Here is a 144,179-nt window from a genome sequence, read left to right on the forward strand (position 1 = left end):
GTCAGGCTCACCCATGCTTTGGGCCTGACACACTTAATCTCATGTCATTGTGTATCATGATTCGGAGATGGAGTTGCTTCAGGTTTATTGATTTTTGTTTTAACATTTGTGTTGAATTCTTTCTCCAGGCTTATGTATCCTGTTGGGTTTGTTGAAACTGTAGAAGGGAAACAAAAGCTTTTTTTGGTTTCTGGAGGCCTGAGTTGCTGATGATAAGGGTTGAGGGTGGGCTGAGGAACAGAGTGACACTCCCTCTGCTCCCAGCTGAAATTGATGAACAATGAAATCAATTAAGTGTATCGGTATTTGACCAATAGAAGTTAGCGAGCCCAAACTGGCTAGTTATGCCCAAAGAAAGTACTGAATTCACCTGCAGAATTAGGTGCTTTACCAAGAAGCAGCAGCTTAGAGCAATCAGAAAAATCAGTCCTATGATGAGATATAAAGTAAATATAATATCTTTTATTTCTGAAACTTTTCTACGTTAAGTTGTGTAGAGCTAAAATTAAGTTTCAAGCACCAGGAGTTAACAGTGTGGGTGGTTCTGTATGATCATTATTCAGGAATGTGCCTAGACTCTGCTAGAGTGGCTGAAGCTGGCAGGAAAAGACCCAGAGCCAGGATTTGTCACCTTAGGGTGTCCTCCATAATGGTTCCATGTGGGAGCCCATGATTGGGTTAACAAATTGTAACAGACCCCAGCCGCCTGTCAAATTTAAGAAGAAAACGTATGCTTAGTAACTGCTTTGCAAGCAAGTGCCTGTGCATCCTCACTCCTGTCTCCTTGCCTTAAAAAGCAGAGATAATGCTTTGCTTGCGTAGATGATGTTTTAGATAGCACTCTGCTCATCGCAAAGCAATGACCCAGGCCCACAGCTATAAAGGCTGGGCTTGTGTGCAGTTAGATACTCTATTATCCCCCAAGCAAGGACCTAGCTGGTCTGGTGGTCTGCTTTGTAATTCACATGTCTAAAGAATGTATCTTATTCCCCTCACCCCATGACTTACCTAAAGATACACTAAGCCTTTGTACTCATGGTGGATTCTACAATCTCTGTCTCATCCTTCTTTCCCCAAGTTCCTGCTTACTATCACACAACTGTTAATGACGTTTTCCTTTGATTATACACAATAAATATGGGATCATTTGAGAGGCTCGTGGAGTTGGGTCCCTACGCCCTCTCTCTTTCGTGACTTTTTCCACAGAGTCTTGAGTATTCATTCCCTGTACGTAAGACTTCTGCCAGCCAGAACCCACAGTTCCAGGTGAGAAGGATGCAGGCTTTATCTCTCCTACCCGAGGGAGAGAGAGTAGAAAATTGAGATCTGCTCTTCCGTGGTCCCTTCCTGCCCCAGGTCTGCTCCAGTTCACCTGCAGCCTTCTGGCCTCTGCTCACACTGCCTCTGTCCCAGGACTGACAGCAGCCTTTTCTTCCCTGGTAAACATTTCCTGTGCCTTTTAGAAGTTGGTCTCTTCTCTGCAATACAACCCTGGCAGATGTGATGGTGGTAAACGTGCTGGAGGGCAGTCACTTGGGGACTGCCAGGAGCCATGCTGATTCTCCTGAGTCTCTCATTCGGGGTTACAGAACTGTCGAGCAGCAGAGGAAGCCCTTTAACGTGAGGCCAGCTCAGCATTGCATCACTTTCATTTTATTTTTGAATTTTCAGTGGAGAAATTATTTGTAGCAAACTGTTCCAGATTTTTGGCTGCCTGCTTTCCTCACCACCATTTCCTTGTTGGCTCTGGTGCTTGTTGTAAGAACCAGGTTTCTTCTCTGGTTATTTCTAGCAGCTGGGCTTGCCGAATCCTTGATCTGCATTTGAAGCAGAATGCTTCTTCGTGATGTCAAGCTGATTTTCCTATTTCTGAATATTTCGTGTACACTCAGCAACTCTTTCAAGTGAAATGCTCTTGTCCAATTCTGTTAACCCATATTTGCCGATCTCCTGCTTTCATGCTGAGGGCAGTTTCTTCTTCCTGTAATAAAAGTTAGCAATTTGCATTTACTATTTGAAGGTTCTGGCCCTAGGTGCTTTTGTCCTTAACAGTTTTAATACAATTCACCCATTAAAATGTGCAGCGGTTTTTACTCAAAGCCCAGAATTGTGCATCGCAGTCAATCTTAGAATATTTTCATCCCCCAACAGGAAGCCCTGTATGCACAAGCAGTCATTCCCATCTTCCTCATCCTCCCCCAGCCCCAGGCAGCCATTGTTCTCTCTCTATGGATTTGCCTGTGCTGGACATTTCATGTAAAACAAGTTATTTCATGTAAATGGAACTGTCTATTGTGACTGACTTCTTTCACACTGAGTAACTTTTTCAATGTATTTCCAGGTTGTGGCCTGGGTCAGTACTCTATGCTTTGCTATTGCTGAATTATATTCTACTGTATATCTGGGCCCTACTGTTTACCCATTCATCAGGTGATAGTCGTTTGTGTTGTGTCTGCTTTTTGTTTGTGAAGAGTAATGGCGCCGTGAATACTCCTGTAGGAATTTTTATGTGGACATTTGTTTTCAGTTCTCTTACTTGTGTGACCAGAGAGCAGAAATGCTGGGTCATTCATAAACCAAATGTTCAACTCTCTGAGGACCTGCCAGGCTGTTTTCTAAAGTGGCCACCCTGTGTTACATCCTCAAAAGCAAGGGCTGCGCGCTCCGCTTCCTCTGTGTCTTCATTAGTGCTTGTTACACATTTTTTTTATTATAACCTATTGTAGTAAGTGTGAAGCGGTTTCTCCTAGTGGTTTTGACTTGATTTCTTTTACAGCTAATGATATTGAACATCGTTTGATTGTGCTTATTGGCCATTTGTATATTTTCTTTGAAAAATACATTTTCAGATACTTTATACACATTTTAATTGAGTTCTCTTTTTCTTGTTGAGTTGTAGGAGTTTTTTCTTTTATTTGAAGATACAAATACTTAATCAGATAAATAATTTGAAAAAATTTTCTCCTCTCTGATGTTTTTTCACCTTCTGGATGGTGTCCTTTGAAGCAAATTTTTAACATTTGATGAACTCCAATTTATCACTGTTTTCTTTGTTCCTTGAGCTTTTGGGGTAATATTTAAAATCTGAGGTATTTTATTTAAACTTTTATATAAAAAATAACTTAATTCTTAAGACTGTTCTAGGAGATGGGTGCTGTGGCTGTCCCCAGTCTATGGATAGGAGACTGAGGTGCAGAAAATTTCACTGAAATATCAGTGTCACAGCTACCCAGTGCTGTGGGATTTCAGACCCTCATGTTTGTCCCCAGCATTTGTGATCTTCACCACCATGCTCCACTACTGCCTGGAATCATTAATGAAAAAGTTTTCCTTTTTTGATTTCTTGATTGTTTGTTTTCTCATTGGGGAACTCACCTCTTCATTTTCCTTGCAGAGATCTGTGTAGGTTTATTTTAGATCTCATGTACTTATTTATTACACAGGCTCCAGCGATGATTGTGCCTAGTTGATCTAATCAATTCATACTCAAGTCTTTCCTGCTCATGACACTAAAAAGAGAGTCATGATTTACATAATGCTCAAAGAAGAATGTACTTGAGTGATTTTATTTTTCTAACCAATCAAACAAATCAAATAAAAACCCGGTGTTGGAACAGATTATAAGCCCTGCAGAATAGGGTCACTGTCTTCCTTGTGTTTCATTTGATTTGTCACAGTGTCTGGATAGTGCCTTGCTGTCCAGCAGTTTTGTGAGTATACGGTGCTCGTGAATCATTGTAAGGAAAGAATTTTGACAACAGACTGTGTTGTTCATTTCACAAGGGAAAAGATCATATAGAAATACTGCTCAGATTTATTTTAAAATTAAGCTTGGTGTTTTGAGAAGGGTTCAAGAAACCATACAAAAATCTTTTTCACTAATTTTAAATCTATCTTAGACACATTATGCATACATAGCAGAGTAACTTATCAACTAGTTTTGACAAGAGGAGTGTATTATTGATTATCTATTTTAGTTGAAATATTCTACCTGGGATAAAGTAATCAGTGCCCATAAATGAACAAATATGTTTGTATTTCTATGCAACATGGGGGCAGACTTCATATGTTTTTATATAATATATATGACTGTGTGTTTTAATCTGTCTGTCAGTGTTTTTATAGTTTTTCATCAATGTTGTAACTTTAGAATTCTTCTATGGAAATCACCCCCAATTCTAGTGCAGTTTGTACTGTGTATCCTGTCTTATGCATGGGATTCCACTGTCCCCTCACTGAGGAATTTCCTCTCCTATTGAGTTAGTAGCAGAGTTAAAGGAACTGTGATTTCTAGGCCTTTGCTCTCCATGTGTTTGCAGTTGGCTGTCAATCAAGATTTTCTCTTTCTTGAGTTTTCCTTGTTCAATTAGAATTTTGGAAATAACAATTAATATGTTGCAACACTCTCCCTAGAAACTTGATGTGTTTGTGCTTTCCAGTTTCCAATTTACAAAAAATGTAAATGCACTCTTGTTTTTAAATAGTCCTTTTTCACTAGATATTTGTTTACTTCTTTATAGTCAAAATATTTTTTTCCCAATGAATGAATAGGTTTGCATGTTTTAAAAGATACCTTACTTTTTAAATTTCTTATTCTAACAGGTATATTCGTTGTACAGAATTTAGAAAATAAGGATAAACACAATTATAACTTAAAAATGGCCTCTAATCTCACCTGGAGATACAGTTGTAAGGTTTGAAATTGAGAATTACAAGTCCTCTCAAACTGTTCTTCTATTTCAAGTACGGTTTGGTTACTGAGATCCTCGAATTCCCATATGAATTGTAGCAGCAGATAGTCAGTTTCTGCAGAGGAACCCACTGGGATTGTGATCGAGTCCACGTTGAATATATGGATCGCTCTGGGGAGCACTGCCATCCCAAGAATGCTGTCATTTGATTCAGGAATGTGCGTGGTGTGTCTGTCCAGGTATTTAGGTATTCTTTAATTTTTTTCAGCATTGCATAGAGTTTACATTGGATTATTTTACTATATATTTTGCCTTTATACTGAGGACAAGTGTGCAAGGTACCGGGATCAGAAGTGTATTGGAGCTCCGCAGCTTGCTGCCACCATGGACGCTGTGCTCTTGCTTCGCCCACTGTACAATGTTGCACAAAATAGGACCTAAGTAACTCTCTCTTGAAAGAATGATTATATGATTGCTGGATGATGCTTGAGAGTCCTTGTGATGATGTCTTTTTCCCAGGATTTCCCCTCTTCTTTACTATGCCCTTTCCCTTCCTTTCCTCCAGCCTGTGTTTCAGCCTGCCTGTGGCATTGATTTTCCTTGTCTGTGGACTCTTCCTTTCACTAGTTCGTGATAATGTTACATGTGAGATGTGGAAACTTGCTAGATGTCAAGAAAGAGGAAATCCATTGCATTCTAGTTTTTTTAGAGTGTGCTATTGTATTATCGATTGAAATGAAATCAGGCTGACCCATTGAGCCATCCCCTGAGCTCTTTTTGCCTTCCTACAGGTGATACTGCTCTCGTTGCTGCATGTGCCCTTCCCCCAGACTTGGTTTTGGGGTTGAGTAAGTCACCGTCACTGGAGCCCTCTCTTTAAATGATGAAGAGAACATTTGCTCTTTCTCCCTGTTTGGGGACTTGGATGAGATGAGGCAACAGATAAAGAATGGAGCCCCACCTCATTCTGACCCCCGCTCTTTCCGTTCCTTTCTCCAGGGGAAGAGTACAATTCAAAAATATAAAGATTGTGAACTAATGAGATAGACAAGACAACCGATCATTTATTAAATACCCTTTCATGCCAGAAACAAATGTATTATACACACAAAAAGCACATAAAATACGGTAGTACTGTGGTTACAAACGTGGGTCCGAGTTCGAGTCCTGGTCTGGAGTGACAAGTCCTGTGAGATGGAGAATTGGTAGGTCGGCTTAGCCTCTCTTGGACTTGTTTTCTGTCCTGCAGAGATGGGGCTCGCTAGGCGTCCCTCCCCCGTAGAGGTGCTGAGGGGTGTAAAAGACACGTGTAGGCAGACCGAGCACAGCTGCTCTTTCCTCGTAAGTGCAGGATAGCATCGCTTTTGCGGTGATGGCTTTATGACTGCACCGTGTAGACTCTCAGTGCTCCAAAGGGATGCCTTGCAGATTGGAGATGGGATTCTCACTTCTGTATATACCCAAGGATTGTGTTATTGGGCCTTGCTAATTTGACTCTATTCTTTAGAAAGTACATAATGTAGATATATTTTTCAAACATGCATGATTTTTTCTTTTATTATTTATAGTTCTACCCTCTCATCTCTTGGTGTGACTTTTCATGGAATCCAGGAAACAGTCCTAAGCAACCTGCCTCTTCACACTTCTCCGTGGTGGTTTCCTTCCCTGACTAGAAGAGGGTTTTGCATAGGTAATTTTGATTGCTCCCCTTCTCTTGGAGACTCTCTGTTTTTCTGCCCATCTCTCACCTGTCCATCTGTCCATTTCTCTACCCACTCATTCTTCTGACTTGTTTCAATAAGCATTTCAGGCAGCTTACAGAAGAACAGGTACCAAATAAACAGGTGAGAAAATGGGGCCAAGTTCATACAGTGAGGCTAGGAGTTGAGCCTGTGTGAGAGTTGCCAGCGTGAGACACACGCCTCTGCCTTGTGACTTATAAGATAGACAACATCAATGTGCCTGAAGCTCCCAGCAGACACAGGGAAACAGGGTTTGTGGGAGATGCTCATTGGCTGTGAAATAAATAAGTGGCTTAGTAGAAGCCCAGCCTTTCCAAGTACTAAGGCTTAGGAGAATATTTTAGTGTCTTCCAAAATCAGATTATTGCATCTTTTCTTTTTCAGAGTTTTATGTATAGTTGGTTTACATTCTATACCTGGAAATTTCTCCAAAACTTCTGCCCACGTGAGTCCCATGACTCGGGAATGGGGTGGTTCTGCTCATTGACGGGTGTTGGCCAGAAACGGAAAATGACAGCCTCAAAGGAGCCTGGGATTTATCAGTTATGTTTTGTCAGTGCTGTAGATTTCAGAAAATGCTTTCACCTTTTCTTTCCATCTGAGGCAGCAGCGCGCTCTCTTACCAGCATCAGGAGCTCAGGGCCACGGGATGGTGGGGGCTGACTGCACTGCCGTCAAGACAGCTGAGCTAGTCACTGCAGGTGTGGTTCTTTTACATACTGCAGTTCATGCTCTTTACTAGAATGTTTCAACAGGGAGTTAATTAACTGAGTTAATTAACATTTTATAAATATGATGCTTTGTTGAAAAGACAGTCATAGGCAGAATATAAGTTGTGATCACTTTAAAAATGGTTTCATTACTGAAATTTCAGTAGGAAAGATCCAGTTTATCTTATTTCCGCCTCTCTTTAAAAGTAACAAGGAAACAAGACAGAAAAAGCAGAGGATGATTTCTGTTCTTCCTCTCGGCTTGCAGGTGCCCTCACCTCCAGTGGCATCCATCCAGACACCAGCACTGACACTGGCCGTGCTCAGAACTGCCTCAGCCCTGAAGACACATCTGACAAATGGAAGGGGGCCGCGCCCTGTTACAGCAGGTGCTCTCACTTTGTGGGTCCTTATGTAACTGCGCGGTGTTATTCAGGATCGCCCTTTCTACACTTTGTGACGCTGCTGCGGTGTCTCCTAGTTATTTGTTTCTGTAAGTACTCGTGTAATTTTCCAATGTGTGGTACTAGACATCTAAAAATGCATTTTTCAGATGAAAAATAGTGTGTATTTAATATAAATGTATAAAAAAGGGTCAAATGGATCTATCCTGGTGCCAGTACTCAGAGATAATAATTAACACATTAACATCTATTTTCTGTTCTTTTCATCAGTGTGTATTACCTCTGTCATAAAAACCAGCGAGCAATGTGTGCCTGTATACTGTGTGGAGACCTCCATTTTCCATTCGGCTTATTACACATTTTTCTACAATATTCTATCTCCCCTGGCATGATTTTTAATGACTAGTATAGCATTCTGTCTTGTGGAGTCCTCGTCCATTTTACTTTGGACTTAAATAAACTTTTAAATTCCAAGTATACTTAACTGAAATTCTGAAAAGAGATCTGTTGTGGTACCGAAAGTCCCCTACATCCCTTCCCCTTTTTTCCTGAGAGTAAAAACTGCTGACAATGTGGAGTATATATTTCATGACCTTTATGCCTATGTCATATAAATAAACACATACATACACGTATATGAGAAATCTATGTCTATGTGTGTGTATATATGCTTTATTGAAAAATAAGGCCATACTATATGTTTTCTGCAGCTCGGTTTATTCACTCAGGTATATATCACAGACGTCCTCTCTCTCCAGACTCACCCGGTCCTTTCAGATAGAGTAGAGGGTTTTCCTGATATGCAGGTTTGGTCTCTTGTGTAAGGACACCTTTCGTGGGAGCGTACTGTGGACAAGGCCTTGGACCACGCCGAAACACCGGAACTTTAGTGCCCACAGCTCACCGTGATTTACCGCATCATTGTCTTGATGGTGGACACTTAAGTTTTCTCCATTTTCCACTGTCAGAAAGGGTGTTTGACTGGCATACTTCTTATACAAACATTCCTGTGATCTTGTATGAGTATTATTTTCGTTAAGTTTTCTGGAAATTTAGTCCTTGGATGTGACAACTACATAAATCACAGGCTCCTTTCAAGTGAATCAAGAAATTCCTTCTCCTGTGGGGCATGAAAAGATGTAGAATAACTTATGTAACCAATTCTCTATCGCTGGATATGATTTCACTTCAGCTTTTCTTCTCACCATTGTAAACAGTGCTGTGTAAATGCTCTGATAAGTACATCTTTTTGAACTGAATTTTTCTAAATGAAACGATTCCAAAATGTGGAGTTCAGCCTGTGTGTACACACGTTTTTCAGAGTTTACATATCCATTGACATGTCATCCTCCAAAAGATCGCTCACAGTTTGTTCTCTCAAAGATGGACACTAGCTAGAATATCTTTTAAAAATATGTGCCAATATGATGAGCAAAAGTACTTTTTCATTGTTTTAATTTGCACTTGATGACCAGTGAGGTATTGAGCATTTTTCACTCATTAGCCATCTGAATTTTAAAAAGTGAATGATCTCTTTTGTCCTTTGCACACATTTAAGTGAGGCAGCTTCTTGTTGCTTTGTGACAGCTCTATGTAGATTATGAACATTAACCCCTTGTCTTCATCAACATGTATCAGAGAGCTTTTCCTTGTCATATTTTGCCTTTCATTTTGTTCAGTAGGTTCATTTTTGTTGTGGCCCAAAATAATCTTAAGATTGTAAATGTCTTCTTTTTGGGTTTTATTCCTGATATTATTCTTAGAAGTACTTTCTTATAATGGTATAAATTTCTTCTGTAGGTTTTTTTAATCTCTAAGATGGAGATGATGATGGTACTTGTTATAGTGAAGAGAAGTTGAATTAATATGAGCAAAGAATTATATTCGCTGTTATTAGTACTTTCTAATATTCACATCACATTCTGTAATTTTTCTTGCGGTCATTATGACTGGAATAGAATTTGTTTTTTCCAGGGGATTCTCTGATTGTCCCAAGACAATTATTGAATTCCTACTTTGCTTTTTAACTTGAAATCCCACCTGTAAAGAATACTTATGTACACTAGAGTCTCTTTTTGAGCTCATGGTTTATTTTTATCAATCTTACTTTCTTACACTAGCACTATATCTTACATATTGTAAACATTTAGTTAATATCTGACAGTGCGATTTTTTGATTCTCTTTTCGATCCCAAATTTTCTTGGTTAGTATTATGACTTTATTATTCCTGAAGAATTCTAATATAATTTTTCAAGTTAAAAAAAAAAAGAAGTGCTGTCGTGGGATTTTTTAGTACTTTTGAATTATCTTTAGGAGAACGTACATTTTTACAAAACTGCTTTCCTCCATACAAAATGTTGATGTCTCTACTTTCACACCTCTTACTTTACCCCACAGTACAGTCCTGTACTTCCACCATGTACAACATGGGCATTATTTTTGAGTTTATTCCAGATTATTGTTGATGTTTTTGTTAATTATTTGTCAGAATTTTTTGCTATTGCATATTTTAACTGTTAAAACTGACACCTAGGAAGGCAGATTCGGTTTGTAAATACTCACTTTGCTACTTCTCATTTAAAATTGTAAGTATTAAGTACTTGTTACAGAATCCTTTCTTTTATGTTTTTAAAAATTTGTTTCCAAGATTCTCAAAATGGTCATAGCAAAGTAGTATAGGTGGGGACAGAGATGGAGAGAGGTAGTGTGGCTCATGTACAAACTGTGAGCACTTTCATGGCTGTGTTTACGCTGGAAAAGCCGCTGAAGAGTCCAGGATAAAACAGGGGTGGCTTTGTATGCAGTTGAAAGCCAGCTTTCTTGCCTGGTGAAGCCTGGTGGGCGTGACAGGTAGATGATCAAAGTCGAATGGAGGTTATTGGCTGCACAGAGCGCTGTGTCTGAGAACTGGAGAATATCGCCATGGGAAATGCTTGGTGCCAGGAACAAAGCAGAGGAGCTGGGGACCCTGTGTGTTAAGGAATTTCCAGCCCTCGGAGTGGGAAGATCAGACTCTGCATTCAGATCTGAGTTTGAATTCATCCTCTTTAGTTTACTTGTCCTCTGACTTTTGTCAAGCTATATACCCTCTTTCACTTCCTGTTTTCTTATCTCTCAAAATAGGAGAATTAGAGCCTGCTGCCAGATTGTTTGATCAGGTTAAATAATTAGTGTCTATAAGATGCCACGTACAGTCACAAGCTCAGTGAGAAATGGGCTGTCACCTGTTCTTCTGCAACTCAGTGCTTGACAAGACATGTGGGAAAGCCAGTCCCTAATTTGTGTGTGATGCAAGTAGGAACAAAATTAATGTCTTGCCTTTCCCTAGCAGTATACTTACAGCTTTGCTTCATTTACTTCTTTCCTCCTTTCCTTTCCCCTTTCCCATCCTCCACCAAAAGATCCTGAGACTCTCTCAGAATAGTAGATTCAAATTACTTTAAAGGTTGGCTCATCCTCATGAAATGAGAGTAACATAAAAAAAATCTGTGCACATCCCACAATACATTGTATTTGATTTACACACACACGTGTGCACACATACACACACACAATCAGGCTACCTTCCACTTGCAGAGGGATAAGGACCACTTTTTCTGAGTTTTCACTCACTGAGCTTGAGAACAATGTCTCTTACACAGACTTTCACCAGGCTTCGTGCATGGTGTTTTTAATTGAATTTCGGCTTGGTGGCCATAGATATAGTCTCCTAATAGAAGAGAGAAAGTGGAGACATAGACATTCCGCTGAGATATTGGTGTCATCATATTTTAGTTGGAAAGGACTTAAGACAGCATAGAGTCGTAATATTATATGGGTGAGAATCCATGATGTTGTAACTTGGACAAGAACATGGACCTTCTGCCGTCTTGTCCACAAAGGTGAAGAGGCAACTGGGCAGGGGATGGTAGGGATCCTTCTTGCTTGAGTTCCATGTTCTTGCTAGTTTTCATTGCTCAGTTGCCTTTAGTTTATGTCCATGAGGCCTCTCATGGGAAGGTCACTCTGTCCTGATAGATTGAGTTTCTTATCAGCAAAAAGCTCTGGACCCACTCATATTTCCCAGAGTTTTCTGCTGACCTGCTGACACTTTATATAATTGAGACCTAAGAAACTACTGAATATAAAATCCTTATTGTTATTGTTTGCCCTCGAGTTCCATAGGAAGGGGTGCTGTCTCAGGCTGTCTAAAGCCAGATCTGAACAAAGATAGGGTGACAGGCTGTGCTGCTGGTCCTCCACAGTTGAAGGGGATTTCCAACTTAGCTTTATATTCAAGGCAGATGAGTTCAAATCTTGCCTTTACCAGTTATTATCTTTGTGAATTTGGGGAGAAACTGTACTTTTTTGTGTCCAAATTTGTTTATCTGTAAGTAAGTTCAGTATTTATTTTAAGGTTTCTGTTTTAGAATTGAATGAGCTAATACTCTCATTTATACCTAAAATAGTGATCTCATGGTTCTATGCTGGTGCCTTGGTAGTTGATTACTAAGGGACTCCGCAGTGAGATTGGGGGTGGGGGACCCTGGATAATAGAGCTTATATTCCAGGATATGCTTGTAAAAGACTGGATGTGCAGTGGATTTTTAGTAAATATCTACTCCTTTCCTAATCTGCATTGATTGTGTATATATCTTTATACTAATATATGAACAATTTTTATTGCAATTTAAATATCTTTGTAGTATTTACAATATCTAGTTATAAAAATACGTGAAATAAAAAGATTTGAATTTATTTTCTTTTCAATAAGCAAAACAAAATAAAATAGAAAAGAAAAAAGTTTTGAAGGAGTAGAAATAATTTTATTTCTGTGGAATCAATTCCTTGTAATAGGTTTTTTGTTCATGTTGTTAAAAAGCATATAAAATTGATAGGTGGTGAAATACTGGAAATGAGGAAACAGTGGAGACATACTACCTCTAAGGCAGTCAATTTGTTACCAAGTCCAAACTCGTTCTGCTTGCTGCATGACAGGCCGATTAATCGGGAGATGAGATGTTGGAGTAAGGAAAAGAGACTTTATTTGTAAAGCTGGCAGACCCAGAAAATGGCATATTGTTATCCAGTAGAACTCTCTTCCCCAGGGCAGAATTCAGTCTCCTTTTATACTAAAAAGCGGCGGGGATGTGGCTGGTTGTTGCAAACTTCTTGCTGTATGAATTGTTTGTCCTTGAAATCCTTTGTTCCTGCAGCTGTCCATGTGGGTCAAATTATGGTGCCCCTGTAAAACCTCCAAAAAAAAAGAAAGGTTATTCACTATTTTACAACTTGCCATCTATACATAAGTGTAGAAGAGCAAATATCCTTAAAGATCAGAGCCCGGAGAATAGGCCCTCCTGGATATTTCAGGCTAAAGGCAACTTTCTTTTACAAAAGGTGCAGAGATAGCAAGTCTGAGCCTAGAAAACAAGGTACAGGATTAAAGCCAAATGAACACATCTAACATGGAGTGAAATTTGTTCTTTCTATTACAATTTCTTTTTCTCCCTCATAAATAATTTTAGTAAGAAACATGAGCAATTTTTTTATTTTTGCTTCTTAAAAAAGGACTACAACTACAATTTAGTGAGCAGGGATGCTGTGCGTGCCTTGGTGTCACAGCAAACTCTTGTTGGTGGTGGTCGACCCTGCAACATGCCTGATGCCCCGTGAGTGTTGGTGAGGGTCCCCCCAACCAGGGGCTCTATTCAGGAACCACCATATGCGCGTGGACCTCTGGCACCTCTTTTTCAGCTGCAGGAAATTTTTTCAGATTCTATGATAGAAAAATCACTCCAGCTAGGGATAATCAGGGAGTAAAGGAAGAGGAAAAGGGCTTGAAGTAGAGTAGAAGAGAAAGACAGAAGCTCAGGGAGCCTGGGGGCTTGGCAGTGCTGCCTCGGGAGAGAGAGGAGCAGAGGTGTGGATGGGACCGGCTACAGAACCAGCTCCTGCAGCTTTCCCTGCACCCAAGCCACACAGCTTTTAATAGGGCCCAGGACTCTCTCCTGGCTGGATGTCACCCTGGGCAGAACCTTGAGAATCGAAGGTAAGGGGTGGGCAGCACTCACCTAGGGGGTCACTGAGGACTTTGGTCAAGTCCACATTGACTTTTCCAGTCATGTGCCTTCACCTGTTCTTTATCTCAGGATCTGAGAAGCAGGAGCAAGGAACTCAGGGAGAGATGCAGGAAGATATCTGACTGTGTTAAGAGACGACAGTCACAGTGACACTGGGAGCGAAGACACTTGCAGCAAAGTAAAATAACTTCACAAGCATTGCATCAGAGCTGCATGTGTGAGAGAGCCTAAGCCTGTCTCAGAGTGCAGGGGACAAGCGGAATGGAATGGTAAAATTAACACTGACAATTGAAATTTTGTTAAATAGCCTGCTACTTTTAATTTTATCACTTCAATGTATGCAGGTGTATTTCTATGAGCATTTATAGGTTCACACAACCCCACCAGCCCCTCTTGCCCCCATGGGGGATGGGATTTCTCAAGCACAGTGCCCCTCCTGCTTGCTTGGGCCACGCTGCGGGTCCTCACCTGGGGCCGGACTGCTACAGTACACTGAGTCCCCGAGGCACGGCCTGGGATACATGACAGGAACAACTGTGCTCTTGGCTGAGGGCCTCCATTTCCCCCTGCAGTGTAAGAATGCCGGTGACTCAGTTAGAAGCATGCATCCAAGCCGTCCTTCCGTGTCATCACCATCTAGAAGCGGTGCCTGAATCTTCTGAATTTCTGCAGAATGTGGTTTACAATCACCTTGAACAAGTGAGTGTGTGTCCTCTTTCAAGTGGAGGAGTTACTGCCATTTTCCTGGAACTTACTCACCACTAGTCCATCTGATTTTTCTGTGCTAGGATTCAGTATGGCCTGCTAATAACTCTGCAGTCAGATCTAGAAACCCTGATGAAGAGGATTATTTATTTTCTTTCTTTATATGATAGTATTTTACTTTCAAATTTCTGAGTTTTCAGTTCTTGGAGGAATGTTTTGGGGGTTGGAGAAACAATTTTGCTCTTACCATCTTTGTGACCTGTTGCTATATGCGTCTCACCTGTCTTCTGTCACTTGTGAGGCGGTTCTATTTTTGACCCTGTCCGGGTTGTTCATATTTTAAAACATAAAATCTGTAAAGGTACAGTCCCTTTTACTCTGAAGACATTCCACAAATACTCCTTTAATCTGGGTATGGTTTTAAGAAGACACAATAATTGGAATATATACTTGCAGGTTGCCAGTGCAAAATCCCCAAATTAATAGTCGAGCTCAACATCTAAAATCTTTCTAATCTACCATGGATTTGTATGGATAAGTGAAGTAGTTTGCTAAGAACTCAATCCTCCCAAGCTGATGCTCTGCCAGATGGTGGAGCCGAGGGACGAGGGTGTGTCCTGCCCTTACTGAGCTGACAGTTTCATGGCAAGGACCTTCACCAGGTGAAGAAATTGAAGTTTCTTCTAAGAACAGTGGGTCTGAAATGAGTCCAAAAGCGTGGGAGAGACACAATCACATTTGTCTCAAGTAGGGGAGAGTGGCTGTGGGGCCACCTGGGAGACTCATGAGTCCAGGTGGGCAGTGTTGTTGGCTTCCAATTGAGCGGTGGGACGGTCAGTGGGTAAAACCGAACAGATTGAAGGCATGTTTAGATGGTAAAGAGGAAAGGATCAATGCTGTCTGTGAAGGTAGGATGGAGTAAGGCCCAGGTTTCTGGGTGGATTAATGAGTTAAATAATGGTCCTGCTGTGTTCTGAGGAGGGAAAGCAGCAGAGGGAGTTCTGGGGGAAAACTGATGAGTTCAGCTGTGGGTAAAGTGAAAGGCTGTTAGATGTGTGGTCTGGGAGCTCTGGTGAGAGCCAGTAGTGAGTAGGGGGCGGGGAGAGAGACTTTCAAATCATTTTGTCTTGTGAAAATACATACAAGAATGAGTAATGACACAACCCCTGTATATTCTGGATTTAAAACCCAGTAACATTTTGCTATATTGACTGCAGGGGTTCTTAATTTTTTAATAGAAATAAAATAAATAGAAACAAAATAGTGGAGTTAATGAATATCTTAGAGTTGATGTGTGTCCTTGTATGTATTTTCATACCTCATCTGTTTATAAACATAATCTACAAAAAGTTAACTTGCTTAGCATTAGAGTTAAACAGAGGGACGTGACACACTCTGTTGGTGGTTCAAGGTGATTTCTTGGGCAAATTATGTAGCCTCTCTGTGCCTTAGTTGCATCTTCTGTGACTGCCCCCGTGCCCCTCATCACAGCTGATTTCCTAGACTTGAAGTTGGGAGGGAGGCTGCTGAAGGGAGTAAGAGGTGGCAACTGCTAGGGTCACTGAAGAGAGAGACAAAAACAGATTAAAGCCGAGAAACTGAGTGCTAATAACCTCAAAGGAGAAAGAATCCCTTAGTTTTTTGAGCCACTTAGCCTAAGAGAACGAAAATCATGTGGATCCAAAGCTCTTGAGCATATGAGTATTGTGGGTGGGAGGGTTTCATCAGAAAAGGGTTGAGAAAAGGCCTTTTGGTTTCCTTTTACGTTTCCAGTAAGGATGAGGCGCAGAAGAAAAACCACCCGTTTCACTGTAGAAGGTGCTGTTTTGTGCGAAACTGTCCGAAGGTTGGAAACCATTCATCAGTGGTGCTGGCAAAAGAAGAGACTTCTGGATTGGGTGGGGCACTTGCTGTGACTTCCAGGTGACCTGCTGGCTGGGGGCTGTGAGGCGGGCAGTAGGTTTGCAGTGTGACCTGGGTATAATCCCTGGCATTGAGGCTGCTGATCTGACTAGCAGAGCTGGGCAGACACCGTCCTAACGGGGCTGCTCGGGATGAGGCCTGGGACACCTGCCATGCTGAGGGCGAGAGGAGAGCTCCCCTGAGGTTGTGTCCCTGTGAAGATTAGAAACGTCCTCCTGCAGGGGAGGAAGAGCCTCTGAGCAGCGGGCCGGATGCACAGGCAAGACCAGCCTGAGCACGGAGATTTCAGGAAGCCGGAATTCATACAGGCCCGAACAGCCTTGTTCCTGAGAAACTGGAGGGAAAAGATGCTGCAAATGCAGGCTAAGTTCAGACACTATTGTGTGTCATGAGTGATAGGAAAAGACTGTTCAGGCAGCCACGAGAGAACCCTGTGGTTGTCCCAGTTGGGCGTCACACAGGAGGGAGGAGCAGAGTTATATACTTTGCCACTTATTAGCTGTGTGACTTTGAGCAATATCACCCCACTTCTCTCTATATATATCTACATCTGTAAAGAGACACAGTGACAAGCTCGTGTCATCAGAATGCTTTGTTTAACTCTGATCCCCTTTGTCCAGTCCTGTCAGTGCTGCCCTGCAAGGTTCTGCAGCGGCTGCTCTTGCCCTGTGATGGGAGGGCATAAAAGGGCATTGTAGCACCCGAGGGCAGAAAGGGGTTGCTTTAAAAGCAGACATGTAGCCTCCTGCAGCTGCACACCTGCAGGCAGTTTGGTTCATGGTCGTGGAGAGGACTTTGGAGGCCTTAGCGTCGTCTTAAGACTTGTTTTCCCTTGGGGACCTGATTTGCCTTTGCAGATTAATGTTGAAGATTTGGGCTTCTGGCAAAGCTGTTTTCAGAGATGGGTATATACGTAAAATATCATATAAAATAAAATGATTTATTTAACGTGTGCGACTTTGCAGCTGTTGGGAAGAGCTGTGTTGGCCTGGTCTCCACGGGGGACACCAAGGGTCAGCAGAGCGTGCGGGAGGGAAGGCAGCCTGCAGTGCTTCTGCGGGGTGTTCTCCCCAGCAGGGCGCTCTGCTGAGTTGTCTCTTCTCTGAGTTTGGTTGCCAGAGGAGCAGACAGCAAAGTAATGAGTTCTGGAGGGATTGTATAATGACAGGAAGAAATAGGAACCTGGAGATTTTCTGGACTAAAACACGCTTTTGGTTCCTGATTCAGTGTGTTCCATTACAGAATTGATGAGTTGTGTCTATTCTGGAACGTCATTGAAATAAACGTTCAGCCTAAATGTTAAGGGCTTTGATTTATTTGGCTGGAGGGCTCGAGCCGGGATGACAGCCTCTCAGATCACTCTGAGGGACTGCTCCCAAGAGGTAGTGGAGGAGCTAGGATAAATAGAATCTTTACAACAAAGATCAGGTAATTGGAACAATAAAATATTGCTTGTTATCTAAAGAAAACCAGATATCTCAAGTTCAAGTATTTAGTGGTTTTCTATGTATGGTGGGAAGCAAACATTTGGGTCATTGAATTCATTCCTTTGGCAAGCACCTGGCTATCTAGGGCCAGTATCCTGTCCTTTCTTGCACTGAGTCTGCTCAGAGGGCACCACTGTGAGTGGCTGAGAGGCCGGGCTGTAGGCATGAACTCGCTGGGGGTTGGCAGCAGCCGCTGATGATTTGGATTCAGCATTCTTTGTTTACTGACATGGTTGCAGTATTTTCATGCACATTGTAGTATTTTCATTCACAGTGTTCCCCCTTGGTCCTAAATTCGACCAATATTTTGAGAGACATTTCATGACCAATTTTGTCCCACGGTGCTAGGATGGCTCATTCCTAGTTCAGGTGAAGAATCTTCTGAGTTGCCATTCAAGGTGTTAGTTTTTTTATCAGGCCCTGTTGATACTAAAAGTTCTCTGGATCACCTGTCTTACTACTCTATTATGATCCAGGAAGTGTTTACCCATCTTTGCTCATTCCCATACCTAGAATCACACTATTATATTTATTTTATTCAGGGTTATAAATTTTATCTGTTTCTTCAAGATGTTTAGCCATCATCCATCTTGTGGGCCTAGTTACACATTGGGAAATGTAACAGACAACAATTTTATAAAATAGACAGGATATAAGTAATACAGCTAGTAACGTTAATAAAGTCACGAGTAAGAATTTAATAGTCGAGAAGTTGTATTTTTGGGTTAAAATTTTGCTTGTGTTTCTGAGTTTGATCCTATGAGAAAGTTCATATTTATGGTCAGGGTCAGAGCAGGTATTAATTGGCCAGTTGAAATCTCCCACCTTGTAAGATCAACAGTGGCCTAAACAGAACTATAAATTCTTTTTAGAATAACGTTTCTGAGGGCTATCTAGTTAGAGCCTTGGAGTAGGGAAACCCACCAAGGTAACACAGAAGTACTAGACATAGGTAATTTATCATAAACTTAACAATTGGAGTAGTTCATAATCAAAGGTTGGAGAAATTATCAAAGTAATTGGTATACAGTCCTGGTCCGGTGTCTTGGGTCAGCAGTCTAGCTCAGATGTCGTCTTCTTCTCATCCTGGTATGGAAGCTTTTTCTCCATTTGGGCATTGTTTTAAGGTGAGCAGCGCTCTATAGGCCAGTGCACTGCAGGGGCTGTTTCAGATAGGAAATGAATCCGAGACTCCGTTTCCTTCAGCTTTGGTGTGTATGGTCTAGTTAAGAGTATCTGAAAAAGGGTCTTTCCATTCAGGTTGGAGACAGTTCTTTAAGTCATGCCTGTTGCAGTATGTATAATCCCCTGGCTGCAGGTCATGGGGCATTGGAATTTTACCCAAGGATAGATTAATGAGCTTCAGAATCAAACCTAGAGTATTCTTTTCATAATTCAATTAAACTGTAGAGCAGTGTGACATAACAGCAAGGAATGATCTGGGAAGTGTCTTAGTAAATATGGACCTCAATTAACAAAACTAGAATTTAATATCGACTAAAATATAATTTTTTTCTCTCTAAAGTTACCCTCAGTTTTCTCAAATATAGCCAAATCAAGATTAATTTCTTTACAAATTAAATCTGATTATTTGATCATATAGGCTTTTTAAATTGACTGTGTTGGAAGTTTTAATACGGAGTCTCAGGGTAGAATGTTAATAAGGTTTTCTAAGGCCAAGAAAGCCACGTCAAGGCTTTTCATGGATTTTTGCCTTACAGATTTAGGTAAATTCTTTTCTCTTTAAAATCCTTAAAATACCTTTATACTCCTATATCTCTTAGGAGATGATCTCCCTAATTTGTCTGATAGAGCCACTGGGGACCTAAGTATTTTTAGTCTTTTGAGGGATCAGATAGAGAGAAAAGATAACTGTTCCAAGTCTGTATACATAGTTATAATTTATCAAATTGCTGTGAACCATAACTAGCTTAAGGAGAAGAGATTCTTTATGTCTGGGAAACAGGTTAAAAGGCAGTAGTATTTCAAACAATATCAAAAATTATAACCATATTCAGCTGGTTAATCAGTCCCATGTAACTAATTCTTTTAATGAGAATTTTCATTAGAACTTTAAAATGTCTTACCCAGTTTAGTTCAGTGCTGTAGTTTGAAATTTATTAGAAATCAGTAAATCTCCTTGAAGAGAAAGCATTTTGCAAAACCATCAGAAGAAAACAATTAACTGTCTATAAATGACAAAAGATTTAAAAGCATGGTTAAACACCGTTACACTATAATCAATAAAGAAACCTGTTCACTATACCCATAATTATCACTGGTAACATTTCAGATAAACCAGAATTTTAGGGAGTCCATATAATTTCTACAATACCTATATAAATAATATTTCTCATTCAATATAACCTTAGAAGTTTTATGATTCATTTGACAATTCCATGTTATTTAAAATGCCAAATGAAACTTTATAGTTAAAAATCTCTCTTTGGGATGTTTCAGGGGCCTTCTGTAGCATCCCAAACTTAACTGGAGATTAAAAGAATTTTAATTAATTAAATTAATTTTTATTTAATTAATTAGAATTTTATATTTGGGGAGCTTTTTGAAAGATTTCAGAACACTTGATCAGATAAACATATAGATCACTGTAATGTAGTACTAATTCATTAACAAGAAAATATGTCAAATGTAAAGGCAGAACAGATCAGCTAAGTGGTATAAGAAGTTTTACAATCTGTTACTGAAGGTGGATTAATATTTTAAGAAAATTTTTTCCTCTTAACAGAGAGAAAACCAAATCTAATCTTGTTCCAGCTAACTTCTAAGATTCATTTACGTTGCCCAATTTGATTCTAAACTTAGCCAATTCTGACCACGTACAAAACTTTCCTCAGGGTTCCTTTTCCACAAGCCTTCCACAGCTTTCTATACTTATATTAGTGTGTCCCTTATTTTGTCTTCCATTCAGAGGTAACCAGCTTCAGGAGAAAGTCACTATTTTTCATTAACAAAGTATTATTCCATTCTTACATCTTCCTTTACGCATTTATATTACTTTCCTAGGATACTGAGATCATTCCCTTACTAATAGAGACTATTTCTGTGTGACACCAACCATTTATTGATATTTCTAAACACCTTTAGTTTCACTGTAAGAGGAAGTTAAATGTTAAGTAATTCATATTTCAATCTTATTTTATCTGAAAATGGCATAGATATTTAATAAAATCTTGTCATTTAACTTAATTTAGCACAACTCTAGAATTTAAAGATATCAAACATTTAGAGATTATTTTAAGCATACATTTTAAAAATATATTTTAAATATTTACCCAAAGCTCTCATCTCATTTGCATTTAATTTACTTAAAATTTTACCACAGCACATTACTGTTATTTTTTTTTTGACAAATCTGCAACAGATATAACAGGATCTTATTTGACTTTCATTAAACCTAGGTACAGTAAAGGTATTATAGTTAAGATGGATGATTTTAAAGATGTCTATATTTATTAGAACATACTTAAACTAAACAATATCAAATATTACCTTAATATTGAATATTTTCCAATTCACATGACACTGAAAGTCAATTTGTTAAGTTTTTATTTTAAAAATACTTAATTTTTAAGCTCTTATATTTTTACATCAATTAAGCAGAGCTCTTTGACTTCGAAATTTTTTTTTTTTAGCAGTAGAAATATCTCACTTCTATAATCTGTATGCAGGCTTATAAACAGACAAAAGCTAGAGATCTCATAGCTTCACTTTAAAACTTACTTATATTTATAATAATAGTTGGAGTAAGCTGAATTTGCTTGCTCAAATCACTAAGGCTTACTATTTATGAAACAGATAATTAAGATTTCCTCACAAAGTCTGAAGGACCCGTCAGAGTTCTGAGTTCTAAAATGCCAAAAATTTCATGGCCTCAAGTTTTATTTCGTTGAGCTAATTAGGCTCAGTCCTAGGTCACTGTTTGTTGTATTTATATTTCTGATCTGCAAGACAAAGACACTCTCTTCCAGGTCCCCAGATAAATGCTCTGTCACCCAGACCCAATTTTATCTCCTTAATTGGCATTTTTGTATCAGTGAGAAGAGCTGTAAACAAAGAATTCCATGTTTTAAAACTAAGGTTTTCTTTATTTTGTCTTCCAAAGCTTGCATAAGACATTTATTAAGGTCTCTTTTCCTTGAGTTATAAGTTAAACCCAGGGTAAACCTATATTTTTTTTTTTAGCTACTCAAATTACTTTTTAGATTTACGTTATATTGGACGTCTCAAGTAACTATATTGGTTTCCTTTAATTTGTTCAATTAATATTTTCAGAGGGATAGACATGTGCCCAGCCTTATAATACCAAGAAGGGGAAGCGTTTTTCCACTGAAACATATCTATCCCACAACATAAGCAAAAGGTTTATATAAAGACCATCTAAATATACCAATTTCACAAACTTTTATCTCAATTTTATTAAATCTTATACCTTTAATTTTTATATTTATTAAGTTTAATCAATAATTCTTATTTCTAGAAGGAGTGACAGAAACCTTTTTTTTGTGGGTTTACATTGTATATAATTTTATAGAAGTCTCTAGGTTGCCCAAGTTTCAGCCAAAGAGCTTAGGCCCTTCTCGATTTTTAATTTCATTAATTGGTCTGTTGTCCCAATCCTTGATCAAGTATTTCAGTCTACATATAAATATATTTTAAACTGTGGTAAATAAAACGGACTTGTTTGAACTTTAATGTTGGGATGGAGTAGGTGAACTCTTTGGCCCTTTTTTTTTAACTTTACGTAGTGTAGTATCAAAACCCTGTATGTAAATCCAAAAATGTCCATTTTATTTATCTCATTCAAAATAACCATATAAAAATATTTATCCTTTTGGGATAAGCCACTTATCTGTTTTTTGACATTTTTACAATCCTTTTTCCAGTTATTCAACCTAATTAACATTAATTATACTAAGTTTTTATTAGCATCTCTAGAAACATTTATCAGAAAGGAAAAACAAAAATGTAGCTTTTCAAACCAGTTATATTTTTATATCTGAGTTCTTAGGTTAACCATTAGATATATTTTTCTGCATTTAAACTTTATTTTAATAGGTACCAATAAAACAGCCGTTTATAATGAGATCTCTTTAAACTTTCACCAATTAAAAAGTTTTTCCAAATTAAAAAATCCATCATATGGCCATCAATTTATATATATATATAAATAAATATATATATATATATATATATATATATATATATATATATATATATATATATATAGTGATTTTAAACCAATAAGATGAAGAGGCCCTTCCACATGAGAGTCGGGGTGTTGCCTAAATAAAATTCAAAGGTTTACTCTCCAAAAGCTTAAAGCCTTCGTGGTCCAGGCTGATGCAACAAAGTTTAAGATGGCAAAATATCTGAAAATTGGTACAATCAAAGAATTGCTTAGAATCCCAATTTATTTGCGTGGCCACCGTATGTACACAATACTTGAACTTTTGTATGGCAGAGTCCAAGGTTTCCTTTAAAAACTAAACTAAACATATATATACTTACATGCACACACTTAAAACATCCAGAGAAAGATAAAACGTTTACATTTCAAGGACACAGGAAGAGAAATCCAAGTTCCCACTAAAGGGGATTTTGTTTTTATAAGTTCAGAATGCCAAAAAATGTTTTTATCAGGCCTGGTTATTTCCAGAGTGAGTTTTTTTTTTTTCTTATTCCCGATTAATGTTGTAAGTTTTGTATGTACATAAATCTGGCTGGGGTTTAACTTGGAGACTGGCAATCTGTCATTTCTTTTTCTTTTCTTTTCTGTTCTTTATTTTTTTTTGAAAGTTCTATTCCCCATTGTAAGGTCGGGTTCTCAGAATAAATTTGCTAGTAAGATTTCCCACAGGGACAACTCTGTGGCATGAAGTCTTTGTGTCTACCACTCCTGGAAGATTCCCTGTCACCCGAGAATGCTGTTACCAGCCAGGAGGATGGTCCAAAATTTGGAGTTGAAAGTTTCCTCATAAGAGTTTTACTTTTATCCTGAAAAATTCAATGGAGGTAACCAAATTGAGGAAAACATTAGACCAGCCTCTTACCTAACCACTCAGTCCTGAACCCAGTGTCTTTCAACTTGGACCCACTCGGGATGTCTCCACTGGGTGGGTAATTCACCTCAGTTTCTTTCAACTGGAGGGCCACGTACCTGGATACACCGCCAGATAAAACTTAGGATCATCAACCAATATGTGAGATCTGAGAACCAGGAGAGACTCAGCCAAATTCATCTGGACCCCCCGAGGAGGCGGATGAGCACAAAGGGCCACTGCTGGTACCAAGGCTCTGGTTACTTGGAGAGTTCAGGTGGAGAGAAATCTGCTGTGGTGCTTCATGGTGTCCAAAACTGTTGACTGAAATAAACGTGCAGCCTAAAAGTTAAGAGTTATGTTTCATTTGGCGGGAGGACTCGAGCCAGGATGACCATCTCTCAGAACTCTCTGAGGGACTGCTCCCAAGAGGTTGAGGAAGAGCTAGGATATATAGGAGCTTTACAACAAAGACCAGGTTGTTGGAACAATAAAAGATTACTTGTTATCTAAAGAAAGCCAGGTATCTCAAGTTCAAGAATTTAGTGATTTTGTATGAATGGGAGGAAGCAAATATTAGGACTCACTGAATTCATTTTTTAGACAAGCACCTAGCTATCTCGGGCCAGTAGCCCGTCCTTTCTTATTCTGAGTCTGCTCAGAGGGCACCATTGTGAGTTGCTGCAGTGGCTGGGCTGCAGGCCTGTCCTCGCCGGGGAGTGGCGGAAGCCTTTAATGACTTGGTATCAGTATTCTTTGTTTACTGACATGGTTGCAGTATTCTCATTCACATTGTAGTATTTTCGTTCACAGACCGAATATGGATAATCTGCAAACTTGGAAAGCAACCGAGATGGAATTACTGCAGATACCTTCTGCTTTAATAAGCCGTGTGCAAACATAAACACGGAGGAAGCATACACTTAGATTTGGAGGTGTAGGAAAGGGATCCTGCACATTGCAGGAGAACGCAATGCAGAATTCCTTAAGTCCAACTTTCTTTACTGTAGTGGTTTCTGAGAACAGTTTATGGTAATTAAACAACATTGACAAACGGTGGCACACATTGCTTTTAAGAGATGGCCGGCTGCAAACTTTTATATTGGACAGGTGGAATTCATAGGCAAGTGGTCAGGTGGATGGGAGAGAGATGGAGCCAAGGCCTGGGCCCAGATTCCGGTTTAAATTGCCATTTCTTCACCATAGGTACTTGGAATAGAATGCATACTCTCAACCTGTTGGTGAATCTGTGAAATGGGCATAATAATATTCATTTCTTCCTGGGATTGTTGTAAGATCTAAAGAGTATTATAGCACACATGAAGCATTTAACACCCTGGCACTTAGCAGTGTTCACTGTGTGGGGCCGCCCCGCTTAGCGTGCGTCAGAGCCATAAAGGCAGCATTTGTCTGTTGAGGATGCACTTGTAGCCCCTTGGCTAGGTTGTGAATTTGTTGATTTCCTTTAATACTTGTAACTCTGTGTGACATGGGCAGTTATTTTCATGGACAGATGAGGAATCTCAGGGTAAAGAAGACTGTGTAATTTGCCCAAGGTCAGACCATAATTTTGGGTGCAGGGGCCTCAGTTCAGCATGGGCCCCTGGGCCTTCTGCTCTCTCCGTTCAGCACCAGAGCCAGATATGGAGTTGGCTGTTTCCCTGCCCAGAATATCCGGCAGGACCCAAGACACACCTGGCCCTGTGCTGCTTGAGCAAAAACTCCGGAGGAGAGGGAGTTACAAAAGGGATAAACATAAAAACAGACGACAGCAAACTGTGATCAGCTCTGAGAAGGAAAGGAACACGTCTCGCCATGCAGAGCTGGGAGCTTTCCCGTCTGGGCTGCTCTGGGGTTGTTCATCTCAGCTAAACAAGTTCTGCTGTTGCAGCAAGGCAGGAAGGCAGGGCGCATGTGGGCAGGTAGACAGGGCCTCATTGATCGTACTCATTCCCCATTAAGCGGCAGCTTTCACGGGCACTTACCTAGTAAACATTGGCCATAATCTTCACGCAATTTGCTTGGTAGTTTTATTGACCCCAGCTTTGAGATGAGGTCATTGAAGCTGGGGAGTTTGTTGCATGCCCGTGATTACCTTGCAAATACCCCCACTGGTCTTTCAACCTAGACTGGTGTGGCTGTCATGCCCCATCCCTGTGAATGGCATCGTGTAGCTTCTCCCAAGTGGCCCAAATGACTGACATTGATATGCTTAATTCGTAGGAAATGGTATGTGGCAATAAGAGAAAAAGATAGTAAGAAATTGTTTGGAAAACAAGAAAAAAACCTATTCTTCCCCAGCTGGGGGAGCGTAACCTGTATCACCCACCCTAATCACTGCCTGTCACCTCCTCCCTGAGGATTCTGTGTTCAGAAGCCACTCTGAGCCTTGGGAGAACATTTTTCCTCATGACACTTTTGACTAGGACCCGCGACATCTCTGTCCCTGGTTAACACTCTCTTCAAAGCCGTTTAAATTTTTTGCAGGTTCCTCCACTCTGATGTAAGAATACCCTGTATAACTTCTTGATGCAGCTCCTTAATGAAGATCTTGTGATGGAAACCTAGCCAAAACTGGGATGTATGCACATAGTGACTGCAACTTCAGCACATTGTGAGTTCATAATCAGAGGGGTGGGTGACTCAGGAAAGGCTTTTTTAAGGTAACAAGGGGAAAGTGAAAGGACGCTTGCTGTGTGAGAAAGAAACATCTCGGTCACAGCCAGCAAGACACCTGTGTTCATGATGGGGTGTGGCGAGTGCAGAGTTCTCACAAAGAAAGAAGTGATGTGATGGGAGGGAGGACAGTTGGGTAATTTATTGGGGAGGAAAAAAGTGGGCTGAACATTTCCTGGTTGAACAAGAGGATTGTGACATGACGTGCTTGTATTTTGGAGAGAAGGGTTTTGTGGGGACAGGCCTAGGAGTACGCTGTATGGCTGGGGAGTCAGCACAACAGAGAAACACAGAGAACCGGGCAGACCCCAAGGCCCAAGCTGGGGGAGAGGCTGCCCGCAAATTGGAACCCTGGAAGCTGGTTCTGTCCCTTAGCTGGGGCCTCAGACGTCACTTCACAGCCCAGTCCTGTTGATACAAGAATAAAAAACGTTGGGCATGAGAAGGGCTGTGTCCCAGGCTTTCGTTGAGCCCCTGGGATGTGCCCCACCAGATTTTGTTCTTTGACTTCATGCAGTAAAGAATTCAAGAGCAAGCCAGTGTTGAGTAAAGGTATATATATTCAGACAGATACATTGAAATGCAAGAGAAACGTCACGAGGTGTGGGGGTTTCATGCACAGATTAGAAGTAGGTACACACCCCACAGACAGAAGGTCTGTCTTCTTCAAAGAGGGACAGAGAGTGGTGACCGCGAGGTGGCGCTGTGTTGCTTGTTTTCTTGGGCTTGGTGGTTTCATATGCTAATAAGTAGAAGGGCCAGCCTTAGGGCAAGGGGCTAGGATTCCCAGGGAGTTGGCCATTTCCCACCCTTTGACCTTTTGTGGCTATCATTGGGACTGCCATGGTGCCTGGGGCATGTTATTCACCAGGTTACTATTACAATGGATGTTTACTGAATCTCAAGATCTGCTAGAAGTTAAATCTCTTCATCCTGAGCCTCAAGGCCTATTGGGGGTTGAATCCTTCACCATTTTGATGTCAATTGCTGCGGCCTTCCTTGAATGGCTGTGCTCTTCCCCCTTCCATCCTGTATCACTGTGATGACACAAAGACAGCAAAGGCCGGGCCCTAACCGTGCTCCTGCATTTAACGGCAGGAGGTGTGGTGTGGGCTTATGATGACTCTGAGTGGTGAGAAGGATGTTTCAGATTTTCCCACGTGAGACATGGCGACTTACCAGCAGCCTCCCCAGATTTATCTCACGGGCATTATCGCTTGTGTTGTTATGGAAACAAAAGGCCAGCCAAGAAATAAGAATCACACAGAGGGTTGGAGTACTGAGATTTATTACGCTGGCGGGCTCAGAGGGGTTTCTTTTCCAAAGCTCTGAGCACCTCCAAGACGTGCACATGAGGTTTTATAGGGTTAATTACAAGTATGGGGCTAATACCCAATAAGGCTCAAACAACAAAAAGCAAGGAATCAGTACACTGAAGCTTATCAATTTGGAACAGATCACGTTACTGACAACTGTTGACCTTGGATTTTCGGGTTAGCTTATTAGCCCAGTAAACTGACACTAAACTTCAGATTTACCAGGTAGCCCAGCAAAACTTAGATCAGGAAACCGACACTTATCACACTTTGATTTGTGACTTAGCTTGTTAGGCCAGCTGTGGTTTTCCTTCAGTGTCACTTATCTTTTGAATTTTTCTTTTTTTCTTTTTTTTAATATTTAATCCAAATTTAATATCAGGGTTCTTTGGGAAAGAAATTTCTCTTTTTCTTTTCTTTGGTGATCTTTTAGGGGGGCAGTTAATTAGATGTATTTACCTGTTAGTGGAAGCCCTGGGGCTTCAACCCAGGACCCCGTGCACGCTAAGCACACGCTCTACCACCCGCCCCATCATCTTTTCTTTTTGGTTTCGCTGCCAAGAATCCTACAGCTGAATTTCTAGTCAGCCTTAACACTTGCCCTGACTTCATGGAATCCATTTTTATGAGTTTACTTCCCCCTGGTTTCATTTAAGTATTGAATCTCCATTTTCTCTTCACTCTCCGTTTTGCCTTTTGTTGTTATGGTTGTTAAGCTGTGTTTAACAGAATTGTTTAAATTCTCTTTTAGCAAGAGGCTGAATGTAAATAAATATGTAAGCAAACAGCACAATTAAATGCTTTTATACATTCTGAGCTGTTTAGTAGTAACTTAAAAACCGAATTGAATATTAAAGTGATAGCATTTTAAAAATATTTTTTAATTTTTCATAAAAATATAGCTGATTTAAAATATGATATTAGTTTCAGGTGTACAATAGATGCTCCATTTATAGTTACTGTAAAACATTGTCTGTATTCCCTGTGTTGTAAGATACATCCCTCTAGCGTGTTTACATTACATGTTGCAGTTTGTATAAGAAAGTTGGGTAACGCAGAGTCTGGAACGTGGCTGTGTATGACTCAGGTTCACGCTCACCCTGCATGGCAGAGCTCAGGCCTTCACTCCTTTCTGCAGGGGAGCGAGTGGAGGCAGCTCTCATCAGCGCTGTCACCACCCTCTGAGTGGCAGTGACAGCAGTGACTGTGTGTGGACGTGCAAATTGTTTTTCCAAGAGCTTTATATGCGTTTCTGCATTTAATAATTAAAGCCCTCCTGTGAGGAAGCGTTTTAAGTTTTTAATGCATAATACATTTTATTTTGATATTGATAGATTTCAAACCTCTGGAAAATTTACAGGAGTAGTACAATAAACGCTTAGATACAGTTCACTTTAAAGGGCACTATTTGGCTTTCTGTGTCTGGCTTATTTTAGCATAAAGTTTCAAGGTTCATCCATAATTGTAGCCTGAATCAGTACTTTATTCTTTTTGCTTGATAATATCCTTTTCCTTTGTTTTCGTTTTTGGTCTATTTAAAAATATTTTCATTGAAGTCTTGTTAGTTTATAATTTTGTGTTAGTTTCTTGTGTACAGCACAACACTTCAGCTAAATAGGAACCTACCTGTATTCATTTTCATCCTCTTTTTAAACATAAGTTACTATAAGATATTAAATATATTCTCCTGTGCTATACAGTATAAACTTGCTGTTTATTCTTTACATACTCAGTATCTGCAAATCTTGAACTCCCAGTTTATTCCTTCCCACACCCTCTCCCCACTGGTAACCATAGTTTGGTTTCTATGTCTCTGTGTCTGTTTCTGTTCTGTAGATAAGTTTATTTTTTTGTTTCTTTCTATTTTTTTTTTTAGAGTCCACATGTGAGCAATCTCATGTGGTATTTTCCTTTCTCTTTCTGGCTTACTTCACTTAGAATGACATTCTCCAGGTCCATTGATGTTGCTGCCAATGTCATTATTTTATTATTATTTTATGGCTGAATAGTAGTCTATTGGACAAATATGCTACAACCTCTTTATCCAGTCATCTCTCAGTGGACATTTCGGTTGCTTCCATGTCTTGATATTGTAAATAGTGCTGCTGTGTACATTGGGGTGTAGGTGTCTTTTTCAATTAGGGTTCCTTCTGGATATATGCCCAGGAGTGGGATTGCTGGGTCATCTGGGAGGTCAATTTTATGTCTTTAGAGGAACATCTATACACTTTTCCACAATGGCTCCACCAAACTGTATCCCCACCACAGTGTAGGTGTGTTCCCAATTCTCCGCAGACTTTCCAGTATTTATTGTCAGTGAACTTCTGAATGATGGCTATTCTGACTGGTGAGAGGTGATACTTGATTGCAGTTTTGATTTGCATTTCTCTGATAATGATATTGAATATTTTTTTATGTGGCTACTGGCCATTTGTACGTCTTCATTGGAGAAATGTTTCTTTAGGACTTCTGCCAATTTTTGAATTGAATTGTTTGTTTTTCTTTCTTATTAAGTGTAAAAGCTGTTTACATATTCTGGGAATTAAGCCCCTAGCAGTTTCATTTATTGTAAATATTTTCTCCCATTCCATAGGTTGGTTGTCTTTTTGTTTTGCTTACTGTTTCCATAGCTGTGCAAAAGCTTGTAAGTTTAATTAGATCCCTCTTGTATATTTTTGGTTGTTTTTCTATTGCTTGAGTAGACTGCTCTAGGAAAACATTGCTGAGATGTATGTCAGATGTTTTGCCTATGGTTGCTTCTAAGAGGTTTATAGTGTCTTGTCTACATGTTTAAGTCTTTAACACATTTTGTATTCATTTTTGTATATTCTGTGAGGGAGTAGTCTAACTTCAATGATTTACATGCAGCTGTTAAGTTTTCCCTACACCATTTGCTGAAGAGGCTGTCTTTACTCCATTGTATGTTCTCACCTCCTTTGTCAAAGTTTCAATGACCAAAAGTTTGTGGGCCTATTCTTGGTAATTTTGTTTATCCGTTCATTGATGGATGGATATTGTTAGTAACTTTTGGCTACTCTGAATGATACTGCTATGAATATTGATGTGAAATTTTTTATGAGAATATGTTTTCATTCTGTTGGCTGTACATTTGCCCCGCCATATCTGTAGTTTCCACTACATGAATCCAGATGGTTGATTGTAAAGGGACTCGAACATCCTTGGATTATGGTATCCAGGGTGTGGGGTTCCTGAAACCAACCCCCCAAGGATATTGAGAGATGACTCTATATGTAGGAGTGGAATTGCTGAGACATATAACTCTAAGCTTTTGAGGAAATACCAGACTTCTCCAAAGAAGCTGCAACATTGTTCCTTTCCCCTGGCTGCATATGAGGTTTCTCTGCCTCCTGAACGACATTTGTTATTGTCCATGTTTTGGTTATAACCATCCTAGTGGGTGTAAAATGAGATCTCATTTTGTTTTTGACTTCCCTAGTGATGCTGAGCATCTTTTCATATGATTATTGGCCATTTGTATATCTATTTAAATTCGTGGTAAATTTAAAAATTGGGTGTATTTTTTTGTATTGTTCAGTTGTAAGCATTCGTTATATATCCTGGATACTACTCTCTTATTAGATACATGCTTTGCAAAATTTTTCTTCTATTCTGCACATTGTCCTTTAACTATATTTTTTTAAACATTAAAACAATTTCTTTACAAGGGAGGTAGTTTGATGTAAAGATTTATTTTATTTTTTTGCAAAGCACGCACTCTCTGACTTGAGATACCCTTTTCCCCTGTCATTTCACTTTCTTGATGATGTCCTTTGTAAGAAAAAGGTTTTAGTTTTGATGAAGTCCAGTTTATCTGCTTTTTCCTTCTATCACTTGTGCTCTTGGTTTTGTATCTAGGAAACCAAAGCCTATCCTAGGCCCACAAAGATTTATACTGTGTCTTCTTTTAGAAAGTTTATAGGTTTAATTTTTACATTTCTGTCTGTGATCTATTTTCAATTAATTTTATTTGTTATATAAAATATGGGTGTTCAGATTCCAGATTGATTCTTTTGCCTGCAGATACCCAGCTGTCCCTGAACCATTAGTTGAATAGACTATTCTTTCAATGGAGTGTTTTTGGCCCCCTAGTGGAAAAGTGTCTGTAAAGGTAAGTTTTTCCCCGTGGGTTTTTATTGTGTCTCTTAGACTTATTTATCCAAACTTATGCCAGTATCATACTGACTTAGTACTATAGCATTTTAGTACACTTTAAAGTGAGTCCTCCAACTTTACTCTTCTTTTTCAAGGTTGTTTTTGCTGTCCTGGGCCCCTTGCACGTCCATGTGAATTTTGGGATCAGTTTTTCAATTTTGCATAGAAGTCAGCTGGAATTTTGATAGGGATTCCACTGAATATATAGTTCACTTTGAGGATTCTTAACATTTTTAATAATATTGTCAATCATTCCATGAAAATGGGATGTCTTCCATATATGTAGATCTTTTAAAATTTATTCTGGTGATACTTCAAAAAGTTCAATGTACAAATCTTGTAAATTTTTGTTAAATGTATCTCTCACTTTATTTTTAATGCTGTTGTAAATGGAAAGGCTGAATTTCTTATGGGTGGGACTATGTATCAATCTTCTTATTTGTAGAATTCCTTCACAACAAATACCCTTGGTATATATTTGCTACATAAATCTATCCACAACTATTCCCCGCCCCGTGTTATAAGAAACCAAGACCCAAGGTAAGCTACTTGAAAACACCTATGTGGAAGTGAGAAATGAGACCCTTGGGTGGGTCTTTGTGCAGATGATACTGAGAGCTTATTCTGAATGGCTTCTTCTTAATTACTTTTAAACAACCCTTTCAGTGTATTTAGTCAGATACATTAAGATTATGCCCTTTTGATGTGCGGAGTAGCTAAGACTATAATTTTCAAATAAATTCTAGTGAGAGTGTTGTACTTGAAACCTAATTTGCATCAATCTTTGAAGATTTATGTTTCAGGAGCTTTGACTAAAGAACAACTGTCTTTATTCTATAATGAGAACTAAATGCTCAAGCAACATGTAAGAGTTTGAGCAAACTGCCCCCGCCCCGTAGTGCTGGGTGGCTGCAGCTGTAACTGGAGTCAGCACTTACCTCTCCCAGTATGCTTGTGCTGATCTGCTCAAAGTGGTTCGTCCAACAGTTTGTCAGTAGTCTGTTGGACAAAGTCATAAAACATTGATTGAAGGTTGCTAGAATGCAATATATTCTTATTAATATTAAGTAAGCACATATTGAATGCTTACTGTATGATGGAATTGTCCCTCAGCCTCACATGAATATTATTTCTCTTGAAACCTCACATATTTCCTTGTTATTCTCACTTTACAGATAAGGAGACTGAGAATTAGGTCTTCTCTCTTTGGGGGGAGCTCATTATTAATTATGGGCAGTTGTAAGGAAAAAGATATTGATTCATCATGAGAAAACATTTTTGTGAGAGTCAGCAATGAAGAAGATGAACACTGAAGAAGGTGATCATTGTTCGAGTGAGACAAGCCCTGGGTTGTGCGGAGTCAGCATCCCTGTCCTAGACACGGCACGTGTAGAGCTGCGTGGTGGGTGAGGCGGCGCAGCCGTGCAGGGAAAGCGGATGCTGGGGCCTTAGGCTGTGCTCAGGCCTGGTTGGGCTTTCTCCTAAGGGGAGTGAACCATCATTGACAGATTTTAAGTAGGAGAGTGGGGTGCTCTCATAGTTCATATTTGTCTTCTAGAATGTTTGGAAACATTTAGAAGGCTTGGCAGGAGATGATGTGATGAGTCAGAGTAGGGTGGCTGTGAGGTGTAGCAGTGTCCAATTTTCAAGTGGTTTTCAGGCCCAGGCTTGTGGCTTAGTAGCCGTGTCAGTTTGAAGGACGCTCGCAAGGAAGTGAAACAATTTATCTAATCAATTGAAGCAGTGATGTACCCAATTCCCAGGACTGTTGTGGAGATCCAGTGAGATACACTGTGCAGTGTGCAGCGTGGTCTCCAGCAGAGAGTCAGTGCTGAGTGAGTGCCAGTGAGTATCTGGTAGGTCAGTTGAGGGTGGTGGGACTCGGTGTCTGAGGATATCTGGTCCCTGAAGGAGGGGTCCATTCACATCTGTGAGTGATGGGCCTGAGTTGGGAGACGCAGGGAGACCTTACCCTCCGACCAGGGGCCCTGGTAAGGACGGCTATGGGAGGAACACCGTGAAGTCAGCTCTTTGCATGTGGAGTTGGAGCTGCCTTTGAGACAACTAACTGCAGTGTCACGAGCTTAAAGAGGAGATCTGGGCCCAGGTTGTGCATTTTCCTAAAATCTCAACTCCTAAGGACGCCGAAGTATTGATCACTGAAAGTGAAGTCATACTTTAAAGGACAAACGAATAGTAGTATTATCTCTGTCATCAAAGCTGACGTCTATTTATTCATCACTCACTTTGCTAATTGGGTACTTACAGAGCTCACTTCACCGTCCTCCCGTGGGCTCAGGCTCCACAGAAAAGAGCTGGTGTGTCTTCCTCTTTTCTAGAATAAGACACATTTAGCTTGTAGACTTCTGTACCTCGCCAGACTTAGGAAATTAGTTTGTTGGTTTAATTGTATTTTCTGTTGGCCATGTCCTGACAGGAGAGAAATTTTACCTCATGGTCATGTTTCAATTAGCTGTTACTGAGAATTGCTGATCTGATACATAGTGTATGTATTACATTAACTTTGTAGAGTAGTTATCATTTTTCTGTCTTTGCCCTTTAATTTTGTTTGCCCCTTCAGTGTTCTATTCTTTTTGGGGCCTTATTTTTTTTAAATTAAAAAATGTCTGTTAGCAGTTAAGAAAAAAATAGGAAAGAAAAAATGCACATGAGAACTAAATTTAGAAAATGTCTAGTGTGTTTTCTGTCTCGGCAATGGAGGGTACTAAAACTCCTGAAAACCTTCATTACACAAGTTCCTTAAAATGCTGATTGAGAAATAAAACCTTCCTTCCTCATCTTTCAAGCTGCACAACTCATTGTCAAGAAAGTGAGGGAAAATTCTCAGAAGCCAAGACAAACGAGAAAGCAGGGTTTCTGAGAGATACATGAGCGTTAGAAGCCGTGGTGTGCTGGTTGGCTCCTGAACTGATTTTCAGTTGCCTTGACAGGAGGGAAGGATGTGAGCCCCAGGCCTCTCACACTAGGAGTTGGATGGGTGATCATATAATGGGCCAAGCCCATCCTGAGAATCTTGCTTTACTAAAGGGTGGAATAGGAAAAAAAAAAATTCCTCAAGACAAGAAAATAAGAAAAGTCAATTTTGTTGGAAGAGGGGAAAAATAACAAATCCAAAGTAAGGATATAGTTTAAAGCTGTTCTGGCATGAGAGTGACCACAAACTCCTGGCAGAAAAGCACAGCTACTCCTTGATTGATAAGTTGTGTTTTGAATGAATCAGTGAACAGCGATTCCGAAAAAGGCCTCCAGAGTCTTGTGGATCAAGATACTGGACAGCAAACACCTCTCTTCCAAGGTCTCATTCAAATAACCAGAAAGGTTTTAAAGGAAACTAACAATAATCTGAGTTGTATTTATTGACATTACTATATGCTAAGAATTCAGAGGTGACTATGGAGTTGTCTCCTCTTTTATGGACCTTATTTTCTCTTTGGGGAGAAAAATGACATAGTTGGGTATCTTGGTGGAGGGAGGTGTTAGTCTGTTGCAATTAGCCAGGAGAGGAGATTAAGAAAACAGTGAAAGATGGGTGAACTTTTTAGCTGAGGACAGTCTTGTTCACTTGGCTTTTAATTGCAGGCTCAATGAGCTGTCACTGGAGGGACTAGATCTTACGGAGGATGGACTTAGCTCAGGCCTCTTTTGAATGGACAAGTGAAACTGGAAAAAGACAGTCAAATCTGTGCAGACATTAAAGTTCACTTGAACGTGCTGCATCCCTTAGCCAAAGATAGGACAAATATGCAGCAATTCTTGAGGACAGAAGAGTGGTTTTTAAGGTTCTCCAAGAATGAATCCCATGGAACCGAGATGGCCAGTTGTCAAACTGAGACTTTGTTCTTTGGACGGTGTACCCAGCAAGGGTATTGGCCTTTTATATGGTTCCATTTGTCTTTAATACATGTCTGTTGATGAGGACATGGGCACAAATGTTTGACACCTTGTCGAGGCGATTTTGGATACCTGCCTAGAAGCACGGGCACAGTTGTGGCTGCTTCATACATCTTGCAGCCCATCCCTTTCCCCGGCTCCGTGATCACGGCAGAGTGGTTCCTTGTTGACCTGTCCGTTTCCTCTGTGACATCATAACCCATGAAAAGACCGGAGCATATTAACTTGGCTTTGTTAAAGTCAAAGAAACAGATCAAATATGGAGTCAGATTTGTTCTTTCCTATTTCAGTAGTACCATGGAGATGGCAGTTTGGGCAGCTTTTTGTAGTGTCCTGGAGGCTTTCTCTCTCAGCTTCTGGGCACCTCTATTGAAAACCCTTCATTGCTGTCTGGCCTGCTGGTAATGCACACTGCCTGTTTTGCCCTGAAGATGTGTTCTGTTTATAAACTCATCTCTACTCCTTGGAAAACAACTCAAGAAAAACTCAGTTGGTTTTCCACCAGCCATGGGCAGGGGTGAGGTAAACCGTGTTATTATTTCATAAAATAATAGTAATAATAGTAATCGTCATAGTAGTAGTACTTGTAGTAATAGTAATAATAATAATAATAATAATAACAATAATAATAATAATAATAATAATAATAATAATAATAATAATATTAATAGAAGTCTTAAAACAGGACAGAGCACATTGGAGAGAGTCAAAAAATGCTTTCTGGCTTAAATCAAAAGTGATGACTAGTGATTCCATGGCTGCTGTATTTGCTAAGCTAATTACTCCTTTGCTCCATTACACATTTCTTTTATCTGAAAAAGAAATACAAGGAAATGGTTTAAAAAAAACTCAGAGAACAAAAATACACAAGTGAAAGAAGTTTTCCCTCATCCTCTGTTCTTTCAGCCCTCTCTGGAGATGCCTCTGTTTACTATCCTTTGGGTGCTTTTCCAGATATGCTTTGCACATTCCCACCTATGTATGTAAATTCCTTTAAAATTTTAGTTATTTTTAACTTAAAGGGGTTTAAATCCTCAAGTGGCATCTGGCCGGGTAATATAACAGAACAAATCTGACTCCATATTAGATTTGTTCCTTTGAATTTAACCCTATGCTCTGTCACCTAGGCTTCATCTTGCTTGTAAAACAATGTTGCCTAGAGCCTGAAATAAACAGGAGACCCTATTCTGAAGGCTCTGACCTTTAAGGATATTTAACACTTTTTCATTCATTAAAAGATAGCAAATTGCAGAATAGAAAATTACGTTTCTTTTGTTGGAGGTTTACAGGGATCTGACCCACGCAGATAGCTGCAAGAAGAAAGGATTCTAACAAGAAGGAATTCCTACACTAAGAAGTTTGCACTAACCAAGCACATAGGAAAGGAGCCTGAATTGTGACTTGGGGAGATGGTTTTCCAGGACATTAGTTTGCCATCTAGGTCTACAGAAACTTGCTATTCCATGCCCCAACATCTGGTCTCCCAACTTATTGGCCTGTCCTGCACTGAGGAGAATTAATTTCGACTTGGTAACACTCCTATCTACCTAGAAAGCTGGGCACTGGAGCTGAGTGTTGTGGAAACAGGCCAGCCAAGACAAAAGCACCAATCGGAGTGTTGGAGTACTCAGAATTATTATGCCGGTGGGCTCAGAGGGGCTTCGGCTCCGAAGTTTTGAGTACCTCCAAGACGTGCACATGAGGTTTTAAAGGCTTAGTTACAAGTAAGGGGGGATTAGCCAATAAGGCTCAAAGAACAAAAAGCAAGGAATAAGTACACTGGAGCTTATCAATTTGTAACAGATCACATTACTGACACTTGTTGAGCTTGGAATTACGAGTTAGGTTGTTAGGCCAATAAACTGACACTAAACTTCATATTTACGAGATAGCCCAGCATAATTTAGATCAGTAAACTGACACTTATCACACTTAGATTTGTGACTTAGCTTGTTAGCCCAGCTGGACTTTTCCTTCACATGAGGACAGCTCTCCCACACCCAGGGAACTACTGTGAGCCCTTGATGTTTCCACTAGGGTGGGGTATGGTTTACCCAGGAGGGATGGGGACTATGCACCAACACTCAGGCAGTCTGCTCTGTCTGGGGCTCTGATCTTGTACCATCCCGCTCCCCGCCAGCCCAACACCTGGGACAGTGGAGCTAAGGCAGAGATCCTGCCTGCCTGTTTCCCAGCGTGTAAAAGGGGAATATGTGCGCTTCCCAAGGTAGTTCTGAGCGACAACACCTGCGGGTGCTTGGTTCTCAGAGCAACAGAAAACCCAGCTCCGCTTGGGGGCAACGGGTGTGATCTCCCTAGGGTTTCTGCAGAAGCATCGGACGGAGGGTTGGATCACGGTGGTAAAATTGAGCTGCGGGGCTTGAAGGGTAACAGAAGGGTACAGAGGCAGGTCTGCCGCCTAGGGGTGCCCCAGAGGTAAAGCTTTTTTTCTCCAACTCCTCTAAGACCCTCCCTTCTCCAGATCCCTTCCTTCTCTCTGCTCATCCTGTCCATCTGTATCCCTCCAATTTTCCCGTCCTCTCCACCCGCTCCCATCTTCTCCCTCCCTCGCTGTCCCACCTTCTCTCACAGAACCCAGAGAGGATCGCTGGCCCTCCTGCGCATGCGCAGTCAGTGCCAAGTGGTCCGCTGGTTGGGAGCTCCATATCCGAGCCGGGGATCGGGCCCAAAGGCTTCTCAACTACGTCGCCCGGTAGGCCTTTGGTTCCTGCCTGGGGTCGGGGCCTCTGACTGTGGAAGTGCAAGGTGGGGGGCTCCTGGGAAAGGGGTCAGGCGGCTGCGGGAGGGCGGTCCGCCTGTCACAGACCCCAAGGGCGCTAGTCAGCCCGTGTTCAGATGAATTGCTCAGGCCAGACCCCTCTGCCAGCGCCACCTGCCCCGGCGTCCCGGCCACAGTGTCCAGGGCCTGGTGTGCACCTGCCATCTCTCACCCAGCCGGGATCCCCTCAGTCCGCGGCTGGCGTCCCCTTCCCCTCTCCCTCCCGCTAGTCCTCTCCTCCCGGGCTTCCTCTTCTCCCCCGGCGGCCCGTCCCCGCCCCTGGGCGGGCTGTGTCCCGGGCGGGCGGGGTCTGCGGACCCGGACGGGGGCGGGCGCCTGGGACTGGGGCTGGGGCTGTCCTCCGAGCGAGGCTGCAGCCCGCGTCCCCCTCCCCGCTTTCCCTGCCCCGCGACCCCGGGGCTGCCCTGCTCTCCCTTTCCCGCTCCCTGAGGACCAGCTCTGTGGCGTGGGCGCTGCTACCTGGGCTGAAAGCCTCCGGCTCTAACGCCCAGCTTCTCCTGGTGGAGTCGGGAAAAGGGAGCGTCACTGCTAAGCGAGGTTCTGTCTCCCCCCTCCATGTTTCTGCCTCAGGTAAGTACCTTGAACACTTTCAGGTGTTATGATGGCGGTGCTTGTTGATGTCACGTGTTTTTATAGTGAGAGGGATTGCAGTGGTGAAAGCAGGGCTTGGTTCTGTTAAAAATGTGCTGAAGGCATGAGGCTGTGACATCCTCCTTCCTTCCCTCTCCCAGGGTGAAAGGAGTGATCCTCGATTTTCAAAAGATAGTTACAGTCCCTAACTAGCCCAGCCCAGCTATTGTGTGTTAACAGGAACAGCACCACCAGAGGCCTTGGAGACCCAGGCATATTGCAGCCCTAAAGTGCTCCTGGCATAGTTTGGCTTGTTTAGGTTTTTTGTTTTTCTTAAATTGTGGGACAGACTAGTGTATAAACTGAAAAATAATTGTCAAGAAATAATTTTCATAGGACAGTTTTATTGTGATATAGTTCACACACCATGAATTCCATCCATTTAAATGGTACAATTCAGCAGCTTTTTGCATATTCACAGTGGTGCATGCATTATTATTCCAGAACGTTTTCATCACTTCAGAAAGAGCAGTGGAAATGAATGACCTATCCACCCCTCCCAAGTGGTGGTTCTAAAGAAATTTCTTGGCTATTCCTGACCATAAATTAACTTGTTATATTCCAAGAAAAATCTGGTAGGAATTCTAACCAGAATTGAAATGAATCTGTCTATCAAAACAGGAAGAATTTATACCTTTATGGCATAAACTTCTTCTACCCATGAATATATCTGGGACCCTATCTTTTCATCTGACCAGAGCCTGGCCCATGTGAAGTCCTCACTAATTTTTGGGCTTGTGAATGATGAGATTCTATACATCATTAGTTGCAACTGTAGCCTTTCACAGAAGAGAAAAGTAACCTCAGTGAAGCAAGTGACTCTCTGATGGTCAGAAAGAGTGACAGCCAGTGCTGGAGTGATCCAGTGGACTTGGTGTTTGCAGCTAGATTTCTCGACCACCTACAGTTAAGGGGATTAGAGAGTTCTTTTATTTTTTCTTAATGGCATTGCATTTATTTTTACTTATTTTTTAAAATTATTTTTTATTTAAGTGTATTCAATTTACAATGTTAGTTTCAAGTGTACAGCAGAGATACAGTTACAAACATATGCATATGTATATATATATGTTTTAGATTGTTTTTAGTATAAATCACTAAAAGAAATTGAATATAGTTCCCTGTGTTATGTAGCAGGTCCTTGTCATTTATTTTATATTTACTAATTTGTATCTGTTAATCCCCCCTTTCCTGCCTGCTAAACACAGTTTGCTTTCTATGTCCATGAGTCCATTACTAGGAGCACCGTTTTTCCTAGTAATATATGCTCTTTTGCTGCTTTCAGTTTCAGTAATTCCATCTTATCTGTGGGCGCTTTTCTTCTGGTGGCCTTAATGTGGTTTGCACACGTGGTAATAGAGATCTGTATTTGGGAGAACCCCAGGCCTCGTGTAGTCCCTGGTACAGAGTGCCCACTGAATTGATGCTTGAACTGGGAAAAAAGCACAGTAAATGTTGGAATTTCCACTATGGTTGAGAATTCTATAACCTCTTTTGACAAACTTAATATTGGCTGCACCCATTCTGGGTAATTTGGTGGAAATTCATCTTATGGTGGTGAAGAGACGGGGCCTTGTATGCTTCTTCTCTTTCTGTTTTCTAACACTCATTCTCCTGGGCCTTCCAGATCCTCCCCTAGAAGTGCCAGGTCTAGCTTGGTGCTGCACTGAGGCAATATTTGTTAATAAGGCCCTTTCCTCATCTCTTCTGAGCCTCTGGTTCTTTCTCTGCACAATGAGGGCTTAGACTAGATAACTACTTTTCAGTTTCTTTTAAAGCCATGTTTCCTTTGAGAAACAGAAAATGCAAATCTCTCCTCTCAAACCAACCCTTTAGATTTTGAAAAGTCCTCCAAGGAGTGACATAGCTCTTTGTGGAAAATGAATGTGATTGTGATTCCAGGTGACACAGAAAAGACTCTTCAGAGATTGATTGCAGGGAGAGGGCAGGAAAGGGGCAGTATGTCACACTTTCTAGTGTGAGCACTGGAGCAGGGGCTTGGATTTAAATACGGTGTCTGACGTGGCCTCTCTCTAATCTTGTAGAATGTGATAAACTACTCTACCTCAGTTTCTTGATGTGTCAAGTTGGGGTGATAATATTTTAAGGCTTTTGTGAAACATTATGCAAATAAGCCATTTGTGTATGGGTAGAAACAAGACCTGCTAGGGATTCAGGGATTTGTTTAAAAAAAAAAATCTTGTCCATAGCACTCTGTCTGTGTGTATTTAGTAGTTCCTGAAGGGTGAGGGTGAGTCTAAAGTCCATCGTGGATCAGGTGGCCCATGATTCTCTGTGCCCCTGAATGCCCCCTCCTCCCCAGTCCTCTTCCTCAGTCCAGGATGAAGTTCCCTAGTAGATTTACTCAGAGGTCTTGTGAAAATGGCTATTCATTTTATTGTTTCACCAAGAAGGGCTGCCATCCTGATCTCTGTGGTCAGGTTTTGAAGGGCTGCCATCATGATATCTGGTAAGAATTCTATGGAATTGGGTGTTTCTATTTAATGAAAAGGAAAAATTACAAATAGAAAATTAGAACAAGGATGGTCACATGGGCTCTTGGAAGTGGACACCATTAGAAGTTGGAGGGACTAGTGGGCTCAGTGGGAATGTTAACTGAGTGTATCTCATGGGCTGGGCATTGTCCTATTTGTACTGTGTGTTCCTTATTTGAGACAGTGAGCTCACCTAACCTCGATAACCTCTTTAAAATATTAGACTTTTAATTTTGAGATGTAATGTAGATTCCCATGTGGTAGTAAGAGATTATATGGAGAGGGCCTATGGACCCTTTGCCCAGTTTTCTTAATGGTTCCATCATGCAGTGTTGGGGTACAATTCATTACTGACTCACTAACAATTTGAGGTTTGTGTTATTGCCCTTATTTCTATTCACGATTAAACTGGGGCTTCGTGAAGCACGCAGGCCTGTCCAGGTCACCCACATTGTTAATGCAGAGTCGGGTGAACGTGGGCTTGGGATTTCCAGGCAGTACCATTATGATGGTTTGTGGCAGGGAGCAGCATTCACTTTGCTTGTTTATTCATTCATTCAACAAACATTTATTGAGTAAACTCTGTGGGTCAGATGCTTTCATAGAGTTATCTGATTCTTCAGCAGTACTGAGAATCAGGTAATGTTTATATTTTTTAATCTGAGAAAATTAGCTCTGAGAGGTTATAACCTCCCCAAAGGAAGTATAACTCATAAAGGAGGGATAGAACATGTGTACAGTCACCTCCTTTTATGCAGGTGGTACCCTATGCATTTTACATTTTCAAACATCCGTAATCCAGATATATTCTTGTAAGGCAAGGCTTTTTTTTTAATTGAAGTATAGTCAAGTTTACAATGTTGTGTCAATTGCAAGGTGTTTTTTGACTTTTGAATTAAAAAATACTTTTTCAGGAGGGAAATTAGGTGTATTTATTTGTTTGATTTTTTAAAATGAGGTACTGGGGTTTGAACCCAGGACCTCGTACATGCTAAGCATGTGCTCCACCAATGAACAGTACCCTCTACCCCAAGGCAAGTTTTCTTATCCATTACTATGAAGCTAAGGGGTTCAAATAAATTGAATAGGAATCCAGATCTTTTGATCCTACTGTGGTCCTTCTCTTTATATTCTGCTGAAGGGGGTTGGGGAAGCATTTCCTTTGTTCATTTCTTTATTCAGCATTTTTGAGCAGTGACTTTGCATCAGGGCCTTGCTAGGTGCTTGGAAATAGAAAATAAGAAATGACCTTTCTCTGCAGAGGCAGGAAGCCTAGACCAAAAGCTGGGTAATGTGATCCGAGCAACAGTAGCCATGTGCAGACTATGAGGACAAACTGTACCCCCGGATTTGCTTTGGCTTCCCTTGCCTTCTGTCTGGTACACACCAGGTCACCGCAACCCAGATGGGCCCATAGCACACAGCAGAGTATGTACCTCGATCTCCTCTCCTGTCTCGGCAGGGCCTGCAACATGAGCATCCCTGACTACGTGCAGTGTGCTGAGGACCACCAGACTCTTCCCGTTGTAGTCCAAACCATGGAGATCATCTCAGAGGAGAATTTCTTTTGCATCTATCAGCTACTCACCTCGGTGAGCCATATCAGCCCATGTGGCTCCCAGTGGACACTCTGTATCCACTACAGGCACCGCTATGTGCCCGAGAATGGGTGGAGCGTCTTCCAGAAACACTGCAAGGTCGTGGGCCTTGTCACCATTACCGACTGTCTCTCTGCCAAGGCCTTGGAGAAGCTCCACGTGCAGAGGAGCTGTATGGCACCTCGATAATGACTCTCAGCTCTTTGTCTTTGTACTGCATGTGGAGGAAGTCGAGCAGCCGCGCACCGACGTTGCCTTCAAATTTAGAGGACTGCAGGGTGGTGGAGAAGAGGATCGAGGACTTCACTGAGTCACTCTTCATCTTGCTCAATTCCAAGTGGCTGGATGGTGGCCCCAAGAATTCTGGGGACAAGATCCCCCTCCCCTGCATCCCGTTTGAGAAGGAGGACTTCATGGGACTGGACACAGACAGCAGGTAAGTTTACCTGGAGGCCAGTCCACCCTGGCTTTGTGCCGGATTGCTTCCCTACATCCAGAAAGGGATCAGCAAGGAAGAAGTCTGTCTTGTAGCCAAGGGGGGATGGAGATGCAGCCCGCCGGTTTACAGACATTTCAAAGTGAATCCGCCTTTGTTTCAGAGAGATCCTTTTAGGGTTAGTGTGGACACTTACTCCCGCTTTACAGCCATGACCATGGTGGGACCCCTGGGGTTGCTGTCCAATAAAGTAGCCAAAGCCACTGATGCTAGGAGCACTGGGGAGGAGGCTGGACTGAGCTGAGATGTGCTCTAGGTCAAATGCACATCAGACACTGAGGCTTGTCTAGTAAAAGTATATAAACTATCTCTTTACTTCCTATATTGATTACATGTCAAAATGATAGTATTTTACATACAGTAGATTAAGTAAGATCTGTTCTTAAAATCAGTTTCTAGTATTTGTTTTTTGTTTGTTGGTTTGTTTCTTTGTTTACCATTTTAAACGTGGCAAATGGGAAACGTTATTTACATGGCTCTCATTTCATTTCTGTTGGGCAGCCTGTCCTGGGACAGTCTCATCCCTTTGCTTATAGATGAGATGCTGAACCCCGAGAGGCGGAACGAGGAGCTGGTTGAGCTGGGGCTGGAGCCTGTGTCTCCTGCCTCCCAGGCCCAGCACCTATTCTGCTCAGGCCCTCTCTTCTTGCCCGACAGCCTCCATGCCAAGTTAGGACATCAGAAACACCGCCGGGGACTTCCGAATGAACTCCTTATGCAGGGAAAGGCGTATCACGGTGTATGGGACAGAGCAGGGAAATGTTCATTCTCACTTTTTCCCTGTGATTAAGTCAACGGCCCCACATTGCCTCGGAAGTACAGACGAGCTCTTCTGGGCTGCCTACCCCCCAACTTCAGCTCTGTTTCCTGGTGTATCTGTTGTGCTGTCCCTCAGGCAGAAGAGGGTGAGATGCCTTTTCCGAGACGTGGAAACCTTTGCTGGGGAGGGTGAGGGAAGCTGTGTTCCCCCGGCCTACGGCCTCTGTCCTTGAGTCTGGAGAGGGCTCATGGTGGTCCCACAGGTGACGGTCGGAGAACCTGGCACATGTTTCTGGGCCCGCTGTGAAGGAAGTGCTCTGTGACTCTTGAACTTAGCTAAGATCAGATCCTACTCTCTGGTTGTTGGTAAGTTGGAGGAGAAGATGCTAGAGAATTGATAAAAAGAATGTCTAGACCAGCCCTGTGAGTGAGAAGCACAGGGGACACGAGTCCCACCTGCGAGAGATAATGTAGCGGGCTCTGGATGAATTTTCTGTTCCTCCCAGACATACCTCTATGACTTAAGGAAGGGGAGAGGCATGCTGTAGCCATGATCTGTACTTGTCCTCTCAGGGCCCTGTGATCTACATGCCCGCACTCCCCATCTGCTTCTTAAGATGAGCTGGCATGTATAGGAGCCTGGGCACTGCTGAGGGCATAGCTGCCAGCACCGTGCTACACCAAGTCTGGCTCCGTTCACCTCTCCTGTCAACACCTGCTGAGGCCCCAGGCATTAGTCAAGGTAGGTGCATCAGTGCAACATAAGCAGGGACCACTTCTCCCCCTGGACAGACTGGTGAGTGAGCAGTGGAAGCCTGGAGCCCTGCCCCAGCCCCCACGCCAGTGCCTCCTCTTTTGTCATAGGAGGCACTGGTGATATTTTTGCTCAACAAATGCTTGTCTCTGAGTCTGCAGCCCCACCAGAGAATGCCAGATTGTTTTTGTCTTTTGAAGTCTGCCCTTGGGACTTGGCGGAGTATCCGGATGTGTAATTAGCCCACAGTGGTTGACACTGTCCCCATTGTTTACCCAGAACCTCGTGTACCAGGCATGGCTCCCAGTATCGAAATACAGCAGCGCATTAAACCTCCCTCCTTTTGGGTCTGTCTGTTCTGGTACCATAAGGGCTCAGCCAGCTTCTGAACGTCAGTGAGATAACGCGGCCAGTGAGCTCGGGTCAAGCACATTCTCCTCCAGTCACTTTTACCCCATTGTTGCTTTTAGTATTCCACAGTCATTAATTATTTAAACAATTCTTTGGTACAGGAGCAGAGCCTAATTCTCTCCTGCTACTCTTGGTGGAAGTGAGTAAAACGGTCCAGACTGAAATGCGACCACAATTTGTAGCTCAAAAGCTGCCTTGAAGCTTGTAGGTGGAATTTTGGTTAGGGGCGCTGACCACGTTGGGGTCCCCCGGCAGCGCCGCTCCCCTTAGGTCCCTGCTTTCCCTGGGGCAGGGGGTGAGGGTGGGTCTCACCATCCCCTCGTCCCTGGCCTCACACACTCATGTAAATTCTTGTACATGCTGTCAAAATCATTTTTGTTCTTGTGTGTTTCTAATTTTCTCTTGTTCCTCTTTTCCTTTTTCTTTATTCCTTTTTCATTTGTACTGCCCAGTGAGCATGTTGTTGCATCTGAAAATGTGGGCTGTGCACACCCTGCATTGGAAATAGCCAGATTGCCCTCCATACTGTCTCCATCGCTTTAAAAAGCAAAATCTTAATATCTGTCTTGATCCATGTATTATCCTAGTCATTTTGTATTTTCTAATGTTTTGGAATATTTGCTTTGTTAGCACATTACCCACTGGTGTTAGATACCTGTTAAAATCCTTGCTTTGAGGGACCTGTTTGGTCCTCCTTTTATTTGGTGACAAATGCGCCCTTATTAAATTTGTTTGATTGTTTTGAAGAAGTAAGATGCGAATTGATTTAGTCGGCTGCTCAGGGATTCTTTTCATGGAGTATTTAAACTTGTAAGGTCAAACTCTGCAGCATTTTGCTCGATTCCTGCTTTTACACAAACGTGCTCGGCACGCGGTTCCTGGCTGTCTCTGTGTGACGTGCGTGACGGCGCTTCCTGGCCGGCGGTCACTGGTGAGGAAGTGGCCGGCTCGGGGGTGACAGCTGCAGGGGACGCTGTTGGAGGAAGCGGTCACCGTTTGGTTCTTTAATTCTTTTTTTTTGCATTCAACTTCCCCGTGCCATTTACTTTACTTTGCCTTCATAAAGGGGCAGAATTGGGTCTAAAATCCATGACACTATTTGTTCCCTTTACGAGGCTGGTTTTTCTGGGTATCAGGACAACATGACCTTCTCCTAAGTAGCTGGCTCACCTGGATCTGTTGGACACAGGGACAGCTAAAAGGGCCGTAGCTTCCTCTCTGCTCCAGCCAGTGGGCATTCAGAGCTGGGTCTGTGGTTTGCCTCAGCAGCCGTGCAGACCTCCCTGCCCCGGCCTTTACTTTTAACCCATGTTGGCAGTAAAGAGTTGAATCCGTTTCTGTTGCAGCTGACATCCACCACTGACAGCCGTGTCATTAGTTTGTGGTAGTCAGTCTCCAACACCCCAGACAACCGTGAAGGAAGATGATTTGGCCGACCTAGGACCCTGGATTCTCACCCTCACCATGGTTCATCTCACCCGGTGGAAGGGTGTGGCCACCACCATCATGCTGACCATGAGGCCTTGTTTCTCCTTTCATGCTCTGGTCCAAATGTGGACACTTCATTTTTCACTGAATTTGTCTCGCTTGAGACAGGCCAGAATATCTGAATGAGCCCATCACATTCTGGGTGGGGAACAGAACAGAAGTAAGTGTCGCAAGTAGATGGAGTCTAGGCTGTCCGGGTTGGCAAATGCAGGCTGGGATCTGTGATGGCTGGGCTGTACACTGGACACAGGTCTTTCCCGTGGCTCCCGAGAGCCCAGGAGTTGGAGTGATAACAGCCTTGCGTGGGTTCCCCCATCCTCATCTGCTCACTGGCAAGTGTGTCTGCTAATTAGGAGCTCCCCCAGACCTCGGGCCCTTCAAAGCTCAGACCACGGGAAAATCTTGAGGCCCTTCTCCTGGGCCTCCTGTGTGAGAATCCAGTGCCTTCTGAGGTGACCAGCGGCAGGAGATGCCTCCCCCTCCAGGGAGCACCCTACGGCGGACTGTTAGTGCACCATGCTGTGAGCTTGTGTGTTTCCGGCCATGGTCCCTGCAAAACCACACTTGAGATCAGCTTATTGGCGAAAATAACAGGACTGATTCCAGGGCAGGGCCGGGGGGAGGGAACAGTGGAAATTGAATGTGAGCTGAGAGAACTAGGTGGGTGCTGAGGCCGTTACTAAAATGGGGAGTCTGGGAGGTACCTGCCAGGAATCGAATTCCAGAGTAAATGGTGGACATGAGGCATTTTTAAGATGCCATTTTTCATCCAAGTTAGGACTTCAAAGAGGCACTCGGCTCTATGAGACTGGGGCTCAGGTGAAGGAGCTGGACTAGAGATACAAGTTGGGAGTCGTCATTCTTAGCTGGTGTTCACAGCCTTGCATGTGAATTAGATCATCTCGAGAGCTGCAGACTGAGGCTGAGGGAGGGGAGGGCTGTGCCTCGGTTGGAGGTAAGCCCAGACCATGCAGCTTTGGTGTGTCAGCCAGCGGCGTTTATCATTTTCAGAGCAATCCCATTTATCCTTAAGGGGCCTGGGGGTCAGCAGGGCCAGCCAGAAAGAAATCCAAAGGGAGAGTCTTGGCCACGTGTGCGTCTTAGGAAGGTGCAGAGGCTGCAGGATACGGAAGGTTAGAATCCTCAGAAGCTGGAGTTGGAGTGGGGAGAAGGTATTCACAGTCACCTGTGAGGGAGGGAGGGAGGCCTAGGGAGTCCCCACCCTACCGGACTCGCTTTCCCATGAACAGGAGGCAGTCAGACAGAGGATCTGAGGTAAGAAGGATGGGCACTGGGAGGGGAGCCAACCTGGAGAATGGTGCTTGGAAAGTTCTGGAATAGTCTCCCTGAAAAATAGAGTTAAAAATACCCAGACTCTTAAGAATATTGTTAGTGACTTGGGAGGAGGCAGTTGTTTTTCTGGCCTCCTAAGTGTAAGTCATGTATCCAGGGATACACAGAAGATACGGGCAGTCTGTTCCGGGGACTTGATCCTTACCAGGGTGATCAGTGCAAGTTTAAAGGGGCAGAAGGGCAGCGGAGCGAAACTAGCCAGGCCCCGTGTCAGGTAGCAGTCGGCCGCCCTACTTGCGTGTTTCATTCACATCCATGACTCCCAGGTGGGCGCTGACAGCCCCCTTTTGGGGATTGGGAAGCCTTCTCAGAGGGGTTAAGGAATTGGTTTGTTTAGCGGTTGATAAATGCTGTAGCAGGATTCAAGCAGAGCCTTGTCAGACTTCAAGGGCATGTTCTCTCTACTGTTTCCAGTACTTCCCTGTTATACCTGGAATGGTGAAGTGGGTCAGATTTGGAGCCTTTCAGAAAAAGTATGATTTAAGTGCCTCAGGACTGTTTCACAAAGCTCAGCGTTCTTTGATGGTTCTGAAGCATGCAGTGCTTTTCGCCCCACAGAGGTAACGTCTAACTCCATTGTCGATGATGTGGTTGCAAATGATATACAGGTGTAAAACCACACTTCGCAGCTTCTAAAGGGAAACTCTCCAATTCTCCCTTGGTCGGCTTTCTTCCACGGGGTGTAACTGTGCTGCAGCATAGGCCTGAGCTTCCGTATGGAGTGAGGATTTAATATCCGAAGTTAGCATAAAATGGTCAGATGAAGAAAACCGACATTGACAATTTATTTTTGGGTTTCATTAGTCAAGATATACTATCAGTTAATGGCCCATATAGCAAATGAAATTCAGTATAGGACATTGCATTTCTTCCTTTCTATTCAGAGTTCTCTTACAGAATAATGTTGCCTGCTTTGGAACATCAGCTCCACCACTCACGGCACCTATCAGTGTGTTGGTGTGATTGCATTTACAGAGTGAATGTAATCTGGGCTTCCTCAGCCCCAAACACTTCAGTGCAGAATCACGGGCTGTAGACGTCTGTTAGTCACGCAAATACTTCTAAAATTATATGATTCCAGAAAAGAAAGAAGAGAGAGAGAGAGATTGCCTTTATCAAAGTTCCTTTCAGTTCTAACTGCAAACTGTTGTTGAGCAGCTCTTGTTTCCTTTGGATATGAATATATACATTTCTTTGCATGTAACCTAGGTTTTGGACTAGAACACCAAGTTCTTGCTGTCCCCAAGCCACAAAAATAGTAGCCAAATTGCACACGTGTGAAATAGTTTATACTTTTTTCTGAGAAAGTATCCTTGAATTTGGGACTTGGACTGTGATTTCTGCTTTTTGCTTCCCTCAACCGTCTTGTAATCTCTCACTCCTTCCCACGTGGTTCCCAAGTGTTCGTGGTCTCAAAGGAGCGGGCAAACACCCAGTTGGTCACCATGTACTGCTGCTATAGATAGAGACCAGACAAGACCTAAAGGACATTATCGGAGAGGAATTCCTGGAAGAAATGGGCTCTACATTCAGTTGTGAGGACAGAGTAAGAGTCAGCCAGGAGAAGGAGTCAAGAATGTGTCTCAGATCGCAGGTGCAGCCCGGGCAGAGGCCTGGAGGCTTTTGGCGTGGGCACCCGGGGAGAGTGCCCTGTGCAGTCCAGGGTGGAGGGAGCCCCTGCTGGGGAGGACACTGGAGAGAGTCCGGGATGTAGGGCTTTGGAAGAAGTTGAGTTTTACTAGAACTGACACAGTAGGCAGTGAAGGGTGTCAACAGAAGTGACCCTCAGGAAAGGTACTTCTGGTTTTGCTTCTGATATTCTACAGACCGAAGGATCGGGACGGGCGAGAGCAGGTATGTCTGTCCCTTTGAGACCCAACCGGTCATTCATTTATACATTACACGTGCACTTCTGTGAGTCTAGGGGAGAGAGCGTGTAGCCACTTTAGTAAGCAAAATGTATTTGATTCTTGAGAGCTTAGCATTGTCAGAAGTTGACTTAGCCTAGAATGTTCTAGGAAGAGAGGAACAAATTGTGGAGGTTGGAGGGAGGGAAGGCTTCCTTGGGAAACAGTCAAAATGAGACTGGAGCAAGTGGGAAGTAGGAGCAGGTCAGGGGCCCCTGTGGTCACTGGGGACCTGTGTACTTAGGTGAGGATGGGCGAGCAGGGTCTGGGGTGGGGCTAGAACTCTAACAGGGAGCCTCTAAAGGGTTTGAAGTGGGGGTTGATGTAATCAAATTTGTGATTTGGGAAGGCTGCCGTGGCTCTCTGTGTTTGTATAGCGGGAAAGAGGGGGTGGGTGCCACCAACTGGGGGATCATTAGAAGACCATTCACAGGCTGGGATATGGGCATCGGGGCTACTTGGGGATGGCAGGGGCAGTGTGGATGCCGGCTTTCCTTATTGGGGGACTTGTTAGCGGGCCGACCTAGAGGCATTTTGTGGCTGGAAGAAAACTGATGTAGGCCGCCAGGTGGATTTTCCTCTTCTCTCCTTCCCTGCCTAGTGTGATGATCTTAGCTCAGCCAACATTTGGAACAAAAGAGCTAATTTCCAGGGTTGCCCAGGACTTTGTAGAGCTCCTTCGAGTGAGATCTGATCGGATTTAGGTTTGTGTTCAGATCTGGATGTTCACTTAGCTAGAAACGTCCTGTCATTTCGATTTCCATAGGGGTTTTTTACTTCATAAAGATTGCTTTCTTGGTGAGAGGAAATTTAATACAGCTGTTGTCTTTTTCAAAAAAATCATATCATTTAAGAACTTTAGTATTCAAAAGAATAGAAATATATAAAATATTTAAGGAAGTCTTTGGTGTAGATTCTTTGCTTTCTGAGCTAATGTGGAGTTAGAGCCTTTGCATTACTTCATAGCACATCCTTGTCAGTATTTAAAGAGCTGATAGTGGGCGCCCCAGGCCCCACCTCTCAAAGAATCGTTAAAGTTTTCTCTGAAATAGTGAGGTCATAAAGGTCTTGTTTTCAGAAATCAAACGGTTTATAATACGCAGCATAGCCACATTTATAAAATAATAATTAGTTCAAAATTAAGAAAGTGGAGGATAATTGATTTTTTTAAAGCCTATACATAAACTTTCTTGTGCTAATGTTGCAAGTGGAAATTTTGAAAAGAAAAATCCTACTGCAATATCATCTACATGGAATACATATATGAGTTTTACGCTTGAAAAGTAACTGCGCAGTGGTTTTCAAAGTCAGGAGCATTCCAGCTCAGATACTGGCAGTGATGGTTGCTGGTTTTCAATGAAAGAGCCTAAATTTGCCTTCTTAGCTTTTTTATTTTTGTATTGAGAGGGTTGATTAGTGCTTTGCGAGCATGATTTTGGGGCAAATTGAGGGCAGATGTCGTGTAAAAACAGTGAGATATTTCCATGCATTTTATTTTCTGGACATCACCAGGGCACATGTGGGGTTTGTGCCTGCAGGCTGGAATGCTGCAGGACTCCCTAATCCATCACCATTATGTCCTGGAGCTGCTCAGGTCATTGAATGCTTTTCTGTTGCTTGGAGGAAAGGTGGTCTGATGGAGATGATCAGATGTGCAGTTAAAGTGCTATTACTTGAAATAAGAGTAACCTAGAAACATTGCTCTAACAATACAGGATGAGGGAGGAGAATTGTCTGAGCTACTTGCAGTGGGGAGTCTTCTCATGTTTCTCCCACACCGTGACTCCTGCCAATATCCGCCACAGTCCTGCACGGTAGTCCTGCCGAAGCAAGCAAGCACTTTGCTCAGAAACGCACTGAATTTCCTTGTGCCTCTGTTTGTTGGCTTTTTTTTGAAAGCACATTTTGCCCTTTGCTTAAATGCCATCCATGCTAGTCAACTCTTACACTCAGTTTTCTGGAACTCGTCCATAAATACCTGCTGAATGGATGAACAGAATGTAGTATCTCCATGTAGTGGAAGATTATTCACACGTAAGAGTGAATAAAAAAGAAAAAAAAAAGAGGAAAATGAAAAAGGCCACCTGTTTTTGGAAGTCCACCCTGACTGTTCAACCCACACTTTTCCCTTTGAAACCCAATCACTTATGCTCCACTCTACTCTTTTTGATAGTGCTTACCACCTTCTAATAATCTTTAACGTTTTCAAAAAAAAAAAAAAGAAAGAGATGCTGATACCACTTCAAAATATACAAGCCTTGATAACAGCTTGTTAATTGAAAGGAAGCAGACACAAACGGTCAAATATTGTTGATTTCAGTGATCTGAAATGCCCAGAAAAGGCACATGCAGAGGCAGAGAGCAGGTGATGGCTGGAAGGGGCTGGTTGGAGGGGGATTAGGGAGTGACTGCTAGTGATAGGCGGATTCTTTAGGGGTGATGAAGTGTTCTGGAAATAGAAGGTGATGGGTGCTACACAACCGTGAGTTTGCAGAAGACTGCTGAGCGCTGTGTCTGGGAGTGCCTGTTGTTGGGGCATCTTTATTTTGTTCTCATCCTGCAATGTGAAGAGCCATCTTCTGCTGTGGCTGTTCTACTCCTGTGAGTGGTGAGGGTCAGAGACTTTGCAGAGTCATGTTTCTTTTTTCCCCCTGGGTGAGTGTAGGCAAAAAAAGATTTAAGCCTAAGAAAGTGCTCCATCTGCAGAAATGTCTTTTTGTTTTGCATGGTGTAAAAACCTTGAGAGCTTTTAATCGTTGAGGCCAGTCTGTGGGAGGAAATAGCCCGTGAAGCCTGTTTGAGCCTGGGAAGCACGGTGCATCTCTCCCAGACACGGGTGGGGATTTCACCCCCGTTCAGGCAGTGAAGGGCCCAGACCCGTGAGCAGACTTGACAATCGTGAATATTTACGTGTATCCGCTGCTTCATCTTGGATATTAATTTCAAGCTGAGTCAGTTTGTGGCGGCAGCCTCATCCTACATCAGGAATTTATACTATCTGCTCTTTGAGGTGAAGACCTGACAGACTTGATTATTTAACAGTCTGCCTTGAATTGATATCTCAGATTCCTTTGTCAAAAGCAAACAGCAGAAATACAGAATTCCTTTAATGCCAATGTGACCTGGAACGAGTTTAGTCTCTGTGCCTCAGTGGCCTTATCTGTGAGTGGGAAAGATGATAACAGTGCTTCCCTCAGAGGAGCTGGTGAGGGGAGAGTCAGAAGCACAAATGGAGGACTTACAAAAGATGCTCTTGAATGACCGAATTTAGTGCTCTCAGCCTGGTGAGGCCTGAGGGGCAGAGATGTCAGAACAGAGCAGTCCTAGCCGGAGCTCGATCCGTGATGGAAGCTGTTATGATCAGTACCACCACTGTGCGTTATCAGGTAATTTTAAGACTTGGTAATATGAATTCTTGAATAATGTTAAAGGACTAGACATCTCAGATCCAGTTTACATAGTCCTCAAGATTTCTTCTGAGAAATGGATGGTTTCTTCCCCATCTTAAATCTGAGATGAGTCTCTAAAAAATTCTGTATTCCTCCATCTTTTTGCTTTAATTTTCCATTTCCTAAAAAACCATGTTTTTAAATGGAGTTAATGGGGACTGAACTGAGTGCCTCATGCATGTTAAGCACTTACTCTCCCAAATGAGGTATAATCTCCTCCGTGATTTTTGTTAAAATTTACTTTCTTAGTTTACAGAGGTAAGAGGCCTCTAGTTCTTTTTCTGGAGACTTGTCCATGAACCTGTAAATCTATAATTAATGGACAAAATTTGGTTTATTAAAAAATCATTAGAATATTCTGCAATTCATCCAAAAAGAAATGCTCATTGACTTAAAATGTTTCTCCTTTAAGGGGATTTCTCCTGTTTGGTCTAGCTTAATTTGTTAACAGCCATCCTCATCATCATAATGACCAAACTCACTGTGAGTGGACACCTACCTAAGGCTAAAATGTTTTCCTCATGTTTTAATTCATAGCAGGTGTTTGATTGTAGGTATCAGTGTCTCCTTTTTTGCAGCTGAGGGATTGAGAGATGGAGCAGCTTGTCCCAATTACACGCAGCAGGCTGTGGCTAGCTCGGTGCTGGAACCCAGGCTGCACAGAATGCATTCTTAATTGCTCCTCTTATCAGCCTCCCGTTAAGTGGTTACCCGAACACCTGTGACTCCATAAACGGCCGAGTTTAGTGACCTCAGACTGATGAGGCCTTGAAAGGAGAGACACCATTGAGAAGTTGAGACAGAGTGGCAGAAATTAAAATTGTTCATTTTCACAAATTTTTAATTCTCAGGTAATTACATAAAAAGTTATTTTTTTTATTTTAGTGCTCTGTAAGCACTAAAAACAAAACATTAAAAATAATTATAGTGCAAAAGAGAAGTGAGCTCTTAAAGTCCAACCACTGCTAATGATGTTGCTTGTTTTCCTCTTGTGGCCCTTTTTGACAGAAATACTTACAAAGACTGAATTGGTTTTATGTAGTTTTAATATGGAAGAAAAGATTGTCAGTGAATATTGTAAGAAAAGTCTTTACTCTTTTCTTTCCTGTTGATGAATATGTACTTTATTTTCATGGCTTAAGTACATTTCCTCATTTGTGAAATTTGAGTAATATCGTTTAATTTGTCTGACTGTGAGAGGTAGATGCCTTGTATACAAAGAACCCAAGAGGTGCTTAATAAAAGTGTGCTGTCACAATGACAGATATTTTAGAAGGATCAACTCTGAATACTAAAGAGTGTCGCTTATTTCTGATACATATTCAATATGTATTTGTATGATATATTTGAATATGGTTTAAAGTAACAAGGATTCATTTTTTTTTTTTGGTGTAGTATGAAGTTTTAATGAAATCTGTATCATTCTAGTGAGACAGGGACTAGTTAAATTGCCTTAATCAGATGACCTTGAAGATTATTTACACAGAATATGTATTGTTACAAATCAGAATTTATGTTGCCGTGTAACCATCCACTCAGACATTTAAATTCGTGGGATTCTGACCAGATCCGTTAAGTTTAGTAAAATCCATATTGATCATTTTCAGGGAATAAACTCCTCTATTTTGTGATTAAAGAAAATTTTGATTTTTTTCTACATTCTTAACAGGTTTAAAATATCAAAACATTGATTTGACATGTCACTTTTTTAATAGACAGAATAAAGCTCATGCTGTTTTATTATGTAAATAAATGTTTTTGTATGGCAACAAAATTGTATGATATCCTGGCTCTTTTAGTATTTTGCAAGATACTTAGATAACCTACTGTTGGAAAAATACAAACGTGAATTTTATGAATATAGGCCTAGTACAGATCTGTTGGTTTTTGCTACAGTGCAAGACATGAGGCATAGGAGAACTTTGCTGCTGATTGCCAGGAGGACAGATCCCATGTCTCAGTTTCCCCTCCTGTAAAATGAAGTGGCTGAACTGGATTCTTTCCTCTTCTAAGATGAGTTTCCATGAGCCTATATCTTCTGTTTATATTCAGGAGTATTAGCAATATCAGATTAAATACTGAATATCCCTCCTTTCCCCTGAATCAAAGTGCAGCATGTGCTATATAAGTTTTATTTATCTGATTCTCGTTACTGATCCTACAGGCAATTTTTGTGTTGCATCTTTCCTGGTAACCTGGAAGGTCATTTTACCCATAGGTGGCACTGTTGCACCTACTTACAGTCTTAACTTTCCTGTTTCTAAAAGGAGGCTTAAACAACGTTATTTTATTTTGATTACTTTACTTAATGCTTCAGAATAGCCCAATGTCCATTATGTCTGTCTAACTGGAAAAGTTATTCTGCTTATATCTTAGATTTATTCTGTCATCTCACTGTGAACATTTCAGACTTGCTGTGCAAACAATAGCAAAATCGGGCTTTTCTTCTAGTGTTAGAAACCAGTGAGCCGGGATTTTATAAAACAGCTAGAAGCGGCATCTGGAGGACCTTAAAGGTGAAAAGTGTATTGAGTTCCCTGAGTTTTGACCCCGCTGCTGTGTGTTAATTGGTGGTAGGAGATTTGGTACATATACGAAGAGGTGTAGTTTTTGATATGGTTTGCCTGCACGCACTGCCACTGAGCCACTTGAGCCTGAGTCAGTTCGTTTTGAGTTTTTCCCTCGTCTGTGAGATGGGGACATTCGTATCTGATTTGTAGAATTGTGAGAATTAGAAATTATGTGCAGTGTTTACCACAGTGTGTATGTCAAGAGGGCTCTTAAACTTTAGCTGCTGTTTTGTGTGAAGCCATCATTTGAGAGTCTTTGGCAATTACTAAGAAACAGGAAAATAAGAAGAGATGGTTTTATGATGAAAGATATTTGAGGAGGTTCCATAGTTCCTATACCCATAATTTAGCATCAGCAGAGTCAGAACTGTTACACAGTCACCCTAAACCAACGTTAAGCCACAGAATTATTTGTTACTTCATATATTTTGGGGTTTAAGGAGATCCAATACTTATACATATGTTGTCTCCAGCAGCCTACTGAGAGATGACACAAAAGAGTAGACAGGCAATAAATGTCTTCTTTGTTACTGATGAAGCCACGTTCTCCATGAACTTCAAGGCTGTGGGAAAATGCGTGTCATGATACTGTGTCCCAGAAATACAGACTCACCCTGTCCCATGTAGCTCTGGGCCACAGCGAGCCTTCCCTTGAGAAGACCTGCCCTTTCATGCACAGGGCTTTCCTGACATGGAGCTGAGCATCCCGCGTGCTTCCCAATGGTGACCAACACTGGAGTGAAAGGAAGGGTTTCACATGCCCTGCTTGTCTCCCCGGACTCACACCTCACTCTGTTAGTGTAATGAGTGCTAGCTGTGGGCCAGGGGCCAGGGGTGTGAAGGGAGAAGCACCCTCCATGGCCCAGAGGAGTGGTTAGGAGACATCCACTCCCTCAGTTTAAACAGGTGGTTGGATGGAACATAAGGGTGCTCCCCAAGAGTGTGTAAAAGGAGAAATAAGGATTTTATTTGGGACTTAGGCTAGCCAGGAAACAGATAAGATGATTAGAGGGGACACTTGTAAAACAATTTGATATTAAGTTGACATTTGTTGAACACCCAAAATGTGCTACATTCTTTTCTGAGCATTTTACAGAAATGAATCCTTCAATCTTCTCAACAAGCGAGTAAGGAAGGTTTGATTGTTATCCCAGTTTTACAGTGTGGAAATTGAGGCACACAGAGGGTAATTAAGTTGGCAAAGTCACAGAAATAGTAATTGGCAGAGCTGGTATTTAAACCCTGGCTGTCTGGTTTTGAGGTTCCCAGAGATGGGCTTTGGGTGTTTAGCATTATCGACATCCCTGAATCTTTATACCTCTGTGCATCAGTTAGCCTAGAAAGGACAGGGAAAGGAGTGTTACACAGGAGCTCATAGTCATTTCTTGGCCGCTGTCCACGGAGAGTGCACCGTGATTGGCGTTAATTGACTTCTGGGCAGTAGATCTGTTCGTATAATAGAAATATAGTCCATTGAATTAATCTAGAAACCCTTCCTGCTCCGTTTCTGTCCATGCTTGCCATGTGACTGCCTGCCCGTGATTGGGCCGTGGAGGAGAAAATGTACTCATGGTTGAACTCTGATATTTCAGTCTGGTTCATAGATTCACGTCTTCTGTTACATTAAAAATTTAAGTTTCTGGTTTCCTTGCATCAGTGTCTCATGAGCTTGGTTAATGTGAAACCAGTCCATGGGAGCCCAGGGATGATGACGGTATAATTTCTGAGCACGTTGAGGCACTTCTACCCGTGCAGACGTGGCTGGAGGATGTCCAGCTTCCTCACTGATTTCCCCCAACAGCATGGTCCTCTCCCACCCCTGGATGTGAGGTTGGGAGCTCTCTGAGTAGGCCAGTCAGAGGCCGAGTCCACCAATCAGAAAATGATGAAGTACCTGGAAGTGGGTTTAATAGAAGACAAGGGCTTCCAGGTTGTCAGATGGGCTGTTCGAGTCCATTTGGTGAAAAGCTGTCCACTGTCTGTGGTTGAGCTACTTCTTTGCTGTTGAAAAGTCTGGAGTAGATGAAGGGATTTTAAAAAGCAGAAAGGAGTGATTTCAGGTGGTACGTCCACACCGGTGAGAAGTGATGAATGACCGCCTTTGTGAGTCATAGACAGTCTTACAAACTTCATAAACCAGCTTTAAAAGCTCTTCCATCTGAGTGCACTTCATATGGGGTCCAGATCATCACTGGTCGCACTGTGAGGGCAAGTAACTGATAATGGCAGAAAGGACACGGAGGCATCAAAAAGGTCTCAGTCACTTTCCCTGTTTAAAGGATGCAGCACAGTGTAATATATTTTAGCTGGTTTTTCACTGAAAAGTTTTTAGTGTTTTCTGGGACTACCCAGTGCCCCAAGGTTCCATGCAGCTGGGTGTCCCCTCAGTGCAGCTCTGTCAGCGCTTGCCCTGGGCTGACGCGGTGTCACGGGGAGCAGGACAGTCAGCGTCCCCGGCTCCTCCGAGCTCCGTCTCCTCATCCGCAGAGCCGGGTTTCTCATCCGTGTCTACTTAGTAGGGTTGCTGAGAATCACACGTGATGCTTCAGGTGTGACTTTTGGTTGTCTCTGTGATTGGCATATAGTTAATATTTGATAGAAACACTTGTTTTTTTAGTATAATTGTAGCACCTAGATTGCAGTGGTTTTTAGTCTGCATTTTTTATAACTTTATTCTTATTTTTAAATATGCACTTATTTTTATTTATTTTTTTTGGAGGTACTGGGGACTGAAGCCAGGACATTGTGCATGCTAAGCAGGTGCTCTACAACTGAGTAATACACACCCTCCTTTTCTGCACTTGAAGGTAAATATTGCTATACACAAAATAGCTCTTAAACACCATCATGGGACCTAGTCACTGTATAGACAATTGAACACGTATACTATTTCAATAGGAATAAATGTTTTTGAGACATACATTTCTGAATCTGTTAATGTGCTTAAAAACGATCATAGGTAGTGATAAACACGAATCTTTGATCCAGTACTTCTTAGAGACTGTTTTGCCATCAAGGGAAATTACATTCTACAGAGAAGGCTAATTGGGTCTCTTTGATATTTAGATGGTTTAGCAGATGATGAAGGCTTTCAAAAGCTGACAGTTTTGTATTTTAAAGTAACTACAAAGTTACCTTCTACAAGTTGTAAGTACTAAGCTTGTGAAGTGCCCAGTAATCCAGGGGGTATGTGTCTGTGTCTGTGTCTGTGTCTGTGTGAACGTTGGTGTGTGTGATTTCAGGAAGGTAGAAAGAAATTCCATATAGACTTCTGATACCTTTCTCCTCCATTTCAAGGTGTTGGCATATATTTACACTAATAAATTGATATTCAGTTGTCATTTGGCATATTGGGAATAAGACTTTCTCATACTTGTTTCAGAAGGATTAGGGAGCATGAGCTTAGGAAATGGGAGGAGATAGAGGCAGGGAGGTTCTTTAAACTTTGTGCAGAATTAGAAACAGTAACTTTTCTCTTTTCTTCTAAAGCAAACTGGCACTGAATTGTAACATACTATTACTCAGAATTGCTTTTCTGATCAGATACATGTACCTCAGATTTTTAAATGCAACATGAATGATGAAATGTGTTTTAGCAGTTATTTTTAAAAGTAGTCTCTTTTCAAGTAAAAGGCTATAGCCTGTTCTTTCTTCTAGCGGTACAAGAAATTCTCATTGTTCTGTTGCAATGATCTATGTGCTTACTTTCTTTTTTTTTTTTCTTTAAGTGCTTTTTTCATTGTGGTTTGAATGAATGTTTAAAATTTCTGGATTTTGATCTTTAGAACATGCTGATTTCTCAGAACTGTTAAAAACCTGATTGTTCACTGCTCTTTGTTTGGTGGGGCACCCTATTGATTTCTGTTGTCTGTTAAAGAGTGAAATTCTTCCTCTAGCCTGCAGATCATTAAGTGAATGGTTTGCAGTGTGCCTTTAAAATTATTTGTATGCATTGAGCATGTTTGTCCAGTGAATTTTAAATTGACTCATTGTAATGACTTTGATTTGATTCTGTGTCTTTTGCTCCTCTCCACAAGAATTTGAATTCTCTGTTGCATTTTGTATACGTGTTCTTTACAGGGGAAGAAATTTTGCATTTTTTACAGAGGTGGGTTTTCCTATCCCCTCTGAATGCCTTCTAAAATTGATACAATAAAAATCAGTTATTGCAGTGCATAAATATTTCATAAATTATTTTTTGGCATAATCAGAAACAATGACCAAGAATGATAATAAAAAATACGAAAACCTTCCTTCCTTTGAAGAATAGAAATCAGGTAGTCAGGCTCCCTCATGCTTTGTGCCTGACACACTTAATCTCATGTCATTGTGTATCATGATTCGGAGATGGTATTGTTTCAGGTTTATAGATTTTTGTTTTAACATTTGTGTTGAATTCTTTCTCCAGGCTGATGTTTCCTGTTGGGTTTGTGGAAAGAGTAGAAGGGAAAAAAATACTTTGTTTTGTTTTCAGGAGGCCTGAGTTGATGGGAAAAGAGTTGAGGGTGGGCTGAGGAAAAGAGTGACACTCCCTCTCCTCCTGGTTGAAATTGATAAACAAAGAAATCAATTAAGTATATCGATATTTGACCAAAAGAAGTTAGCGAGCCCAAACTGGCTAGAAATGCACAATGGAAATTACTAAATTCAGCTTCAGAATGAGGTGCTTTACCAAGTAGAAGCAGCTTAGAGCAATCAGAAAATCAGTAATATGATGAGATATAAATGGAATATTATATCTTTTATTGCTGAAACTTTTCTACGTTAAGTTGTGTAGAGCTAAAATTAAGTTTCAATCACCAGGAGTTAAGAGAGTGAGTGGTACTGTAGGATCGTTATTCACGGATGTGCCTAGACCCTGATAGAGTGGCTGAAGATGGCAGGAAGAGACCCACATCCAGGATTTTCATCCTAGGGTGTCCTCCATAATGGTTCCATGTGGAAGCAGATGATTGGGTTAACAAATTGTAACACACCCCAGTCGCCTCTGAATTTTAAGAAGAAAAAATATGCTTTGATACTGCTTTACAAGCAAGTTCCTGTGCATCCTCACTCCAGACGCCTTGCCTTAAAAAGCAGAGACAATGCTTTGCTTGTGTAGTTGAGGTTTTAGATAGCACTCTGCTGGTTGTAAAGCAAGGACCGAGACCCTCAGCTATAAACGCTGGGCTTGTGTGTTGTTAGATAATGTATTATCCCCAAAACAAGGACCTGGCTGGTCTGGTGGTCTGCTTTTTAATGAACATATCTAAAAATGTATCTTGTTCCCCTCACCCCATGACTTCCCTAAAGATACACTAATCCTTTGTACTCATTGTGTATTCTACAATCTCTGCCTCATCCTGTCTTTCCCGAATTTCCTCCTTACTATCTCACAACTGTTAACGAAGTTTTCCTTTGATTATACCCTATAAATATGGGAGCATTTGAGAGGCTTATGGAGATGGCTCCCTAATCCCTCTCGATTTCTTGACTTTTTCCACAGAGTCTTGAATAATCATTCCTTGTCAGTAAGGCTTCTTCCAGCCAGAACCCACAGTTCCAGGTGAGAAGGATGCAGGCTTTATCTCTCCTACCGGAGGCAGAGACAGAAGAGAATTGAGATATGCTCCCCCGTGATCCCTTCCTGCCCCAGGTCTACTGCAGTTCACCTGCAGCCTTCTGGCCTCTGCTCAGAGGGCCTCTGTCCCAGGACTGACCTCAGCGTTTTCTTCCCTTGTCAATATTTCCTGTGCCTTTCAGAACTTGGTCTCTTCTCTGCAATTCAAACCTGGCAGATGTGATGGTGGTCAGCGTGCTGGTGGGCAGTCCTTTGGGGAACCCCAGGAGCCATGCTGATTCTCCTTAGTCTCTCAATCAGGGTTACGGAGCAGTCGAGCACAGAAGGAAGCCCATTCTCGAGATGTCAACAGAGCATTTCATCACTTTCATTTTATTTTTCAATTTTTGGTGGAGAAATTATTTGTAGTGAACTGTTCCAGATATTTGCCGCCTGCTTTCCTCATCACCATTCCTTGTTGTCTCTGGTGCTAGTTTTATAAACCAGGTTTCTTCTCTGGTCATTTCTGGCAGCTGGGCTTGCCGAATCCTTGATCTGTATTTGAAACAGAATGCTTCCTCGTGATGTCAAGGTGATTTTCCTATTTCTGAATATTTCGTGTACACTCAGCAACTGTTTCAAGTGAAATGCTCTTGTCCAATTTCGGTTAACTCACATTTGCTGATCTCCTGCTTTCATGCTGAGAGCAGTTTCTTTTTCCTCTAATAAAAGTTAGCAATTTGCATTTACTATGGAAGATACTGGCCCAAGGTCCTTTTGTTCTTAAGAGTTTTAATACAATTCACCCATTAAAATGTACATCGGTTTTTACTCTATGCCCAGAATTGTGCATCCCATTCAATTTTAGAATATTTTCATCCCCCCAACAGGAAGCCCTGTATGCATAAACAGACATTCCCATCTTCCCCATCCTCCCCCAGCCCCAAGGAGCCACTTTTCTCTCTGTGGATTTGCCTGTGCTGGACATTTCATGTAAATCGAGTCACTTCATATAAGTGGAAACGTCTATTGTGACTGACTTCTTTCACACTGAGTAACGTTTTCAATATTTGCTCATGTTGTGGCCTTAGTCACTATTCTATGCTATGCTATTGCTGAATAACATTCCACTCTATGGCTGGGCCCCACTGTTTACCCATTCATCAGGTGATACGCATTTGGGTTGTTTCTGTTTTTGGCTGTGATGAGTAATGTCGCCGTGAACACTCATGTGGTATTATTTATGTGGATATTTGTTTTCAGTACTCTTACGTGTGTGCCCAGAGAGCAGAATTGCTGGGTAAGTCAGAAACGAAATGTTCAACTCTCTGAGGCCCTGCCAGGCTGTTTTCCAAAGTGGCCACGCTGTGTTACATCCTCACCAGCAAGGGCTGCGTGCTCCGCTTCCTCTGTGTCCTCTTTAGTGCTTGTTACGCTTTTTTTTTTATTATACCCTATTGTAGTGAGTGTGAAGCGGTTTCTCCTAGTGGTTTTGACTTGATTTCCCTTACAGCTAATGGTATTGAACATCATTACATTGTGCTTTATGGACATTTGTATATTTTCCTTGAAAAATACCTTTTCAGATACTTTATTAACCTTTTAATTGAGTTGCCTTTTTATTGTTGAGTTGTAGGGTTTCTTTTTCTTCATTTTGAGATACAAATTCCTTACCAGATAAGTGATTTGAAAAAATTTTCTCCTCTGTGTTGTTGTTTCACTTTCTGGATGGTGCCATTTGAAGCAAAGTTTTAAATTTTGATGAACTGCAATTTGTCTCTGTTTTCTTTGTTTCTTGTGCTTTTGGGGTATTATTTAAACTCTGAGGTATTTTATTTAAGCTTTTATATATAAAATAACTTAATTCTTAGGACCGTTATAGGAGATGGGTGCAGTTGTTGTCCCCAGTCTATGGATAGGAGACTGAGATGCAGAAAATTTCACTGAAATATCAGTGTCACATCTACCTAGTGCTGTGGGATTTCAGACCCTCATGTTTGTCCCCAGCATTTGTGATCTTCACCACCATGCTCCACTACTGCCTGGAATCGTTAATGAAAATGACTTTCATTTTTTGATTTCTTGTTAGTTTGTTTTCTCATTGGGGACCTCATCTCCTTATTTTCCTTTCGGATATCAGTGTAGATTTATTTTAGGTCTCATGTAGGCAGAAGCATTGCTATCAGTTAACTTCTTTATTACTCACTCTCCAGTGATGATTGTTGCTAGTTGACCTAACCAAGTCATGCTTAAGTCTTTCCTGCTAATGACACTAAAAACAGTCATGACTTATAGAATGCTCAAAGAAAGTACTTGATTGATTTTATTTTGCTACCCAATCAAACCAATCAAGTAAAAACCCCAGTGTTGACACAGACTATAAGCCCTCCAGAATAGGATCACTGTCTTCCTTCTGTTTCATTTATTTGGTCACAGTGTCTGGATAGTGACTTGCTGTCCAGCAGTTTTGTGAGGATATGGTGCTCGTGAATCATTGTAAGGACAGAATTTTGACAACAGACTGTGTTGTTCATTTCACAAGGGAAAAGATAATATAGAAATACTGCTCAGATTTATTTTAAAATTAAGCTTGGAATTTTGAGAAGAATTCAAGAAACCATACAAAGCTCTTTTTCACTAATTTTAGATCTATCTTAGACACATATGGTTACATAGCAGAGTAAGTTATCAAGTACATTTGACAATAGGAGTGTAATATTGATTATTTGTTTTAGTTGAAATATTCTACCTGGGATAAAGTAATCAGTGCCCATAAATGAACAAATATGTTTGTATTTCTATGCAACATGGGAGCAGAGTTCATGTTTCTATATAATATGTATGACTGTGTGTTTTAATCTGTCTGTCAGTGTTTTTATAGTTTTTCAGCAATGTTGTAACTTCAGAATTCTTCTAACATATTCACTCCCGATACTACTGCAGTTTGTACTGTGTATCCTATCTTATGCATGGGATTCCACTGTCCCCTCAGTGAGGAATTTCCTATCCTATTGAGCTAGTAGCAGAGTTAAAGGAACAGTGATTTCAAGGCCTTTGCTCTCCACGTGTTCGCAGTTTCCTGTCAATCACGATTTTCTCTTTCTTGTGTTTTCATTGTGCAATTAGAATTTTTGAAAATAATTATTAATATGTTTCACCAGTCTTCCTAGAAATTTGATGTGTTTGTGCTTTTCAGTTTTCAATTTATGAAAATTGTAAATGCAGACTTGTTTTTAAGTAGTCCTTTTTCACTAGATATTTGTTTACCTCTTTATAGTTAAAATAATTTTCCCCAATGAATGAATCGGTGTGCATGTTTTAAAAGATACTTTAGTTTTTATTTTTCTTATTCTAACAGGTATATTCGTTGTACAGAATTTAGAAAATAAGGATAAACACAATAATACCTTAAAAATGGCCTCTAATCTCACTTGTAGATACAGTTGTAATGTTTGAAATTGAGAATTACAAGTCCTCTCACTTTGTTCTACTCTTTCAGGTACGTTTTGGTTACTGAGACCCTCGAATTCCCATATGAATTGTAGCAGAAGCTAGTCAGTTATTGCTGAGGAGACCGCTGGGATTGTGATCAAGACCACGTTGTATGTGTGCTTCACTCTGGGGAGCACTGCCATCCCAAGAATATTGTCATGTGATCCAGGAATTTGCGTGGTTTGTCTTTCCAGGTATTTAGGTCTTCTTTAATTTATTTCAGCAATGTGTATGGTTTACATAGTATTATTTTACTTTAATTTTTGCCTTTATACTGAGGACAATTGTGCAAGGTACCAAGATTAGAATTGTATTATAGCCCTGCAACTTGCTGCCACCATGGACGCTGTGGTCTCTCTTTGCCCTTTGTAAAATCTCGCACAAAATAGGACCTAAGTAACTCTCTCTTGAAAGAATGATTATATGATTGCTGGATGATGCTTGAGAGTCCTTGTGATGATGTCTTTTTCCCAGACTTTCCCCTCTTCTTAAATATGCCCTTTCTCTTCCTTTCCTCCAGCCTGGGTTTCAGCCTGCCTGTGGCATTGATTTTCCTTGTCTGTGGACTCTTCTTTTCACTAGTTCATGATAATGTTACATGTCGGCTGTGGAAACTTGCTAGATGTCAAGAAAGAGCAAATCCATTGCATGCTAGTATTTTTAGACTGTGTTATTGAATTATCAATTGAAATTAAATCAGGCTGACCCATTGAGCCATCCCCTGAGCTCTTTTTCCCTTCCTACAGGTGATACTGCTCTCGTTGCTGCATGTGCCCTTCCCCCAGACTTAGTTTTGGAGTTGAGTAAATCACCATCACTGGAGCCCTCTCTTTAAAAGATGAAGAGAACATCTGCTCCTTCTCCCTGCTTGGGGACTTGGATGAGATGAGGTAACAGATAAAGAATGAAGCCCCACCTCATTCTGACCACTGCTCTTTCCGTTCATTTCTCCAGGGGAAGAGTACAATTCAAAAATATAAAGATTGTGAGCTAATGAAATATACAAGACAACCGATCATTTATTAAATACACTTTCATGCCAGAAACAAATGTATTATACACACAAAAAGCACATAAATTACGGTAGTACTGTGGTTACAAACGTGGGCCGAGTTCGAGTCCTGCTCTGGAGTGACAAGTCCTGTGAAATGGAGAACTTGTAGGTCGGCTTAGCCTCTCCCGGACTTTTTTCTTTCCTGCAGAGACAGGGCTCGCTAGTCATCCCTCCCCCGTAGAGGTGCTGTGGGTTGTAAACGACGCGCGTGGGCAGGCCAAGCACAGCTGCTCGTTCCTCGTAAGTGCAGGATAGCACAGCTTTTGCGGTTACGGCTTTATGATCGCACTGTGTAGACCCTCAGTGCTCCGAAGGGATGTCTTGCGGATTGGAAATGGGATTCTCACTTCTGTAAATACCCAAAGATTGTGTTATTGAGCCTTGCTGATATAAATCTATTCTTTAGAAAGTACATAATGTAGATATATTTTTCAAACATGCATGCTTTTTTTCTTTTATTATTTATACTTCTACCCTCTCATCACGTTGTGTGACTTTTGATGGAATCCAGGAAACAGTCCTAAGCCACCTGCCTCTTCACACTTCTTCGTGATGGTTTTCTTCCTTGACTAGAAGAGGGTTTTGCATAGGAAATTTTGTTTGCTCCCCTTCTCTTGGAGTCTCCCTGTTTGTCTGCCCATCTCTCACCTGTCCATCTGTCCATTTCTCTACCCACTCATTCTTCTGACTTGTTCCAAGAAGCACTTCAGGCAGCTTACAGAAGAACAGATACCAAATAAACAGGTGAGAAAATGGGGCCAAGTTCACAAATTGAGGCTCGGAGTTGAGCCTGTTTGAGAGTTGCAGGTGTGAGACACACGCCTCTGCCTTGTGACTTATAAGATAGACAGCATCAATGTTCCTGAGGCTCCCAGCACACACAGGGAAGCAGGGTTTGTGGGAGATGCTCACTGGCTGTGAAATAAATAAGTGGCTTAGGAGAAGCCCAGCCTTTCCAAATACTAAGACTTAGGAGAATATTTTGAGTGTCTTCCAAAATCTGAGTATTGCATCTTTTGTTTTTCAGAGTTTTATGTATAGTTGGTTAACATTCTATAACTGGAAATTTCTCCAAAACTGCTGCCCACGTGAGTCCCATGACTCGGGAATGGGGTGGTTCTGCTCATTGACGGGTGTTGGCCAGAAACGGAAAATGACAGCCTCCAAGGAGCCTGGGATTAAGCAGTTATGTTTTGTCAGTGCTGTAGATTTCAGAAAATGCTTTTACCGTTTCTCTCCATCTGAGGAAGCAGCGTGCTCTCTTCCCAGCATCAGGAGTTCAGGGTCTCGGGATGGTGGGGGCTGACTGCACTGCCGTAAAGACAGCTGAGCTAGTCACTGCATGTGTGGTGCTTTCACGTAGTGCATTTCATGTTTTTTAAAAGGTTTCAACATGTAGTTAATTAACTGAGTTAATTAACATTTAATAAATATGAGGCTTTTTTGAAAAGACAGTTATAGGCAGAATATAAGTTGTGAACACTTTAAAAATGGCTTCATTAGTGAAATTTCAGTAAGGAAGATTCAGTTTATCTTATTTACGCCTCTCTTTAAAAGTAACAAAGAAACAAGACAGAAAAAGCAGAGGATTACTTCTGTTCTTCCTCTCGGCTTGCAGGTGCCCTCACCTCCAGTGGCATCCATCCAGACACCAGCACTGACACTGGCCGTGCTCAGAAATGCCTCAGCCCTGAAGACACAACTGACAAATGGAAGGGAGCCGCGTCCTGTTACAGCGGGTGCTCTCACTTTGTGGGTCCTTATGTAACTGCGTGGTGTTATTCAGGATCGCCCTTTCTACACTGTGTGACGGTGCTGCGGTGTCTCCTAGTTATTTGTTTCTGTAACTACTCATGTATTTTTTCCAATGTGTGGTACTAGACATCTAAAAATGCATTTTTCAGATGAAAAATAATGTGTATTTAATATAAAAGTCTGAAAAAAGAGTCAAAAGGGTCTATCCTGGTCCCAGTACTCAAAGATAATAATTAACACTTTAACATCTATTTTCTGTTCTTTTCATCAGTGTGTATCAGCTCTGTCATAAAAACCAGTGAGCACTGTGTGCCTCTTTACTGTGTGGAGACCTCCATTTTCCATTCGGCTTATTACACATTTTTCTACAATATTCTATCTCCCCTGACATGATTTTTAATGACCAGTATAGCATTCTGTTTTGTGGAGGCATCGTCCATTTTACTTTGTACTTAAGTAAACTTTTAAATTCCAAGTATACTTAATTGAAATTCTGAAAAGAGAACTGTGGTGGTACCGAAAGTCCCCTACTTCCCTTCCCCTTTTTTCCTGAGAGTAAAAGCTGCTGACAATGTGGAGTATATATTTCATGACCTTTATGCCTTTGTCATATATATATACACACATACATACACGTATATGAGAAATCTATGTATATGTGTGTGTATATATGCTTTATTGAAAAATAAGGCCATACTATATGTTTTCTGTAGCTCGGTTTATTCACTAACGTATATATCATAGACCTCCTCCCACTCCAGACTCACCCGGTCCTTTCAGATAGAGTAAAGGGGTCTCCTGATGTGCAGGTTTGGTCTCTTGTGTAACGACACCTTTCGTGGGAGAGTACTGTGGACAAGGCCTTGGACCACGCTGAAACGCTGCAACTTTAGTGCCCACAGCTCTCCGTGATTTACCGCATCATTGTCTTGATGGTGAACACTTAAGTTTTCTCCATTTTCCACTGTCAGAAAGGGTGTTTGACTGGCATCCTTCTTGTACAAACATTCCTGTGATCTTGTATGAGTATTCCTTTAGCTAAGGTTTCTGGAAATTTAGTCCTTGGATGTGACAACTTCATACATCACAGGATGCTTTCAAGTGAATCTTGAAATTCCTTCTCCTGTGGGGCATGAAAAGATGTAGAATAACTTATGTAACCAATTCTCTATCGCTGGATATGATTTCACTTCAGCATTTCTTCCCACCATTGTAAACAGTGCTGTGCAAATGTTCTGATGAGTACATCTTTTTGAACTGATTTTTTCTAAATGTAACGATTCCTAAAAGTGGAGTTCAGCCTGTGTGCACACACGTTTTTCAGAGTTTACATATCCATTGACATGTCATCCTCCAAAAGATCGCTCACAGTTTGTTGTCTCAAAGATGGACACTAGCTATAATATCTTTTAAACATATTTGCCAATATGACGAGCAAAATGATTTTCATTATTTTAGTTTGCACTTGATGACCAGTGAGGTTTTGAGCATTTTTCACTCATTAGCCATCTGACTTTTAAAAAGTGAATGATCCCTTTTGTCCTTTGCAAACATTTAAGTGGGGGAGCTTCTTGCTGCTTTGTGACAGCTCAATGTGTATTATGAACATTAACCCCTTGTCTTCATCAACATGTATCAGAGAGCTTTTACTTGTCATTTCTTGCCTTTCATTTTGTTCAGTAGGTTCATTATTGTTGTGGCCCAAAATAATCTTAAGATAGTAAATGTCTTCTTTTTGGGTTTTATTCTTAGAAATGCTTTCTTATAATGGTATAAATTTCTTCTGTAGGTTTTTTTAATCTCTAAGATGGAGATGATAATGGTACTTGTTACAGTGAGGAGAAGCTGAATTGATATGAGCAAAGAGTTGTATTTGCTCTTATTAGTACTTTCTAATATTTACATCATTTTCTGTAATTTTTCTTGTGGTCATTTTGACGGGAATAGAATTTGTTTTTTCCAGGTATTCTCTGATTGTAACAAGACAATTATTAAATTCATACTTTGCTTTTTAATTTGAAATCCCACCTGTAAAAAATACTTATGTATACTAGAGTCTCTTTTTGAGCTCATGATTTATTTCTGTCAATCTTACTTTCTTACTCTAGCACTATATCTTACATATTGTAAAAATTTATTTAATATATTACAGTGTGAATTTTTTGATTCTTTTTTCGATCCCTAAATTTCTTGGCTTGTATTATGACTTTATTATTCCTGAAGAATTCTAATATAATTTTTTCAAGTTAAAAAAAAAAGATAAGTGTTGTCATGGGATTTTTTAGTAATTTTGAATTATCTTTAGGAGAACGTACATCTTTAAAACTGCTTTCCTCCATACAAAAGGTTGATGTCTCTACTTTCACACTTTTACTTTACCCCTCAGTACAGTCCTGTACTTTCTCCATGTACAACATGGGCATTGTTTTTGAGTTTATTCCAGATTATTGTTGATGTTTTTGTTAATTTTTTAAGTGAGAAATTTTTGCTATTATATTTTTTAACTGTTAAAACTGACACCTAGGAAGGCAGATTCGGTTTGTAAATACTCACTTTGTAACTTCTCATTTAAAATTGTAAGTATTAAGTACTTGTTACAGAATCCTTTCTTTTCTGTTTTTAAAAATTTGTTTCCAAGATTCTCAAAATGGTCATAGCTAAGTAGTATAGGTGGGGAGACAGATGGAGAGAGGTAGTGTGGCTCATGTACAAACTGTGAGCACTTTCATGGCTGCCTTTATGCTGGAAAAGCTGATAAACAGTCCAGCTTAAACCAGGGTGGCTTTGTATGCACTTGAAATCCAGCTTTCCTGCCTGTATGGTGAAGCCTGGTAGGCGTGGCAGGTAGATGATCAAGGTCGAATGGAGGTTATTGGCTGCACAGAGCACTGTGTCTGAGAATTGGAGACCATCGCCATGGGAAATGCTTGGTGCCAGGAACAATGCAGAGGAGCTGGGGAACCTTGTGTTAAGGATTTTCCAGCCCTGGGAGTGGGAATATCAGACTCTGCACTCAGATCTGAGTTTGAATTCATCCTCTTTAGTTTACTTGTCCTCTGACTTTTGTCAAGCTATATACCGTCTTTCACTTCCTGTTTTCTTGTCTCTCAAATTAGGAGAATTACATCCTGCTGCTAGAGTGTTTGATCAGGTTAAATAATTTGTGTCTATAAGATGTCACATACAGTCACAAGCTCAGTGAGAAATGGGCTGTCGCCTGTTCTTCTGCAGCTCAGTGCTTGACAAGACATGGGGGAAAGCCAGTCCCTAATTTGTGTGTGATGCAAGTAGGAACAAAATTAATCTCTTGCCTTTCCCTAGCAGTATTCTTACAGCTTTGCTTCATTTACTTCTTTCCTCCTTTCCTTTCCCCTTTCCCAACCTCCACCAAAAGAGCCTCTCAGAAAAATAGATTCAAATTACTTTAAAGGTTGGCTCATCCTCATGAAATGATAGTATCATAAAAAAAACTGTGCAAATCCCAGAATATATTTTATATGATTTACACACACACATGTGCGTGCAAACACACACACACACAAAATCAGTCTACCTCCCACTTACAGAGGGAGAAGGTCCACTTTTTCTGAGTTTTCATTCACAGAGAGTGAGAACAATGTCTCTTACACAGACTTTCACCAGGCTTCGTGCATGGTGTTTTTAATTGAATTTCTGTTTGTGGCCATAGATATAGTCTCCTAATAGAAGAGAGAAAGTGGAGACATAGACATTCCGCTGAGATATTGGTGTCATCATATTTTAGTTGTAAAGGACTTAAGACAGCATAGAGTCGCAACATTTTATGGGTGAGAATCCATGATGTTGTAACTTAGACAAGAACCTGGGTCTTCTGCCATCTTGTCCACGCGGGTGAAGAGGCAACTGGGCAGGGGATAGTAGGGATCCTTCCTGCTTCACTTCCATGTTCTTGCTAGTTTTCATTTCAGCTGCCTTTAGTTTATGTTCATGAGGCCACTCATGGGAAGGTCACTCTGTCCTGATAGATTGAGTTTCTTATCAGCGAAAAGCTCTGGACCCACTCATATTTCCCAGAGTTTTCTGCTGACCTGCTGACACTTTATATAATTGAGACCTAAGAAACTACTGAATATAAAATCCTTATTGTTATCGTTTCCCCTCGAGTTCCATAGGAATGGGGTGCTGTCTCAGGCTGTCTAAAGCCAGATCTGAACAAAGATAGGGTGATGGGCTGTGCTGCTGGACCTACACAGTCGAAGGGGATTTCCACCTTAGCTTTATAATCAGGCAGATTAGTTCAAATCTTGCCTTTACCAATTATTATCTTTGTGTCTTGGGGGAGAAACTGTACTTTTTTGTGTCCAAATTTGTTTATCTGTAAATAAGTTCAGTATTTATTTTAAGGTTTCTGTTTTAGAATTGAATGAGCTAATTCATTCATTTATACCTAAAATAGCGATCGCATGGTTCTATGCTGGTGCCTTGGTAGTTGATTACTAAGGGAATTGGCAGTGAGAATGGGGGTGGGGGACCCCTGGATAATAGAGCTTATATTCCAGGATATGCTTGTAAAAGACTGGATGTGCAGTAGATTTTTACTAAATATCTACTCCTTTCCTAATCTGCATTGATTGTTTATATATCTTTATACAAATATATTAACAAGTTTTATTGCAATTTAAATATTTTTGTAGTATTTACATTATGTAGCTATAAAAATACATGAAATAAAATGATTTGACTTTTATTTTCTTTTCAATAAGCAAAACAAAATAAAATAGAAAAGAAAAAAGTCTTGAGGGAGTAGAAATAATTTTATTTCTGTGGAATCAATTCCGTATAATAGGTCTTTGTCATGTTGTTAAACAGCATATAAAATTGATAGGCTGTGACATACTGGAAATGAGGAAACAGTGGAGACATACTACCTCTAATGCAGTCATTTTGTTACCAAGTCCAAACTCGTTCTGCTTGCTGCATGACAGGCCAATAAATGGGGAGATGAGATGTTGGAGTAAGGAATAGTGACTTCATTTGAAAATCTGGCAGACCCAGAAAATGGCATATTGATATCCAGTAGAACTCTCTTCCCCAAAGCAGAATTCAGTCTCCTTTTATACTAAAAAGTGGCGGGGATGTGGTTGGTTGTTGCAAACTTCTCGCTGTACGAATTGTTTGTCCTTGGAATCCTTTGTTCCTGCAGCTGTCCATGGTGGGTCAAATTAAGGTGCCCCCATAAAACCTCCAAATGAAAGAAAGGTTATTATCTATTTTGCAACTTGCCATCTGTACATAAGTGTAGAAGAGCTAATATCCTTAAAGATCAGAGCCCGGAGAATAGGCTGTCCTGGATATTTCAGGCTAAAGGCAACTTTTTTTTACAAAAGGTGCAGAGATAGCAAGTCGGAGCCTAGAAAACAAGGTACAGGTTTAAAGCCAAACGAACACAGCTAACATGGAGTCAAATTTGTTCTTTTCTTTTACAATTTCTTTTTCTAACTCATAAATAATTTTAGTAAGAAACATGAGAAATTTTTTTTTATTTTTGCTTCTTAATAACGGATTACAACTACACTTTAGTGAGCAGGGATGCTGTGCGTGCCTTGGGGTCACAGCAAACTCTTGTTGGGGGTGGTCGACCCTGTAACATACCGGATGTCCCGTGAGTGTTGGTGAGGGTCCCCCTAACCAGGGGCTCTCTTCGGGAACCACCATATGGGCATTGACCTCTGGAGACCTCTTTTTCAGCTGCAGGAAATTTTTTCAGATTTTGTGATGGAAAAATCTCTCCAGCTGCAGATAATCAGGGAATAAAGGAAGAGGAAAAGGGCTTGAAGTAGAGTAGAAGAGAAGGACAGAATATCAGGGAACGTGGGGGCTTGGCAGCGGGGCCTCGGGAGAGAGAGGAGCAGAGGTGTGGAGGGTCCCGGCTACGGAACTAGCTCCTGCACCTTTCCCCGCACCCAAGCCACACAGCTTTTAATTGGGCCCAGGACTCCCTCCTGTCTGGATGTCACCCTGGGCAGAACTTTGAGAATCGAAGCTAAGGGGTGGTCAACACTCACCTAGGGGGTCACTGAGGACTTTGCTCAAGTCCACATTGACTTTTCCAGTCATGTGCCTTCACCTGTTCTTTATCTCAGGATCTGAGAAGCAGGAGCAAGGAACTCATGGAGAGATCCAGGAAGATATCTGACTGTGTTAAGAGACGACAGTCACAGTGACACGTGGAGCGAAGACACTTGCAGTAAAGTAAAATAACTTCACAACTATTGCATCAGAGCTGCAAGTGTGAGAGAACCTAAGCCTGTCTCAGAGTGCAGGGGACAAGAGAAAAGGAATGGTAAAATTACCACTGACATTTGAAATTTTGTTAAAAAGAATGCTACTGTTAATTGTATCACTTGAATGTATGCAGGTGTTTTTCTATGAGCATTCATAGGTTCACAAAACCCCACCAGCCACTCTTGCTCCCATCTGGTGTGGGCTTTCTCAAGCACAGTGCCCTTCCTGCTTGGGTGGGCCACGCTGCTGGTCCTCGCCTGGGGCCGGACTGCTACAGGACACTGAGTCCCTGAGGCACGACCTGGGATACATGACAGGAACATCTCTGCTCTTGGCTGAGGGCCTCCGTTTCCCCCTGCAGTGTAAGAATGCCGGTGACTCAGTTAGAAGCATGCATCCAAGCCATCCTTCCGTGTCATCACCATCTAGAAGCGGTGCCTGAATATTCTGAATTTCTGCAGAATGTTGTTTGCAATCACCTTGAACAAGTGAGTGTGTGTCCTCTTTCAAGTGGAGGAATTACTGCCATTTTCCTGGAACTTACTCACCACTAGTCCATCTGAATTTTCTGTGCTAGGATTCAGTATAGCCTGCTAATAACTCTGCAGTCAGATCTTGAAACCCTGATGAAGAGGATTATTTATTTTCTTTCCTTATATGATAGTATTTTACTTTCAAAATTCTGAGTTTTCTGTTCTTGGAGGAATTTTTTTGGGGTTTGGAGAAACAACTTTGCTCTTACCATCTTTGTGACCTGTTGCTATATGCATCTCACCTGTCTTCTGTCACTTGTGAGGCGGTTCCATTTGTGACCCTGTCCGGGTTATTCATGTTATAAAACATAAAATCTGTAAAAGTACAGAACCCTTTTACTCCGAAGACATTCCACAAATACTCCTTTAATCTGGGTGTGGTTTTAACAAGACACAAACATTAGAACATATACTTGCAGGTTGCCAGTGCAAAATCCCCAAATGAATAGTCTAGCTCAACATCTAAAATCTTTCTTATCTACCTTGGATATGTATGGATAAGTGAAGCAGTTTGCTAAGAACCCAAGACCAGGTTTAGGATACAGGCTGATGTAGCTCAGCGGGTCCTCCCAAGCTGATGCTCTGCCAGAGAGTGGGGTTGAGGGGAGAGGGCGTGCCCTGCCCTCCATGAGCTGACAGTTTCATGGCAAACACCTTCACAAGGTGAAGAAATTGGGGTTTCTTCTATGAACAGTGGGTCTGAAAAGAGCCCAAAAAGCATGGGAGTGACACAATCCCATTTGTCTCAAGTAGGGGAGAGTGGCTGTGGGGCCACTTGGGAGACTCGTGAGTCCAGGTGGGCAGTGTTGGTGGCTTCCTCTTGAGCGGTAGGATAGTGGGTAAAAGCGAACAGATTGAAGGCATGTTTAGATGGTAAAAAGAAAGATTTAAAGCTGTCTGTGAAGGTAGGATGGAGTAAGGCCCAGGTTTCTGGGTGGATTAATGAGTTAAATGATGGTCCTGCTGTGCTCTGAGGAGGGAAAGCTGCAGAGGGATTTCTGGGGGAAAACTGATGAGTTCAGCTGTGGGTAAAGTGAAAGGTTGTTAGATGTGTGGTCTGGGATCTCAGGTGAGAGCCAGTAGTGAGTAGGGAGAGGGGAGAGAGACTTTCAAATAATTTTATCTTGTGAACATACATATAAGGATGAGTAATGACACACTTAACCCCTCTATATTCTGTATTTAAAACCCAGTAACATTTTGTTATATTGGTTGCAGGGGTTCTTAATTTTTTAATACAAATAAAATAAATAGAAACAAAATAGTGGAGTTAATGAATATCTTAGAGTTGATGTGTGTCCTTGTATGTATTTTGATTTCTCATCTTTATAAACATAATCTACAAAAAGTTAACTTGCTTAGAATAAGAGTTAAACACAGGGACATGACACACTCTGTTGGGGGTTGAAGGTGATATCTTTGGCAAATTATATAGCCTCTTTTTGCCTTTGTTGCATCTTCTGTGAATGCCCCCGTGCCCCTCATCACAGCTGATTTCCTAGACTAGAAGTTGGGAGGGAGGCTGCTGAAGGGAGTAAGAGGTGGCAACTGCTAGGAACAAAGAAGACAAAGACAAAAACAGATTAAAGCCGAGAAACTGAGTCCTAATACCCTCAAAGGAAAAATAATCCCGCAGTGTTTTGAGCCACTTATCGTAAGGGAAACAAAATCACGTGGATCCAAATCTCTTGAGCATATGTATATTGTGGGTGGGAGGGTATCATCAGAAAAGGGTTGAGAAGAGGCTTTTTGGTTTCCCTTAACGTTTTCAGTAAGAATGGGGTGCAGAAGCAAAAACCACCCACTACACAGTAGAAGGTGTTGTTTTGTGCAAAACTGACCAAAGTTTGGAAACCAGTCATCAGTGGTGCTGGGAAATGAAGAGGCTTCTGGATTGGGTGGGGCACTTGCTGTGACTTCCAGGTGACCTGCTGGCTGGGGTCTGTGAGGCGGGCAGTAGGTTTGCAGTGTGACCTGGGCATAATCCCTGGCTCTGAGGCTGCTGGTCTGACTAGCAGACCTGGGCAGATGCAGTCCTATTGGGGCATCTCGCGATGTGGCCTGGGACACCTGCCATGCTGAGGGCGAGAGGAGGGATCCCCTAAGGGGGTGTCCCTGTGAAGAGTAGAAACGTCCTCCTGCAGGTGAGGAAGAGCCTCTGAGCAGCGGGCCGGATGCACAGGCAAGAGCAGCCTGAGCACGGAGATTTCGGGGACCTGGAAGTCATAAAGTGGCCCGAACAGCCTTGTTCCTGAGAAACTGGAGGGAAAAGATGCTGCAAATGCAGGCTAATTTCAGACCCTGTGGTGGGTCATGAGTGATAGGAAAGAACTGGTCAGGCAGGCACGAAAGAACCCTGTGGTTGTCCCAGTTGGGGCGTCACACCAGAGGGAGGAGCAGAGTTATAGACTTTGTCACTTTTTATCTGTGTGACTTTGAACAATAACACCCCACCTCTCTCTATATATATCTTCATCTGTAAAGTGACCGAGTGACAACTCGTGTCATCAGAAGGCTTAGTTTAGCTCTGATCCTCATTGTCCAGTCCTGTCAGTGCTGCCCTGCAAGGTTCTGCAGTGGGTGCTCTTACCCTGAGATGGGAGGGCGTAGAAGGGCATTGTAGCACCCGAGGGCAAGAAGGGGTTGCTTTAAAAGCAGACATGTAGCCTCCTGCAGCTGCAGACCTAGAGGCAGTTTGGTTTATGGTCGTGGAGAGGACTTTGGAGGTCTTAGCATCGTCTTAAGACTTGTTTTCCCTTGGGGACCTGATTTGCCTTTGCAGATTAATGTTGAAGATTTGGGCTTCTGGCAAAGCTGTTTTCAGAGATGGGTATATATGTAACATATAGTATAAAATGAAAGGTTTTATTTAATATTTAGGACTTTGTAGCTGTAGGGAACAGCTCTGTTGGCCTGGTTTCCACGGAGGACACTAGCAGTCGTCAGAGCGTGCGGGAGGGCAGGCAGCCTGCAGTGCTGCTGCAGGGGTTCTCCCCAGCAGAACGCTCTGCTGAGTTGACTCTTCTCTGAGTTTGGTTGCCAGAGGAGCAGACAGCAAAGTAATGAGTTCTGGTGGGATTGTATAATGACAGGAAGAAAGAGGGAGCCGTAGTTCTTAGGGACTACTACACTCTTTTGGTTCCTGATCCAGTGTGTCCCATTACACAATTGATGAGTTGTGTCTATTCTGGGACTTGATTGAAATAAACGTGCAGCCTGAATATTAAGAGTTATGTTTTATTTGTCAGAAGGACTCGAGCCAGGATGACCGCCTCTCAGAACACTCTGAGGGACTGCTCGCAAGAGTAGGGGAGAAGCTAGGATTATATAGGAGCTTTACAACAAAGACCAGGTAGTCAGAACAATAAAACATTGCTTGTTATCTAAAGAAAGCCAGGTATCTCAAGTTCATAAATTTAATGCTTTTCAATATATGGGAGGAAGCCAACATTTGGGCTGACTGAATATATACTTTAGACAAGCACCTAGCTATCTAGGGCCAGTAATCTGTCCTTTCTTATTCTGAGTCTGCTCAGAGGGCACCGTTGTGAATGGCTGCAGGCCTGTCTTCACTGGGGGGTGGCGGCAGCCGCTGATGACTTGTTTTCAGCATTCTTTGTTTAGTGACATGGTTGCAATATTTTCATTCAATTTGTAGTGTTTTCATTCACAGAAAATTATGGTATTACCCTGATTATGGATAATCTGGAAGCTTGGAATGGAACCAAGATGGAATTACTGCAGGTAACTTCTACTTTAATAAGCCATGTGTAAACATGAACACGGAGGAAGCATACAAAAGGATTCGGTGGTGAATGGGAAGGGTTTCTGCACGTTACAGGAGAAGGCAAGGCAGAATTCTTCTTCTTTGTGGGCAGGTATGTGAGTCCAACTTTCCTTTCTGAAGTGCTTTCTGAGAACTGTTTATGGTAATGAACCAACATTGACAAACGGTGACACACATTGCATTTAAGAGCTGGCTGGCTTCAACTTGGGTATTGGACAGGTGGAATTCATAGGCAGTGGTCAGGTGGATGGGACAGAGATGGAGCCCAGGCCTGGGCCCATATTCAGGTTGAAATCGCCATTTACTCACCATAGCGCCTTGGACTTGAATGTAACCTCTCTTAAACTGATGGTGAGTCTGTGAAATGGGCATGATAATATTCGTTACTTCCTGGGCTTGCTGTAAGTTCTGAAGATTATTATAGCACACATGAAGCACTTAACACACTGACACTTAGCAGTGTACACTTTGTTCGACCACCACGCTTGGTGTGTGTCAGAGCCTTAAAGGCAGCATGTGTCTGTTTAGGATGCACTGGTAGCCCCTTGGCTACTTTGTGAATTTGGTGATTTCCTTTAATACTTGTAACTCTGTGTGCCATGGGCAGTTATTTTTATGGACAGATGAGGAATCTCAGGGTAAAAAAGACTGTGTAATTTGCCCAAAGTCAGACCATAATTTTGTGTGCAGGGGCCTCGGTTCAGCATGGGCTCCTGGGCCTTCTGCTCTCTCCGTTCAGCACCAGAGCCAGATGTGGGCTCGGCTGTTTCCCAGCCCAGAATATCCGGCAGGCCACAAGACACACCTGGTCCTGTGCTGCTTGAGCAAAATCTCCGGAGGAGAGGCAGTTACAAAAGGGATAAACATAAAAACAGACGACAGCAAATTGTGATCAGCTCTGAGAAGGAAAGGAACACGTCTCGCCGTGCAGAGCTGGGAGCTTTCCCATCGGGGCTGCTCTGGGGGCGCTCATCTCAGCTAAACAAGCTGTGCTGCTGCACCAAGGCAGGAAGGCAGGGTGCGTGTGGCCAGGTAGACAGGGCCTCGTTGATCGTACTCATTCCCTATTAAGTGGCAGGTGTCACAGGCACTTAACTAATAAACAGATGTTGGCCAGAATCATCACGCATTTTGCTTGGTAGTTTTATTGGCGCCAACTTTGAGAGGAGGTCATTGAAGCTGGGGAGTTTGCTGCATGCCCGTGATTACCATGGAAATACCCCCACTGGTCTTTCAACCTAGACTGGTGTGGCTGTCATGTCCCAGCCCTGTGAATGGCATCGTGCAGCTTCTCCCAAGTGGCCCAAATGACTGACATTGATATGCTTAATTCGTAGGAAATGGTATGTGGCAATAAGAGAAAAAGGTAGTAAGAAATTGGAAAACTAGAAAATAACCAATTCTTCCCCTGCTGGGGGACCGTACCCTGTGTCTCTCACCCCACTCACTGCCTGTCACCTCCTCCCTGCCGACTCCGTGTTCAGAAGCCACTCTGAGCCTTTGAAGAACATTTTGCCTCATGACACTGTTGACTAGGACCTGCGACCTCTCTGTCCCTGGTTAACTCTCTCTTCAAAGCCATTTAAATTTCTTGCAGGCTCCTCCACTCAAATGTAAGAATAGCCCCTTTAAACTTCTTGATGCAGCTCCTTAATGAAGATCTTGGGAAGGAAACCTAGCCAAAACCTGGGAGGTATTCACAGAGTGAATGTAACCTGAGCATTTTTTGACGTTCAGAATCAGAGCGGTGGGAGACACAGGAAGGCCTTTTTAAGTTAGCAAGTGGAAAGAGAAAGGACTCAGGATGTTTGAGACTGAAACATCTCGGTCCCAGCCAGCAAGGCACCTGCGTTCAGGATGGTGTGTGGGGAGTGCAGAGTTCTCAAAAAGAAAGAAGTGGTGGGATGGCAGGGAGGACATTTAGGTACTTAACTGGGGAAGGAAAAAGTTGGCTGAACAATTCATGGTTGAACAAGAGGATTGTGACATGATGTGCTTGTATTTTGGAGAGAAGGGTTTTGTGGAGCCAGGCCTAAGGAGAAATCTCTCTGACTGGGGAGTCAGCACAACAAAAAAACACACAGAACCAGGCAGACCCCATGGCCCCTGATGGGGGAGAGGCTGCCCACCAATTGGAGACCTGGAGGCTGCTTCTGTCCCTTAGCTGGGGCCTCAGACCTCACTTCACATCCCAGTCCTGTTGATACAAGAAAAAATATGTGGGGCATGAGAAGGGCTGTGTCCCAGGCTTCCGTTGAGCCCCTGGGATGTGCCCCACCAGATTTTGTTCCTTGGCTTCATGCAGTAAAGAATTCAAGAACAAGCCAGTGTTGAGTAAAGGTAGATTTATTCAGAGAGATACATTGACAGGCATGAGAAACGTCACGAAGTATGGGGGTTTGATGCTCAGATTAAAAGTAGGCACACACTCCACAGAAATAGTGTGGGCCTTCTCCGAAGAGGTAGAGAGAGGGGTTCCTGGGATGTGGCTCTGTGTTGCTCCTTTTCTTGGGCTTCGTGGTTTCATATGCTAATAAGTAGAAGGACCAGCCTTAGGGCAAGGGGCTGGGATTCCAGGGAGTTGGCCATTTTCCACCCTTTGACCTTTTGTGGCTAGCCTTGTGACGGCCATGGTGCCTGGGGCCGTGTTATTCACCATGTTACTATTACAATGGGTGTATAATGAAGCTCAGGATCTACTAGAAGTTAAATCTCTTCATCCTGAGCCTCAAGACCTATTGGGGGTTGAATTCTCCACCATTTTGATGTTAATTGCTGTGGTCTTTCTTGAATGGCTTGCTCTGCCCCCTTCCATCCTGTCTCACTGTGATGACACAGAGAGAGCAAAGGCCGGGCCCTGCGTGTGTTCCTGCATTTAACAGCGGGAGATGTGGGGTGGGCTGAGGATGACTCTGAGTGGTGAGAAATATGTTTCAGATTTTCCCACATGAGACATGGGGACCTGCCAGCAGCCATTGCAGATTTATCTCACGGGCATTATCGCTTGTGTTGTTACGGAAACAACAGGCCAGCCAAGAAATAAGCAGCACTCAGAGGGTGGGAGTACTGAGATTTATTATGCCAGCGGGCTCAGAGGGGCTTCTGTTCCCAAGCCCTGAGCACATCCAAGACGTGCACATGAGGTTTTATAGGGTTAATTACAAGTATGGGGCTTTTAGCCAATAAGGCTCGAACAACAAAAAGCAAGGAATCAGTACACTGAAGCTTATCAATTTGGAACAGATCACGTTACTGACAATTGTTGACCTTGGATTTACGAGTTAGCTTGTTAGCCCAGTAAACTGACACTGAACTTCAGATTTACGAGTTAGCCCAGCAAAACTTAGATCAGTAAACCGACACTTATCACACTTAGATTTGTGACTTAGCTTGTTAGCCCAGCTGGGGTTTTTCTTCACAGTGTCACTCATCTTTTCTATTTTCCTTTTATTTTTAAAGTATTTAATCCAAATTTAATATCAGGATTTTTTTGGAAAGAAATTTCTCTTTTTCTTTTCTTTGGGGCTCTTTTGGGGGGTAGGTAATTAGGTATATTTATCTGTTAGTGGAGGCCCTGGGGCTTGAACCCAGGACCCTGTTCACACTAAGCACACGCTCTACCACCTGCCCCATCATCTTTTTCTTTTTGCTTTAGCTGCCAAGAATCTTACAGCTGAATTTCTAGTCGGCCTTTAACACTTGCCCTGACTTCATGGAATCCATTTTTATGAGTTTACCTCCCCCTGGTTTCATTTAAGTATTGAATCTCCATTTTCTCTTCACTCTCAGTTTTGCCTTTTTGTTGTTATGGTTGTTAAGCTGTGTTTAAAAAATTGTTTAATTTCTCTTTTAGCAGGAGGCTGAAGTAAATAAATATGTAAACAAACATCACACTTAAATGCTTTTATATATTCTAAGCTGTTTAGTAGTTAATTAAAAACCAAATTGAATATTAAAGGGATAACATTTTTAAATTATTTTTTAATTTTTTATAAAGACATAGCTGATTTAAAATATATGTTTCAGGTGTACAATAGATGCTCCATTTATAGTTACTGTAAAACATTGTCTGTATTCCCTGTGTTGTAAGATACATCCCTCTAGAGTGTTTACATTACATGTTGCAGTTTGTATAAGAAAGTTGGGTAACGCAGAGTCTGGAACGTGGCTGTGTATGACTCAGGTTCACGCTCACCCTGCCTGTCAGAGCTCAGGCCTTCACTCCTTTCTGCAGGGGAGCGAGTGGAGGCAGCTCTCATCAGCGCTGGCACCACACTCTGAGTGGCAGTGACAGCAGTGACTGTGTGTGGACGTGAAAATTGTTGTTCCAAGAGTTTTACATGCTTTTCTGCATTTAATAATTAAAGCCCTCCTGTGAGGAAGGGTTTTAAGTTTTTAATGAATAATACATTTTATTTTGATATTGATAGACTTCAAAACTCCGGAAAATTTACAGGAGTAGTACAATAAATGCTTAGATACAGTTCACCTTAAAGGGCACTATTTGCCCTTTTGTGACGGGCTTATTTTAGCATAAATTTTCAAAGTTCATTCATATTGTAGCCTGAATCAGTACATTATTCTTTTTGTTTGATAATATCCTTTTCCTTTTTTTTCGTTTTTGGTCTATTTAAAAATATTTTCATTGAAGTCTAGTCAGTTTATAGTGTTGCATCAGTTTCTTGTGTACAGCACAAAACTTCAGTTAAATAGGAACATACCTGCATTCATTTTCATATTCTTTTTAAACATAAGTTACTATAAGTTATTAAATATATTCTCCTGTGCTATACAGTATATACTTGCTGTTTATTGTATACATACTCAGCATCTGCAAATCTTGAACTCCCAATTTATTCATTCCACACCCTCTCCCCTCTGGTAACCATAGTTTGGTTTCTATGTCTCTGTGTCTGTTTCTGTTCTGTAGATAAGTTTATCTTTTTGTTCCTTTGTTTTTGTTTGTTTTTTTGTTTTAGATTCCACATGTGAGCGATCTCATATGGTATTTTTCTTTCTCTTTCTGGCTTATTTCACTTAGAATGTCATTCTCCTGGTCCATTCATATTGCTGCAAATGGCATTATTTTATTATTATTTTATTGCTGAATAGTAGTCTATTGGACATATATACTACAACCTCTTTATCCAGTCGTCTGTCAGTGGACATTTAGGTTGTTTCCATGTCTTGATATTGTAAATAATGCTGCTGTGAACATTGGGGTGAAACTGTCTTTTTGAATTACGTTTCCTTTCGGATATATGCCCTGGAGTGGGATTGCTGTGTCATCTGGGCCCCCAAGGTTTTGTCTTTTGAGGAACCTCTATACAGTTTTCCACAATGGCTCCACCAAACTGCATTCCCACCACAGTGTAGGAGTGTTCCCAATTCTCCACAGCCTCTCCAGCATTTAGTGTCTATGAACTTCTGAATGATGGCTATTCTGACTGGTGAAAGGTGATACTTGTTTGCAGTTTTGATTTGCATTTCTCTGATAATGATATTGAGCATTTTTTCATGTGCCTATTGGCCATTTGTATGTCTTCATTGGAGAAATGTTTCTTTAGGTCTTCTGCCCATTTTTGGATTGAATTGTTTGTTTTTCTTTTTTATCAAGTGTAAAAGCTGTTTACATATTCTGGGAATTAAGCCCTTGTCACTTTCATTTAATGCAACTATTTTCTCCCACTCCATAGGTTGTCTTTTTGCTTTAATTTTTGTTTTCTTTTCTGTGCAAAAGCTTGTAAGTTTAATTAGAACCCACTTGTATATTTTTGCTTGTATTTCTATTGCTATAGTAGACTGCTCTTGGAAAATATTGTTGAGATATATGTCAGATGTTTTGCCTATGTCTTCTTCTAAGAGGTTTATAGTGTCTTGTCTACAATTTTTAGTCTTTAAGCCATTTTGAATTCATTTTTTTGTATGTTGTGAGGGGGTAGTCTAACTTCATTGATTTACATGCAGCTGTGCAGTTTTCCCTGCACCATTTGCTGAAGAGGCTGTCTTTGCTCAATTGTATGTTCTCACCTCCTTTGTCAAAGATTCAATTACCAAAAGTTTGTGGGACTATTCTTGGTAATTTTGTTTATCCATTCATTGATGGATGGATATTTTTAGTGACTTTTAGCTACTCTGAATGATACTGCTATGAATATTGATGTGCAAGTTTTTGTGAGAATACATTTCCATTCTGTTGGCTGTACAGTTGGCCCACCATATCTGTAGTTTCCACTTCATGGATCCAGATGGCTGATTGCAAAGGGACTTGATCATCCTTGGATTATGGTATCCAGGGTGGGGGTTCCTGAAACCAACCCCCCGAGGACACTGAAGGATGACTCTACATGTAGGAGTGGAATTGCTCAGCCACATAACTCTAACCTTTTGAGGAAACATCGGGCTCTTCCAAAGAAGCTGCACCATTGCCCCTTTCCAACGGCTGCATATTGAGGGTATCCATTTCTCTGCCTCCTGACTGACACTTGTTATTGTCCATGTTTTGATTATAACCATCCTAGTGAGTTTAAAATGAGATCTCACTTTGATTTTGATTTCGCTAGTGATGCTGACCATCTTTTCAGATGGTATCTATTTAAATCCTTGGCAAATTAAAAAATTGGGTCGATTTTCTTTGTATTGTTCAGTTGTAAGCATTTGTTTTATATCCTGGATACTAGTCTCTTATTAGATATATGCTTTGCAAGATTTTTCTCCTATTCTGCAGATTGTCATTTCACTTTAATTTTTTTAAACATTAAAACAATTTCTTTATAGGGGAGGTAATTAGATTTATTCATTTTGTTTTTCTTCCTTAGCATGCACTCTATCATTTGAGCTACCCCTTTCCCCTTTCATTTCACACTCTTGATGTTGTCCTTTGTAACAAATGATTTTAATTTGATGAAGTCCATTTTATCTATTTTGTTTTATCACTTGTGCTCTTGGTATTGTATCTAGGAAGCCATAGCCTATCCTATGACCACAAAGATTCATACTATGTCTTCTTTTAGAAAGTTCATATATTTAGTTTTTACGTTTCTGTCTGTGATCCATTTTGAATTAATATTTGTTATATAAAATACGGGGTCCAGATTCCAGATTCATCCTTTTGCCTTCAGATACCCAGGTGTCTCTGCTCCATTTGTTGGATAGACTATACTTTCAATGGAGTGTTGTTGGCACATTTCTGGAAAACTGACTGTAAATGTAAGTTTCCCCCCAGGATTTTTTATTGTGTCTCATAGATTTCTGCATCCAAACTTATGACAGAAGCATAATGACTTGAGTGCTCTAGATTTGCTGTAACCTTTGAGTGAGTCCTCCAAATTTGCTCTTCTTTTTCAAGATTGTTTTGGCTGACCTGGGTCCCTTGCTTTCAATATGAATTTTGGGATCAGTTTTTCAATTTTTGCAAAGAAGTCAGCTGGAATTTTGATAGGGATTCCATTAAATATGTAGATTACTTTGGGAAGTCTTAACATTTTTAACAATATTTTCTACCATTGCATGATCATGGGATGCCTTCCATATATGAAGATATTTTAAAATTTTTTTGGTGATACTTCAAAATATTCAATGTACAAATCTTGTAAACTTTTGTTAAATGTATCTCTCATTTTATTTTTTATGCAGTTGTAAATGGAACGGCTTAGCTTCATAAGGGTGGGACTATATATATCAATTTATTTATTTCTAGGATTCCTACATAGCAAATACACTAGGTTTATATTTGCTACATTGATCTATCCACAATTCTTCCCACCCCCGTGTCATAAGAAACCAAGACCCAGCTTAAGCCATCTGAACACCTATGTGGAAGTGAGAAATGAGACCTTTGGGTGGGGTTTGTGTAGATGATACTGAGATCTTATTCAGGATGGCTTCATCTTAATTTCTTTTAAACAATCCTTTCAGAGTACATAGTCAGATACATTAGGAAAATGCTGTTTTGATGTGCGGAGGAGCTAAGACTATAATTTTCAAGTAATTTCTAGTGAGAGTGTTGTACTTGAAACATAATTTGCATCAATCTTTGAAGATTTATGTTTCAGGAGCTTTGAGTAAATAATACCTGTCTTTATTCAATAACTACAACTAAATGCTCAAGCAACATGTAAGAGTTTGAGCAAACTGCTCCCGCCCCGTAGTGCTGGTTGGTTGCAGCTGTAACTGGAGTCAGCGCTTACCTCGCCCAGTACACTTGTGCTGATCTGCTCAAAACAGTTCGTCCAACAGTTTGTCGGTAGTCTTTTAGACAAAGCCATAAAGCATTGATTTAAGGTTGCTGGAATGTAATCTATTCTTATTAATATTAAGTAAGCACATATTGAGTACTTACTGTATGTTGGGAATTGTCCCTCAGCCTCACATGAATATTACTTCTAATAAAACCTCTCATATTTCCCTGTTATTTGCACTTTACAGATAAGGAGACTGAGGATTAGGTCTTCTCTCTTTTGGGGGGAGCTCATTATCAATGATGGGAAGTTGTAAGGAAAAAGATATTGATTCATCCAGAGAAAATATTTTTCTGAGATTCAGTATTGAAGAAGGTAACCACTGAAGAGGGTGATCATTGTTTGAGTGAGACGAGCCCCGGGTTGTACGGAGTCAGCATCCCTGTCCTGGACGCTGCACGTGTAGAGCTGCGTGGTGGGTGAGGCGGCGCGGCCGCGCAGGGAAAGCGGATGCCGGTCCGTTGGGCTGTGCTCAGGCCCGGTGGGGCTTTCTCCTAAGAGCAGTGGACCGTCATTGACAGATTTTAAGTAGGCTAGTGCGATGCTCTCGTAGATCACTTTTGTCTTGTAGAATGCTTAGAAACATTTAGAAGGCTTGGCAGGAGGTGATGTGATGAGTCAGAGTAGGGTGGCTGAGAGGTGTAGCAGTGTTCAATTTTCAAGTGATTTTCAGTCCCAGGTTTGTGGCTCAGTAGCCGTGTCATTTTGGATGACACACCCAAGGAAGTGAAACAATTTATCTAATCAATAGAAGCAGTGATGTACCGAACTCCCAGGACTGCTGTGTAGATCCAGTGAGATAACGTGTGCACAGTGTGCAGCATGGTCCCCAGCACAGAGTCAGTGCTGAGGGAGTGCCAGTGAGTACCTGGTAGGACAGGTGTGGGTGGTGGATCTCGTTGACTGAGGAAATTTGCCCCTGAAGGAGGGGTCTTGTCACATCTGTGAGTGATTGGCCTGAGCTGGGAGAGGCAGGGAGACCTTGCCCCCGACCAAGGGCCCTGGGCAGGATGGCTATGGGAGGAACACCGTGAAGTTAGCTCTTTGCAGGTGGAGTTGGAGGTGCCCTTGAGACATCTAAGTGCAGTGTCACAATCACAGAAGTGGTCTGGTCCCGGGCTGTGCATTTTCCTGCTGAGATATTGATCTCTGAACGCAAAGACATACTTTACAGGACAAGTGAATAGTAGTATCATCTCTCATCAAAGCTCACATCTCTTTATTCATCACTCACTTTGCTAATTGGGTACTTACAGAACACACTTCACTGTCCTCCCCTGGGCTCAGGCTCCACAGAAAAGAGCTGGTGAGTCTCCCTCTTTTCCAGAAGAAGACACACTTAGCTGGTAGACTTCTATACCTCGCCAGACTTAGAATTTTAGGTTGTTGATTTAATTCTATTTTCTGTTGGTCATCTCCTGACAGGAGAGACGTTTTACCTCATGGTCAGGTTTCAATTAGCTGTTACTGAGAATTGCTGGTCTGATCCATAGTGTATTTATTCTATTAACTTTGTAGAGTACTTATCATTTTTCTGTCTTTGCTCTTTAATTTTGTTTGCCCCTTCAATTTTCTATCTTATTTGGGACCTTATTTTATTTTTTAATTAAAAAATGTCTATTAGCAGTTAACAAAACAAAAGCAAAGAAAAAATGCACATGATAGCTAAATTTAGAAAATATCTTGTGTGTTTTCTGTCTCAGCAATGGAGGGTTCTAGAAACTCGTGAAAAGCTTCATTACATAAGTTCCTTTAAATTCTGATTAAGAAATAAAACCTTCCTTCCTCATCTTTCAAGCTGCACAGCTAATTGTCAAGAAAGTGAGGGGAAATTCTCAGAAGCCAAGACAAACCAGAAAGCAGGGATTCTGGGAGATACATGAGCCTTAGAAGCCCTGGGGTGCCGGTTGGCTCCTGAACTGAGTTTCAGTTGCCCTGGCAGGAGGGCAGGAGGTGAGCCTGTGGCCTCTCACACTGGGAGTTGGATGGCTGTTCTTATATAAGGCCAAACACATCCTGAGAATCCTGCTTTATAAAAGGTTGAATTAGAAAGAAAAGAATAAAAGCATTCCTCAAGGCAAGGAAGTAAGGAAAGTAAAATTTTTTGGAAGCGGGAAAAATAACATATCCAAAGTAAGGATTTAGTTTAAAGCTGTTCTGGCATGAGAGTGACCACAAACCCATGGCAGAAAATCACAGCTCCTCCCGGAAAGAGAAGGTGTGTTTTGAATGAATCAGTGGACAGCCATTCTGAAAAAGGCCTCCAGAGTCTTCTGGATCAAGATACTGGACTCAAACACCTCCCTTCCATGGTCTCATTTAAATAACCAGAAAGGTTTTAAAGGAAAGAAGCCATAATCATAGTTCTATTTATTGACATTACTTTATGCTAGGAATTCAAAGGTGACTATGGAGTTGTCTCCTCTTTTATGGACCTTACTTTCTATTTGACATAGTTGGGGAACTTGGTGGAGGGTGGTGTTAGTATGTTGCAATTAACCAGGAGAGGAGTTTAAGAAAGCAGTGAAGGGTTGGTGACATTTTTCGCTGAGGACAGTCCTGTTCTGTTGGCTTGTAATTACAGGCTCGTTGAGTTGTCACTGGAGGGAATTAATCTTAAGGAATTTGGACTTAGCTCAGGCCTCTTCAGAATGGACAAGTGAACCTGGAGAAAGACAGTCAAATCTGTGCAGACATTGAAGTTCACTTCAACATGTGGTATCCATGAGCCAAAGATAGGACTAGTAGGCAGCACTTCTTGAGGACAGAGGAGTGGTTTTTAAGGTTCTTCAAGAATGAATCCCAAGGTACCGGGATGGCCAGTTGTCAAACTGTGACTTTGCTCTTTGGACGGTGTATCCACCAAGGGTATTGGCCGTTTATAAGTTTCCATTTCTCCTTAATACATGTCAGGTTATGAGGACGTGGGCATAAACGTTTCACACCTTGTCAAGGTGACTTTGGGTACCTGCCTAGAATCATGGGCACAGTTGCGGCTGCGTCATACATCTTGCCGCACATCCCGCTCCCCGGCTCCGTGATCACGGCAGAGTGGTTCCTTATTGAGCTGTCCATCTCCTCTGTGACATTGTAACCAAACAAAAGATTGGAGAGTATTAGCTTGGCTTTTTTCTTTTCTAACATTCCCTTCAAATTATGATGACTGATAGTGGACCCAGTTACGTTTGCAGATGATTTACAAGTAGGGCTGTCAGTACAAACCTTGTAATCCCCGCTGTGTGATCTAGAGAAGAAAGTTACACTCTTTCCAAATTGTTTTGATGCACTTATGTGGGAAAATGATGTATGTTTGAATATGTATTTCCTCTCTTACTCATCATGGCTAGAGATGAATATTTGTAGACATGGAATGAGTACTCTGTATTTGAACTGTATGGTCCCCTAAATTCTCCCCAGCTTTTTAAAGTCATCACTGGAGTGCTACCTCCAGAGTGCCGCAAAGCATCCAACACTGCCTGCTCTTCGGACACTGTAAGTTTCCAAGTTGGAGAAGGCTGCTGGCTGGTGAGGCAATCTCTCGCACATCTCTGGTTGGGTGATGTGAGCTGAGAACACAAGAATTGGCAGACAGTAACTAACCACGATCACGTCCATTTCTGGAACACTCATGGAGGATTTTACACCTATGCTAGTGGAATACGTTATTTCATTTAGTTTTCCCAAAAATCATAATTAGATTTTATCACCTGTATTAAAAAGGAAACTGTCAAAGCGAGTGACGTGCAGACTTTGGACTGGAACACGGGTCTTTCTGATCCCTGTCTCTGTTCCCTCCCCGGCCTATCCTTGCAAATGACCAGGAGACTCTTCCTCTGTCTTGAGTTTCCCTCTGATGTTACCGCTCTCTTTGTTTCTAAGAGAGGAAAACAAGTCTAAACTTACTTTCCAGTTGGAAATGGAATGGAGAGTTAACGTTGGAAGCCGGGAGAATCTGTCCTGTGATGAAGTGGTCTCCGAGCCACTTCCACTGGGATGTCACATCACTGTCTGGGCCCCTTGCTCAGCCTGTGCACAGGTGACAGCGCAGTTGTGCCGAGCAGTCCTCCCGGACAGGGCAGTGGGTTGGAAATGAGTTTGGGGATTTGGTTTCATTACACAAGTTCCTGAGGGCCTTGACCTGGCACTTCGAGTGGGAGCATTCCCTGTCCCACAGACTGTGCTCTGGGCCCGTGCAGACCTGACGTGGCCTCAGCCTGAGTCTCAGGGCCCGTGGTGATGAGGAGCATTTTAGCCCAGGGTCTGCCGGAGGCTCTGAGACTACTGGGCTGTGGGACTTTGTCCAGGATGATAATAATTCCTCCCCGAGTTTCAGATTTCCTTGCCTGTGAGCCGGGGTAGTAGTTGTTTCTGAGATGATTGTAATGATTCAGTAATGGGCGCAGCGTGTGCTGACAAGTAGCTGGGTGCTTTAGGAGCAGAAGTCGCAATCACTCTGTCAGCCTCTCCCTGTGCGCTCTGTGCTTTGAGAAGTTGTGTGTTTGGTGAAAGTCCCGCCCAGACCCTAGGGTCTAGATGAACTGTTGTTCCTTTACTTTCCCTTCCTTTTCCTCTTTCCCTTCTCTGTGTCCCATGTTTAGGTAGCAGATTCCTCTATTTCAGGGAATACGGGCTTTTCTAGTAAAGGGACAGGTGGAATGCGGAGAGGTGGGGCCCAGAGGGGGTCTGGAGTGTCTGCACAGTGCTGCTTCCCTGCGTTTCTGCATCTGGTCCCATCAGTGCACTAAGTCAGCCTTCCTCTTCCTTCCTGTGTCATCGGGTCTCTGTTTTAAGGGAAAACCATTTTTATGGGTCTTTTTTCACTTACGTGTTTCATTCAGATGCTTGTTGCTTTTCTCCCTGTGCTTCAGCGTTCCGAGGAGAAAATTCAGCCGTGCAGCATCCTCTCCGAGCTCTACGAGTTGATCGGCTTCCACTGCAAGTCCACCTTCTTCAAGCGGGTGGCCCCCGTGCGGCACGCGGCCCCCGGCATCCCGGAGCCTGGCGGGAAGGCCTGCTCCCGACTCCTCCTGCAGACGCTTCCTGGCTACAGTCTGTCACTGGACTTGCAGGACTTCAGCAAATGTGTTGGAACTAAAACATTGCTTCAGCCCCATTAACCATGCCTGGTTTGGGCCCTGCTGTCCTGCCTCATCAGGGTGAATCTTGATTCATTTAGAACAGGGCTCAGCCGACTTTTCCTTTCAAGGGCTTGGGGGTAAATATTTCAGGGTCTGAAAACCTCCTGATCTCTGGTGCAGCTGCTCAGCTCTACTGTTTAGATGCCAGAACAGCCAGATAGTCCACACACCCATAGAGCTTTATTAACAGCGGTGGCTGGGGCTGGATTGGGTGTATGAACTGCAGTTTGCCCCCACAGCCTCCTCAATATTGACACCTGCACCAGAGTGTACATTTGTGACAATGGGTGAACCTACACTGACATGTCATCATCACCCATAGCCCATAGTTGACACTAGGATTTACACATTGTGTTGTGCACTCTGTGGGTTTGGACAGATGTACAATGACATGTATCCACCATCACAGCATCATACAGAGTCGTGTGTCTTAGTGACCTTAAAATGCTCCGTGCTGCACCTCATTCATTTCTCTTTCCCCTCTAGCCTCTGGCAGCCACTGATCTTTCAGTCTCTGTGTTTTTCCCTTTCCCAGAACACCATACAGTTGGAATCAGACAGTTGCTGTAACTTCCCAGATTGGCTTCTTTCACTTGGTAATATGCATTTAAGGTTCCTCCATGTCTTTTCATTCCTTGATAACTCATTTCATTTTAGCACCAAATAATAGTCCATTTTCTGGCGGGATCACAGTTTATTTATCCATTCACCTACTGAAGAAGAGCTTAGTTGCTTCTGAATCCTGTTGAGTATGAATAAAGCTGCTATTAACATCTGTATGCAGATTTGTGTGTGAACATAAGTTTCCATTTCATCGAGTAAACACCAAGGAGCACAGTTGCCGGATCATATGTTAGAATTACGTCTAGCTCTGCAAAAAATTGCCAGACCGTCTTCCAAAGTACCTGGGCCATTTTTCATTCCCACCAACAATGCATTATAATTTCTGGTGCTCCACATCCTCACCAGCATTCGGTGCTGTCAGTGTTCTGCATTTTGGCAGTTCTGACAGGTGTGCAGTGGTATCTCGCTGTTTCAGTCTGCATCCCCTTGATGACAGGTGCTGTGGAGCATCTTTCCAAAGGCTTCTTTGGCATCCAGATTTCTTCTTTGATGAGGTGTGTGTTCAGGCATTTTGCTCATTTTTTAATCAGGTTATTCATCCTTCTTGTTGAGTGTAAAGAAATTTTGGTATATTCTGGATTTCAGCCCTTTATCAGTGTGTCCCTGCCCTTCACCTTCAGTGCCAGAGTTGTCCTTTGGGTCTCAGTGGAGTGTCAGATCTTCAAAGAGATTCCCTGTCTTCCCTCAGCCTAAATACTGTCCTTGTATTTTTCACTTTCAGTGACTCATTTTGTTCTTTTTAAATAGCATTTCCCATAATTTGTAAGTATATTAAAGACAAAAGGGCAATGATTGAACACCGCCTGCCCCACCAGGCTGTGTGCCCTGTGAGAGCAGAGGCCCTGTCCCCACTCACCGTTTCCCATGACAGCACATGGCACATGTCCATGTAAAAGTGTGTAACGTGGGGCCAAACCTGATGAGCAGCTATGACGACATGTGTTGTCTACCATTTATTGAGTAGACTTTGTTTCTGATCTTAATTATTAAATCATATGAATGAAACTTGGTTGTTTTGAAAAATAAAACAACAAAGCACACCTCAATGTGATTGGTAATTTCTACTTAGATTTCTGACCCAGGAGGGGATGTTCACCATCATTTTGTGGAGGAGGTTGGGAAGGTAAAGTAAGAGAGTGAGATCAAATAAAGTAAAAATGATAACAGTCAGTTGGCATTATTTTCACTGAAATAAAAGTTATTTTAAACCCTATCTCAGCTGTTGTCCTGTTGTTTTAAACATTTCTCATAGAATTAAATGGAAGCCCACTAAACCCTGAAAGGGAAACTGTGTGCTCAGGTCCTGAAAATTGTTTATGTCTATTTCTTGAGATACAAATTTCCCTGCTGGTTACAGAAATACGAGGCGGGAACACAACAGTGCACTGCATGTGTCTGCCGGCTTCACGGGCTGCTCAGTGTCAATTTCATTTTCTTGGGTTGCAGTATAGGACGGATTTCCATGAGAAATATTGCTCAGAGTTTTCCTGAATGAAGGATTGAATTTTCCACAGGAAATATTATGAAACAGAGTGACAAGGCACAAGGGTTTCCCATAAAGGAATAGTTGATATAATAAACTCTCACTATGGTGAATATTTTTAATAAAAGCAAGTTGAAAATTTTATCACTAGGTCAAATGGCACAAATCCGTCTGAAGAAAAAAGATTCAAATTTTATAGAAGAAGTGGTTTGAATCAAGTAGAAATTATGATTTCTACATTATTTGTTGTAAGAACTTATACTCAGTCTTATCATAATTGCCGGTGGTAGGAAGTGGATCATTATTTATTTATTAAAAAAAATTCACAAGGTGCTATTTGCCCCATTCTTGATGCGGCAGTCCTGTGGCTAGTTAAGTTGGGACATTTAGGAAACTTAGCTAGGTTTTCCGGACATTGATTTCAGCCACTTTATATTTACTACAATCTCTTCTTTTGTGTCGGCATATGGTCCATACATAAATATGGGGAGGAACAACCTCCAACTCGGTTTTACAGTGCAAACCGTAGGAAATTCAAACCGGCACTAGGAAACAAACTGAGAAACCACAGTAAGGGTTTCTCCTGCAACCCGTTCCCTTTGTGCTGGATGAACGAACGTCTCTCCACATGCTCAGTTCTGAGAGATAAGTGTGTGTGAAAGCCGTCCTTCACCTAGCTTGAAGGGAACACAAAGTTTCTTTTCAGTTGCAAACTCCACTCCATACATATATATGGGGAGGTACAAGCTCCAACTCGGTTTTACAGTGAAAACGGCAGGCACTTCAAACCGGCACTAGGAAACAGACTGAGAAACCAGAGTAAGGGTGTCTCCTGCAACCCGTTCCCTTTGTGCTGGATGAACGAACGTCTCTCCACATACTCAGGTCTGAGAGATAAATGAGTGTGAAAGCCGACCTTCACCAATCTTGAAGGGAACACAAAGTTTCTTTTCAGTTGCAAACCCCACTCCATATATATATATGGGGAGGTACAAGCTCCAACTCGGTTTTACAGTGAAAACGGCAGGGACTTCAAACCGGCACTAGGAAACAGACTGAGAAACCAGAGTAAGGGTTTCTCCTGCAACCAGTTCCCTTTGTGCTGGATGAACGAACGTCTCTCCACATGCTCAGCTCTGAGAGATAAGTGTGTGTGAAAGCCGTCCTTCACCTAGCTTGAAGGGAACACAAAGTTTCTTTTCAGTTGCCAACTCCACTCCATACATATATATGGGGAGGTACAAGCTCCAACTCGGTTTTACAGTGAAAACGGCAGGCATTTCAAACCGGCACTAGGAAACAGACTGAGAAACCAGAGTAAGGGTTTCTCCTGCAACCCGTTCCCTTTGTGCTGGATGAACGAACGTCTCTCCACATGCTCAGTTCTGAGAGATAAGTGTGTGTGAATGCCGTCCTTCACCTAGCTTGAAGGGAACACAAAGTTTCTTTTCAGTTGCAAACTCCACTCCATACATATATATGGGGAGGTACAAGCTTCAACTCGGTTTTACAGTGAAAACGGCAGGCACTTCAAACCGGCACTAGGAAACAGACTGAGAAACCAGAGTAAGGGTTTCTCCTGCAACCCGTTCCCTTTGTGCTGGATGAACGAACGTCTCTCCACATGCTCAGTTCTGAGAGATAAGTGTGTGTGAAAGCCGTCCTTCACCTAGCTTGAAGGGAACACAAAGTTTCTTTTCAGTTGCCAACTCCACTCCATACATATATATGGGGACGTACAAGCTCCAACTCGGTTTTACAGTGAAAACGGCAGGCACTTCAAACCGGCACTAGGAAACCGACTGAGAAACCAGAGTAAGGGTTTCTCCTGCAACTCGTTCCCTTTGTGCTGGATGAACGAACGTCTCTCCACATGCTCAGTTCTGAGAGATAAGTGTGTGTGAAAGCCGTCCTTCACCTAGCTTGAAGGGAACACAAAGTTTCTTTTCAGTTGCCAACTCCACTCCATACATATATATGGGGAGGCACAAGCTCCAACTCGGTTTTACAGTGAAAACGGCAGGCACTTCAAACCGGCACTAGGAAACAGACTGAGAAACCAGAGTAAGCGTATCTCCTGCAACCCGTTCCCTTTGTGCTGGATGAACGAACGTCTCTCCACATGCTCAGTTCTGAGAGATAAGTGTGTGTGAATGCCGTCCTTCACCTAGCTTGAAGGGAACACAGTTTCTTTTCAGTTGCAAACCCCACTCCATACATATATATGGGGAGGTACAAGCTCCAACTCGGTTTTACAGTGAAAACGGCAGGCACTTCAAACCGGCACTAGGAAACAGACTGAGAAACCAGAGTAAGGGTTTCTCCTGCAACCCGTTCCCTTTGTGCTGGATGAACGAACGTCTCTCCACATGCTCAGTTCTGAGAGATAAGTGTGTGTGAAAGCCGTCCTTCACCTAGCTTGAAGGGAACACAAAGTTTCTTTTCAGCTGCCAACTCCACTCCATACATATATATGGGGAGGTACAAGCTCCAACTCGGTTTTACAGTGAAAACGGCAGGCACTTCAAACCGGCACTAGGAAACAGACTGAGAAACCAGAGTAAGGGTTTCTCCTGCAACCCGTTCCCTTTGTGCTGGATGAACGAACGTCTCTCCACATGCTCAGTTCTGAGAGATAAGTGTGTGTGAAAGCCGTCCTTCACCTAGCTTGAAGGGAACACAAAGTTTCTTTTCAGTTGCCAACTCCACTCCATACATATATATGGGGAGGTACAAGCTCCAACTCGGTTTTACAGTGAAAACGGCAGGCAATTCACACCGGCACTAGGAAACAGACTGAGAAACCAGAGTAAGGGTTTCTCCTGCAACCCGTTCCCTTTGTGCTGGATGAAGGAACGTCTCTCCACATGCACAGTTCTCAGAGATAAGTGTGTGTGAAAGCCGTCCTTCACCTAGCTTGAAGGGAACACAAAGTTTCTTTTCAGGTGCCAACTCCACTCCATACATATATATGGGGAGGTACAAGTTCCAACTCGGTTTTACAGTGAAAACGGCAGGCACTTCAAACCGGCACTAGGAAACAGACTGAGAAACCAGAGTAAGGGTTTCTCCTGCAACCCGTTCCCTTTGTGCTGGATGAACGTACGTCTCTCCACATGCTCAGTTCTGAGAGATAAGTGTGTGTGAAAGTCGTCCTTCACCTTGCTTGAAGGGAACACAAAGTTTCTTTTCAGTTGCAAACCCCAATCCATACATATATATGGGGAGGTACAAGCTCCAAATCGGTTTTACAGTGAAAACGGCAGGCACTTCAAACCGGCACTAGGAAACAGACTGAGAAACCAGAGTAAGGGTTTCTCCTGCATACCGTTCCCTTTGTGCTGGATGAAGGAACGACTCTCCACATGCTCAGTTCTGAGAGATAAGTGTGTGTGAAATCCGTCCTTCACCTAGCTTGAAGGGAACACAAAGTTTATTTTCAGTTGCCCACCCCACTCCATACATATATATGGGGAGGTACAAGCTCCAACTCGGTTTTACAGTGAAAACGGCAGGCACTTCAAACCGGCACTAGGAAACCGACTGAGAATCCAGAGAAAGGATTTCTCCTGCAACCCGTTCCCTTTGTGCTGGATGAACAAACGTCTCTCCACATGCTCAGTTCTGAGAGATAAGTGTGTGTGAAAGCCGTCCTTCACCTAGTTTGAAGGGAACACAAAGTTTCTTTTCAGTTGCCAAATCCACTCCATACATATATATGGGGAGGTACAAGCTCCAACTCGGTTTTACAGTGAAAACGGCAGGCACTTCAAACCGGCACTAGGAAACAGACTGACAAACCAGAGTAAGGGTTTCTCCTGCAAACCGTTCCCTTTGTGCTGGATGAACGAACGTCTCTCCACATGCTCAGGTCTGAGAGATAAGTGTGTGTGAAAGCCGTCCTTCACCTAGCTTGAAGGGAACACAAAGTTTCTTTTCAGTTGCCAACTCCACTCCATACATATATATGGGAAGGTACAAGCTCCAACTCGGTTTTACAGTGAAAACGGCAGGCACTTCAAACCGGCACTAGGAAACAGACTGAGAAACCAGAGTAAGGGTTTCTCCTGCAACCCGTTCCCTTTGTGCTGGATGAACGAACGTTTCTCCACATGCTCAGTTCTGAGGGATAAGTGTTTGTGAATGCCGTCCTTCACCTAGCTTGAAGGGAACACAAAGTTTCTTTTCAGTTGCCAACTCCACTCCATACATATATATGGGGAGGTACAAGCTCCAACTCGGTTTTACAGTGAAAACGGCAGGCACTTCAAACCGGCAGTAGGAAACAGACTGAGAATCCAGAGAAAGGGTTTCTCCTGCAACCCGTTCCCTTTGTGCTGGATGAACGAACGTCTCTCCACATGCTCAGTTCTGAGAGATAAGTGTGTGTGAAAGCCGTCCTTCACCTAGCTTGAAGGGAACACAAAGTTTCTTTTCAGTTGCCAACTCCACTCCATACATATAAATGGGGACGTACAAGCTCCAACTCGGTTTTACAGTGGAAACGGCAGGCACTTCAAACCGGCACTAGGAAACAGACTGAGAATCCAGAGTAAGGGTTTCTCCTGCAACCCGTTCCCTTTGTGCTGGATGAACGAACGTCTCTCCACATGCTCAGTTCTGAGAGATAAGTGTGTGTGAAAGCCGTCCTTCACCTAGCTTGAAGGGAACACAAAGTTTCTTTTCAGTTGCCAACTCCACTCCATACATATATATGGGGAGGTACAAGCTCCAACTCGGTTTTACAGTGAAATCGGCAGGCACTTCAAACCGGCACTAGGAAACAGACTGAGAAACCAGAGTAAGGGTTTCTCCTGCAACCCGTTCCCTTTGTGCTGGATGAACGAACGTCTCTCCACATGCTCAGTTCTGAGAGATAAGTGTGTGTGAAAGCCGTCCTTCACCTAGCTTGAAGGGAACACAAAGTTTCTTTTCAGTTGCAAACTCCACTCCATACATATATATGGGGAGGCACAAGTTCCAACTCGGTTTTACAGTGAAAACGGCAGGCACTTCAAACCGGCACTAGGAAACAGACTGAGAAACCAGAGTAAGGGTTTCTCCTGCAACCCGTTCCCTTTGTGCTGGATGAACGAACGTCTCTCCACATGCTCAGTTCTGAGAGATAAGTGTGTGTGAATGCCGTCCTTCACCTAGCTTGAAGGGAACACAGTTTCTTTTCAGTTGCAAACTCCACTCCATACATATATATGGGGAGGTACAAGCTCCAACTCAGTTTTACAGTGAAAACGGCAGGCACTTCAAACCGGCACTAGGAAACAGACTGAGAAACCAGAGTAAAGGTTTCTCCTGCAACCCGTTCCCTTTGTGCTGGATGAACGAACGTCTCTCCACATGCTCAGTTCTGAGAGATAAGTGTGTGTGAAAGCCGTCGTTCACCTAGCTTGAAGGGAACACAAAGTTTCTTTTCAGTTGCCAACTCCACTCCATACATATATATGGGGAGGTACAAGCTCCAACTCGGTTTTACAGTGAAAACGGCAGGCACTTCAAACCGGCACTAGGAAACAGACTGAGAAACCAGAGTAAGGGTTTCTCCTGCAACCCGTTCCCTTTGTGCTGGATGAACGAACGTCTCTCCACATGCTCAGTTCTGAGAGATAAGTGTGTGTGAAAGCCGTCCTTCACCTAGCTTGAAGGGAACACAAAGTTTCTTTTCAGTTGCCAACTCCACTCCATACATATATATGGGGAGGTACAAGCTCCAACTCGGTTTTACAGTGAAAACGGCAGGCAATTCACACCGGCACTAGGAAACAGACTGAGAAACCAGAGTAAGGGTTTCTCCTGCAACCCGTTCCCTTTGTGCTGGATGAAGGAACGTCTCTCCACATGCACAGTTCTCAGAGATAAGTGTGTGTGAAAGCCGTCCTTCACCTAGCTTGAAGGGAGCACAAAGTTTCTTTTCAGGTGCCAACTCCACTCCATACATATATATGGGGAGGTACAAGTTCCAACTCGGTTTTAAAGTGAAAACGGCAGGCACTTCAAACCGGCACTAGGAAACAGACTGAGAAACCAGAGTAAGGGTTTCTCCTGCAACCCGTTCCCTTTGTGCTGGATGAACGTACGTCTCTCCACATGCTCAGTTCTGAGAGATAAGTGTGTGTGAAAGTCGTCCTTCACCTTGCTTGAAGGGAACACAAAGTTTCTTTTCAGTCGCAAACCCCAATCCATACATATATATGGGGAGGTACAAGCTCCAAATCGGTTTTACAGTGAAAACGGCAGGCACTTCAAACCGGCACTAGGAAACAGACTGAGAAACCAGAGTAAGGGTTTCTCCTGCATACCGTTCCCTTTGTGCTGGATGAACGAACGACTCTCCACATGCTCAGTTCTGAGAGATAAGTGTGTGTGAAAGCCGTCCTTCACCTAGCTTGAAGGGAACACAAAGTTTCTTTTCAGTTGCCAACTCCACTCCATACATATATATGGGGAGGTACAAGCTCCAACTCGGTTTTACAGTGAAAACGGCAGGCACTTCAAACCGGCACTAGGAAACCGACTGAGAATCCAGAGAAAGGATTTCTCCTGCAACACGTTCCCTTTGTGCTGGATGAACAAACGTCTCTCCACATGCTCAGTTCTGAGAGATAAGTGTGTGTGAAAGCCGTCCTTCACCTAGTTTGAAGGGAACACAAAGTTTCTTTTCAGTTGCCAAATCCACTTCATACATATATATGGGGAGGTACAAGCTCCAACTCGGTTTTACAGTGAAAACGGCAGGCACTTCAAACCGGCACTAGGAAACAGACTGACAAACCAGAGTAAGGGTTTCTCCTGCAAACCGTTCCCTTTGTGCTGGATGAACGAACGTCTCTCCACATGCTCAGTTCTGAGAGATAAGTGTGTGTGAAAGCCGTCCTTCACCTAGCTTGAAGGGAACACAAAGTTTCTTTTCAGTTGCCAACTCCACTCCATACATATATATGGGGAGGTACAAGCTCCAACTCGGTTTTACAGTGAAAACGGCAGGCACTTCAAACCGGCACTAGGAAACAGACTGAGAATCCAGAGAAAGGGTTTCTCCTGCAACCCGTTCCCTTTGTGCTGGATGAACGAACGTCTCTCCACATGCTCAGTTCTGAGAGATAAGTGTGTGTGAAAGCCGTCCTTCACCTAGCTTGAAGGGAACACAAAGTTTCTTTTCAGTTGCCAAATCCACTCCATACATATATATGGGGAGGTACAAGCTCCAACTCGGTTTTACAGTGAAAACAGCAGGCACTTCAAACCGGCACTAGGAAACCGACTGAGAATCCAGAGTAAGGGTTTCTCCTGCAACCCGTTCCCTTTGTGCTGGATGAACGAACGTCTCTCCACATGCTCAGTTCTGAGAGATAAGTGTGTGTGAAAGCCGTCCTTCACCTAGCTTGAAGGGAACACAAAGTTTCTTTTCAGTTGCCAAATCCACTCCATACATATATATGGGGAGGTACAAGCTCCAAATCGGTTTTACAGTGAAAACGGCAGGCACTTCAAACCGGCACTAGGAAACAGACTGAGAATCCAGAGAAAGGGTTTCTCCTGCAACCCGTTCCCTTTGTGCTGGATGAACGAACGTCTGTCCACATGCTCAGTTCTGAGAGATAAGTGTGTGTGAAAGCCGTCCTTCACCTAGCTTGAAGGGAACACAAAGTTTCTTTTCAGTTGCCAACTCCACTCCATACATATAAATGGGGACGTACAAGCTCCAACTCGGTTTTACAGTGGAAACGGCAGGCACTTCAAACCGGCACTAGGAAACAGACTGAGAATCCAGAGTAAGGGTTTCTCCTGCAACCCGTTCCCTTTGTGCTGGATGAACGAACGTCTCTCCACATGCTCAGTTCTGAGAGATAAGTGTGTGTGAAAGCCGTCCTTCACCTAGCTTGAAGGGAACACAAAGTTTCTTTTCAGTTGCCAACTCCACTCCATACATATATATGGGGAGGTACAAGTTCCAACTCGGTTTTACAGTGAAAACGGCAGGCACTTCAAACCGGCACTAGGAAACCGACTGAGAAACCAGAGTAAGGGTTTCTCCTGCAACCCGTTCCCTTTGTGCTGGATGAACGAACGTCTCTCCACATGCTCAGTTCTGAGAGATAAGTGTGTGTGAAAGCCGTCCTTCACCTAGCTTGAAGGGAACACAAAGTTTCTTTTCAGTTGCCAACTCCACTCCATACATATATATGGGGAGGTACAAGCTCCAACTCGGTTTTACAGTGAAAACGGCAGGCACTTCAAACCGGCACTAGGAAACAGACTGAGAAACCAGAGTAAGGGTTTCTCCTGCAACCCGTTCCCTTTGTGCTGGATGAACGAACGTCTCTCCACATGCTCAGTTCTGAGAGATAAGTGTGTGTGAAAGCCGTCCTTCACCTAGCTTGAAGGGAACACAAAGTTTCTTTTCAGTTGCAAACTCCACTCCATACATATATATGGGGAGGCACAAGTTCCAACTCGGTTTTACAGTGAAAACGGCAGGCACTTCAAACCGGCACTAGGAAACAGACTGGGAAACCAGAGTAAGGGTTTCTCCTGCAACCCGTTCCCTTTGTGCTGGATGAACGAACGTCTCTCCACATGCTCAGTTCTGAGAGATAAGTGTGTGTGAAAGCCGTCCTTCACCTAGCTTGAAGGGAACACAAAGTTTCTTTTCAGGTGCCAACTCCACTCCATACATATATATGGGGAGGTACAAGTTCCAACTCGGTTTTACAGTGAAAACGGCAGGCACTTCAAACCGGCACTAGGAAACAGACTGAGAAACCAGAGTAAGGGTTTCTCCTGCAACCCGTTCCCTTTGTGCTGGATGAACGTACGTCTCTCCACATGCTCAGTTCTGAGAGATAAGTGTGTGTGAAAGTCGTCCTTCACCTTGCTTGAAGGGAACACAAAGTTTCTTTTCAGTTGCAAACCCCAATCCATACATATATATGGGGAGGTACAAGCTCCAAATCGGTTTTACAGTGAAAACGGCAGGCACTTCAAACCGGCACTAGGAAACAGACTGAGAAACCAGAGTAAGGGTTTCTCCTGCATACCGTTCCCTTTCTGCTGGATGAACGAACGACTCTCCACATGCTCAGTTCTGAGAGATAAGTGTATGTGAAAGCCGTCCTTCACCTAGCTTGAAGGGAACACAAAGTTTCTTTTCAGTTGCCAACTCCACTCCATACATATATATGGGGAGGTACAAGCTCCAACTCGGTTTTACAGTGAAAACGGCAGGCACTTCAAACCGGCACTAGGAAACCGACAGAGAATCCAGAGAAAGATTTCTCCTGCAACCCGTTCCCTTTGTGCTGGAGGAACAAACGTCTCTCCACATGCTCAGTTCTGAGAGATAAGTGTGTGTGAAAGCCGTCCTTCACCTAGTTTGAAGGGAACACAAAGTTTCTTTTCAGTTGCCAAATCCACTCCATACATATATATGGGGAGGTACAAGCTCCAACTCGGTTTTACAGTGAAAACGGCAGGCACATCAAACCGGCACTAGGAAACAGACTGACAAACCAGAGTAAGGGTTTCTCCTGCAAACCGTCCCTTTGTGCTAGATGAACGAACGTCTCTCCACATGCTCAGGTCTGAGAGATAAGTGTGTGTGAAAGCCGTCCTTCACCTAGCTTGAAGGGAACACAAAGTTTCTTTTCAGTTGCCAACTCCACTCCATACATATATATGGGGAGGTACAAGCTCCAACTCGGTTTTACAGTGAAAACGGCAGGCACTTCAAACCGGCACTAGGAAACAGACTGAGAAACCAGAGTAAGGGTTTCTCCTGCAACCCGTTCCCTTTGTGCTGGATGAACGAACGTCTCTCCACATGCTCAGTTCTGAGAGATAAGTGTGTGTGAATGCCGTCCTTCACCTAGCTTGAAGGGAACACAAAGTTTCTTTTCAGTTGCCAACTCCACTCCATACATATATATGGGGAGGTACAAGCTCCAACTCGGTTTTACAGTGAAAACGGCAGGCACTTCAAACCGGCACTAGGAAACAGACTGAGAAACCAGAGTAAGGGTTTCTCCTGCAACCCGTTCCCTTTGTGCTGGATGAACGAACGTCTCTCCACATGCTCAGTTCTGAGAGATAAGTGTGTGTGAAAGCCGTCCTTCACCTAGCTTGAAGGGAACACAAAGTTTCTTTTCAGTTGCCAAATCCACTCCATACATATATATGGGGAGGTACAAGCTCCAACTCGGTTTTACAGTGAAAACGGCAGGCACTTCAAACCGGCACTAGGAAACCGACTGAGAATCCAGGGAAAGGATTTCTCCTGCAACCCGTTCCCTTTGTGCTGGAGGAACAAACGTCTCTCCACATGCTCAGTTCTGTGAGATAAGTGTGTGTGAAAGCCGTCCTTCACCTAGTTTGAAGGGAACACAAAGTTTCTTTTCAGTTGCCAAATCCACTCCATATATATATATGGGGAGGTACAAGCTCCAACTCGGTTTTACAGTGAAAACGGCAGGCACTTCAAACCGGCACTAGGAAACAGACTGACAAACCAGAGTAAGGGTTTCTCCTGCAAACCGTCCCTTTGTGCTAGATGAACGAACGTCTCTCCACATGCTCAGGTCTGAGAGATAAGTGTGTGTGAAAGCCGTCCTTCACCTAGCTTGAAGGGAACACAAAGTTTCTTTTCAGTTGCCAACTCCACTCCATACATATATATGGGGAGGTACAAGCTCCAACTCGGTTTTACAGTGAAAACGGCAGGCACTTCAAACCGGCACTAGGAAACAGACTGAGAAACCAGAGTAAGGGTTTCTCCTGCAACCCGTTCCCTTTGTGCTGGATGAACGAACGTCTCTCCACATGCTCAGTTCTGAGAGATAAGTGTGTGTGAATGCCGTCCTTCACCTAGCTTGAAGGGAACACAAAGTTTCTTTTCAGTTGCCAAATCCACTCCATACATATATATGGGGAGGTACAAGCTCCAACTCGGTTTTACAGTGAAAACGGCAGGCACTTCAAACCGGCACTAGGAAACAGACTGAGAATCCAGAGAAAGGGTTTCTCCTGCAACCCGTTCCCTTTGTGCTGGATGAACGAACGTCTCTCCACATGCTCAGTTCTGAGAGATAAGTGTGTGTGAAAGCCGTCCTTCACCTAGCTTGAAGGGAACACAAAGTTTCTTTTCAGTTGCCAAATCCACTCCATACATATATATGGGGAGGTACAAGCTCCAACTCGGTTTTACAGTGAAAACGGCAGGCACTTCAAACCGGCACTAGGAAACCGACTGAGAATCCAGAGTAAGGGTTTCTCCTGCAACCCGTTCCCTTTGTGCTGGATGAACGAACGTCTCTCCACATGCTCAGTTCTGAGAGATAAGTGTGTGTGAAAGCCGTCCTTCACCTAGCTTGAAGGGAACACAAAGTTTCTTTTCAGTTGCCAACTCCACTCCATACATATAAATGGGGACGTACAAGCTCCAACTCGGTTTTACAGTGGAAACGGCAGGCACTTCAAACCGTCACTAGGAAACAGACTGAGAATCCAGAGTAAGGGTTTCTCCTGCAACCCGTTCCCTTTGTGCTGGATGAACGAACGTCTCTCCACATGCTCAGTTCTGAGAGATAAGTGTGTGTGAAAGCCGTCCTTCACCTAGCTTGAAGGGAACACAAAGTTTCTTTTCAGTTGCCAACTCCACTCCATACATATATATGGGGAGGTACAAGTTCCAACTCGGTTTTACAGTGAAAAAGGCAGGCACTTCAAACCGACACTAGGAAACAGACTGAGAAACCAGAGTAAGGGTTTCTCCTGCAACCCGTTCCCTTTGTGCTGGATGAACGAACGTCTCTCCACATGCTCAGTTCTGAGAGATAAGTGTGTGTGAAAGCCGTCCTTCACCTAGCTTGAAGGGAACACAAAGTTTCTTTTCAGTTGACAAATCCACTATATACATATATATGGGGAGGTAAAAGCTCCAACTCGGTTTTACAGTGAAAACGGCAGGCACTTCAAACCGGCACTAGGAAACCGACTGAGAAACCAGAGTAAGGGTTTCTCCTGCAACCCGTTCCCTTTGTGCTGGATGAACGAACGTCTCTCCACATGCTCAGTTCTGAGAGATAAGTGTGTGTGAAAGCCGTCCTTCACCTAGCTTGAAGGGAACACAAAGTTTCTTTTCAGTTGCCAACTCCACTCCATACATATATATGGGGAGGTACAAGCTCCAACTCGGTTTTACAGTGAAAACGGCAGGCACTTCAAACCGGCACTAGGAAACAGACTGAGAATCCAGAGTAAGGGTTTCTCCTGCAACCCGTTCCCTTTGTGCTGGATGAACGAACGTCTCTCCACATGCTCAGTTCTGAGAGATAAGTGTGTGTGAAAGCCGTCCTTCACCTAGGTTGAAGGGAACACAAAGTTTCTTTTCAGTTGCCAACTCCACTCCATATATATATATGGGGAGGTACAAGCTCCAACTCGGTTTTACAGTGGAAACGGCAGGCACGTCAAACCGGCACTAGGAAACCGACTGAGAAACCAGAGTAAGGGTTTCTCCTGCAACCCGTTCACTTTGTGCTGGATGAACGAACGTCTCTCCACATGCTCAGTTCTGAGAGATAAGTGTGTGTGAAAGCCGTCCTTCACCTAGCTTGAAGGGAACACAAAGTTTCTTTTCAGTTGCCAACTCCACTCCATACATATATATGGGGAGGTACAAGCTCCAACTCGGTTTTACAGTGAAAACGGCAGGCACTTCAAACCGGCACTAGGAAACAGACTGAGAAACCAAAGTAAGGGTTTCTCCTGCAACCAGTTCCCTTTGTGCTGGATGAACGAACGTCTCTCCAAATGCTCAGTTCTGAGAGATAAGTGTGTGTGAAAGCCGTCCTTCACCTAGCTTGAAGGGAACACAAAGTTTCTTTTCAGTTGCAAACTCCACTCCATACATATATATGGGGAGGCACAAGTTCCAACTCGGTTTTACAGTGAAAACGGCAGGCACTTCAAACCGGCACTAGGAAACCGACTGAGAATCCAGAGTAAGGGTTTCTCCTGCAACCCGTTCCCTTTGTGCTGGATGAACGAACGTCTCTCCACATGCTCAGTTCTGAGAGATAAGTGTGTGTGAATGCCGTCCTTCACCTAGCTTGAAGGGAACACAGTTTCTTTTCAGTTGCAAACTCAACTCCATACATATATATGGGGAGGTACAAGCTCCAACTCGGTTTTACAGTGAAAACGGCAGGCACTTCAAACCGGCACTAGGAAACCGACTGAGAAACCAGAGTAAGGGTTTCTCCTGCAACCCATTCCCTTTGTGCTGGATGAACGAACGTCCCTCCACATGCTCAGTTCTGAGAGATAAGTGTGTGTGAAAGCCGTCCTTCACCTAGCTTGAAGGGAACACAAAGTTTCTTTTCAGTTGCCAACTCCACTCCATACATATATATGGGGAGGTACAAGCTCCAACTCGGTTTTACAGTGAAAACGGCAGGCACTTCAAACCGGCACTAGGAAACAGACTGAGAATCCAGAGTAAGGGTTTCTCCTGCAACCCGTTCCCTTTGTGCTGGATGAACGAACGTCTCTCCACATGCTCAGTTCTGAGAGATAAGTGTGTGTGAAAGCCGTCCTTCACCTAGGTTGAAGGGAACACAAAGTTTCTTTTCAGTTGCCAACTCCACTCCATACATATATATGGGGAGGTACAAGCTCCAACTCGGTTTTACAGTGAAAACGGCAGGCACTTCAAACCGGCACTAGGAAACAGACTGACAAACCAGAGTAAGGGTTTCTCCTGCAAACCGTTCCCTTTGTGCTGGATGAACGAACGTCTCTCCACATGCTCAGGTCTGAGAGATAAGTGTGTGTGAAAGCCGTCCTTCACCTAGCTTGAAGGGAACACAAAGTTTCTTTTCAGTTGCCAACTCCACTCCATACATATATATGGGGAGGTACAAGCACCAACTCGGTTTTACAGTGAAAACGGCAGGCACTTCAAACCGGCACTAGGAAACAGACTGAGAAACCAGAGTAAGGGTTTCTCCTGCAACCCGTTCCCTTTGTGCTGGATGAAGGAACGTCTCTCCAAATGCTCAGTTCTGAGAGATAAGTGTGTGTGAAAGCCGTCCTTCACCTAGCTTGAAGGGAACACAAAGTTTCTTTTCAGTTGCAAACTCCACTCCATACATATATATGGGGAGGCACAAGTTCCAACTCGGTTTTACAGTGAAAACGGCAGGCACTTCAAACCGGCACTAGGAAACAGACTGAGAAACCAGAGTAAGGGTTTCTCCTGCAACCCGTTCCCTTTGTGCTGGATGAACGAACGTCTCTCCACATGCTCAGTTCTGAGAGATAAGTGTGTGTGAATGCCGTCCTTCACCTAGCTTGAAGGGAACACAGTTTCTTTTCAGTTGCAAACTCCACTCCATACATATATATGGGGAGGTACAAGCTCCAACTCGGTTTTACAGTGAAAACGGCAGGCACTTCAAACCGGCACTAGGAAACAGACTGAGAAACCAGAGTAAGGGTTTCTCCTGCAACCCATTCCCTTTGTGCTGGATGAACGAACGTCTCTCCACATGCTCAGTTCTGAGAGATAAGTGTGTGTGAAAGCCGTCCTTCACCTAGCTTGAAGGGAACACAAAGTTTCTTTTCAGTTGCCAACTCCACTCCATACATATATATGGGGAGGTACAAGCTCCAACTCGGTTTTACAGTGAAAACGGCAGGCACTTCAAACCGGCACTAGGAAACAGAGTGAGAAACCAGAGTAAGGGTTTCTCCTGCAACCCGTTCCCTTTGTGCTGGATGAACGAACGTCTCTCCACATGCTCAGTTCTGAGAGATAAGTGTGTGTGAAAGCCGTCCTTCACCTAGCTTGAAGGGAACACAAAGTTTCTTTTCAGTTGCCAACTCCACTCCATACATATATATGGGGAGGTACAAGCTCCAACTCGGTTTTACAGTGAAAACGGCAGGCACTTCAAACCGGCACTAGGAAACAGACTGAGAAACCAGAGTAAGGGTTTCTCCTGCAACCCCTTCCCTTTGTGCTGGATGAACGAACGTCTCTCCACATGCTCAGTTCTGAGAGATAAGTGTGTGTGAAAGCCGTCCTTCACCTAGCTTGAAGGGAACACAAAGTTTCTTTTCAGTTGCCAACTCCACTCCATACATATATATGGGGAGGTACAAGCTCCAACTCGGTTTTACAGTGAAAACGGCAGGCACTTCAAACCGGCACTAGGAAACAGACTGAGAATCCAGAGTAAGGGTTTCTCCTGCAACCCGTTCCCTTTGTGCTGGATGAACGAACGTCTCTCCACATGCTCAGTTCTGAGAGATAAGTGTGTGTGAAAGCCGTCCTTCACCTAGGTTGAAGGGAACACAAAGTTTCTTTTCAGTTGCCAACTCCACTCCATACATATATATGGGGAGGTACAAGCTCCAACTCGGTTTTACAGTGAAAACGGCAGGCACTTCAAACCGGCACTAGGAAACTGACTGAGAATCCAGAGAAAGGGTTTCTCCTGCAACCCGTTCCCTTTGTGCTGGATGAACGAACGTCTCTCCACATGCTCAGTTCTGAGAGATAAGTGTGTGTGAAAGCCGTCCTTCACCTAGCTTGAAGGGAACACAAAGTTTATTTTCAGTTGCCAAATCCACTCCATACATATATATAGGGAGGTACAAGCTCCAACTCGGTTTCACAGTGAAAACGGCAGGCACTTCAAACCGGCACTAGGAAACAGACTGAGAAACCAGAGTAAGGGTTTCTCCTGCAACCCGTTCCCTTTGTGCTGGATGAACGAACGTCTCTCCACATGCTCAGTTCTGAGAGATAAGTGTGTGTGAATGCCGTCCTTCACCTAGCTTGAAGGGAACACAAAGTTTCTTTTCAGTTGCCAACTCCACTCCATACATATATATGGGGAGGTACAAGCTCCAACTCGGTTTTACAGTGAAAACGGCAGGCACTTCAAACCGGCACTAGGAAACAGACCGAGAATCCAGAGAAAGGGTTTCTCCTGCAACCCGTTCCCTTTGTGCTGGATGAACGAACGTCTCTCCACATGCTCAGTTCTGAGAGATAAGTGTGTGTGAAAGCCGTCCTTCACCTAGCTTGAAGGGAACACAAAGTTTCTTTTCAGTTGCCAAATCCACTCCATACATATATATGGGGAGGTACAAGCTCCAACTCGGTTTTACAGTGAAAACGGCAGGCACTTCAAACCGGCACTAGGAAACCGACTGAGAATCCAGAGTAAGGGTTTCTCCTGCAACCCGTTCCCTTTGTGCTGGATGAACGAACGTCTCTCCACATGCTCAGTTCTGAGAGATAAGTGTGTGTGAAAGCCGTCCTTCACCTAGCTTGAAGGGAACACAAAGTTTCTTTTCAGTTGCCAACTCCACTCCATACATATATATGGGGAGGTACAAGCTCCAACTCGGTTTTACAGTGAAAACGGCAGGCACTTCAAACCGGCACTAGGAAACAGACTGAGAAACCAAAGTAAGGGTTTCTCCTGCAACCAGTTCCCTTTGTGCTGGATGAACGAACGTCTCTCCAAATGCTCAGTTCTGAGAGATAAGTGTGTGTGAAAGCCGTCCTTCACCTAGCTTGAAGGGAACACAAAGTTTCTTTTCAGTTGCAAACTCCACTCCATACATATATATGGGGAGGCACAAGTTCCAACTCGGTTTTACAGAGAAAACGGCAGGCACTTCAAACCGGCACTAGGAAACAGACTGAGAAACCAGAGTAAGGGTTTCTCCTGCAACCCGTTCCCTTTGTGCTGGATGAACGAACGTCTCTCCACATGCTCAGTTCTGAGAGATAAGTGTGTGTGAATGCTGTCCTTCACCTAGCTTGAAGGGAACACAGTTTCTTTTCAGTTGCAAACTCAACTCCATACATATATATGGGGAGGTACAAGCTCCAACTCGGTTTTACAGTGAAAACGGCAGGCACTTCAAACCGGCACTAGGAAACCGACTGAGAAACCAGAGTAAGGGTTTCTCCTGCAACCCATTCCCTTTGTGCTGGATGAACGAACGTCCCTCCACATGCTCAGTTCTGAGAGATAAGTGTGTGTGAAAGCCGTCCTTCACCTAGCTTGAAGGGAACACAAAGTTTCTTTTCAGTTGCCAACTCCACTCCATACATATATATGGGGAGGTACAAGCTCCAACTCGGTTTTACAGTGAAAACGGCAGGCACTTCAAACCGGCACTAGGAAACAGACTGAGAATCCAGAGTAAGGGTTTATCCTGCAACCCGTTCCCTTTGTGCTGGATGAACGAACGTCTCTCCACATGCTCAGTTCTGAGAGATAAGTGTGTGTGAAAGCCGTCCTTCACCTAGGTTGAAGGGAACACAAAGTTTCTTTTCAGTTGCCAACTCCACTCCATACATATATATGGGGAGGTACAAGCTCCAACTCGGTTTTACAGTGGAAACGGCAGGCACTTCAAACCGGCACTAGGAAACCGACTGAGAAACCAGAGTAAGGGTTTCTCCTGCAACCCGTTCCCTTTGTGCTGGATGAACGAACGTCTCTCCACATGCTCAGTTCTGAGAGATACGTGTGTGTGAAAGCCGTCCTTCACCTAGCTTGAAGGGAACACAAAGTTTCTTTTCAGTTGCCAACTCCACTCCATACATATATATGGGGAGGTACAAGCTCCAACTCGGTTTTACAGTGAAAACGGCAGGCACTTCAAACCGGCACTAGGAAACAGACTGAGAAACCAGAGTAAGGGTTTCTCCTGCAACCCGTTCCCTTTGTGCTGGATGAACGAACGTCTCTCCAAATGCTCAGTTCTGAGAGATAAGTGTGTGTGAAAGCCGTCCTTCACCTAGCTTGAAGGGAACACAAAGTTTCTTTTCAGTTGCAAACTCCAATCCATACATATATATGGGGAGGCACAAGTTCCAACTCGGTTTTACAGTGAAAACGGCAGGCACTTCAAACCGGCACTAGGAAACAGACTGAGAAACCAGAGTAAGGGTTTCTCCTGCAACCCGTTCCCTTTGTGCTGGATGAACGAACGTCTCTCCACATGCTCAGTTCTGAGAGATAAGTGTGTGTGAATGCCGTCCTTCACCTAGCTTGAAGGGAACACAGTTTCTTTTCAGTTGCAAACTCCACTCCATACATATATATGGGGAGGTACAAGCTCCAACTCGGTTTTACAGTGAAAACGGCAGGCACTTCAAACCGGCACTAGGAAACAGACTGAGAAACCAGAGTAAGGGTTTCTCCTGCAACCCATTCCCTTTGTGCTGGATGAACGAACGTCTCTCCACATGCTCAGTTCTGAGAGATAAGTGTGTGTGAAAGCCGTCCTTCACCTAGCTTGAAGGGAACACAAAGTTTCTTTTCAGTTGCCAACTCCACTCCATACATATATATGGGGAGGTACAAGCTCCAACTCGGTTTTACAGTGAAAACGGCAGGCACTTCAAACCGGCACTAGGAAACAGACTGAGAAACCAGAGTAAGGGTTTCTCCTGCAACCCGTTCCCTTTGTGCTGGATGAACGAACGTCTCTCCACATGCTCAGTTCTGAGAGATAAGTGTGTGTGAAAGCCGTCCTTCACCTAGCTTGAAGGGAACACAAAGTTTATTTTCAGTTGCCAACTCCACTCCATACATATATATGGGGAGGTACAAGCTCCAACTCGGTTTTACAGTGAAAACGGCAGGCAATTCACACCGGCACTAGGAAACAGACTGAGAAACCAGAGTAAGGGTTTCTCCTGCAACCCGTTCCCTTTGTGCTGGATGAAGGAACGTCTCTCCACATGCACAGTTCTCAGAGATAAGTGTGTGTGAAAGCCGTCCTTCACCTAGCTTGAAGGGAACACAAAGTTTCTTTTCAGTTGCCAACTCCACTCCATACATATATATGGGGAGGTACAAGCTCCAACTCGGTTTTACAGTGAAAACGGCAGGCACTTCAAACCGGCACTAGGAAACAGACTGAGAAACCAGAGTAAGGGTTTCTCCTGCAACCCCTTCCCTTTGTGCTGGATGAACGAACGTCTCTCCACATGCTCAGTTCTGAGAGATAAGTGTGTGTGAAAGCCGTCCTTCACCTAGCTTGAAGGGAACACAAAGTTTCTTTTCAGTTGCCAACTCCACTCCATACATATATATGGGGAGGTACAAGCTCCAACTCGGTTTTACAGTGAAAACGGCAGGCACTTCATACCGGCACTAGGAAACAGACTGAGAATCCAGAGTAAGGGTTTCTCCTGCAACCCGTTCCCTTTGTGCTGGATGAACGAACGTCTCTCCACATGCTCAGTTCTGAGAGATAAGTGTGTGTGAAAGCCGTCCTTCACCTAGCTTGAAGGGAACACAAAGTTTCTTTTCAGTTGCCAACTCCACTCCATACATATATATGGGGAGGTACAAGCTCCAACTCGGTTTTACAGTGAAAACGGCAGGCACTTCAAACCGGCACTAGGAAACAGACTGAGAATCCAGAGAAAGGGTTTCTCCTGCAACCCGTTCCCTTTGTGCTGGATGAACGAACGTCTCTCCACATGCTCAGTTCTGAGAGATAAGTGTGTGTGAAAGCCGTCCTTCACCTAGCTTGAAGGGAACACAAAGTTTATTTTCAGTTGCCAAATCCACTCCATACATATATATAGGGAGGTACAAGCTCCAACTCGGTTTCACAGTGAAAACGGCAGGCACTTCAAACCGGCACTAGGAAACAGACTGAGAAACCAGAGTAAGGGTTTCTCCTGCAACCCGTTCCCTTTGTGCTGGATGAACGAGCGTCTCTCCACATGCTCAGTTCTGAGAGATAAGTGTGTGTGAAAGCCGTCCTTCACCTAGCTTGAAGGGAACACAAAGTTTCTTTTCAGTTGAAAACCCCACTCCATACATATATATGGGGAGGTACAAGCTCCAACTCGGTTTTACAGTGAAAACGGCAGGCACTTCAAACCGGCACTAGGAAACAGACTGAGAACCCAGAGTAAAGGTTTCTCCTGCAAACCGTTCCCTTTGTGCTGGATGAAGGAACGTCTCTCCACATGCTCAGTTCTGAGAGATAAGTGTGTGTGAAAGCCGTCCTTCACCTAGCTTGAAGGGAACACAAAGTTTCTTTTCAGTTGCCAACTCCACTACATACATATATACGGGGAGGTACAAGCTCCAACTCGGTTTTACAGTGAAAACGGCAGGCACTTCAAACCGGCACTAGGAAACAGACTGAGAATCCAGAGAAAGTGTTTCTCCTGCAACCCGTTCCCTTTGTGCTGGATGAACGAACGTCTCTCCACATGCTCAGTTCTGAGAGATACGTGTGTGTGAAAGCCGTCCTTCACCTAGCTTGAAGGGAACACAAAGTTTCTTTTCAGTTGCCAACTCCACTCCATACATATATATGGGGAGGTACAAGCTCCAACTCGGTTTTACAGTGAAAACGGCAGGCACTTCAAACCGGCACTAGGAAACAGACTGAGAAACCAGAGTAAGGGTTTCTCCTGCAACCCGTTCCCTTTGTGCTGGATGAACGAACGTCTCTCCACATGCTCAGTTCTGAGAGATATGTGTGTGTGAATGCCGTCCTTCACCTAGCTTGAAGGGAACACAAAGTTTCTTTTCAGTTGCCAACTCCACTCCATACATATATATGGGGAGGTACAAGCTCCAACTCGGTTTTACAGTGAAAACGGCAGGCACTTCAAACCGGCACTAGGAAACAGACTGAGAATCCAGAGAAAGTGTTTCTCCTGCAACCCGTTCCCTTTGTGCTGGATGAACGAACGTCTCTCCACATGCTCAGTTCTGAGAGATAAGTGTGTGTGAAAGCCGTCCTTCACCTAGCTTGAAGGGAACACAAAGTTTCTTTTCAGTTGCCAACTCCACTCCATACATATATATGGGGAGGTACAAGCTCCAACTCGGTTTTACAGTGAAAACGGCAGGCACTTCAAACCGGCACTAGGAAACAGACAGAGAATCCAGAGTAAGGGTTTCTCCTGCAACCCGTTCCCTTTGTGCTGGATGAACGAACGTCTCTCCACATGCTCAGTTCTGAGAGATAAGTGTGTGTGAAAGCCGTCCTTCACCTAGCTTGAAGGGAACACAAAGTTTCTTTTCAGTTGCCAACTCCACTCCATACATATATATGGGGAGGTACAAGCTCCAACTCGGTTTTACAGTGAAAACGGCAGGCACTTCAAACCGGCACTAGGAAACAGACAGAGAATCCAGAGTAAGGGTTTCTCCTGCAACCCGTTCCCTTTGTGCTGGATGAACGAACGTCTCTCCACATGCTCAGTTCTGAGAGATAAGTGTGTGTGAAAGCCGTCCTTCACCTAGCTTGAAGGGAACACAAAGTTTCTTTTCAGTTGCCAACTCCACTCCATACATATATATGGGGAGGTACAAGCTCCAACTCGGTTTTACAGTGAAAACGGCAGCCACTTCAAACCGGCACTAGGAAACAGACTGAGAAACCAGAGTAAGGGTTTCTCCTGCAACCCGTTCCCTTTGTGCTGGATGAACGAACGTCTCTCCACATGCTCAGTTCTGAGAGATAAGTGTGTGTGAATGCCGTCCTTCACCTAGCTTGAAGGGAACACAAAGTTTCTTTTCAGTTGCCAACTCCACTCCATACATATATATGGGGAGGTACAAGCTCCAACTCGGTTTTACAGTGAAAACGGCAGGCACTTCAAACCGGCACTAGGAAACAGACAGAGAATCCAGAGTAAGGGTTTCTCCTGCAACCCGTTCCCTTTGTGCTGGATGAACGAACGTCTCTCCACATGCTCAGTTCTGAGAGATAAGTGTGTGTGAAAGCCGTCCTTCACCTAGCTTGAAGGGAACACAAAGTTTCTTTTCAGTTGCCAACTCCACTCCATACATATATATGGGGAGGTACAAGCTCCAACTCGGTTTTACAGTGAAAACGGCAGGCACTTCAAAGCGGCACTAGGAAACAGACTGAGAAACCAGAGTAAGGGTTTCTCCTGCAACCCGTTCCCTTTGTGCTGGATGAACGAACGTCTCTCCACATGCTCAGTTCTGAGAGATAAGTGTGTGTGAAAGCCGTCCTTCACCTAGCTTGAAGGGAACACAAAGTTTCTTTTCAGTTGCCAACTCCACTCCATACATATATATGGGGAGGTACAAGTTCCAACTCGGTTTTACAGTGAAAACGGCAGGCACTTCAAACCGGCACTAGGAAACAGACAGAGAATCCAGAGTAAGGGTTTCTCCTGCAACCCGTTCCCTTTGTGCTGGATGAACGAACGTCTCTCCACATGCTCAGTTCTGAGAGATAAGTGTGTGTGAAAGCCGTCCTTCACCTAGCTTGAAGGGAACACAAAGTTTCTTTTCAGTTGCCAACTCCACTCCATACATATATATGGGGAGGTACAAGCTCCAACTCGGTTTTACAGTGAAAACGGCAGGCACTTCAAACCGGCACTAGGAAACAGACTGAGAAACCAGAGTAAGGGTTTCTCCTGCAACCCGTTCCCTTTGTGCTGGATGAACGAACGTCTCTCCACATGCTCAGTTCTGAGAGATAAGTGTGTGTGAATGCCGTCCTTCACCTAGCTTGAAGGGAACACAAAGTTTCTTTTCAGTTGCCAACTCCACTCCATACATATATATGGGGAGGTACAAGCTCCAACTCGGTTTTACAGTGAAAACGGCAGGCACTTCAAACCGGCACTAGGAAACAGACTGAGAATCCAGAGAAAGTGTTTTTCCTGCAACACGTTCCCTTTGTGCTGGATGAACGAACGTCTCTCCACATGCTCAGTTCTGAGAGATAAGTGTGTGTGAAAGCCGTCCTTCACCTAGCTTGAAGGGAACACAAAGTTTCTTTTCAGTTGCCAACTCCACTCCATACATATATATGGGGAGGTACAAGCTCCAACTCGGTTTTACAGTGAAAACGGCAGGCACTTCAAACCGGCACTAGGAAACAGACAGAGAATCCAGAGTAAGGGTTTCTCCTGCAACCCGTTCCCATTGTGCTGGATGAACGAACGTCTCTCCACATGCTCAGTTCTGAGAGATAAGTGTGTGTGAAAGCCGTCCTTCACCTAGCTTGAAGGGAACACAAAGTTTCTTTTCAGTTGCCAACTCCACTCCATACATATATATGGGGAGGTACAAGCTCCAACTCGGTTTTACAGTGAAAACGGCAGGCACTTCAAAGCGGCACTAGGAAACAGACTGAGAAACCAGAGTAAGGGTTTCTCCTGCAACCCGTTCCCTTTGTGCTGGATGAACGAACGTCTCTCCACATGCTCAGTTCTGAGAGATAAGTGTGTGTGAATGCCGTCCTTCACCTAGCTTGAAGGGAACACAAAGTTTCTTTTCAGTTGCCAACTCCACTCCATACATATATATGGGGAGGTACAAGCTCCAACTCGGTTTTACAGTGAAAACGGCAGGCACTTCAAACCGGCACTAGGAAACAGACTGAGAAACCAGAGTAAGGGTTTCTCCTGCAACCCGTTCCCTTTGTGCTGGATGAACGAACGTCTCTCCACATGCTCAGTTCTGAGAGATAAGTGTGTGTGAATGCCGTCCTTCACCTAGCTTGAAGGGAACACAAAGTTTCTTTTCAGTTGCCAACTCCACTCCATACATATATATGGGGAGGTACAAGCTCCAACTCGGTTTTACAGTGAAAACGGCAGGCACTTCAAACCGGCACTAGGAAACAGACTGAGAATCCAGAGAAAGTGTTTCTCCTGCAACCCGTTCCCTTTGTGCTGGATGAACGAACGTCTCTCCACATGCTCAGTTCTGAGAGATAAGTGTGTGTGAAAGCCGTCCTTCACCTAGCTTGAAGGGAACACAAAGTTTCTTTTCAGTTGCCAACTCCACTCCATACATATATATGGGGAGGTACAAGCTCCAACTCGGTTTTACAGTGAAAACGGCAGGCACTTCAAACCGGCACTAGGAAACAGACAGAGAATCCAGAGTAAGGGTTTCTCCTGCAACCCGTTCCCTTTGTGCTGGATGAACGAACGTCTCTCCACATGCTCAGTTCTGAGAGATAAGTGTGTGTGAAAGCCGTCCTTCACCTAGCTTGAAGGGAACACAAAGTTTCTTTTCAGTTGCCAACTCCACTCCATACATATATATGGGGATGTACAAGCTCCAACTCGGTTTTACAGTGAAAACGGCAGGCACTTCAAACCGGTACTAGGAAACAGACTGAGAAACCAGAGTAAGGGTTTCTCCTGCAACCCGTTCCCTTTGTGCTGGATGAACGAACGTCTCTCCACATGCTCAGTTCTGAGAGATAGGTGTGTGTGAATGCCATCCTTCACCTAGCTTGAAGGGAACACAAAGTTTCTTTTCAGTTGCCAACTCCACTCCATACATATATATGGGGAGGTACAAGCTCCAACTCGGTTTTACAGTGAAAACGGCAGGCACTTCAAACCGGCACTAGGAAACAGACTGAGAATCCAGAGAAAGTGTTTCTCCTGCAACCCGTTCCCTTTGTGCTGGATGAACGAACGTTTCTCCACATGCTCAGTTCTGAGAGATAAGTGTGTGTGAAAGCCGTCCTTCACCTAGCTTGAAGGGAACACAAAGTTTCTTTTCAGTTGCCAACTCCACTCCATACATATATATGGGGAGGTACAAGCTCCAACTCGGTTTTACAGTGAAAACGGCAGGCACTTCAAACCGGCACTAGGAAACAGACTGAGAAACCAGAGTAAGGGTTTCTCCTGCAACCCGTTCCCTTTGTGCTGGATGAACGAACGTCTCTCCACATGCACAGGTCTGAGAGATAAGTGTGTGTGAAAGCCGTCCTTCACCTTGCTTGAAGGGAACACAAAGTTTCTTTTCAGTTGCCAACTCCACTCCATACATATATATGGGGAGGTACAAGCTCCAACTCGGTTTTACAGTGAAAACGGCAGGCACTTCAAACCGGCACTAGGAAACAGACAGAGAATCCAGAGTAAGGGTTTCTCCTGCAACCCGTTCCCTTTGTGCTGGATGAACGAACGTCCCTCCACATGCTCAGTTCTGAGAGATAAGTGTGTGTGAAAGCCGTCCTTCACCTAGCTTGAAGGGAACACAAAGTTTCTTTTCAGTTGCCAACTCCACTCCATACATATATATGGGGAGGTACAAGCTCCAACTCGGTTTTAGAGTGAAAACGGCAGGCACTTCAAACCGGCACTAGGAAACAGACTGAGAATCCAGAGAAAGTGTTTCTCCTGCAACCCGTTCCCTTTGTGCTGGATGAACGAACGTCTCTCCACATGCTCAGTTCTGAGAGATAAGTGTGTGTGAAAGCCGTCCTTCACCTAGCTTGAAGGGAACACAAAGTTTCTTTTCAGTTGCCAACACCACTCCATACATATATATGGGGACGTACAAGCTCCAACTCGGTTTTACAGTGAAAACGGCAGGCACTTCAAACCGGTACTAGGAAACAGACTGAGAAACCAGAGTAAGGGTTTCTCCTGCAACCCGTTCCCTTTGTGCTGGATGAACGAACGTCTCTCCACATGCTCAGTTCTGAGAGATAGGTGTGTGTGAATGCCATCCTTCACCTAGCTTGAAGGGAACACAAAGTTTCTTTTCAGTTGCCAACTCCACTCCATACATATATATGGGGAGGTACAAGCTCCAACTCGGTTTTACAGTGAAAACGGCAGGCACTTCAAACCGGCACTAGGAAACAGACTGAGAATCCAGAGAAAGGGTTTCTCCTGCAACCCGTTCCCTTTGTGCTGGATGAACGAACGTTTCTCCACATGCTCAGTTCTGAGAGATAAGTGTGTGTGAAAGCCGTCCTTCACCTAGCTTGAAGGGAACACAAAGTTTCTTTTCAGTTGCCAACTCCACTCCATACATATATATGGGGAGGTACAAGCTCCAACTCGGTTTTACAGTGAAAACGGCAGGCACTTCAAACCGGCACTAGGAAACAGACTGAGAAACCAGAGTAAGGGTTTCTCCTGCAACCCGTTCCCTTTGTGCTGGATGAACGAACGTCTCTCCACATGCACAGGTCTGAGAGATAAGTGTGTGTGAAAGCCGTCCTTCACCTTGCTTGAAGGGAACACAAAGTTTCTTTTCAGTTGCCAACTCCACTCCATACATATATATGGGGAGGTACAAGCTCCAACTCGGTTTTACAGTGAAAACGGCAGGCACTTCAAACCGGCACTAGGAAACAGACAGAGAATCCAGAGTAAGGGTTTCTCCTGCAACCCGTTCCCTTTGTGCTGGATGAACGAACGTCCCTCCACATGCTCAGTTCTGAGAGATAAGTGTGTGTGAAAGCCGTCCTTCACCTAGCTTGAAGGGAACACAAAGTTTCTTTTCAGTTGCCAACTCCACTCCATACATATATATGGGGAGGTACAAGCTCCAACTCGGTTTTACAGTGAAAACGGCAGGCACTTCAAACCGGCACTAGGAAACAGACTGAGAATCCAGAGAAAGTGTTTCTCCTGCAACCCGTTCCCTTTGTGCTGGATGAACGAACGTCTCTCCACATGCTCAGTTCTGAGAGATAAGTGTGTGTGAAAGCCGTCCTTCACCTAGCTTGAAGGGAACACAAAGTTTCTTTTCAGTTGCCAACACCACTCCATACATATATATGGGGACGTACAAGCTCCAACTCGGTTTTACAGTGAAAACGGCAGGCACTTCAAACCGGCACTAGAAAACAGACAGAGAATCCAGAGTAAGGGTTTCTCCTGCAACCCGTTCCCTTTGTGGTGGATGAACGAACGTCTCTCCACATGCTCAGTTCTGAGAGATAAGTGTGTGTGAAAGCCGTCCTTCACCTAGCTTGAAGGGAACACAAAGTTTCTTTTCAGTTGCCAACTCCACTCCATACATATATATGGGGAGGTACAAGCTCCAACTCGGTTTTACAGTGAAAACGGCAGGCACTTCAAACCGGCACTAGGAAACAGACTGAGAATCCAGAGAAAGTGTTACTCCTGCAACCCGTTCCCTTTGTGCTGGATGAACGAACGTTTCTCCACATGCTCAGTTCTGAGAGATAAGTGTGTGTGAAAGCCGTCCTTCACCTAGCTTGAAGGGAACACAAAGTTTCTTTTCAGTTGCCAACTCCACTCCATACATATATATGGGGAGGTACAAGCTCCAACTCGGTTTTACAGTGAAAACGGCAGGCACTTCAAACCGGCACTAGGAAACAGACAGAGAATCCAGAGTAAGGGTTTCTCCTGCAACCCGTTCCCTTTGTGCTGGATGAACGAACGTCTCTCCACATGCTCAGTTCTGAGAGATAAGTGTGTGTGAAAGCCGTCCTTCACCTAGCTTGAAGGGAACACATAGTTTCTTTTCAGTTGCCAACTCCACTCCATACATATATATGGGGACGTACAAGCTCAAACTCGGTTTTACAGTGAAAACGGCAGGCACTTCAAACCGGCACTAGGAAACCGACTGAGAAACCAGAGTAAGGGTTTCTCCTGCAACCCGTTCCCTTTGTGCTGGATGAACGAACGTCTCTCCACATGCTCAGTTCTGAGAGATAAGTGTGTGTGAAAGCCGTCCTTCACCTAGCTTGAAGGGAACACAAAGTTTCTTTTCAGTTGCCAACTCCACTCCATACATATATATGGGGAGGTACAAGCTCCAACTCGGTTTTACAGTGAAAACGGCAGGCACTTCAAACAGGCACTAGGAAACAGACTGAGAAACCAGAGTAAGGGTTTCTCCTGCAACCCGTTCCCTTTGTGCTGGATGAACGAACGTCTCTCCACATGCTCAGGTCTGAGAGATAAGTGTGTGTGAAAGCCGTCCTTCACCTTGCTTGAAGGGAACACAAAGTTTCTTTTCAGTTGCCAACTCCACTCCATACATATATATGGGGAGGTACAAGCTCCAACTCGGTTTTACAGTGAAAACGGCAGGCACTTCAAACCGGCACTAGGAAACAGACTGAGAAACCAGAGTAAGGGTTTCTCCTGCAACCCGTTCCCTTTGTGCTGGATGAACGAACGTCTCTCCACATGCTCAGTTCTGAGAGATAAGTGTGTGTGAATGCCGTCCTTCACCTAGCTTGAAGGGAACACAAAGTTTCTTTTCAGTTGCCAACTCCACTCCATACATATATATGGAGAGGTACAAGCTCCAACTCGGTTTTACAGTGAAAACGGCAGGCACTTCAAACCGGCACTAGGAAACAGACAGAGAATCCAGAGTAAGGGTTTTTCCTGCAACCCGTTCCCTTTGTGCTGGATGAACGAACGTCTCTCCACATGCTCAGTTCTGAGAGATAAGTGTGTGTGAAAGCCGTCCTTCACCTAGCTTGAAGGGAACACAAAGTTTCTTTTCAGTTGCCAACTCCACTCCATACATATATATGGGGAGGTACAAGCTCCAACTCGGTTTTACAGTGAAAACGGCAATCACTTCAAACCGGCACTAGGAAACAGACTGAGAAACCAGAGTAAGGGTTTCTCCTGCAACCCGTTCCCTTTGTGCTGGATGAACGAACGTCTCTCCACATGCTCAGTTCTGAGAGATAAGTGTGTGTGAAAGCCGTCCTTCACCTTGCTTGAAGGGAACACATAGTTTCTTTTCAGTTGCCAACTCCACTCCATACATATATATGGGGAGGTACAAGCTCCAACTCGGTTTTAGAGTGAAAACGGCAGGCACTTCAAACCGGCACTAGGAAACAGACTGAGAAACCAGAGTAAGGGTTTCTCCTGCAACCCGTTCCCTTTGTGCTGGATGAACGAACGTCTCTCCACATGCTCAGTTCTGAGAGATAAGTGTGTGTGAATGCCGTCCTTCACCTAGCTTGAAGGGAACACAAAGTTTCTTTTCAGTTGCCAACTCCACTCCATACATATATATGGGGAGGTACAAGCTCCAACTCGGTTTTACAGTGAAAACGGCAGGCACTTCAAACCGGCACTAGGAAACAGACTGAGAATCCAGAGAAAGTGTTTCTCCTGCAACCCGTTCCCTTTGTGCTGGATGAACGAACGTCTCTCCACATGCTCAGTTCTGAGAGATAAGTGTGTGTGAAAGCCGTCCTTCACCTAGCTTGAAGGGAACACAAAGTTTCTTTTCAGTTGCCAACTCCACTCCATACATATATATGGGGACGTACAAGCTCCAACTCGGTTTTACAGTGAAAACGGCAGGCACTTCAAACCGGCACTAGGAAACAGACTGAGAATCCAGAGTAAGGGTTTCTCCTGCAACCCGTTCCCTTTGTGCTGGATGAACGAACGTCTCTCCACATGCTCAGTTCTGAGAGATAAGTGTGTGTGAAAGCCGTCCTTCACCTAGCTTGAAGGGAACACAAAGTTTCTTTTCAGTTGCCAACTCCACTCCATACATATATATGGGGAGGTACAAGCTCCAACTCGGTTTTACAGTGAAAACGGCAGGCACTTCAAACCGGCACTAGGAAACAGACTGAGAAACCAGAGTAAGGGTTTCTCCTGCAACCCGTTCCCTTTGTGCTGGATGAACGAACGTCTCTCCACATGCTCCGTTCTGAGAGATAAGTGTGTGTGAAAGCCGTCCTTCACCTAGCTTGAAGGGAACACAAAGTTTCTTTTCAGTTGCCAACTCCACTCCATACATATATATGGGGAGGTACAAGCTCCAACTCCGTTTTACAGTGAAAACGGCAGGCACTTCAAACCGGCACTAGGAAACAGACTGAGAAACCAGAGTAAGGGTTTCTCCTGCAACCCGTTCCCTTTGTGCAGGATGAACGAACGTCTCTCCACATGCTCAGTTCTGAGAGATAAGTGTGTGTGAATGCCGTCCTTCACCTAGCTTGAAGGGAACACAAAGTTTCTTTTCAGTTGCCAACTCCACTCCATACATATATATGGGGAGGTACAAGCTCCAACTCGGTTTTACAGTGAAAACGGCAGGCACTTCAAACCGGCACTAGGAAACAGACTGAGAATCCAGAGAAAGTGTTTCTCCTGCAACCCGTTCCCTTTGTGCTGGATGAACGAACGTCTCTCCACATGCTCAGTTCTGAGAGATAAGTGTGTGTGAAAGCCGTCCTTCACCTAGCTTGAAGGGAACACAAAGTTTCTTTTCAGTTGCCAACTCCACTCCATACATATATATGGGGAGGTACAAGCTCCAACTCGGTTTTACAGTGAAAACGGCAGGCACTTCAAACCGGCACTAGGAAACAGACTGAGAAACCAGAGTAAGGGTTTCTCCTGCAAGCCGTTCCCTTTGTGCTGGATGAACGAACGTCTCTCCACATGCTCAGTTCTGAGAGATAAGTGTGTGTGAAAGCCGTCCTTCACCTAGCTTGAAGGGAACACAAAGTTTCTTTTCAGTTGCCAACTCCACTCCATACATATATATGGGGAGGTACAAGCTCCAACTCGGTTTTAGAGTGAAAACGGCAGGCACTTCAAACCGGCACTAGGAAACAGACTGAGAATCCAGAGAAATTGTTTCCCCTGCAACCCGTTCCCTTTGTGCTGGATGAACGAACGTCTCTCCACATGCTCAGTTCTGAGAGATAAGTGTGTGTGAAAGCCGTCCTTCACCTAGCTTGAAGGGAACACAAAGTTTCTTTTCAGTTGCCAACTCCACTCCATACATATATATGGGGACGTACAAGCTCCAACTCGGTTTTACAGTGAAAACGGCAGGCACTTCAAACCGGCACTAGAAAACAGACAGAGAATCCAGAGTAAGGGTTTCTCCTGCAACCCGTTCCCTTTGTGCTGGATGAACGAACGTCTCTCCACATGCTCAGTTCTGAGAGATAAGTGTGTGTGAAAGCCGTCCTTCACCTAGCTTGAAGGGAACACAAAGTTTCTTTTCAGTTGCCAACTCCACTCCATACATATATATGGGGATGTACAAGCTCCAACTCGGTTTTACAGTGAAAACGGCAGGCACTTCAAACCGGCACTAAGAAACAGACTGAGAAACCAGAGTAAGGGTTTCTCCTGCAACCCGTTCCCTTTGTGCTGGATGAACGAACGTCTCTCCACATGCTCAGTTCTGAGAGATAAGTGTGTGTGAAAGCCGTCCTTCACCTAGCTTGAAGGGAACACAAAGTTTCTTTTCAGTTGCCAACTCCACTCCATACATATATATGGGGAGGTACAAGCTCCAACTCGGTTTTACAGTGAAAACGGCAGGCACTTCAAACCGGCACTAGGAAACAGACTGAGAAACCAGAGTAAGGGTTTCTCCTGCAACCCGTTCCCTTTGTGCTGGATGAACGAACGTCTCTCCACATGCTCAGTTCTGAGAGATAAGTGTGTGTGAATGCCGTCCTTCACCTAGCTTGAAGGGAACACAAAGTTTCTTTTCAGTTGCCAACTCCACTCCATACATATATATGGGGAGGTACAAGCTCCAACTCGGTTTTACAGTGAAAACGGCAGGCACTTCAAACCGGCACTAGGAAACAGACTGAGAATCCAGAGAAAGTGTTTCTCCTGCAACCCGTTCCCTTTGTGCTGGATGAACGAACGTCTCTCCACATGCTCAGTTCTGAGAGATAAGTGTGTGTGAAAGCCGTCCTTCACCTAGCTTGAAGGGAACACAAAGTTTCTTTTCAGTTGCCAACTCCACTCCATACATATATATGGGGAGGTACAAGCTCCAACTCGGTTTTACAGTGAAAACGGCAGGCACTTCAAACCGGCACTAGGAAACAGACTGAGAAACCAGAGTAAGGGTTTCTCCTGCAACCCGTTCCCTTTGTGCTGGATGAACGAACGTCTCTCCACATGCTCAGTTCTGAGAGATAAGTGTGTGTGAATGCCGTCCTTCACCTAGCTTGAAGGGAACACAAAGTTTCTTTTCAGTTGCCAACTCCACTCCATACATATATATGGGGAGGTACAAGCTCCAACTCGGTTTTACAGTGAAAACGGCAGGCACTTCAAACCGGCACTAGGAAACAGACTGAGAATCCAAAGAAAGTGTTTCTCCTGCAACCCGTTCCCTTTGTGCTGGATGAACGAACGTCTCTCCACATGCTCAGTTCTGAGAGATAAGTGTGTGTGAAAGCCGAACTTCACCTAGCTTGAAGGGAACACAAAGTTTCTTTTCAGTTGCCAACTCCACTCCATACATATATATGGGGACGTACAAGCTCCAACTCGGTTTTACAGTGAAAACGGCAGGCACTTCAAACCGGCACTAGGAAACCGACTGAGAATCCAGAGTAAGGGTTTCTCCTGCAACCCGTTCCCTTTGTGCTGGATGAACGAACGTCTCTCCACATGCTCAGTTCTGAGAGATAAGTGTGTGTGAAAGCCGTCCTTCACCTAGCTTGAAGGGAACACAAAGTTTCTTTTCAGTTGCCAACTCCACTCCATACATGTATATGGGGACGTACAAGCTCCAACTCGGTTTTACAGTGAAAACGGCAGGCACTTCAAACCGGCACTAGGAAACAGACTGAGAAACCAGAGTAAGGGTTTCTCCTGCAACCCGTTCCCTTTGTGCTGGATGAACGAACGTCTCTCCACATGCTCAGTTCTGAGAGATAAGTGTGTGTGAAAGCCGACCTTCACCTAGCTTGAAGGGAACACAAAGTTTCTTTTCAGTTGCCAACTCCACTCCATACATATATATGGGGACGTACAAGCTCCAACTCGGTTTTACAGTGAAAACGGCAGGCACTTCAAACCGGCACTAGGAAACAGACTGAGAAACCAGAGTAAGGGTTTCTCCTGCAACCCGTTCCCTTTGTGCTGGATGAACGAACGTCTCTCCACATGCTCAGTTCTGAGAGATAAGTGTGTGTGAAAGCCGTCCTTCACCTAGCTTGAAGGGAACACAAAGTTTCTTTTCAGTTGCCAACTCCACTCCATACATATATATGGGGAGGTACAAGCTCCAACTCGGTTTTACAGTGAAAACGGCAGGCACTTCAAACCAGCACTAGGAAACAGACTGAGAATCCAGAGTAAGGGTTTCTCCTGCAACCCGTTCCCTTTGTGCTGGATGAACGAACGTCTCTCCACATGCTCAGTTCTGAGAGATAAGTGTGTGTGAAAGCCGTCCTTCACCTAGCTTGAAGGGAACACAAAGTTTCTTTTCAGTTGCCAACTCCACTCCATACATATATATGGGGAGGTACAAGCTCCAACTCGGTTTTACAGTGAAAACGGCAGGCACTTCAAACCGGCACTAGGAAACAGACTGAGAAACCAGAGTAAGGGTTTCTCCTGCAACCCGTTCCCTTTGTGCTGGATGAACGAACGTCTCTCCACATGCTCAGTTCTGAGAGATAAGTGTGTGTGAATGCCGTCCTTCACCTAGCTTGAAGGGAACACAAAGTTTCTTTTCAGTTGCCAACTCCACTCCATACATATATATGGGGAGGTACAAGCTCCAACTCGGTTTTACAGTGAAAACGGCAGGCACTTCAAACCGGCACTAGGAAACAGACTGAGAATCCAGAGAATGTGTTTCTCCTGCAACCCGTTCCCTTTGTGCTGGATGAACGAACGTCTCTCCACATGCTCAGTTCTGAGAGATAAGTGTGTGTGAAAGCCGTCCTTCACCTAGCTTGAAGGGAACACAAAGTTTCTTTTCAGTTGCCAACTCCACTCCATACATATATATGGGGACGTACAAGCTCCAACTCGGTTTTACAGTGAAAACGGCAGGCACTTCAAACCGGCACTAGGAAACAGACTGAGAATCCAGAGTAAGGGTTTCTCCTGCAACCCGTTCCCTTTGTGCTGGATGAACGAACGTCTCTCCACATGCTCAGTTCTGAGAGATAAGTGTGTGTGAAAGCCGTCCTTCACCTAGCTTGAAGGGAACACAAAGTTTCTTTTCAGTTGCCAACTCCACTCCATACATATATATGGGGAGGTACAAGCTCCAACTCGGTTTTACAGTGAAAACGGCAGGCACTTCAAACCGGCACTAGGAAACAGACTGAGAAACCAGAGTAAGGGTTTCTCCTGCAACCCGTTCCCTTTGTGCTGGATGAACGAACGTCTCTCCACATGCTCAGTTCTGAGAGATAAGTGTGTGTGAAAGCCGTCCTTCACCTAGCTTGAAGGGAACACAAAGTTTCTTTTCAGTTGGCAACTCCACTCCATACATATATATGGGGAGGTACAAGCTCCAACTCGGTTTTACAGTGAAAACGGCAGGCACTTCAAACCGGCACTAGGAAACAGACTGAGAAACCAGAGTAAGGGTTTCTCCTGCAACCCGTTCCCTTTGTGCTGGATGAACGAACGTCTCTCCACATGCTCAGTTCTGAGAGATAAGTGTGTGTGAAAGCCGTCCTTCACCTAGCTTGAAGGGAACACAAAGTTTCTTTTCAGTTGCCAACTCCACTCCATACATATATATGGGGAGGTACAAGCTCCAACTCGGTTTTACAGTGAAAACGGCAGGCACTTCAAACCGGCACTAGGAAACAGACTGAGAATCCAGAGTAAGGGTTTCTCCTGCAACCCGTTCCCTTTGTGCTGGATGAACGAACGTCTCTCCACATGCTCAGTTCTGAGAGATAAGTGTGTGTGAAAGCCGTCCTTCACCTAGCTTGAAGGGAACACAAAGTTTCTTTTCAGTTGCCAACTCCACTCCATACATATATATGGGGAGGTACAAGCTCCAACTCGGTTTTACAGTGAAAACGGCAGGCACTTCAAACCGGCACTAGGAAACAGACTGAGAAACCAGAGTAAGGGTTTCTCCTGCAACCCGTTCCCTTTGTGCTGGATGAACGAACGTCTCTCCACATGCTCAGTTCTGAGAGATAAGTGTGTGTGAAAGCCGTCCTTCACCTAGCTTGAAGGGAACACAAAGTTTCTTTTCAGTTGCCAACTCCACTCCATACATATATATGGGGAGGTACAAGCTCCAACTCGGTTTTACAGTGAAAACGGCAGGCACTTCAAACCGGCACTAGGAAACCGACTGAGAATCCAGAGTAAGGGTTTCTCCTGCAACCCGTTCCCTTTGTGCTGGATGAACGAACGTCTCTCCACATGCTCAGTTTTGAGAGATAAGTGTGTGTGAAAGCCGTCCTTCACCTAGCTTGAAGGGAACACAAAGTTTCTTTTCAGTTGCCAACTCCACTCCATATATATATATGGGGAGGTACAAGCTCCAACTCGGTTTTACAGTGAAAACGGCAGGCACTTCAAACCGGCACTAGGAAACAGACTGAGAAACCAGAGTAAGGGTTTCTCCTGCAACCCGTTCCCTTTGTGCTGGATGAACGAACGTCTCTCCACATGCTCAGTTCTGAGAGATAAGTGTGTGTGAAAGCCGTCCTTCATCTAGCTTGAAGGGAACACAAAGTTTCTTTTCAGTTGCCAACTCCACTCCATACATATATATGGGGAGGTACAAGCTCCAACTCGGTTTTACAGTGAAAACGGCAGGCACTTCAAACCGGCACTAGGAAACAGACTGAGAATCCAGAGTAAGGGTTTCTCCTGCAACCCGTTCCCTTTGTGCTGGATGAACGAACGTCTCTCCACATGCTCAGTTCTGAGAGATAAGTGTGTGTGAAAGCCGTCCTTCACCTAGCTTGAAGGGAACACAAAGTTTCTTTTCAGTTGCCAACTCCACTCCATATATATATATGGGGAGGTACAAGCTCCAACTCGGTTTTACAGTGAAAACGGCAGGCACTTCAAACCGGCACTAGGAAACAGACTGAGAAACCAGAGTAAGGGTTTCTCCTGCAACCCGTTCCCTTTGTGCTGGATGAACGAACGTCTCTCCACATGCTCAGTTCTGAGAGATAAGTGTGTGTGAAAGCCGTCCTTCACCTAGCTTGAAGGGAACACAAAGTTTCTTTTCAGTTGGCAACTCCACTCCATACATATATATGGGGAGGTACAAGCTCCAACTCGGTTTTACAGTGAAAACGGCAGGCACTTCAAACCGGCACTAGGAAACAGACTGAGAAACCAGAGTAAGGGTTTCTCCTGCAACCCGTTCCCTTTGTGCTGGATGAACGAACGTCTCTCCACATGCTCAGTTCTGAGAGATAAGTGTGTGTGAAAGCCGTCCTTCATCTAGCTTGAAGGGAACACAAAGTTTCTTTTCAGTTGCCAACTCCACTCCATACATATATATGGGGAGGTACAAGCTCCAACTCGGTTTTACAGTGAAAACGGCAGGCACTTCAAACCGGCACTAGGAAACCGACTGAGAATCCAGAGTAAGGGTTTCTCCTGCAACCCGTTCCCTTTGTGCTGGATGAACGAACGTCTCTCCACATGCTCAGTTTTGAGAGATAAGTGTGTGTGAAAGCCGTCCTTCACCTAGCTTGAAGGGAACACAAAGTTTCTTTTCAGTTGCCAACTCCACTCCATATATATATATGGGGAGGTACAAGCTCCAACTCGGTTTTACAGTGAAAACGGCAGGCACTTCAAACCGGCACTAGGAAACAGACTGAGAAACCAGAGTAAGGGTTTCTCCTGCAACCCGTTCCCTTTGTGCTGGATGAACGAACGTCTCTCCACATGCTCAGTTCTGAGAGATAAGTGTGTGTGAAAGCCGTCCTTCACCTAGCTTGAAGGGAACACAAAGTTTCTTTTCAGTTGGCAACTCCACTCCATACATATATATGGGGAGGTACAAGCTCCAACTCGGTTTTACAGTGAAAACGGCAGGCACTTCAAACCGGCACTAGGAAACAGACTGAGAAACCAGAGTAAGGGTTTCTCCTGCAACCCGTTCCCTTTGTGCTGGATGAACGAACGTCTCTCCACATGCTCAGTTCTGAGAGATAAGTGTGTGTGAAAGCCGTCCTTCACCTAGCTTGAAGGGAACACAAAGTTTCTTTTCAGTTGCCAACTCCACTCCATACATATATATGGGGAGGTACAAGCTCCAACTCGGTTTTACAGTGAAAACGGCAGGCACTTCAAACCGGCACTAGGAAACAGACTGAGAATCCAGAGTAAGGGTTTCTCCTGCAACCCGTTCCCTTTGTGCTGGATGAACGAACGTCTCTCCACATGCTCAGTTCTGAGAGATAAGTGTGTGTGAAAGCCGTCCTTCACCTAGCTTGAAGGGAACACAAAGTTTCTTTTCAGTTGCCAACTCCACTCCATACATATATATGGGGAGGTACAAGCTCCAACTCGGTTTTACAGTGAAAACGGCAGGCACTTCAAACCGGCACTAGGAAACAGACTGAGAAACCAGAGTAAGGGTTTCTCCTGCAACCCGTTCCCTTTGTGCTGGATGAACGAACGTCTCTCCACATGCTCAGTTCTGAGAGATAAGTGTGTGTGAAAGCCGTCCTTCACCTAGCTTGAAGGGAACACAAAGTTTCTTTTCAGTTGCCAACTCCACTCCATACATATATATGGGGAGGTACAAGCTCCAACTCGGTTTTACAGTGAAAACGGCAGGCACTTCAAACCGGCACTAGGAAACCGACTGAGAATCCAGAGTAAGGGTTTCTCCTGCAACCCGTTCCCTTTGTGCTGGATGAACGAACGTCTCTCCACATGCTCAGTTTTGAGAGATAAGTGTGTGTGAAAGCCGTCCTTCACCTAGCTTGAAGGGAACACAAAGTTTCTTTTCAGTTGCCAACTCCACTCCATATATATATATGGGGAGGTACAAGCTCCAACTCGGTTTTACAGTGAAAACGGCAGGCACTTCAAACCGGCACTAGGAAACAGACTGAGAAACCAGAGTAAGGGTTTCTCCTGCAACCCGTTCCCTTTGTGCTGGATGAACGAACGTCTCTCCACATGCTCAGTTCTGAGAGATAAGTGTGTGTGAAAGCCGTCCTTCATCTAGCTTGAAGGGAACACAAAGTTTCTTTTCAGTTGCCAACTCCACTCCATACATATATATGGGGAGGTACAAGCTCCAACTCGGTTTTACAGTGAAAACGGCAGGCACTTCAAACCGGCACTAGGAAACAGACTGAGAATCCAGAGTAAGGGTTTCTCCTGCAACCCGTTCCCTTTGTGCTGGATGAACGAACGTCTCTCCACATGCTCAGTTCTGAGAGATAAGTGTGTGTGAAAGCCGTCCTTCACCTAGCTTGAAGGGAACACAAAGTTTCTTTTCAGTTGCCAACTCCACTCCATACATATATATGGGGAGGTACAAGCTCCAACTCGGTTTTACAGTGAAAACGGCAGGCACTTCAAACCGGCACTAGGAAACAGACTGAGAAACCAGAGTAAGGGTTTCTCCTGCAACCCGTTCCCTTTGTGCTGGATGAACGAACGTCTCTCCACATGCTCAGTTCTGAGAGATAAGTGTGTGTGAAAGCCGTCCTTCACCTAGCTTGAAGGGAACACAAAGTTTCTTTTCAGTTGCCAACTCCACTCCATACATATATATGGGGAGGTACAAGCTCCAACTCGGTTTTACAGTGAAAACGGCAGGCACTTCAAACCGGCACTAGGAAACCGACTGAGAATCCAGAGTAAAGGTTTCTCCTGCAACCCGTTCCCTTTGTGCTGGATGAACGAACGTCTCTCCACATGCTCAGTTCTGAGAGATAAGTGTGTGTGAAAGCCGTCCTTCACCTAGCTTGAAGGGAACACAAAGTTTCTTTTCAGTTGAAAACCCCACTCCATACATATATATGGGGAGGTACAAGCTCCAACTCGGTTTTACAGTGAAAACGGCAGGCACTTCAAACCGGCACTAGGAAACCGACTGAGAATCCAGAGTAAGGGTTTCTCCTGCAACCCGTTCCCTTTGTGCTGGATGAACGAACGTCTCTCCACATGCTCAGTTCTGAGAGATAAGTGTGTGTGAAAGCCGTCCTTCACCTAGCTTGAAGGGAACACAAAGTTTCTTTTCAGTTGCCAACTCCACTCCATACATATATATGGGGAGGTACAAGCTCCAACTCGGTTTTACAGTGAAATCGGCAGGCACTTCAAACCGGCACTAGGAAACAGACTGAGAATCCAGAGTAAGGGTTTCTCCTGCAACCCGTTCCCTTTGTGCTGGATGAACGAACGTCTCTCCACATGCTCAGTTCTGAGAGATAAGTGTGTGTGAAAGCCGTCCTTCACCTAGCTTGAAGGGAACACAAAGTTTCTTTTCAGTTGCCAACTCCACTCCATACATATATATGGGGAGGTACAAGCTCCAACTCGGTTTTACAGTGAAAACGGCAGGCACTTCAAACCGGCACTAGGAAACAGACTGAGAAACCAGAGTAAGGGTTTCTCCTGCAACCCATTCCCTTTGTGCTGGATGAACGAACGTCTCTCCACATGCTCAGTTCTGAGAGATAAGTGTGTGTGAAAGCCGTCCTTCACCTAGCTTGAAGGGAACACAAAGTTTCTTTTCAGTTGCCAACTCCACTCCATACATATATATGGGGAGGTACAAGCTCCAACTCGGTTTTACAGTGAAAACGGCAGGCACTTCAAACCGGCACTAGGAAACAGACTGAGAATCCAGAGTAAGGGTTTCTCCTGCAACCCGTTCCCTTTGTGCTGGATGAACGAACGTCTCTCCACATGCTCAGTTCTGAGAGATAAGTGTGTGTGAAAGCCGTCCTTCACCTAGCTTGAAGGGAACACAAAGTTTCTTTTCAGTTGCCAACTCCACTCCATACATATATATGGGGAGGTACAAGCTCCAACTCGGTTTTACAGTGAAAACGGCAGGCACTTCTAACAGGCACTAGGAAACAGACTGAGAATCCAGAGTAAGGGTTTCTCCTGCAACCCGTTCCCTTTGTGCTGGATGAACGAACGTCTCTCCACATGCTCAGTTCTGAGAGATAAGTGTGTGTGAAAGCCGTCCTTCACCTAGCTTGAAGGGAACACAAAGTTTCTTTTCAGTTGCCAACTCCACTCCATACATATATATGGGGAGGTACAAGCTCCAACTCGGTTTTACAGTGAAAACGGCAGGCACTTCAAACCGGCACTAGGAAACAGACTGAGAAACCAGAGTAAGGGTTTCTCCTGCAACCCGTTCCCTTTGTGCTGGATGAACGAACGTCTCTCCACATGCTCAGTTCTGAGAGATAAGTGTGTGTGAAAGCCGTCCTTCACTTAGCTTGAAGGGAACACAAAGTTTCTTTTCAGTTGCCAACTCCACTCCATACATATATATGGGGAGGTACAAGCTCCAACTCGGTTTTACAGTGAAAACGGCAGGCACTTCAAACCGGCTCTAGGAAACCGACTGAGAATCCAGAGTAAAGGTTTCACCTGCAACCCGTTCCCTTTGTGCTGGATGAACGAACGTCTCTCCACATGCTCAGTTCTGAGAGATAAGTGTGTGTGAAAGCCGTCCTTCACCTAGCTTGAAGGGAACACAAAGTTTCTTTTCAGTTGCCAACTCCACTCCATATATATATATGGGGAGGTACAAACTCCAACTCGGTTTTACAGTGAAAACGGCAGGCACTTCAAACCGGCACTAGGAAACCGACTGAGAATCCAGAGTAAGGGTTTCTCCTGCAACCCGTTCCCTTTGTGCTGGATGAACGAACGTCTCTCCACATGCTCAGTTGTGAGAGATAAGTGTGTGTGAAAGCCGTCCTTCACCTAGCTTGAAGGGAACACAAAGTTTCTTTTCAGTTGCCAACTCCACTCCATACATATATATGGGGAGGTACAAGCTCCAACTCGGTTTTACAGTGAAAACGGCAGGCACTTCAAACCGGCACTAGGAAACCGACTGAGAATCCAGAGTAAAGGTTTCTCCTGCAACCCGTTCCCTTTGTGCTGGATGAACGAAAGTCTCTCCACATGCTCAATTCTGAGAGATAAGTGTGTGTGAAAGCCGTCCTTCACCTAGCTTGAAGGGAACACAAAGTTTCTTTTCAGTTGCCAACTCCACTCCATACATATATATGGGGATGTACAAGCTCCAACTCGGTTTTACAGTGAAAACGGCAGGCACTTCAAACAGGCACTAGGAAACAGACTGAGAATCCAGAGTAAGGGTTTCTCCTGCAACCCGTTCCCTTTGTGCTGGATGAACGAACGTCTCTCCACATGCTCAGTTCTGAGAGATAAGTGTGTGTGAAAGCCGTCCTTCACCTAGCTTGAATGGAACACAAAGTTTCTTTTCAGTTGCCAACTCCACTCCATACATATATATGGGGAGGTACAAGCTCCAACTCGGTTTTACAGTGAAAACAGCAGGCACTTCAAACCGGCACTAGGAAACAGACTGAGAAACCAGAGTAAGGGTTTCTCCTGCAACCCGTTCCCTTTGTGCTGGATGAACGAACGTCTCTCCACATGCTCAGTTCTGAGAGATAAGTGTGTGTGAAAGCCGTCCTTCACCTAGCTTGAAGGGAACACAAAGTTTCTTTTCAGTTGCCAACTCCACTCCATACATATATATGGGGAGGTACAAGCTCCAACTCGGTTTTACAGTGAAAACGGCAGGCACTTCAAACCGGCACTAGGAAACCGACTGAGAATCCAGAGTAAAGGTTTCTCCTGCAACCCGTTCCCTTTGTGCTGGATGAACGAACGTCTCTCCACATGCTCAGTTCTGAGAGATAAGTGTGTGTGAAAGCCGTCCTTCACCTAGCTTGAAGGGAACACAAAGTTTCTTTTCAGTTGCCAACTCCACTCCATACATATATATGGGGAGGTACAAGCTCCAACTCGGTTTTACAGTGAAAACGGCAGGCACTTCAAACCGGCACTAGGAAACCGACTGAGAAACCAGAGTAAGGGTTTCTCCTGCAACCCGTTCCCTTTGTGCTGGATGAACGAACGTCTCTCCACATGCTCAGTTCTGAGAGATAAGTGTGTGTGAAAGCCGTCCTTCACCTAGCTTGAAGGGAACACAAAGTTTCTTTTCAGTTGCCAACTCCACTCCATACATATATATGGGGAGGTACAAGCTCCAACTCGGTTTTACAGTGAAAACGGCAGGCACTTCAAACCGGCACTAGGAAACCGACTGAGAATCCAGAGTAAAGGTTTCTCCTGCAACCCGTTCCCTTTGTGCTGGATGAACGAACGTCTCTCCACATGCTCAGTTCTGAGAGATAAGTGTGTGTGAAAGCCGTCCTTCACCTAGCTTGAAGGGAACACAAAGTTTCTTTTCAGTTGCCAACTCCACTCCATACATATATATGGGGAGGTACAAGCTCCAACTCGGTTTTACAGTGAAAACGGCAGGCACTTCAAACCGGCACTAGGAAACAGACTGAGAAACCAGAGTAAGGGTTTCTCCTGCAACCCGTTCCCTTTGTGCTGGATGAACGAACGTCTCTCCACATGCTCAGTTCTGAGAGATAAGTGTGTGTGAAAGCCGTCCTTCACCTAGCTTGAAGGGAACACAAAGTTTCTTTTCAGTTGCCAACTCCACTCCATACATATATATGGGGAGGTACAAGCTCCAACTCGGTTTTACAGTGAAAACGGCAGGCACTTCAAACCGGCACTAGGAAACCAACTGAGAAACCAGAGTAAGGGTTTCTCCTGCAACCCGTTCCCTTTGTGCTGGATGAACGAACGTCTCTCCACATGCTCAGTTCTGAGAGATAAGTGTGTGTGAAAGCCGTCCTTCACCTAGCTTGAAGGGAACACAAAGTTTCTTTTCAGTTGCCAACTCCAATCCATACATATATATGGGGAGGCACAAGTTCCAACTCGGTTTTACAGTGAAAACGGCAGGCACTTCAAACCGGCACTAGGAAACAGACTGAGAAACCAGAGTAAGGGTTTCTCCTGCAACCCGTTCCCTTTGTGCTGGATGAACGAACGTCTCTCCACATGCTCAGTTCTGAGAGATAAGTGTGTGTGAAAGCCGTCCTTCACCTAGCTTGAAGGGAACACAAAGTTTCTTTTCAGTTGCCAACTCCACTCCATACATATATATGGGGAGGTACAAGCTCCAACTCGGTTTTACAGTGAAAACGGCAGGCACTTCAAACCGGCACTAGGAAACCGACTGAGAATCCAGAGTAAAGGTTTCTCCTGCAACCCGTTCCCTTTGTGCTGGATGAACGAACGTCTCTCCACATGCTCAGTTCTGAGAGATAAGTGTGTGTGAAAGCCGTCCTTCACCTAGCTTGAAGGGAACACAAAGTTTCTTTTCAGTTGAAAACCCCACTCCATACATATATATGGGGAGGTACAAGCTCCAACTCGGTTTTACAGTGAAAACGGCAGGCACTTCAAACCGGCACTAGGAAACCGACTGAGAATCCAGAGTAAGGGTTTCTCCTGCAACCCGTTCCCTTTGTGCTGGATGAACGAACGTCTCTCCACATGCTCAGTTCTGAGAGATAAGTGTGTGTGAAAGCCGTCCTTCACCTAGCTTGAAGGGAACACAAAGTTTCTTTTCAGTTGCCAACTCCACTCCATACATATATATGGGGAGGTACAAGCTCCAACTCGGTTTTACAGTGAAATCGGCAGGCACTTCAAACCGGCACTAGGAAACAGACTGAGAATCCAGAGTAAGGGTTTCTCCTGCAACCCGTTCCCTTTGTGCTGGATGAACGAACGTCTCTCCACATGCTCAGTTCTGAGAGATAAGTGTGTGTGAAAGCCGTCCTTCACCTAGCTTGAAGGGAACACAAAGTTTCTTTTCAGTTGCCAACTCCACTCCATACATATATATGGGGAGGTACAAGCTCCAACTCGGTTTTACAGTGAAAACAGCAGGCACTTCAAACCGGCACTAGGAAACAGACTGAGAAACCAGAGTAAGGGTTTCTCCTGCAACCCGTTCCCTTTGTGCTGGATGAACGAACGTCTCTCCACATGCTCAGTTCTGAGAGATAAGTGTGTGTGAAAGCCGTCCTTCACCTAGCTTGAAGGGAACACAAAGTTTCTTTTCAGTTGCCAACTCCACTCCATACATATATATGGGGAGGTACAAGCTCCAACTCGGTTTTACAGTGAAAACGGCAGGCACTTCAAACCGGCACTAGGAAACAGACTGAGAATCCAGAGTAAGGGTTTCTCCTGCAACCCGTTCCCTTTGTGCTGGATGAACGAACGTCTCTCCACATGCTCAGTTCTGAGAGATAAGTGTGTGTGAAAGCCGTCCTTCACCTAGCTTGAAGGGAACACAAAGTTTCTTTTCAGTTGCCAACTCCACTCCATACATATATATGGGGAGGTACAAGCTCCAACTCGGTTTTACAGTGAAAACGGCAGGCACTTCTAACAGGCACTAGGAAACAGACTGAGAATCCAGAGTAAGGGTTTCTCCTGCAACCCGTTCCCTTTGTGCTGGATGAACGAACGTCTCTCCACATGCTCAGTTCTGAGAGATAAGTGTGTGTGAAAGCCGTCCTTCACCTAGCTTGAAGGGAACACAAAGTTTCTTTTCAGTTGCCAACTCCACTCCATACATATATATGGGGAGGTACAAGCTCCAACTCGGTTTTACAGTGAAAACGGCAGGCACTTCAAACCGGCACTAGGAAACAGACTGAGAAACCAGAGTAAGGGTTTCTCCTGCAACCCGTTCCCTTTGTGCTGGATGAACGAACGTCTCTCCACATGCTCAGTTCTGAGAGATAACTGTGTGTGAAAGCCGTCCTTCACTTAGCTTGAAGGGAACACAAAGTTTCTTTTCAGTTGCCAACTCCACTCCATACATATATATGGGGAGGTACAAGCTCCAACTCGGTTTTACAGTGAAAACGGCAGGCACTTCAAACCGGCTCTAGGAAACCGACTGAGAATCCAGAGTAAAGGTTTCACCTGCAACCCGTTCCCTTTGTGCTGGATGAACGAACGTCTCTCCACATGCTCAGTTCTGAGAGATAAGTGTGTGTGAAAGCCGTCCTTCACCTAGCTTGAAGGGAACACAAAGTTTCTTTTCAGTTGCCAACTCCACTCCATATATATATATGGGGAGGTACAAACTCCAACTCGGTTTTACAGTGAAAACGGCAGGCACTTCAAACCGGCACTAGGAAACCGACTGAGAATCCAGAGTAAGGGTTTCTCCTGCAACCCGTTCCCTTTGTGCTGGATGAACGAACGTCTCTCCACATGCTCAGTTCTGAGAGATAAGTGTGTGTGAAAGCCGTCCTTCACCTAGCTTGAAGGGAACACAAAGTTTCTTTTCAGTTGCCAACTCCACTCCATACATATATATGGGGATGTACAAGCTCCAACTCGGTTTTACAGTGAAAACGGCAGGCACTTCAAACCGGCACTAGGAAACCGACTGAGAATCCAGAGTAAAGGTTTCTCCTGCAACCCGTTCCCTTTGTGCTGGATGAACGAAAGTCTCTCCACATGCTCAATTCTGAGAGATAAGTGTGTGTGAAAGCCGTCCTTCACCTAGCTTGAAGGGAACACAAAGTTTCTTTTCAGTTGCCAACTCCACTCCATACAAATATATGGGGAGGTACAAGCTCCAACTCGGTTTTACAGTGAAAACGGCAGTCACTTCAAACCGGCACTAGGAAACCGACTGAGAATCCAGAGTAAGGGTTTCTCCTGCAACCCGTTCCCTTTGTGCTGGATGAACGAACGTCTCTCCACATGCTCAGTTCTGAGAGATAAGTGTGTGTGAAAGCCGTCCTTCACCTAGCTTGAAGGGAACACAAAGTTTCTTTTCAGTTGCCAACTCCACTCCATACATATATATGGGGAGGTACAAGCTCCAACTCGGTTTTACAGTGAAAACGGCAGGCACTTCAAACAGGCACTAGGAAACAGACTGAGAATCCAGAGTAAGGGTTTCTCCTGCAACCCGTTCCCTTTGTGCTGGATGAACGAACGTCTCTCCACATGCTCAGTTCTGAGAGATAAGTGTGTGTGAAAGCCGTCCTTCACCTAGCTTGAATGGAACACAAAGTTTCTTTTCAGTTGCCAACTCCACTCCATACATATATATGGGGAGGTACAAGCTCCAACTCGGTTTTACAGTGAAAACGGCAGGCACTTCAAACCGGCACTAGGAAACAGACTGAGAAACCAGAGTAAGGGTTTCTCCTGCAACCCGTTCCCTTTGTGCTGGATGAACGAACGTCTCTCCACATGCTCAGTTCTGAGAGATAAGTGTGTGTGAAAGCCGTCCTTCACCTAGCTTGAAGGGAACACAAAGTTTCTTTTCAGTTGCCAACTCCACTCCATACATATATATGGGGAGGTACAAGCTCCAACTCGGTTTTACAGTGAAAACGGCAGGCACTTCAAACCGGCACTAGGAAACCGACTGAGAATCCAGAGTAAAGGTTTCTCCTGCAACCCGTTCCCTTTGTGCTGGATGAACGAACGTCTCTCCACATGCTCAGTTCTGAGAGATAAGTGTGTGTGAAAGCCGTCCTTCACCTAGCTTGAAGGGAACACAAAGTTTCTTTTCAGTTGCCAACTCCACTCCATACATATATATGGGGAGGTACAAGCTCCAACTCGGTTTTACAGTGAAAACGGCAGGCACTTCAAACCGGCACTAGGAAACAGACTGAGAAACCAGAGTAAGGGTTTCTCCTGCAACCCGTTCCCTTTGTGCTGGATGAACGAACGTCTCTCCACATGCTCAGTTCTGAGAGATAAGTGTGTGTGAAAGCCGTCCTTCACCTAGCTTGAAGGGAACACAAAGTTTCTTTTCAGTTGCCAACTCCACTCCATACATATATATGGGGAGGTACAAGCTCCAACTCGGTTTTACAGTGAAAACGGCAGGCACTTCAAACCGGCACTAGGAAACCAACTGAGAAACCAGAGTAAGGGTTTCTCCTGCAACCCGTTCCCTTTGTGCTGGATGAACGAACGTCTCTCCACATGCTCAGTTCTGAGAGATAAGTGTGTGTGAAAGCCGTCCTTCACCTAGCTTGAAGGGAACACAAAGTTTCTTTTCAGTTGCCAACTCCACTCTATACATATATACGGGGAGGTACAAGCTCCAACTCGGTTTTACAGTGAAAACGGCAGGCACTTCAACCCGGCACTAGGAAACAGATTGAGAAACCAGAGTAAGGGTTTCTCCTGCAACCCGTTCCCTTTGTGCTGGATGAACGAACGTCTCTCCACATGCTCAGTTCTGAGAGATAAGTGTGTGTGAAAGCCGTCCTTCACCTAGCTTGAAGGGAACACAAAGTTTCTTTTCAGTTGCCAACTCCACTCCATACATATATATGGGGAGGTACAAGCTCCAACTCGGTTTTACAGTGAAAACGGCAGGCACTTCAAACCGGCACTAGGAAACAGACTGAGAAACCAGAGTAAGGGTTTCTCCTGCAACCCGTTCCCTTTGTGCTGGATGAACGAACGTCTCTCCACATGCTCAGTTCTGAGAGATAAGTGTGTGTGAAAGCCGTCCTTCACCTAGCTTGAAGGGAACACAAAGTTTCTTTTCAGTTGCCAACTCCACTCCATACATATATATGGGGAGGTACAAGCTCCAACTCGGTTTTACAGTGAAAACGGCAGGCACTTCAAACCGGCACTAGGAAACCGACTGAGAATCCAGAGTAAGGGTTTCTCCTGCAACCCGTTCCCTTTGTGCTGAATTACGAACGTCTCTCCACATGCTCAGTTCTGAGAGATAAGTGTGTGTGAAAGCCGTCCTTCACCTAGCTTGAAGGGAACACAAAGTTTCTTTTCAGTTGCCAACTCCACTCCATACATATATATGGGGAGGTACAAGCTCCAACTCGGTTTTACAGTGAAAACGGCAGGCACTTCAAACAGGCAGTAGGAAACAGACTGAGAATCCAGAGTAAGGGTTTCTCCTGCAACCCGTTCCCTTTGTGCTGGATGAACGAACGTCTCTCCACATGCTCAGATCTGAGAGATAAGTGTGTGTGAAAGCCGTCCTTCACCTAGCTTGAAGGGAACACAAAGTTTCTTTTCAGTTGCCAACTCCACTCCATACATATATATGGGGAGGTACAAGCTCCAACTCGGTTTTACAGTGAAAACGGCAGGCACTTCAAACCGGCACTAGGAAACAGACTGAGAAACCAGAGTAAGGGTTTCTCCTGCAACCCGTTCCCTTTGTGCTGGATGAGCGAACGTCTCTCCACATGCTCAGTTCTGACAGATAAGTGTGTGTGAAAGCCGTCCTTCACCTAGCTTGAAGGGAACACAAAGTTTCTTTTCAGTTGCCAACTCCACTCCATACATATATATGGGGAGGTACAAGCTCCAACTCGGTTTTACAGTGAAAACGGCAGGCACTTCAAACCGGCACTAGGAAAGCGACTGAGAATCCAGAGTAAGGGTTTCTCCTGCAACCCGTTCCCTTTGTGCTGGATGAGCGAACGTCTCTCCACATGCTCAGTTCTGAGAGATAAGTGTGTGTGAAAGCCGTCCTTCACCTAGCTTGAAGGGAACACAAAGTTTCTTTTCAGTTGCCAACTCCACTCCATACATATATATGGGGAGGTACAAGCTCCAACTCGGTTTTACAGTGAAAACGGCAGGCACTTTATACAGGCACTAGGAAACAGACTGAGAATCCAGAGTAAGGGTTTCTCCTGCAACCCGTTCCCTTTGTGCTGGATGAACGAACGTCTCTCCACATGCTCAGTTCTGAGAGATAAGTGTGTGTGAAAGCCGTCCTTCACCTAGCTTGAAGGGAACACAAAGTTTCTTTTCAGTTGCCAACTCCACTCCATACATATATATGGGGAGGTACAAGCTCCAACTCGGTTTTACAGTGAAAACGGCAGGCACTTCAAACCGGCACTAGGAAACAGACTGAGAAACCAGAGTAAGGGTTTCTCCTGCAACCCGTTCCCTTTGTGCTGGATGAACGAACGTCTCTCCACATGCTCAGTTCTGAGAGATAAGTGTGTGTGAAAGCCGTCCTTCACCTAGCTTGAAGGGAACACAAAGTTTCTTTTCAGTTGCCAACTCCACTCCATACATATATATGGGGAGGTACAAGCTCCAACTCGGTTTTACAGTGAAAACGGCAGGCACTTCAAACCGGCACTAGGAAACAGACTGAGAAACCAGAGTAAGGGTTTCTCCTGCAACCCGTTCCCTTTGTGCTGGATGAACGAACGTCTCTCCACATGCTCAGTTCTGAGAGATAAGTGTGTGTGAAAGCCGTCCTTCACCTAGCTTGAAGGGAACACAAAGTTTCTTTTCAGTTGCCAACTCCACTCCATACATATATATGGGGAGGTACAAGCTCCAACTCGGTTTTACAGTGAAAACGGCAGGCACTTCAAACCGGCACTAGGAAACCGACTGAGAATCCAGAGTAAGGGTTTCTCCTGCAACCCGTTCCCTTTGTGCTGAATTACGAACGTCTCTCCACATGCTCAGTTCTGAGAGATAAGTGTGTGTGAAAGCCGTCCTTCACCTAGCTTGAAGGGAACACAAAGTTTCTTTTCAGTTGCCAACTCCACTCCATACATATATATGGGGAGGTACAAGCTCCAACTCGGTTTTACAGTGAAAACGGCAGGCACTTCAAACAGGCAGTAGGAAACAGACTGAGAATCCAGAGTAAGGGTTTCTCCTGCAACCCGTTCCCTTTGTGCTGGATGAACGAACGTCTCTCCACATGCTCAGATCTGAGAGATAAGTGTGTGTGAAAGCCGTCCTTCACCTAGCTTGAAGGGAACACAAAGTTTCTTTTCAGTTGCCAACTCCACTCCATACATATATATGGGGAGGTACAAGCTCCAACTCGGTTTTACAGTGAAAACGGCAGGCACTTCAAACCGGCACTAGGAAACAGACTGAGAAACCAGAGTAAGGGTTTCTCCTGCAACCCGTTCCCTTTGTGCTGGATGAGCGAACGTCTCTCCACATGCTCAGTTCTGACAGATAAGTGTGTGTGAAAGC

The 144,179-nt window shown here is 43.6% G+C and overlaps 1 protein-coding gene and 1 long non-coding RNA gene across 3 annotated transcripts; both read left to right on the plus strand.

Moving 5' to 3' along the window:
• The first annotated feature begins 4,681 nt into the window (after positions 1-4,681).
• On the plus strand, positions 4,682-92,630 carry LOC140694794 (trafficking protein particle complex subunit 9-like). 2 transcript variants are annotated; one of them, XM_072957855.1, is made up of 13 exons: positions 4,682-4,930; positions 6,260-6,381; positions 6,818-6,878; positions 7,037-7,134; positions 7,412-7,532; positions 43,249-43,820; positions 59,291-59,378; positions 65,610-65,796; positions 67,684-67,841; positions 68,275-68,408; positions 74,534-74,733; positions 75,037-75,163; positions 92,104-92,335. In XM_072957855.1, the coding sequence occupies exons 4-6, from the start codon at positions 7,083-7,085 to the stop codon at positions 43,571-43,573; spliced, it is 498 nt and encodes a 165-aa protein (XP_072813956.1). In that variant the 5' UTR covers positions 4,682-4,930; positions 6,260-6,381; positions 6,818-6,878; positions 7,037-7,082; the 3' UTR covers positions 43,574-43,820; positions 59,291-59,378; positions 65,610-65,796; positions 67,684-67,841; positions 68,275-68,408; positions 74,534-74,733; positions 75,037-75,163; positions 92,104-92,335. The 2 variants fall into 2 exon arrangements, with proteins under 2 accessions (XP_072813956.1, XP_072813957.1); XM_072957856.1 differs by lacking the exons at positions 4,682-4,930; positions 6,260-6,381; positions 6,818-6,878; ... (5 more) ...; positions 74,534-74,733; positions 75,037-75,163 and having other exon boundaries at positions 43,458-43,820; positions 92,104-92,630.
• LOC140694795 (uncharacterized) lies at positions 13,680-16,182 on the plus strand. The gene is made up of 3 exons (XR_012070434.1): positions 13,680-13,879; positions 14,183-14,309; positions 16,089-16,182. It is a non-coding gene; the product is annotated as an uncharacterized lncRNA (long non-coding RNA).
• Positions 92,631-144,179: the final 51,549 nt, after the last annotated feature.

Source organism: Vicugna pacos, unplaced genomic scaffold, assembly GCF_048564905.1.
Source record: "Vicugna pacos unplaced genomic scaffold, VicPac4 scaffold_104, whole genome shotgun sequence".
Taxonomy (NCBI): domain Eukaryota; kingdom Metazoa; phylum Chordata; class Mammalia; order Artiodactyla; family Camelidae; genus Vicugna; species Vicugna pacos.

What these genes read in the sequence shown, in the direction of transcription:
- LOC140694794 (XM_072957855.1), top strand. Translation starts at nt 7,083, where the DNA reads ATGGTGGGGGCTGACTGCACTGCCGTCAAGACAGCTGAGCTAGTCACT. An exon ending in AGCTGAGCTAGTCACTGCAG is followed by an intron (nt 7,135 to 7,411) that starts GTGTGGTTCTTT and finishes CTCGGCTTGCAG; the next exon opens with GTGCCCTCACCTCCAGTGGC. An exon ending in GCCGCGCCCTGTTACAGCAG is followed by an intron (nt 7,533 to 43,248) that starts GTGCTCTCACTT and finishes CTGTCTCGGCAG; the next exon opens with GGCCTGCAACATGAGCATCC.